Source organism: Tasmannia lanceolata, unplaced genomic scaffold, assembly GCF_043159265.1.
Source record: "Tasmannia lanceolata isolate RefF3 unplaced genomic scaffold, GAP_Taslan_0.1 ptg000018l, whole genome shotgun sequence".
In the NCBI taxonomy this organism is placed as follows: Eukaryota; Viridiplantae; Streptophyta; class Magnoliopsida; order Canellales; family Winteraceae; genus Tasmannia; species Tasmannia lanceolata.
The window spans coordinates 11,008,837-11,153,015 of NW_027518695.1; the positions used below are offsets into that span (position 1 = coordinate 11,008,837).

The 144,179-nt window shown below is 38.0% G+C and overlaps 8 protein-coding genes, 1 long non-coding RNA gene and 1 pseudogene across 14 annotated transcripts; 5 read left to right on the forward strand and 5 right to left on the reverse strand.

The window, feature by feature from the left end:
* Positions 1-11,119: 11,119 nt before the first annotated feature.
* On the forward strand, positions 11,120-13,632 carry LOC143849363 (methyl-CpG-binding domain-containing protein 5-like). The gene is made up of 3 exons (XM_077358370.1): positions 11,120-11,561; positions 13,058-13,186; positions 13,282-13,632. The coding sequence occupies exons 1-3, from the start codon at positions 11,301-11,303 to the stop codon at positions 13,480-13,482; spliced, it is 591 nt and encodes a 196-aa protein (XP_077214485.1). The 5' UTR covers positions 11,120-11,300; the 3' UTR covers positions 13,483-13,632.
* Positions 13,633-21,780: 8,148 nt separating this feature from the next.
* On the forward strand, positions 21,781-35,391 carry LOC143849323 (methyl-CpG-binding domain-containing protein 5-like). The gene is made up of 3 exons (XM_077358310.1): positions 21,781-22,161; positions 34,608-34,736; positions 34,832-35,391. Exons 1-3 carry the CDS (start codon positions 21,934-21,936, stop codon positions 35,066-35,068), a joined length of 594 nt encoding a protein of 197 aa, XP_077214425.1. The 5' UTR covers positions 21,781-21,933; the 3' UTR covers positions 35,069-35,391.
* Positions 35,392-35,964: 573 nt separating this feature from the next.
* Positions 35,965-40,554, forward strand: LOC143849322 (receptor-like cytoplasmic kinase 176). The gene is made up of 7 exons (XM_077358309.1): positions 35,965-36,268; positions 36,466-36,578; positions 37,513-37,838; positions 38,135-38,270; positions 38,510-38,652; positions 38,827-38,950; positions 39,710-40,554. The coding sequence occupies exons 1-7, from the start codon at positions 36,213-36,215 to the stop codon at positions 40,165-40,167; spliced, it is 1,356 nt and encodes a 451-aa protein (XP_077214424.1). The 5' UTR covers positions 35,965-36,212; the 3' UTR covers positions 40,168-40,554.
* Positions 40,555-43,897: 3,343 nt separating this feature from the next.
* Positions 43,898-45,365, forward strand: LOC143849588 (putative germin-like protein 2-1). The gene is made up of 2 exons (XM_077358651.1): positions 43,898-44,009; positions 44,830-45,365. The coding sequence occupies exons 1-2, from the start codon at positions 43,898-43,900 to the stop codon at positions 45,363-45,365; spliced, it is 648 nt and encodes a 215-aa protein (XP_077214766.1).
* Positions 45,366-48,380: 3,015 nt separating this feature from the next.
* LOC143851180 (Radical SAM superfamily protein) lies at positions 48,381-56,929 on the forward strand. The gene is made up of 10 exons (XM_077360525.1): positions 48,381-48,641; positions 48,764-48,839; positions 49,964-50,061; positions 50,661-50,762; positions 50,939-51,025; positions 51,127-51,243; positions 52,990-53,093; positions 54,531-54,670; positions 54,778-54,914; positions 56,266-56,929. Exons 1-10 carry the CDS (start codon positions 48,414-48,416, stop codon positions 56,440-56,442), a joined length of 1,266 nt encoding a protein of 421 aa, XP_077216640.1. The 5' UTR covers positions 48,381-48,413; the 3' UTR covers positions 56,443-56,929.
* A 1,192-nt stretch (positions 56,930-58,121) lies between these two features.
* On the reverse strand, positions 58,122-71,391 carry LOC143851339 (serine/arginine-rich SC35-like splicing factor SCL30A). 3 transcript variants are annotated; one of them, XM_077360729.1, is made up of 10 exons: positions 71,314-71,391; positions 71,176-71,220; positions 64,909-65,069; positions 64,702-64,779; positions 63,603-63,767; positions 63,421-63,464; positions 59,231-59,309; positions 58,939-59,127; positions 58,422-58,544; positions 58,122-58,334 (listed from the first exon to the last, which is right to left on the reverse strand). In XM_077360729.1, exons 3-9 carry the CDS (start codon positions 65,052-65,054, stop codon positions 58,427-58,429), a joined length of 819 nt encoding a protein of 272 aa, XP_077216844.1. In that variant the 5' UTR covers positions 65,055-65,069; positions 71,176-71,220; positions 71,314-71,391; the 3' UTR covers positions 58,122-58,334; positions 58,422-58,426. The 3 variants fall into 3 exon arrangements, with proteins under 3 accessions (XP_077216844.1, XP_077216846.1, XP_077216843.1); XM_077360731.1 differs by having other exon boundaries at positions 71,309-71,385; XM_077360728.1 differs by having other exon boundaries at positions 71,176-71,316.
* Positions 71,392-73,201: 1,810 nt separating this feature from the next.
* On the reverse strand, positions 73,202-94,884 carry LOC143850733 (uncharacterized). Its single transcript, XM_077359967.1, has 9 exons — positions 94,663-94,884; positions 82,320-82,397; positions 78,914-78,938; positions 78,773-78,805; positions 78,443-78,564; positions 77,925-78,055; positions 77,568-77,791; positions 74,422-74,663; positions 73,202-73,589 (listed from the first exon to the last, which is right to left on the reverse strand). The coding sequence occupies exons 1-9, from the start codon at positions 94,663-94,665 to the stop codon at positions 73,497-73,499; spliced, it is 951 nt and encodes a 316-aa protein (XP_077216082.1). The 5' UTR covers positions 94,666-94,884; the 3' UTR covers positions 73,202-73,496.
* Positions 94,885-100,498: 5,614 nt separating this feature from the next.
* LOC143849659 (scarecrow-like protein 9 pseudogene) lies at positions 100,499-103,994 on the reverse strand (annotated as a pseudogene). 2 transcript variants are annotated; one of them, XR_013235755.1, is made up of 2 exons: positions 100,861-103,994; positions 100,499-100,722 (listed from the first exon to the last, which is right to left on the reverse strand). The product of XR_013235755.1 is annotated as a scarecrow-like protein 9 pseudogene, transcript variant X2 (transcript). The 2 variants fall into 2 exon arrangements; XR_013235754.1 differs by having other exon boundaries at positions 100,881-103,993.
* Positions 103,995-116,648: 12,654 nt separating this feature from the next.
* Positions 116,649-121,491, reverse strand: LOC143851768 (uncharacterized). Of its 2 annotated transcripts, XR_013236498.1 has the most exons (3): positions 120,202-121,208; positions 119,481-119,695; positions 116,649-116,882 (listed from the first exon to the last, which is right to left on the reverse strand). It is a non-coding gene; the product is annotated as an uncharacterized LOC143851768 (long non-coding RNA). The 2 variants fall into 2 exon arrangements; XR_013236497.1 differs by lacking the exon at positions 116,649-116,882 and having other exon boundaries at positions 119,445-119,695; positions 120,202-121,491.
* Positions 121,492-133,177: 11,686 nt separating this feature from the next.
* LOC143851035 (very-long-chain enoyl-CoA reductase-like) lies at positions 133,178-139,787 on the reverse strand. The gene is made up of 4 exons (XM_077360360.1): positions 139,365-139,787; positions 138,953-138,992; positions 134,044-134,798; positions 133,178-133,474 (listed from the first exon to the last, which is right to left on the reverse strand). Exons 1-4 carry the CDS (start codon positions 139,431-139,433, stop codon positions 133,406-133,408), a joined length of 933 nt encoding a protein of 310 aa, XP_077216475.1. The 5' UTR covers positions 139,434-139,787; the 3' UTR covers positions 133,178-133,405.
* Between the last annotated feature and the right edge of the window lie 4,392 nt (positions 139,788-144,179).

Here is a 144,179-nt window from a genome sequence, read left to right on the forward strand (position 1 = left end):
TCTCCATACACTTCATCTATTAATAAATGAACTGCCAACTCTCTCTAGATTACTAACCAAATCAAAGTTCATACACACATGTCTCGTGGGCCCGACAAGGATAAGAGGGCCCGAGACCCTTTAGTAAAAGTCTAAAATAGGTAACATAAAATCCTAGAAAAATTTACACAATCGTGGAGTGAGATTTTCTGCCGCGTGTGTCCCTTCAAATGTAGTCTCCATACACTTCATCTATTAACAATGGATTGCACTGCCAACTCTCTAGATTTATTTACCAAACATATACTATGCATTTAATTTCACCTTATCTCCTCTCGTATGCCGAAAGCGTCCATTCCCTCAACCTGAATAAGAAAGAATAGTAGTGAGAAATCGTTCATGCATGTCTGTTCATAAACTTCACCCTATCGGCGCATTTTAGACTCTGCCCACCCTTTCTCCTACTATAAAAACCGAGAATCCCCTCAACTCAAAGTTCCCCTATTTCTTATAGTAGATATTTCGGCCAGAACTGAAGCTATCCATCAATCTATTTTTCCTCTTTTTACTTTTTTTTTTTTTCTTCTTCTGATGCTATTTTTGCTTTGTTTTTAGTAATTAAATTCTTTGCTCAACAGTCAGTAGCTCACTAAAAGCCAAAATAATAATAATTATTTATTTTTGGAAAAAGAACCACCACTTCTCAACCCAAGGACACGTGTCTCCCAACACAGTCAAAGCCGTAACACAGTCAAAGCCGTACACACTTCTCTCTCTCTCTCTCTCGGGTTTTCTGGACTGCGTTTCCCATCTCTCCAAACCAGGTTTCGTCCTCCATGATTAAAACACTTCCCATGGATCATTGGGTATCTTTCTAATATTCATCTGAACAATCTTTCGCTTAATATTTTTAACAGGAAAGCAATATAATAGTTTCTGTTTTGTACTGCTCTATTTGAACTTGTAAAGATGGCCTAGTTTATTGTATTTCTTGAGCTATTTTTCATACGCGGAAGTAATTGAGATTGTTTCCTAAAACTTGTCACAATGTGTTGTTTGTTAGAAGAGTTGAATATTGTATGTGATCCGTTATTTTGTAGTCATCATTATGTTGGTAAAATTTAGATTATTTTCAGCAACATGCCAACATATGCTTCTCTGAAATCCTAATACACTCATACAACATAGTTCTTAACATGTGCATCATTGCTAATGATTCTTAATATTTCCCACTATATATCCCTCATGGAAATCATGAAACCATGAGTTGTTCAATTGCTAGTTGGCTGACTACGAGAAATACCATTAACTTATTGACATGTTATCTTTGTAGTTATCATTATCTGGATAAAATTTATCTTCCTTCATATTTGTATGTGCTTCTCATGAAGCCTAAAACATGCAAACATAAGAGTTATTAACATTTGAAGTATTGATAATAGTTATCATTATATCTGTATAGCCTTCACAGAAATTCTAAAAGCATCAAATCTTCAATTTATAATAGGTTACTAGTGGGAAGTGGCATCAACATATTGGGCTGTGAAAAGAAATTGTTATACCCCCAAGGCATCTTGAATTGTTGAACTTTTAGAGGCATTAAGAATGGGACCTGTTTATATGGTCAACGCTAAATTAGCTTTTTTTATTTTAACCTGAATTCGTTGCCTAAGTTCTTATTTGCTGATACCAGATCATTATTTTCAATGAATCTGCTACTATTCTATAATGATACAGTAAGCATAAGATCATGTAATGCTAAGCCATGTGCATTGAATGAATATAAAGAATGGTTAGATAATATAATATATTTTTCTTGTTTTTTTTATATATTATATACCAATGTCATAAGTTGCATTTGGTATTTACTAAATGGGTTTTAATTTCGGTTTCATGTCAATTTTCTTTTCTTTTTTCTGGGAAAGTTGTTTCTTAATATTGCTAATGCGTGGCTAATAAGCACGATAAATTTTATTGGGTTATGTAGTTTTACTATAATCCTGTTTCAAATCGAAGATTCAGATCGAAGAAGACGGTTTTGGATTTTCTGGAAATAGAAACTGCCCAAAGCCCCGAACCCATACCAAAGGCCAAGGAATCCTTGGATAGCCACACCGTGAGTTCTGGAATTTACTTCTTGGCCACTTTAAGATCTATTAGAAACCATTATTTCACTGTTAGCCTTACATATTTGCTTATGCCTATTTTCAGTCTTCAAGATGATTCTCTCTCTAAGAAGAAGAAGGCTAAGAAGAAAAAGGCTATGAAGTTCGATCATGACGATATCCCTAAGAAGGTCACATGGGTTTTCACTAACCCTGTGCAAGGACCGTGGACGCCAATAATTGATGAAAAAAATGTCTCCAAGTCTACCAAGGAAGAATGGGATGCTGCATTTGAGCGCCATAGCCGCGGTCTCGATTGATAGTGCCTAACTACCGTGTATGTACAAAATAATGAATAATAAGTGTATACTAAATTTCACACCATTAGTATCTTGTTGAGATGGACCCATTTTCAATGACCCAAGACAGCAACAACTAATACGTATGACTGAATCTTCTGAATTCATTGTATGACCCTTCCTAGCTGCAACATTGGCGCATGCCTATGGGAAAAATAAACAAAACTATTATCTTCATGAATAGTTTGCAATTATTCCATAAAGGGTATAGAACCTACAACTGGAGGGTCAGAATCAGGGAGAGTTAGTTAGGTGAACCACATGTAAAAAAAAACCCAGGAATCAGTTTTATGCAATTGTATCTCTCTAATTTTCATATTCATATTTCCTCTGACTTCACCACCAAAATTGAAAAAGTAGAGCAACATTCTATGCCGAATATATTAAAAGTTTTATTGGACAATCAATTTAGAAAGAGAGATTTAATCAGTAACTTAGTTCTTTTCCCTTATTTTACTTTCTTCGAAATCTTGAACTGATCTTCATTGAACAAACGTGAATATGCGTCACATGCACTGTGCGAATTTTCTTCCACCTTCACTCATCAAATCCCAAAGTGACAACGGTGGGAATTCCAACCCAATGGCAGACCAAAATATGAGAACATTAGTGTCATTTTCAGCCAAAAGTGACACTAATGAACAAAACAGATTCCCAAAGCCACACTTGCAAGAGAGTGATCTATCCAAAACCAATAGAGAAAATGAAAGGGTGAACAAAACATCAGCAAAAATGAAGTACAGGGAAAAAGGTTTTGGATACGAAGGATGAAAATTTGAGAAATCAGTTTACTAAAGGCTATAAATCAGCCTTTTGTTTTGAAACAGCATCAAATGGGCAGATTCTATACCTTGCCTCTGTATATATAGAGAAGAGTATGTTGCTCGCCCAAAATCATTTCCATAGGATGACGCTAACCCTCTGATCTATGGAGGGAGTGCACATTATGAAAACCTTTATTGATTGGAGGGCTAGGATCTGGAAATGATTTTCTGGGCACAACATATTTCCGTTGTGACCTGACAACTGAGTGATTTTGATCATCTGATGAAGTGGGCAATACAGTACTTTTTGAAAAATACAGGACTATACCGCCACATCATATAATTTCTCATATAAGCTATACAACCTCTCTCTCTCTCTCTCTCTCTCTCTCTCTCTCTCTCACCAATCAGTATTAGATGTTCTTAAGGATCCAAACGATAATGATCAAATGGTTAGGATCATTCTGGTCAAGTTTTGGAGTTGTAGTGGATCTCCCAAAGGTGAGTTCTAAATGAGATGGTCAGGATGAATTAGTACTTTTTCCAACTTCAAATTATGGCATATTCATATGTTGGAGAATTTGCCGGTGAAGATGATGTAAAATGAGAATGGAAGTTGAGATGCTTCCACTTCAATTGTGTGCAAGCAGAACAACGATTTCGCCTCCAAGATACAATGAAGCCCGGAATCCTCACCAATTGTTTGTTGATGTTTTGCACCCCGAACCACCTTTAGATTTTCAAGACTAGCGTTTGTATTTCTAGAATAACAATACACTAGAGAGGAAACTTTAAAAGAGGATAAAAAAGAATTTTGTAAAGGTTTCAAGAGAGTGAAAGTTGCTTTGAAATTTCTCAAATCTAAAGTCCCCACTTGTATTTTCGGATTCTTTATGAAATGGTGTGTTGTGCACTAAAAAGTGCCCCACTAACCACGCTGCGGTTGCACGGGTCCACCATTTGCCAAACCCACATGTGCTACAAAAGTATGAGAGAAGTGAGAAGTCCTCTATAAACCCTCTCTAACTTTTTATTATTCAATGTGGGACTAGGTTGCTTTTCCCGCAAGCACTTTTAACCTCTTTCAAAAGCAAAATAAAGTATTCTTTTATTTTCAAAGCTTTTTTGGCTATTTTATTTTGAAAATACTCTAACAATATATAGTAACACATTGAGCTTTGACATAGAATATATACACCGCCTTGTGGTTCATAGTTCACATAGTTTTTTTCTTGTCTAGATATGGGGTTTCGACTGTTTGACACTTTTTAAGTCTTTTTTTTATGGTCTGGATTGATTGAGGTGTACTAACAATTATGGGTCATATAGTTTATATGTGTGAGCAAGTGATAGACCCTCCAACCTCTTTGGCTGATGGTGTGGTACGTCATCATATAAACCCATATCTCCAATCTTATTGCCTTACCATAGACAGGAAGTGAAGATTCATTAGTGCACTAATAAATTCTTGAAATCTATTTTATTACTAGTTGGGAATCATTGAAGACCTGGATATTAGTTCTGTTGGGAAAATTGCCTTTTTTGCCATGGCACACTGGGGGAAGGCAAAATTGGAAACGGATTTAGATTTTTCGAAAAACCTAGATAAAAAACCCCTTCTATCTCACTATCTATTGTGTGGTAAGAGGGAGAGCTTGGTGTGAGGTGTGTCGGCTTCCTCAAGGTTAGGGCTTGGGCGCGCGCGCGCGAGAGAGAGAGAGAGAGAGAGAGAGAGAGAGAGAGAGAGAGAGAGAGATCTTTCTTGGGGTTTTCTCTTGGGATTTTCTTCTTAGGTTACTCTTTGTGTATGAGCTTGGTTAAGAGAAGCAAGGAAAGGGTTGCTGGGTTCTAGATTTAATCTATTGTAATCCTTGTATACTGTTTTCTCATAGTGAAGATCATGTTTCTCGCCGGTGGATGTAGGCTTGGCCGAACCACGTGAAATCTTGGTGTTCATCTTTTGGCTTGTGTTTATCTTTACTTTTCTGTTAATTTGTGCACAATCGAATTGAATTTGCCTGGCGGATTTTCTCAACAAGTTCCTTCTAAGTTTTCAACAATTCCAATCCAATGATCAATGCTCTGTACTCGACTTGATTGTTTGTATATTTGGCTTTTATCTGGAAGGCAAACTGTGGTTCTTTTCTTATGGGCGAAATCAATATGGTTCTTGTCCCAGCTGCACGATCAGTTTTTGACCCATCAAACAATAGGGTCTGTGGTGTTATATCGACGGTCATTAGATAGATTTCATAGCCAACGAAGATGGTTGATCAACCAAAAAGTCTGCTACTACTTGACCTATTGTTGAAGTATAAATGATTAAATAGCACCGACTCTAACAATCACAACTCTATCAGCTTAAGCTTTTGGAGTAGTTGGTTGTTTCACATGGTATAGCGCTATTGCCTAAAGCAGGTCCTAAGTTCAAAACCCAACAACTCCTTTATATTAAAAATCCACATATACGGCCAACACAAAAGAAGGGGCCACGAGTACATCCAACACAAAAAGGAGGGGCCACACGTGTGGTGCGGGGGTTGAAGTATAAATGATTGAATAACACTAACACCGACTCACCAACTCTAATAGCTTAAGCTTTTGGAGTAATTGGTTGTCTATAGGGTACATATGTTAAGCTAAACTTAGATAACGCCAGCATTCATTTATCGATCCTATTTCTCATTACCAGCTATGAAAAGCATGTATTTTATTACATCAATATATAATTGTTAACACGTGGCTTTCACACGGCAACAAATACTGCTGGGGTTTACACACTAAAAAATACCGGCGCAAACACAATGAAGCCTTTTCTTTCTAGGTGCAAAAGCCTTTTCTTGGGAAACCAAATAAAGAATTGTTGTGGAAACTTAGAAAATATTTTCCTTTCTTCCAGTTTCAACCACCTTCCTGCTGACCAAATAAGCATTTTAAGGGCTATTTGTTATAATGGGTTCAAACATTTATTTTTTCAAGATTTGTATTTGATGCTATTTGTTATAATGGGTTCAAACATGCTATTTTTTCATTCATGTTCGGTTTCTATTCTTCAATGCAGTATGAAATCGATTTCCTCCATGAGTGCCCGGAGCTCTCCTATATTTTTCTTTTAATAGTTGGAGAACGACTGTTTGCAGAATTTTTATTTTCATCTCACCAGCAATGGAAGGGGTTGTTGAACCATATAAAACAGGTACAGAGATATCTGACATACATTATTTTTTGTGTATTGGTCATTTGAATCATAGAATTGATGCTGAAATATCGTGATTCCTTTCCAAAACGCTTATAACGGAATAAGCAGCTCTCACAATAATATCGTCATTCCTTTCCAAAACGCTTATAACGGGATAAGCAATACCACATATCTCTATGATTTACTGTTCCGCAAAAAATAAAATTGTTTCTTATTCCTCACCACAATTTATAGCAGTCCTAAAACAAAAAAAATACCGTTTCGTTTTCCATTCATTTATTTATTGCTTGAATGAGTACAAAAATCTTCTCTTTCCCTATAGTTTCACATTGATCAACCTAATGCCCAATCAGTTTATCTAATTTAATTTTCTTGGTAACTTTTATAAATCATATTGGCCGCTTTTCTTTACTTTCACATTTTTCTGTCTTTGAATTCACTTTTTAAAAACTAATAAATAATATTCCCATAATTAGAATGAAAATAGTTTTTAAGCATATATTTTCTCTCGCCCACGGGTCTGCAACTAGTTAAATAAGTATTGGGCAATGTCATCTACAAGAAATTGGGTAACGATATACAAAGGAGAAAAGTTCAGTAGTCAACAGAAGACCACCTAATTGGACCATTCTCACGTAGAATTTTCTATATTGGCTGTTGATAGCTTCTCGAATAAAAGATAGGGCGTCCGATATCAGAACCAGGGAGGGAGGAGGATCTTTGCACACACCTGTTTGTCCTATCTGTTCGTGCGGTTGGACATTGTTCGTTCCTATGTCAGATTTTTAAGACAAAGACATGAGTCCAGTCAACTCCAAGCCGACCCAATTTCTACACCTTCCTCTCCATCATCATGGCCGTCGATTCGACCAAGATCCAACAGCTTCCATAAAGCCACCGATTGATAACAGGATAAGATGAGAAAGAGCATCCCTCTGTTTCGAGTTGCAGAAAAAAGGAAAGAATGCGTAAAAAATCGGGCGATGATAAATTCGCATCCGCTGTCGGATAATTCGCACCACTTGAACGTGAAGCGTTAAAGGCTGCCACAATTCCCGTTAAAAGCGGTGCGAATTTATCATCTCCCAAAAAAAGAAGAGAGAAAGACAGATCAGTCTTCTAACCTTCCAGAAAGCCCTCATTTCATGAGTTTTTATATGATGCCCGATCGGGCATGACCTTGAGAAAAGCGCCACCTTTGATATTTATCCCAACAGCAGCCCCTTTTTCATCTTTTTAAGGGGCTGCTGTTGGATCAAACATCAAGGGTGGCGCTTTTTTCAAGGTCATGCCCGATCGGGCATCATATAATTTCTCCTCATTTCATAAAGAAACCCTAGATAAACCATAGCTTTTACCTCCCTCTCTCCCTCTATCTCATTCGATGTTACGTGCCTTATAGGTCCCACTTGGAGTAAAATAAATTAGTTTTAATTTGGTTGTTTTTAGAGATTGCTTTCTTAGTTGATTGATTTGGGTAGGACTCTAGATTAGAGATTTTCTATAAATAATATGTACGCTTTCTTTCTTAAATCAATGAAGAAAATTATTCCAGAAAGTGTGTCGTTGTGCGCAAAGGAGGACTCGACAAGCCACTACATTAGCAGCGCATAAACCATGTTCGTCAATCAAGTTTGTTCAGTGGTCGTAACGTAATTGGTTAGTGGGGATGGAGTACTTGGGATCAGCAGAATTCAAACTACGGAACCAACTGGTTTCACCCCGGAGGAACAACATCCGGAGCAACGACCCCAACAGTTTGGAAGATATCTAGAGAAAAGGTTTTAGCACCAGTGTATCCTATGTACTGAAGTTTAGTCGAAGTTTCCCAATGGTGTAACGCCGAACCAAGTGCTCTCCCGCCGCCCCCTTCCTTCGCTGCGCTTAGGCAAAAAAACATGTTAAAGGGGTGAATTTATCCTAAAGAAGCGAACCACTCACAGAAACCGTTAAAGGGGGGGATCTTATCCGTTTACGGGGAAAATATTCCTTTCTGCCTAGGTAGAAAATTTCAGCATTGTGAGGCTTTTGTTTTCATCTCAATCAAACATTTAACATGATGAGCTTCCCACGTTGAGCTTCAAGAAAATCAAGACTCTGGTGGTTATCTAAATCGCTTCATGATTAATTAGCTCCAAAGGGACAGTAATAATAATGCATATCTATGTTCTAAATGACCCAATTTTTCTCACAAGCACGTTAGAATTTATGGATGGGTGAATTTTTGAAGTTTACAGATTTTTTTTATGGGCAAGGAAGATGTTTACAGATTATTTTGCTCAACATTGGGGAGAGAAAGTAGTGTTTGGACTACCTTTGTTGGTACTGCATCTAATTTCTGTCATACACGCTACTAATATGTACATTAATTAAAACTGATCATCTGATGGAGCCAACTGTGGAGGGGACACTGCCCAAATATCTCACTGGAGAATGGATTTCTGAATCTCAAGTAGGAATTAATTGGTTCGCTAGGATTATCCAATCGTTTAAGGTGTTGGTCGGCCCCTTGTAAATGACGAACTTTGTACGTGTCCCATTGTGGAGTTTGGGCCATACTACTAGTTCAGGTAGCTTGAGGACTACTAAATCAAGCCTCATCCATATTTTGTAGGAAATTTGGACAATTATTAGTCTTCTCTCTCTCTCTCTACTCACACCATCCGTAGGATTAAAGTTAGGTTCTATTAACCTTGTTTGGATTGCAAGAAAAGTTTGGAAAGGAAAATCTTTACCAGAATTTCTCACTATTCCATTATTTGATCACACATGAGAGAAAGTAGAACCAGTAGGATTCAAATTTTCTAAAACATGCAATTCTTACTTAAAATCCAAGAAACACTGTCTGGATAGCATACAACAGCTTGATCATGGACTCTATTTTACATTGTTTTCAAACTAAAACCGGGATTCTAAAATCCGCATATCCAAATGGCCCCTTAGAAAGTATTTTTCGATCAAAAACATTTTTCATGTAATCCAAACAGAGAGGGAGACCCATTTCAGGAAATTGCGTGGAACTAGAGCACCCTACTCAGATGAATTAAATGAATAAGAGGAGAATTTATATGATGGGTGGCCGTGAAAACACGTGAAGTCTAAAAAAGTAGGTACGGCCCACTTTTTTTTATGATCCAAACCGTTCATCTGTTTGGGCACAACGTAAATAGGTTGTGCCCCAAAAATCATTTCCATAGGATGATACTAGCCCTCCGATCTGAACTGATCTAAAAATGGAGATTTTCAAAAGTCATTTATGGAATCTTCTACAGATCGGAGGGCTAGGATCGTCCTATGGAAATGATTTTTGAGGCACAACCTATTTACGTTGTGCCCAAACAGATGAACGGTTTGGATCATAAAAAACAGTGGGCCGTACCTACTTCTTTTTAGACTTCACGTGTTTTCACGGCCACCCATCATATAAATTCTCGAATAAGAGAATCTTGTTAAAAAGTGAGCCTATGTGGTTGTTCTCTCATGCAACAGCCGGCCCACGAAATTCCTTTTGGAATGGTCCCTAGCAAATCCCACGGTGATATAAATCATTAATATAGGCGGCTAGGGCAGAACAAATGGTATTGATCTTGGTAGGGGTGTTCATTATTCGGTTATAACCGAATAACCGAACCGAACCGAATTGGTTTGGCCGGTTCGGTTCGGTTACTTTTTTTTGGAAATTTGGTTATTCGGGTTCAGTTTTGGTTATCTCAAAAAAAATCCGGTTAACCGAATAACCGAAATTATTGATAAAAAGCATTATTTTTTCAAAAAAAAGTGCTATATGAGCACTCCGTAGGATGATCAAAGCCGTCCATTTTATTGATCACAACTTAACTATCATTTTATTTTAAATATCGGTCGATTCAATTTTTCGGAGAACCAACCAAACGGTGAACCAACCAAATTAACGGCCATGATCACCATGAATGCAACATGTCTCGTGGGCCCGGCAAGGATAAGAGGGCCCAAGCCCCTTTACTAAAACAAGTCACACAAAATCCCCAAAAAATATACGCAGATAGCGAGTGAGATTTTCCCTCAATGCGTCCCTTCACATATAACGTCCTTCATGCATTGCATTAACAATGGACTCGTTGCCACTATCTCGGTGGAGATTTTCTTACCAATCATACACTATTCATTTATTTTCAATGGATATCCAGAACGTCCCTTAGCCTGTAACAATTCCTCCCCTTGATTCCATTCCGGTTTTTAACCGATAATTAAAATCAGACAAAATTGGACTCAGACACCGATTCCAATGCATGATCCGGCAATCCAAACGCACCACCAATAAAATTTCATCGGTTGGAATCAAACAGTTAGCATTTATGCCATTAATCTAGTCCCATGCACCTTAATCTAATTATCCAAATTAATGGGTTTTACCCTCTAAATATCGTTCGATGCATTTTTTTCGGTCAAGATCAAACGGTTAGGATAAACCCATATCACTCTAACGGAAAACAACCAAAATCAACGGCCCTGATCACCATACATGTAACATGTCTCGTGGGCCCGGCAAGAATAAGAAGGCCAAAGCCCCTTTACTAAAATAGGTCACACAAAATCCCAAAAAAATATACGCAGGCAGTGAGTGAGATTTTTCCACAATGCGTTATGCGTCCCTTCACATGTAACGTCCTCCATGCATCGCATCTATTAACAATGGACTCATTGCCAATATCTCAGTCCAGATTTTCTTAACAAATATACACTATTCATTTAATTTCACCGCCTCTTGCACCCCCCTTCAACCTTATTAAGAAAGAAGGGCAGCAGGAAATCGTTCTGGCTTGTCAGTTATCTCCCCCTTCACCTCATCGGCGCATTTTATACTCACCCCACTCCTTCCTGCCTTTGAATTTTAGCGTCAAAATCTATCTCTGAGATGGACTCTGACTCCACACCTTCCTCACGTGAACTTCTTCCTGTCAAACGTGAGCTTCTTCCTGTCAAACGTGAAATTCCGTCCGAACGCTTATTGGAATCGGATGCACCGGAGGACGATTCCATCAACACGCTCATGCCTCCTCGTACGGCGAAAGATCCAGTCGGAGAGGGAGTGATCACTGCAAGCGAGGGGCCGGATTGGTTGCCGGCGGGTTGGACGATGAAAGAAAAAATTAGAACTTCCGGCAAGAAGGACAAGGTATCGTCCTTCGAATTTTTTTTTTTTTTTATAAAACTATTAGAAAACCCTGGACAAAAACATATCTACAAGAAATTTATATGGTGGGAGACTGGGAGCCCTTATTGTTCCTTATTTTTCAAAAAGTATTGTACGGACAACATCATAGGATGATCCAAACCATGAGTAAGATGGAACACAATGTAAATAGGTTGTTGCTCAAAAATCATTTCCATAGGATGATCCCAACCCGCCGATCTATAGAGAACTGCATATTATGGAAACCTCTATAGATCGGAGGGCTAGTATCATCCTATGGAAATGATTTTTGGGGAACAACCTATTTACCTTGTGTTCCATCTTATGGACGGTTTGGATCATCCTATGATGTGGTCCATACAATACTTTTTGATAAAGTAAAGGACTATCGCCCTTACACCGTATAAAAACTCCTCTGTTATAAAGCCAACATCTCGGCCTTGTGATATTTTATGTGGTGTAGGCTGGTATAGTCTATTATTTTTCAAAAAGTACTTTTTGTACCGTCCATTTGATGGGCACCCTGTTGGATGATCCAAACCGCCTATTTGATGGGCACACCGTAGGAAGATGGAAACTATTGATTTGATAGGCCACAACGTAAATAAGGTGTGGCCCAAAAATCATTTCCATAGGATAATACCAACCCTCTGATCTATAGAGGAACTTCATATTATGGAAACCTATATAGATATGAGAGTTGGGATTATGTAGCATGATCCAAACCATCGATTTGATGGGCCACAACGTAAATAAGGTGTGGCCCAAAAATCACTTCCATAGGATAATCCCAACCCTCATATCTATATAGGTTTCCATAATATGAAGTTCCTCTATAGATCAGAGGGTTGGTATTATCCTATGGAAATGATTTTTGGGCCACACCTTATTTACGTTGTGGCCTATCAAATGGATAGTTTGGATCATCCTACGGTGTGCCATCAAATGGGCAGTTTGGATCATTCTCCCGTGTTCCCTTCAAATGGACGGTTTGGATCATCCTATGGTGTAGCTGTAGAGTACTTTTTGAAAAATAATGCAAATATACCGGCTTACACCATATAAAATCTCATTAAAGATGGATGTGGCCTTTATTTTTATTTTTTTTCAGAGAGAGGAAAATTTTCAAAGGATATAATAGGTAAAATAGGTAAAAGAGAAAATTTAAAGCTAATTAAGGTACAAAAATGTACCATCGGTAATGATAGAAAATTTGGGAGGGTTCTTGTAGATTTGTTTTGATATATGGGGTTTCTTGTAGTTTCCCTTTTTCTTTCCTTTCATGAATGGAGGCAAGAGGTGGCTAGTTTGACAATTTCCTTTTCATATATTACCAATATCATAAGTTGCATTTTGTATTTACTAAGTGGGTTTTAATTTGGGTTTCATGTCAATTTTCTGTTTTTTTTTGGAAAAATTATTTCTTGAATTGGTATGTTGTGGCTAATAAGCATGTGGAATTTTATTGGGTTATGTAGTTATATGTCGATCCTGTGTCCAACCGAAGATTCAGCTCAAAGAAGAAAGTTCTGGATTTTCTGAAAATAGAAGCTGTCCAAAGCCCGGGGCCTAAACCGAAGGCTGAGGAATCCATGGATGGCCACACTGTGAGTTCAAAAATTTATTTCTCTGCCATTTGAAGATCTATTAGAAACCAGTGTTTAACTGTTAGCCTTATCTATTTGCTTATGCTCATTTTCAGTCTTCTGGAAGCTCTCGGCTTCACTGTTCTCCCTCTACTATGGAGTTTGATTATGACGACGTGCCTGAGAAGGTCACATGGGTTTTAACTGACCCTGCTCAAGGATCGTGGACACCATTTCTTAGTGAAGGAAAGGTCTCTGAGTCAACCAAAAAAGAATGGGAAGTTGCCTTTGAGCGCCGTAGCTGCGGTCTCGATTGATTCAAAGATTATTTTCATACTGCCGCCTTTTTTTTTGTGATATGACCAGCACTTTGTTTTTTTTAGAGCCACATGCTGTACTAAATCTTTCTTTTGGCTATTCCTCTCTTGTTTGATTATCCGATATTGTCTCTTTTGCATATGATGAAGACAGACATTTTTCGATGCATTTTTTTTTAAAAAAATTTAGCCATTAGTTCTTAGGTAAGGCAGCTGGCTAGGCCTGCATCTCCCACTTGAATCATCTTGCTCATCTCGCACTAGATATCCCAGCGCTATATTTCCCATTTCTTTCTAAAATTTTCAATGAATTTCTCGCGTTGTGTGGAGATGATTTTATGGGCAAGGCCTCTTTACATTAGGGCCCAAGAAATGAACGGTTTGGATATTTGAACCAGTTGGGCCCAAGTTATTTTTTAAAAACTACACTTTTTCTAGGGTCTACCTTCTTCAACGATCTAGACCTTTCATTATTGGACCCGCCAACTGTTTGTGCTAAAAAAGAGAAGGGAAAAGAGAGATGACAGAGTACTAATTGTGGTAAAAGTCCATGTAGACAGAGACATGTAGGGTGGGGAACCAAAAGTGAGGAACAAGAATCAAAAGATATATATAGTGCCTAACTAGAAGACCTAGCAATTACATTTGGAACAATTACCAATGGGGGACAAACATTAGGCAAAATTATCAACAGGACCCATGCTTTTCAAAAATTATCAATGGCGGACAAAAGAGGTCTTATCAGTAAAAGCTGGACGAAAATGCCCTTTGGCATTTACAACACGTTTTGACCTTGGTTTTTCCTTCTTCCCTCTACTTTTACTTTTCCATTATCACCTTTTTTATTTTTTACCCTACCAGTCATCTTCCTCCTTGTTCAGCCACCATTGTTGTTGGCAAATCTTGAAAACTTGAATGTTGAGTTCTTACCATCTATGTCTTTGTATTTAGGTTTTGTTTTTTTGTTTTTTTGTTTTTTTTTTTTGGGTTTTGCACTATTTTTCATTCCTCTGTTTCTGATTTATCTTGTTTAGGGTTTAAGCTATTTTTTTTAGGATGAGTTCTGGAGATAATGCATGGATGGCTTCACTCACTTTTTTGGAAGACAAGTGGTTGTATAAGAAAAAGTTGATGTAATACATGAATGGATGGCTACACATTTTTTGATTTACTTAAATTTTTATTTTTTTTGTAATACACAAATTGGGGTGTAATACATGAAGCACATTTAATGAAAACAACATCCATTTCTTTTGTTATTTCTATTATGAGCGAAATTGTAATGCCATTAGAAGAGTTGCTATAAACAGGGGGTTTTGTTACAGAAGGGGTTTATCAACTCTCTGGAAGGGGGTTAATAACTCTCAAAAGTAGGGTTACCAATTTCCGAATTGGCATATCAAGTGCTTGAAAATTGGCCGAGAGTACTGGAGTTTTGGAAGAGGGTTTTCAAGTCTCTAGGAATGGGGTTCTCTAGTATAAAAAATGGGGTTACTTATTTTCGAATGGGGTGATCAAGTCCCTGAAAATTGGCCAAGGGTACTAGAGTTTTGGAAGGGAGTTTTCAAGTCTCTGAGATTGGGGTTATCAAGTATCAAAATGGGGTTACCAATTTCCGAATGGGCTTATCAAGTCCCTGAAAGTTGGCCTAGGGCACTAGAGTTTTGGAAAAGGAGTTTTCAAGTATTTGGGATTGGGGTTATCTAGTATCAAAATGGGGTTACCAATTTATGAATGAGCTTATCAAGTCCCTTAAAATTGCCCAAGGGTACTAGGGTTTTGGAAGGGGGTTTTCAAGTTTCTGGAGTTGGGGTTATCTAGTATCAAAATGGGGTTACCAAATTCCGAATGAGCTTATCAAGTCCCTTATGAACACGTTTTTACTTCATGTTTTTTTCACTCGTTCATTTTCACATTTTTTTCTTTCTACCGTACGATTCATCTTCCTCATCCTCCATTGAAAGGGAGAAGGAGAAATGCAAAACCCTTAAAATAAATGGAAAACAAAACCTAGATATTGAGAGATAGATGGGAATGAACTCACATTTCAAATTTTCGAGTTTTCCCACCTCCAATGGTGGCTAAATGATGAAGAAGATGACTGGTAAGGTAAAAAAACAAAGTTAAAAATAAAAAAGTAAAAAAGAAGAAGAGGGAAATAAGAGAGAAGAGGGAAAAGTGGAAAACCAAAACGTGTTGCTTAAGAAAAGGACATTTTTGTCCAGCTTTTAATGACAAGACCTCGTTGATAATTTCTGAAAAGCATGAGTCATGTTGATAATTCCACCTAATTTTTGTCCCCATTGGTAATTGATCCATTACATTTAAAAAAAGGCTACTAACATGAGGCAAATCAGGATGCTATTTTACTTGCTCAGTGTGAATCCGCTGACCATTTCAACTCACATGAGGCATTTGGACGGGCAAATAGCCGGAAACAAAAATCCTAGTCAACAGAAATTAATGTTATCCGTCATCCGACACTCGCCATTTTTAATAATGGCACTCCTCACTTTATACGACCCTTTCTTCGTTTGCGGGGCCACCTTTCTTGTAGGCCCACTAATAGATGATGTTCATGCGTGCATGCATCTTCGTCAGAACACCATTTTTTTTTTTTAATTCATCCTATGTGGCTGTTCTCTCGTGCAACAGCCGGTTTGCGAAATGCCTTATGTGATGGTCCCTAGCAAATCACATATAATTAATTTTTAATTAGAAGTGAATAAGTAACACCTTTGACAGCTCGGCTTTCGAGCTGACGTTGAGCAGGTGACGTGGATGCTTTCCATACCCAACACGCGCAAGATAGCCACCTCAGCTCATTGCCGCTCGGCGCTCGAGCAGTATAAACTAGAGATTTTATCCTAACCCTCTGATCTATGAAGGAAGTGAACATTATGAAAACCTCTATGGGTCGGAGGGTTAGGATCTGGAAATGATTTTCTGGGCACAACATATTTACGTTATGAACCCCGAAAAGTGAACGGTACAATACTTTTTGAAAAATACAAGAGTATACAGTCACACATCATATAATTTCTTATGCAACCTCTCTCTCTCTCTCTCTCCAAGCAGTATCATGCAGATGTTCCAGATGATAATTTTATGATCCCACGCTGCCCCACATGTGCTACAAAGCAAGAGAGAAGTGATAAGTCCTTTATAAACCCCTCTCTAACTTTTTACTTTTCAATGTGGGACTATGTTGCTTTTCCCACATGCACTTTTCACCTCTTTCAAAAAGCACCATTTTGCGAAATAAAACGTTCTTTAATTTTCAAAACCTTTTCGAGAACTATTTTATTTTTAAAATACTCTAATAATATATAGTAAGCCATTGAGCTATGATTTATAGAATATATACACTACCTCGTGGTTCATATTTCAAATATTTTTTTTCTTCTCCAGATATGGGATTTCGACTGTTTTGCTCTTTTTTAAGTCTTTTTATGGTCTAGATTGATTGAGGTGCGGTAGCAATTTTGGGTCATACAGTTTATATATGTGAGCAAATGATCTGCCATCCCACCTCTTTGGCTGATGGTGTAGTACCTCATCATATAAACCCATATCTCAGTCTTCTTGCCTTATCATAGATATAGAGAGAGAGAGAGAGAGAGAGAGGTTTCTGGTGCGAATTTTCGATGGGGAATCACTGGAGCACTCGAATTACAGGCCGAGAGCCCCCTTCATAGTGTTTCTCCCTTAGGTATATGCCGGAGAGCTCAGATTTTAGGCTTCAGTTTTCTTGAAATTGAGCCACTTAAGTAGTTCTAAATTTGAATAGCTGGATTTGTAAAATTTTCGTTGCTATTGGACCAGAAATTTATGTGTTTTTTGGTAGCCGTTCTAGTTCGATTTGTTGTACTTGTCCATTTTGTAATTATTTGTGTTTCTTTTACTGGAAATTTCGTTACTGCCAGTGGTTTATAGTGGCAGTATTTATCTTGGATTTAAAGGTGATTCTTGTTTAGTTCTCTTTTCTGCCTTGGTAGAAAATTTCAGCATAGTGGGTACCAAGATTTTGTTTTCATCTCAATCAAACATTTAGCATGATTAGCTTCCGGTAAAGTTGAGCTTCAAGAAAAACAGGACTTCGGTGGTTATCTAAATGGCTTCATGTTTAGCTCCAAAGGGACTGTGATAAGAATGCATATCTATGTTGTAAATGACCCAATTTTTCTCAGAAGCACATTAGAATTTATGGGTGGGTGAATTTTTTAAGCTGTTTACAGATATATATTTGTTTTTTTGCAAGGAAGATGTTTACAGATTATTATGCTCAACATTGGGGTAGAGAAGGTAGTCTTTGGTCCACCTTTACTGGTGCTGCGTCTAATTTCTGTCATACAAATTATTAATATGTACATTAATTGAAACAGATCATTTGATGGAGCCAACTGTGGAGGGGGCATTATTCCCCAAATATCGATCTCATTGGAGAATGGATTTCTGAATCTCAAGTAGGAATTAATTGGATGGCTAGGATTATCCAATTGTTTTAAATGTTGGTCGGCCCTTGTTAATGACGAACTTTGTACATGTCGCATCGTGGAGTTTGGGCCATACTGCCAGTTAAGGTAGCTTGAGGAAAATTTGGACAATTATTAGTCTCTCTCTCTCTCACCACCCGTAGGGTTAAAGTTAGGTTCTATTAACCTTGTTTGGATTGTAGGAAAGGTTTGGAAAGGAAAATCTTTCCAAAATTTCTTACTATTCCATTATTTGATTACGCATGAGAGAAACGAGAACCAGTAGGATTCAAGTTTTATTTAGAAAGACCTTGACAATATCCCTTAAGTAGTCCATATCCATATGAATTTCTTCAAAATTATGAAAAGAAAATTAAAAATTCCTTAGGGTCCCTTTGGATGCGTGGATTTTAGAGTCTTGGATTTCCTCAAAATCCTAGATGGAAGATGAGAAAAGGAGACTGTCTGTTTAGATTTCACGCCCTTCTTTTTCAGTCGAGCCAAAGAGCAGGAGATCGTCCTGTTTCTACATTTTAGATATCTCATGATTGGGGGTAAATTTCTAAAACCTGCAATTCTTACTTAAAATCCAAGAAACATTGTCCGGATAGCATACAACAGCTTGCATATCCAAATGGTCCCTTAAAAAATATTTTCTATCAGAAATGTTTTTAAGAATTCCTGGAATCCAAACAGGGAGGGAGACCTATTTCAGAAAATTGCGTGGAACTAGAGCAGCCTCTTTGATGAATTAAATGAATAATAAAATCTGTTAAAAAGTGAGCCTATGTGGTTGTTCTCTCATGCAACAGCCGACCCACAAAATGGCAATGGTCCCTAGCAAATCCCACCGTGATATAAATCACTAATATAGGCGGGTAGGGCAGACCTAATGGTAATCATCTTAGTATGAAGGCTTTGAGCTACTTAGAAAATCCAGGTTCTAGCTTGTAAAATCCAAGATTTTATAATCCTAGATTATAAAATCCTTGTATCCAAATGGCACATGAATGATTGAATGTTCTTCAGGTTCTTCTGGTCAAGGTTGGACAATTACCATTAACGACAATAATATATAGTCAGCTAGCACCGACCAAATGATACTAGGGCTGTGTTTGGATTGATGGAATTAGGAATGAGAATCCATATCATTTTTTTTGAAAAGGGCAACAGAATATATATATATATATATATATATATATATATATATATATATATATATATATATATATATATGTAAAAACAGAACCGAGGTGGTCCTGAAGGAACAAAGATAATACAAAGATAGCAGTGCAATAATTCAAGGAGGTAGATGGTCAAAGCACTCAAACGCGGCCCGAAAGGCTCCTTTCTTGGCAAGGGTGTCTGCTTCCGCATTGGCTGATCTCCTGACATGGCGAAAAACTATTGAGGAGCCCTTAGCTCTGTCCTCAATTTCCTCTAAGAGAGGCAAAAATCGCCAAGGGGGAGAAGCGTTGCCCGAAAGCCAGCGAATAACATTTAAGGAATCCCCTTCGACGATAATGTTGTCGCACTCCAGACTAGGCATCGAGAGAAGCCCGCTATGAACGGCTCGGACCTCTGCCTCGTTTGAGTCTGCCACTCCGATAGGCCCCGAGTAGGCCCAGAGGACTTCCTCTTTGTGGTTTCTACATAACCCCCCTACTCCTGCCATTCCTGGATTGCCGATAGACGATCCGTCAAAGTTAAGTTTCAGGGACCCCGGAGGAGGAGGAATCCAGGAGGGGAGGATTTTCACTTTGGTAGCCGATTCCAAGCATATGATTGACCATCCTTCCCAGAGATCGAAAGCTGAAACAAAACGAAACAGAGGAAGGCTTCGAGCCCAGGATATGACCGCAGCTATCAACTGAATATAAATCCAATAGGGGGATCTAGCCTTCCCTTCAAAGATACGAGCATTCCTCTCTTTCCACAAGAACCACCATGAGGCCAGGAGACACATCTTCCACAGCGTTCTGCCTTTCCTTTTCCAAGGAGTCCAGGCCCAACTCTGAATGAATTCAGCCATAGAGTTGGAGGGGACCCAACTGATTCCAAAACGAGAAAAAATAAGACCCCAAATATGACGAGCAACCTTACAGTGTATGAAAAGGTGGTCAATGGATTCCCCAGCGGATAAACATAGAGGACAGTGATCTACCAACCACATTTCTCGCTTCCTCAAAAAATCCATAGTTTGAATGCGGCCCCAGCTAACCGACCACCCAAAGAAAGCAACTCTCGGAGGGCAAGATTGTCTCCAAACCGAGGAGGACACGTGCTCCACTAAAGAAGGGATCAGATGGTTATAAAAAGATTTGACTGAAAATATCCCCGAAGGATTCCATATCATACTTCGACACCTATTCCTATTCTTCCTAACCCTAAACATTATAAGGAAAAAAATTAAAATAAAATTTTTAATTGAAAAATTTTTAGTAAAAAATTCCATTCCAACTGAGGCGGAATCAGAATACCACTTCTTGGGGGCAAGAAACAGATTCAACACTTTTCCCCACTAAACCCACCCTGTATCAATTACGCCCCTTGGTTCCATTCCTTTTTTTAACCAAACATCAAAATCAGGCAAAATTGGACTCAGACCCCGATTCCAATGGATGATCCCGGCAATCCAAACGCGCCATCAACAAAATTTCATCGGTTGGAATCAAACGGTTAGCATTTATGCTATTAATCTAGTCCTGACCACCTAATCTAACTATCCAAATTAAGGGATTTTACCCTCTAAATATCGGTTGATGCAATTTTTCGAGGAACCAACCAAATCGACTGCCATGATCACCATACATGCAACATGTCTCGTGGGCCCGGAAAGGATAGGAGGGCCCAAGCCCCTTTACCAAAACAGGTCACACAAGATCCCCAAAAAATATAGGCAGGCAGTTAGTGAGATTTTTCCTCAATGCATCCCTTCACACTTGACGTCCTTCATGCATTGCATCTATTAACAATGGACTCATTGCCACTATCTCAGTCGAGATTTTCTTACCAAATATACACTAGTCATTTAATTTCAATGCATATCCTAACGGTCCCTTAGCCACTTTGAAAAGTCAGGTATTAGCTTGTAAAATCCAAGATTTTATAATCCCTTTGGATTGATGGGATTAGGAATCAGAATCCTTATCATACTTCAATACCTATTGCAATTCTCTCTAAACATTATAAGGGAAAAAAATTAAAATAAATTTTTTAATTGAAACTCCATTCCGATTGAGGCGGTATCAGAATACTACATCTTGGGGCAAGAAACAGAATCAGCATTTTCCCCCACTAAATCCACCCTGTATCAATTCCGCCCCTTGATTCCATTCTGTTATTTTTAACCTAACATCAAAATCAGGCAAAATTGGACTCAGACACCGATGCCAATGCATGATCCCGGCAATCCATACGCACCACCAGCAAAATTTCATCGGTTGGAATCAAACGGTTAGCATTTTATCCCATTAATCTAGTCCTAAGCACCTAATCTAGTTATCCAAATTAAGGGGTTTTACCTTCTAAATATCGGTGGATGCAATTTTTCGGTCAAGATCAAACGGTGAGGATAAACCTAGATCACTCTAACGGGGAACTAACCAAATCAACGGCCCTGATCACCATACATTCAACATGTCTTGTGGGTCCGGCAAGGATAAAAGATGGCCAAAGCTCCTTTACTAAAACAGGTCACACAAAATCCCCAAAAAATATACGTAGGCAGTGAGTGAGATTTTTCCGGATTGCATCTCTTCACATATGAGTTCCTCCATGCATTGCATCTATTAACTCATTGCCAGTATCTCAGTCCAGATATTTCACCGCCTCTTGCAACCTTCCTCAACCTTATTAAGAAAGAGGAGTAGGAGGAAATCGTTCCTCAGTTATCTACCCCTCACCTCGTTGGCGCATTTTTGACTCAGCCCATCCCTTTCGGCCTTCGAATTTTAGCATCAAATCTATCCCTGAGATGGACTCCGAGTCAACACCTTCCTCACATGAGCTTCTTCCTATCCAGCATGACATTCTATCCGAAAGCTTATTGGAATCTGCTACACCGGCCAACAAGCCCACGCCTCCTCCTACGGCAAATGATCCAGTCGGAGAGGGAGTGATCACTACAAGCAAGGGGCTGGATTGGTTGCCAGCGGGATGGACGATGAAAGAAAAGATGAGAACTTCCGGCGAGAAGTACAAGGTAATTCATTCTTCGATTTTTATTTTATTTTTATTTTTTTTGGGAAAACTACTAGAAACTCTCTGGATAAAAACTTATCTACAAGAAACCCCCAAAATTTTCATAATTACCAATAATTCATTGATAGCTTTTAATTTTGGGAAATGATATCCCCCCACCCCTCTCTAACGTTACTCGTTAAGTTTTAAAGGCAGAGAAATCCCATCCAACCCCAACACAACCACACCCACCCCACGGTTTCTGTGAGAATGGTTCACTGCTTGAGGACAAATTCACCCCCTTTAACGTTTTTCTTTGCCTTTAAAACTTAACGAGTAACGTTAGAGGAGAAGATAAGGATATTAGTTACCTTAATTTTTTTTTCTTTAACCAATTTTACCCTTAGTCGTTCTAGCTGAGATTTTATAAATCCCTAAAATATCTCACTTCAGTAATAAAGGCAACGTTAAATCATCTGAAATTATCTCTGTTGTAAAGCCAACATCTGCCTTGTGAAATTTTATGTGGTGTATGCTGGTATAGTCCATTCTTTTTCAAAAAGAACTTTATGTACCGTCCATTTGACGGGCACCCGTAGTATGATCCAAACCGGCCATTTGATGGGCACGCCGTAGGATGATCCAAACTGTCGATTTGATAGACCACGACGTAAATAAGTTGTAGCTCAAAAATCATTTCCATAGGATAATCCCAACCCTCTGATCTATAGAGGAACTGCGTATTATGGAAACCTAAATAGATCTGAGGGTTGGGATCATGTAGCATGATCCAAACAGTCGATTTGATGGGCCACAAGTAAATAAGTTGTGGCCAAAAATCATTTCCCCAGGATAATCCCAACCCTCTGATCTATAGAGGAACTGCATATTACGGAAACCTATATAGATCCGAGGGTTGGGATCATCCTATGAAAATGGTTTTTGGGCCACAACCAATTTACCTTGTGGCCCATCAAATGGATGGTTTGGATCATCCTGCAGTGTACCCATCAAATGGGCAGTTTGGATCATCCTACGGTGTTCCCATCAAATGGACGGTTTGGATCATCCTATGGTGTGGCTGTAGAGTACTTTTTGAAAAATAATGGAATATACCGGCTTCCACCGTATAAAATCTCATTAGAGATAGATGTTGCCTTTATTTTAGAGAGAGCAAAATTTTCAAAGGATAAAAGGGTAATGTAAAGATGGCTAAAATAGGTAAAAGAGAAAATTTACGGCTATTTAAGGCACAAAAATGTACCATTGGTAATTATGAAAAATTTGGGGGGATTCTTGTAGATATGTTTTGATATATGGGATTTCTTGTAGTTTTTCCTTTTTTTTTCTCTACGGCTCCTTTTACTTTTTTTCTATGGTAATTAGAAACTCTAGAAATCTAGAATTTGATGCTATTATTTTATCTGTTTCATTTGCTTGATGTTTTTCTTGTTATTTACTTCTTTGGATTCTTAGAAAGGTTATTGCATTTAGTGATCTTTATATTCTTTAAGGTGCTTCTATTATTCTTTAGATCTTTTACATTCTTTAAGTTGTTCCTATAATTCTTTAGCGTTGCGAAGAACTGTCATTGGAAAGCTTATGTACGTCCTTTTTACAAATCTGTCCATTTCTTAGAAAGGTTGTGCAAAGAATGGATAGGTATAAAACTTCCCAAATCTATCCACTTTTTGCCTCTAGAAATCGAAGGGTTAGGATGATCCTATGGAGCTGATTTTTCGGGCACACCCTATCTATATGAGGCCCATCAAATGAATGCTTTGGATCACCCAAACAATGTGACCCCTCTGTATTCTAAGCCCACGGAGTAGTTAAGTTATCTACTCCAGGGAGTCTCTCTCTCTCTCTCTCTCTCTCTCTCTCTCTCTCACACACACACACACACACACACACACTGGATTTGCTAGCATCCATCGCGTAAGGCATTTAACGGAGCATCTATCACATGAGGGAGCAGCCACATAGGCTCAGATTTTGTCTTATTCATTTAATTTATCCAAGGTGGCTTCTTTCATGCAACATGCACTCCGCGAAATGCCTTCTGCAATAGAAGAAATGCCTGTGTTGAACAGTACCAGAGTAGATGAATATTTTTAAAGACTAAATTGTGAGATTTTTTTGCGGATTTTGTAGATGATAGAATTTGACTTTTGAAAATTAGAAAAATACACATCGTTTGGAAGTTAAGATTTTGACCCGACTAGAATGACAAAAAAATGTCAAATTTTGTACTATAACTGGAAAGTTCGCTTCTTATCCTTTTAAACTAGTTGCAGACCCGTGCGATGCACGGGGCGAGGAACAAAATATGCTTTAAAACTGTTTTAAAATTAAAGATGCATGCTTAAAAAAATCCATGAGGATAAATGTTGAGAATCTTATAAAAATAAAAGAAAGAAAAGCTAAATGTACAAACAAATTAGTAATTAAAAATAAAAGAAAGAAAAGATAGAATTATCAATTCTTTAGTTTTGAAGCAACACTTCCAATAAAAGAATGAAATTGATAAGATTATAGATGCAACCATAAAAAATAGACCAAACCATCTTTGGATAGAAGCAAAACTGATCATTAGTTGTAATCTATTGGTCAAGATGTATATTCCAATAAAAATGAGAAAATGAAGAGTGAGTTCACAATTACCTACACTGGGTGCACATGCAGGCTAAATCGGCGATATATAATCAAGCTTATCATTATCGGGGCCATTTCAACAGCAATATAAAGAGAAAGCCATTTAACTGCAATATACAAAAACATGGAAATAGACATTCAAAAGTGCCAATCTAAAACGCATAGCATAGCTCATTACCAACCTAAACCACACACGCAAAAAACCTAATAACCATCATGTTGTGCAACACATGGATTGGTAGTCAAAATACCAACATGTTTTCACATGCAAAAAACATGGATAGGTAGAAAGTAACAGCGCTCGTCTCTGTGGGAAAAGGGCTGCAAAATATGATTTCTAAAATTGCATATACACACTCTTATTTTAACTTGCAAATAGGGTAGTAAGGCCACTTTGGAAGTCAATAACTATATCATTTTTAATGACTTCCTAAGAGGAGTTAGCCTTCCATTTGAAGATAAGGATCAACCCGTTTACAATAAGCTTAAACCAAACTTTACTCCCACAAATAGTAGCAATTAAATAATTTCAATTCACCAACAAATAAAGTATTGCTCATATTTATTCAAATAAAATATGAACCAATTGTGAGATTATGAATCATCTATTTCTATGGCCAAGGTCCCCCAACCCAATTGGTGAGATTATGTACCATTCAACATATCATATTAAAGAGAGAATTACAAACACTGTTATCATGGTACAAAGTGTAGAAAAAGCAAATAATACAACTCACTTGCTAAGCATGCTTCTTAATACTACTCACTTTTTAAGCGGCCCTACCGAAATCCAAAAAATACATTGGGGAGACATAGAGATTTATAAAAATGAAAAATAACTCACATTGGAGAGAGATAGAGATAGAGAGACTTCAAATAATAGTACTCACTTGGTAAGCATGCTTCTTGTAGTAAGTCAAAACGGGGGACGGAATCCTTTTTTGGCGGCCTTGCTGAAATCCCAAAAAATAGTGGTGAAAAAATTGAAAAATAACTTACATTGGGGAGAGAGAGAGAGAGAGAGAGAGAGAGAGAGAGAGAGAGAGAGAGAGAGAGAGAGAGAATTGAAATATCCAATTAGAAGACGAACGATCTATAAATATCAACTGCAACCAAAAACAGAAACCTCTTGAAATCAATGAACCTGGAGGAAGCCCTTTTTCGCCTTGATTGGCTCATAGGAAAGCGGCATAGCAAGAGAGATGGATGAGACCTTCCATCGGTATATGATATAGAGAGAGGCGAAAATCAAGGACATAGGCGAAAATCATGTTGTATATACCACTAAATTTTAGATGCGTAGGAATATGAAAAGGAAGGGAAACGTGGGCGAGCTTAATGCGATAGGACGTTTGGCATGGCATGGCGTAAGGGGGCCACGTGGCAAAGCCATAGCGAGAAAGCGAAGGAGTATTAAAGAGAAAGAGATATTAAACAGAGAGAGAGAGAGAAGGGGCGTTGGAATAGGAAGGGTTGGTTCCTTATTCCAAAGAAACTCTTGCAAAAAGATCTTTCCTTTCACTGAGTAGGAAACATAATAGGTGTATTAAAACCTTTTGCTATAATTGCAAAATTATAGCAGCAATGAAAACGGAAAAAGAAACATTAGTGAAGAAACGTTTGAAAAAGGAATAAGTGGCTTTTTTAATATTATGAGTAGAGTGAGGGGTGACACGTGGCACCACCACGGCTTAGAGGATTCCGCTTTACTTATATATATAGGATTTGTGTCTTGAAATTATTTTTATTAAATCCAAATGGGGGTATTTCCCTATTTACATCCAAATCGTATGTAAATGGACATTAAAGACATTTACTTAAATGACTTTCCATATAAATACCGTGTTCCCTCTATTTTCTTGTAATTCTGTAAATGACTTTTCATTTAAGTTGCTTCTATTATTCTTAGCAATTCTGAAGTCTTGACACACGAAAGGAAAGGTTATGTGCTTCTAGTTGGTTTTTAAGTTCTTTTAAGTTGCTTATGTTATTCTTTAGCATTCCGAAGACATGACATAGGGAAGGTTAGTAATTGTAGCCTAACAATTACTTTGTATCTCGATCTTAGGTGTCTAAGTTTGAAAAAACACAAGCTTTAACATAAAATCGAGTTGCTGGGTTTTCCGGCAAGGTCATATTCCGGGCTTGTTTGGTCACGGCATAGTTGCCAGGGCGGGAAGCAAAGGCTCTTGGGAAGTTGGGTGGAAGTATGAAGGGAACCGACGAGGAAGTGTGAAACAATTGTAAAAATGATAAAATTTTAAAATAATTAAATTCAAGTTTCCAACCTGCACAGGCAACTTGAATCAAACCATCATAAGTTACATGCAACGTGTACTTGAAGGAAAATCATTGTTAGTCGAAATGCTTGTGTTAATTAGTGCCTGATTGTATGAAATTTTTTCAAGGACCAAATTATCATATTTAAAATCATCGTTTAATAATGTTTGCACATGATAGAATTTATAAATTTTTAAAATCATTGTTTGAAAGTTTAGATTTTGACCCGACCTAGCATGACTGAAAAATATAGATTTTCTATTAGAACTGGAAAGTTGACTTCTTATCCTTTTAGATTTGGCTCTTGAAACTATTTTTTTAATAAATCTAAATGGGTGTTATTTCCCTATTTACATGAAAATCTGAAGTAAATGGACATTAAAGACATTTAATTGAATGACTTTGCATATTAAAGACATATATTCTTTTAAATCGAGACTTTATATTATTTAAATTGATTCTATTATTCTTAGGAATTCTGAAGACCTGACATTGGAAAGGTTATGTGCCTCTAATGATTTTTTATGTTCTTTTAAGTTGCTTCTGTTATTCTTTAGCATTCCGAAGACCTGACATTGGGAATGTTAGTAATTATAGCCTGTTATATCCCGATCTTAGGCAACCAAGTTTGAAAAAACACAAGCTTTAAGTCTTTCAACTAGCTTAAACAACTTGAATCCAACGATCATAAATTGCTTGCAACATGTATTTAAAGGAAAATCACTATCGGTTGAAATGCATGTGTTGACCGGTGCCTGAGTAGATAGAATTTTTTTCAATGACCAAATTATGAGATTTTATCGTATCTTTGAGATTTAATAATGTTTCCACATGATAGAATTTATGAATTTTTAAAATTGGCAAAATACCTCATTGTTTGGAAGTTAATATTTTGACCCGACCAAAATGACCGAAAAATGTTGGATTTTGTACTAGAACTGGAAAGTTAATTTCTTATCCTTTTAGATTTGGGTCTTGAAACTTTTTCCAATAAATCCGAATGGGAGGTATTTCTCTATTTACATGTAAATCTTAAGTAAATGGACATTAAAGACATTTACTTAAATGAAATTGCATATTAAAGACATATGTTCTTTTAATTTGAGATTTTATATTGTTTAAGTTGCTTCTATTATTCTTAGGAATTCCGAAGACCTGACATTGGAAAGGTTATGTGTTTCGAGTGATTTTTTATGTTCTTTTAAGTTGCTTCTGCTATATTCTTTAGCATTCCGACCTGACATTGGGATTAATGTTAGTAATTGTAGCCTGAACAATTACTTTATGTCCTGATCTTAGGTGTCTAAGTTTGAAGAAAATAGCTAGTAATCGCCGGTCAGCCATACAACGGTAAATTCGTTCCCGGGCCTTGTACACACCGCTCATCACACTATGGGAGCTAGCCATGCCCGAAGTCGTTACCTTAACCGCAAGGTGGGGGATGCCGAAGGCTGGGCTAGTGACTGGAGTGAAGTTATAACAAGGTACCTGTACTGGAAGGTGCGGCTGGATCACCTCCTTTTCAGGGAGAGCTAATGCTTGTTGGGTATTTTGGTTTGACACTGCTTCACACCCAAAAAGAAGTGAGCTACGCCATTACTTTATATATCAAGTTGTCGGGTTTTTCGACATGGCCAAATTCCGAGCTTGTTTGGTCACGGCATAGTTGCCAGGGCGAGAAGCGAAAGTGGGAAGTAGAGGCTCTCAGGAAGGCGGGAAGCGGGAAGCGTGAAGGGTTGTGGACGCATGAAGGGAATCGACGAGGAAGCACGGAATAATCGGAAAAATGACAAAATTTTAAAATAAGAGAATTCCAGTTTCCAACAATAGGTAACTTGAATCCAACCATCATAAGTTACATGGAACATGTACTTAAAAAAAATCACTATCAGCTAAAATGCATGTGCTGAGCAGTGCCTGACTAGATGTATTTTTAAAGTTCAAATTATCATATTGTTACCATATCTTTGAGATTTAATAATGTTTGCACATGATAAAATTCTTAAATTTTAAAAATTGGCAAAATACTTTAGCGTTTGGAAGTTAAGATTTTGACCCAACTGAGAATGGTAGAAAATGTCGGATTTTGTACTAGAACTGGAAAGTTGACTTCTTATCCTTTTAGATTTGGGTCTTGAAACTATTTTTAATAAATTTTAATGGATGTATTTCCTTATTTCCATGTAAATCTTAAGTAAATTGACACTAAAGATATTTACTTAAATGACTTTGCTTATAAATACCATGTTCCCTGTATTTCCTTGTAATTCTATAAAAGATACAAAGCAAAGGTTGGGGAAAGACGTGGGAAATATGTTTACCAAATTGGGGAAATGCGCTTCCCCAATTTTTGGGAAGTGTGGCGTTTCCCGCTTCCGAAACTCGCTTCCCACCTTCCGGGGGTGTTTCCGATAACTTTGGGTTACTATTCCCGATCATTTGAAGCTTTAAATCCTTTTGATCCTATTTGGTTGCGTGGCATAGACTCGAAGAGTAGTTTAATAAGTAGTCAACAATAGTGCAGTTGAAGAAGAAATCGCAAAGTCAAGACTCCAAATGCTATTCACCACTTTGATTTCGACTTTTACAAAACTCATAACACAAAGAAATAGAAGGTATTAAGTTATGAAAAACCGTCCAAAAGTTCTCCTTATTCTCAATCGTTCAAAATATATGTGTGTGTGTGTGTATATATATACACACACACACACACACACACACATCCCTTACAATATACAAGAAACCTTTCCTAATAAAATTCCTAAACAATAACTAAACTTTAGGAGCCATTCTTTATTTAACTTTCCTAAAAAAAAAGTAAAACACCTAAAGATATTCTACAATATCTCACTACAAATTAACTGGTAACTAAAGATAGCGATAGAAGTTGGGGAACAAAACCTAAGATAAAAATATTTCCTAACATGCTCGGAAGTTGGATTCTCGGAATAACATGCTCCATATGCGCCTACATTAGATTCCCTTGGTTGAGAAGGACCCACTCTTGAGGCCAAATGATTGTCATTTTCATCTCCATGATAGGCTTCGAAATCAACCACGTTGAAAGTTGCAAAAACTCCCTTGTCACTTGGTAGATCAATCGTATAACCATTCTCACCAATACACTCGAGTTCACATAACAGTCCATCAACTTTGTCTTGCAACTTGCCATGTTTACCTCTGGAAAACATTTCTTTCTGAATGTTGATCCAAACAGAGTCTCTTTTCAATTTCACATGCTTCCTTATCTTATTGGCCAATTCTTTGTATTTTTTATTGCTTTCTTGTATCAATTCATTATTTTCTTTCGATTCCTCCAAGAATTCAGTAATGAATAGAGAGTTACTGCCCTCTCATTTTAAACGGTTAAGAATAATTTCTACCCTTAAATGGATCCAAAATTACTTTCACGTCGATCTATTCAGACCCTTAGATCGACCACCAAGCCATTGGATCGAGCATCAGATGACATGGATTTCGATCAACCTAAGATATTGCCCGATCCTTGTATCCACAAGCTAATCATCCCAGATCGTCCTTAGATCAGAACGATGTCCAGATCAACGGCCTACGTCAACCATAGTGCTTCAACGTGATGAACTCACCTTGTTTTACATTTTCAACCAACTGTCAAAGGCTATTAAAATTCTCCCAGAGGGCTCCCAGTAGGGGTGTAAATGGATATTCAGAAATTCGATTACCGTCCGCATCCAAATCTGTTTAAAGCGAATATTATCCGAATCCGTTTCAAGCGGATATTATCCGAATCCGTTTATGAGATATCCGGCTCTTAGCGGATGCGAATCTTGTAAATGGTATATCCGATCCGTTTAACATCCGAATCCGAGAAGTAAATCCTTTTTATTTATTATTAATAATATCATTAATATTTATTTTTAGTAATGACACACTATCTTTTGTTTCTATAAGAAAAGTGAATATTCTTTTTAGAAAAAATAAAATAAAAACAAAAATAGCCCAAACCTATTCCATCAAAATAACCCAAACCCATTCCATCATATACAAAAAAAAAAAGGAAAAACCCAAAGACCACTACCAACACTATCATCCATCCCCATCGCCTCCCTCTCTCTCTTTCTGCCTTTGTTTTAAAAGGAAGAAGAGGATCTCATATATTTTAGGGTTTGAGAGTTAATTTTGTGAAGAGAATGTAGAGGTCTAGTTTTAGGGTTTGGAAAATTCATTCGAGTAAGTAGGAGAAAAAAGATAAAGTGCTGCAATAAAATGTTCGAATTTACCGGATAAACGGATGCGGATAATATCCGAATTCGAACAATATCCGACGGATACGAATTCGGTAATAAATATTAAATATCCGTTAGTGTATACTGTAATCGAATTCGGATATAGCCATATCCGCTCTGAATTCGATCCGTGTACACCCCTAGCTCCCAGCAACCAATTAGAGAAATGTAAAACAACTTGTGTTGTCCCATTATCAAAGCATGCTCGTACAGATATCAGTAGCCTGGTTTTAATGTAGGAGTATTATATCCATTGATTTAAGGAACATATTAAATTTGGAGTTTACATCTAACGAAAAGGCCGACAAGACCGATGTTTTGAAAACCAGAACATCACACAAAACTCACAACTTGAGTTCAATTGCAATTAAAATAAAGGGAAAAATACAGTTACACCCCCTCAACTTCCTGACACATTCAATTATAACCTGACTTTTAAAAGTCACCAACTACACCCCCTGAGGTTTCAATTTGTATAAGGTAGGCCCGCTCTTGAAACACTATAAATGCTAATGAAGAACCCATAACCCCCTCGAAACCCCATACCCAAATGAAAACACTACTAAAAACAGAGTGGGCCCACATTGTTTGGATGATCCAAAGCATTCATTTGATGGACCCCCGACATAGATAGGGTGTACCCAAAAATCAGCTCCATAGGATCATCCTTACTAGACCTGGCAAAATGGGACCCGTACCCGCGGGTACACCCAGCCCACAGGGGTACGGGTACCAATTTCATTACCCGTGAAACAAAATACCTGCACCCACCTCGTACCCGTGACCTGCGGGTGGGTTTGGGTCGGCATTGGTGCCCGCGGGTTACCCGCCATTCGATTTTCAACTTTTTATTCTTAAGGCCTAAACACTAAACAATAAAAAATAGACTATGTGGGTGGGCCAACAAAACAAGTCAAAGCAATCAGACTATGTGAGTGGCCAACAGTCAATTGCACTTACATGTCCCTGTATGTGGGACCCAAATTTCAATGGTTGGGATTGATCCACCTAATTAACTTTAATTGGGTGCTGAAATTTGCAACGAATGGTTGATAAACTTACAACAATTAACAACAATATAGGCCACGAAATGAATGAAATCATCGTTACATCAAAGTTTTTTTTTTTAAATAAATAAATATATATTTATTGGGTTACCCGCGGGTTGGGTCCAGGTACACGAATAACCTACCCGTAGAATCGCGGGTATTTTTCCCCTGTATCCGCGCGGGTTACCCGTTTGCCGGGTCTAATCCATACCCGGGTCTAATCCATACCCTTCGATCTGTGGGCGGACTGTCAACTGAGGGGGTCTACCTTATACAAATGGAAACCTTAGGGGGTGTACTTAGTGACTTTTAAAAGTCAGGGTTGTAGTTGAATGTGTCAGAAAGATTAGGGGGTGCATCTTTATTTTTTCCTAAAATAAATTATGTACGGAGCTATCTTTGATCTATGACAGTTAATGTTGAACTTAATTCTTCAAGCCTTTTAGATCAGAAAATCAATAAGTAACTCACTTGTTTGTCTTATTTAATAATGAAAGATCGAGAGTGAATGTCCACACTGAATTACATCATGAGAAATTATAGTCAATCAATATTTATTCGAACAGTTGTAAGGTGTGGGAACCACCAAGTTAGAACCAATCGGATTCAGGTCATCATCACCCGATCCTTGCAACTTTTTGATCACATGTGGAAATCTCATACTGCAATTCTATATAAGCATTTCAATCCCGAATAATCATCTTATTTAACTTATGTGTAATATATATAACAATTTCACAATGTGCTTTTGTGCATGGTAACAACCAAGTTAGACTAACAACAAATGTCACCTAATTTTAGGCAACAAACTAGTAACCATGAGCAACAGCATCCTGCATAATTGAGCGGGGTGAAAGTGGCAAGACTCTCCATCTATTATAATGGTTATGACTATAAAAGCATCTATAACCTAAAATATAATATTTCACGATATGCATCCATGTATTCCATACATACATAAAAGGTTAATGTCACAAAAGTAAATATCTTGCAAATTGTTTGTTTAAGAAATCGAAATGACAAGTGTTCGTAAGTGATGGATACTTTTATATAACCGTGTTAAAAAATAAAGAATTATTCTAATGGAATTTTCTGTTAAATGTCATTATAGATATATTTTCAACAAGGTTTAGAATCTATTCGTCTATTTTTAGAAAATGAAATCCTTAATCCTTTATATGTTTAATAACATGGAGGATCTAGATTCCGAGTTTTCATCTGGACTTATGAAGATGGCCTAGTTTATTGTATTTCTTGAACTATTTTGCATACGAGCAAGTAATTTAGATTGTTTCCCGAAACCTGGCACATTGAGTTGTTTGTTAGAAGAGATGATTGAATGTGATCTGTTATTTTGTAGTTATCATTATGTTGGTAAAGTTTAGATTATTTTTCAGCAGCATATGCTTCTCTGAAATCCTAATTCACTCATACAGTTCTTAACATCTGCAGCATTGCTAATGATTTTTAATATTTCTGACTATATATTTCTCATTGAAATCATGAAACCATGAGATGTTCAATTGCTAGTTGGTTGACCATGAGAAATATGATCAACTTATTGAACCTGTTATCTTTGTAGTTATCATTAGTAAAATTTATCTTCTTATTTGTATGTGCTTCTCATGAACCCTAATACATGCAAACGTAAGAGTTCTTAACATTTGAAGTATTGATAATAGTTTTCATTATATCTGATATCCTTGACGGAAATTCTCAAACCATCAAATCTTCAATTTCTAGTAGATTGACATTTGGAAGTGGCATCAACATATTGGGTTAGTAAAAGAAATTATTATATTCCAAAGGCATCTGAACTATTGAACTTTCAGCAGTCTCTGTCATTAAGAATGGAACCTGTTTAATGGTCACCACTAAATTGGCTTTTTTTAACCTGAATTCATTGCCTAAGTTCTTATCCGCTGATACTAGATCATTATTGTCATTGAATTTGCTACTATGTTATAATCATATGGTAAGCATAAGATCCTGTAATGCTAAGCCATGTGCATTTCATGAATATAAAGAATGGTGAGATACTATAATATGTTTTCCTGTGTTTTTTATATATTACCAATGCATAAGTTGCATTTTGTATTTACTAAGTGGGTTTTAATTTCGGTTTCATGTCAATTTTCTATTATTTTTCTCGGAAAATTGTTTCTTGAAATCGGTATGTTGTGGCTAATAAGCATGAGAAATTTTATTGGGTTATGTAGTTATACTTCGATCCTGTCTTCAACCGAAGATTCAGATCGAAGAAGAAAGTTCTAGAGTTTTTGAAGATAGGAGCCGTCCAAAGGCCCGAGTCTATACCGAAGGCAGAGGAATCCGGGGATAGCCACACTGTGAGTTCTAGAATTTACTTCTCTTCCATTTGAAGATATATTAGAAACCATTATTTCACTGTTAGCCTTACATATATGCTTATGCTCATTTTCAGTCTTCTGGTAACTCTCGGCCTAATATGCAAGATGGTTCTCTTTCTAAGAAGAGGAAGGGCAAGGAGAAGAAGGCTATGAAATTCGATCATGACGATATCCCTGAGAAGGTCACATGGGTTTTCACTAACCCTGCGCAAGGATCGTGGACGCCAATTCTTGATGGAAAAAATGTCTCCAAGTCTATCAAGGAAGAATGGGATGCTGCATTTGAGCGTCGTAGCCGCGGTCTCGATTGATAGTGCCAAACTAGAAGCCCTCATCACAAGGAACTACATTTTAAAAAGGCTACTAATATCTATGTTTCGATAATTGCGCTACTCTCTCTCTCTCTCTCTCAACATGAACAGGGCGACAACTAAATAATGCTAGTGGGCCCACTGGTAGAAGCAAATCAGGATGCTAGTGGGCCCACTGCTAACCAAATAAGCATTTTAAGGTAGATTTGTTACAGCTTTGGACTACCAAAGTTTAATAGTCTTAAGGGTTCAAACTTTGTTTTTTGTTTTTTTTTAAAGGTTTGTAATTTGATTCTATCTGTTATAACTTTGGATTGCCAAAGTTTGATTCTATCCGTTATAATTTGATTCTATCTGTTTTCCCTAAAAGGCTTTGTATTTGAGGATGAAGTCTTTAATCTACAAGAAATTTCCTAACGATGTACTGAGGAGAAAAATTCAATAGTCAAAAAGAAGACCACCTAATTGGACCATTCTTACGTAGAATTTGATGAAAATCATCACAACACATCATAAACTTCTCTATTTTGACTGTTGATAGCTTCTCGAATAAAAAGGATAGGGCTTCCGATATCAAAACCAGGGAGTCAGAATCTTTGCACACACCTGTTTTTCCTATGTGCTCGTGCGGGTTGAACATTGTTCGTTCCCCATGTTAGATTTTTAAGATAAAGACAAAAGTCCAGTCAACTTCAAGCCGAGCCAATTTCTACCGCTTCTCTCCATCATCCTGGCCGTCAATTCGACTAAGATCCAACGGCTTTCATAAAGCCACAGAATGATGACAGGATAAGATGAGAAAAAAGCCTCTCTCTCTCTCTCTCAAGTTGCAGAAAAAGAAAAGAATGGGTAAAAATAGGGCGATGATAAATTCGCACCCACTATAGGATAATTCGCATCACATGTAACGGTCAAAAAGCTTTAAAGTCGGCCATAATGATAATTCACGTTAAAAGGGCGCGTATTATCCTACAGTGTGGCGAATTTATCATCTCTCAAAAAAAAAACAGAGAGAGAAAGACAGATCAGTCTTCTAACCTTCCAGAAGGCCCTCATTTCATAAAGAGAGGAACCCTAGAAAAACCCTAGCTTTCCTCCCCTTCTCTCTCTCTCTATCTCATTGGAAGTTTTGATTATTTTGTTAATGATTGAATCGGAACCCCCTTCGCAACTTCCTCAGGTGGAGAACTGTTCAAAGAGGTGATTTTTCCGTTTTTGATTCCTGTTTTTTTTTTTTCTTGTGTCTTTAATCAATTTGGAGATCTGTGAAACATTACTTTACAGAAAAAAGTGGATTTTTTTTTACCGGATCTGAGCTTTAGCGATTCCCTCACGGACCTGATCCGTTGTTTTCCCGAGTTCTCTGTATCTTAAACTCTAGATTTCGTGTTCTTTAGGGAAACTGCTGGTGTTTTTGAGGAGAGTGGGTTCTGGTGCGGATTTTGGATGGGGAATTGCTGGAGCACTCGAATTAAGGCCGAGAGCCCCCTTCATAGTGCTTCTCCTTCAGGTATATGCCGGAAAGCTCAGATTTTAGGGTTAGGTTTTCTTGAAATTGTGCCTTTTAAGTAGTTCTAAATCTGAATAGATGGATTTGTAAAATTTTCGTTGCTATTGGAGCAGAAATTTTTGTGTTTATTGGCAGCCATTCTAGTTCGATCTGTTGTAGTTCTCCATTTTGTAATTATTTGAGTTTCATGAAAATCTGGGGAACATGTGGATTTTGTTGCTATTTGAGTTGAGCTTCCATTGGTTCAGGATTTTGAGGTAGTTTAAGTTGGACTTTTTGCAAGATTTTTTATACCAAATTGAGTGTTTTTCCCAAGGTTGCTAGAGCGGGAATCGAAGGCTCCTAGGGAAGAATCCTATTAAAGGTTGCCAGAGCAGGAATCGAAAACGGGAATCGAAGCGGGAATCGAAGGCTCCCAGGGAAGAATCTTGCTTCCTTGGTTTTTCCATGGAAAATTGGAAATGGCAGGGTTTTGTTGCGATTTAAAATCAATTTACTGAAAAATGTAATCTGTTGTAATTTGGAGTTAAATGTTGTTTGAGTTTACCAAGTTGTGGTTTTCTAAGTAAGATATGTTGACCGATTTGTTTCTCTGATTTCAAGGGTATATTTTTCGACTTTGTTTGGTACCTTGTGTGTATGACAATTGCTGTTCAGATTGTATTTTTCTTACTCTGTATCAAATTTAACTTTATTCGCCGCAGTAGATAAATTCTGTAAAATTTATGGGTGTGATTGCTGCACGATTTATTGGAAGTTGTGATATAGTAATGTGGTCGTGAAGATTTAATTTGGAGTCCTTGTGGTCGATGTACTGGAAGTTTTGGATTTGGTTAATTTACTAAAATTGTTTGTTTTCTTATTGACTGATATTGAAGGCGTGTGATTATGATAATGGTTTATTAAATGGAAGATGGCTTGTTTGCTTTTATAGGGGTGAACTCAAAATATGTAAGCAAAGATGGAACTGATCTGAGTTGTGAAAGCAGCAAGGTCTCTGCAACATCTGCGCCTCAGACCCCTCGGAGTGAGGGTGAGATATTGCAATCTTCCAATTTGAAGAGCTTTAGCTTCGGTGAACTGAGAAATGCCACCAGGAATTTCCGCCCTGACAGCGTGTTGGGAGAAGGGGGCTTTGGTTCAGTGTTTAAGGGGTGGATTGATGAGCATGCATTTACAGCAACCAAGCCTGGCACAGGCATTGTTATTGCTGTGAAGAGGCTCAACCAGGAAGGTTTCCAGGGCCATAGGGAATGGTTGGTGAGTTTCTGTTACTTTCCTCCTTTAGAATTTTGTCTTGGTGGTTTGGGTATTTTTTTGTAGGATTGGGTTTTGTATTTATGCATGTGCATATCTGTGTAGCATCTTCCACATCATCTTTGCACTTGTGTAGGAGATGACTATGTATCAAGCAAATAAGGGTAGTATATGCATTGGGTTTGTTAGCTAGGATGATCCTGGCAAAATCCATTTCACAGATAAATATGCATTTGCAATTACTTTAAGGACTCTTCAGATTTGATATCATTTCTTCTGTACTATATGTGAATCTACAGGCCGAAGTGAATTATCTTGGACAGCTATACCATCCTAATCTTGTCAAATTGATAGGCTACTGCTTGGAGGATGACCACAGACTACTGGTCTATGAGTTCATGCCACGGGGAAGTTTGGAAAATCATCTCTTCAGGAGTAAGATCTTTATATTCTTTTCGGATTGTCATTTTTATTTTATTTTCTTGTGGTTGATGGGTGCCCCACCTTTGTTACAATGCATTTGAATCTTTAAACGTTCTATTTGCTTTCGTGTTCTCAATCATGGCTTTAACTTTGCCATTTAAAAAAAACAAAAACATGGCTTTAACTTCTATGGTTCAATTGTTTTCATTTATGTTCTCAGTTCTTATGGTGTGGTTAACACGATGATGCAGGGGGCTCTTACTTCCAGCCACTTTCTTGGAACCTCCGGATGAAGGTTGCCCTAGGTGCTGCAAATGGGCTTGCATTTCTCCATAGTGCCGAAACAAAAGTCATTTATCGAGATTTTAAGACGTCAAATGTGCTTTTAGATTCAGTATGTGACTTGCAATTCATCTACCATCTGTCTTCCTGCTTTTATATATTTTTTGAATTGATGATTTCACTCTCTTAATTCAATTCTTCTTGCATTCGATGTGCTCTTGCAATTGAAACATTTTATGGGGGCTTTCATAGTTCTCGTAACCTCTTAATTTTTTTTATTTCTCAGAAGTACAATGCTAAGCTTTCGGATTTTGGGTTGGCAAAGGATGGTCCCACGGGTGATAAAAGCCATGTCTCTACTCGGGTCATGGGGACTTATGGATATGCAGCTCCTGAGTATCTTTCAACAGGTATTTTTCCAATGAAACTTTTATTTTATACCTGCATTTGCATGTCCGTGAACATTTTATTTCATAGACCCCCAAATTCATGTGGATCCATAATCTGAGTTCCATGCATATTATCTATGGAACCTGTGCTTGTTTTCATGAGAAAACACGCCAGAGTGCTTTGTAAAGATTAGGAGAAGTTCATACTTGATGTATGCCCTGTGAATTATGGCTTATGTATAGTTTCACACTGCAATTTTGAACAATAATGGATGACAGTGTAAATGCAAGAGCACTCTTTGATGCATGGTTTGTATGAAACGTGTTACATACATTGTTGCTATCATACATAATATAAATCATTTTCAACACCCTCGCATTATCGTCGACTCGCTGAGTGGACTCGCTTTTACCTTGGCCACATTCTTGTAGGAGTCCCCATTTTGCCCCACAAATTCAATCACAGCACCTTTGACTCCCCCGAGTTTTGGCCACGTCAACCGAGTACTTGGTTGCACTGCTCCTAGTTTGCTTTGGCCTCATTTTCACCCACATCCATGTTTTGAAACACTGATATAAATATTTTCACAACCGACATTCCACTATGTTAGCTGTTATGTTTTTTGAATCAAGTTTAGAGTTTGCTCGGCCATGTCATTTGTTTTATGCAATTTCATATTACCCTCTGCATATGTAATTTTATTTATTTTTAACATTATCAACTTTTATTAGCCAGGGTAAGTGTCTCCTATATTAAACATTAATGTGTTAATTGTGAAGGTCATCTAACTACCAGGAGCGACGTATATAGCTTTGGAGTTGTTCTTCTAGAAATGTTGTCGGGTCGGCGAGCAGTAGACAAGAACCAACCTTCTGGGGAACACAATCTGGTGGAATGGGCAAAGCCTTTCCTGAACCACAAACGGAAAGTCTTCCGTGTTCTGGACACCCGCCTCGAAGGGCAGTATTCATTGGGAGGAGCTCAGAAAGCGGCTACTCTTGCACTCCAATGTCTATCAACAGATTCCAAGTTCAGGCCTACCATGAACGAAGTTGTAACAGTGTTGGAGCAGCTTCAGGATGCCAAAGACATGGCCAAAAGCCCACAAGCAGAACCAAATGTGAGGAGTCAAAGCCACAGCAATGTCGGACACAAACCTCGGAGAAGTAATTTAGACGAGAATGGCAACGCTAAGATTGCATACCCGAGACCATCTGCTTCCCCCCTTTATGCTTAAAGGAGCGATAACCATAAGTATTTTATTCTCTTCAAATTTGAGATGGTCTGAGCTTTGGATCAACTCATTCTGTTTCATTGCTGTACAGTTCTACTCAGTTACACCAGGCACTTCCATGCTGTCAACTCTTCTCTCAGTAAATTTACACTTGAAATTAAAATTCCATGGAAGATGAGAAACAGGGGAGTCATGATAGTTTAACAGAGAAGGAAATGAGTGTTTTTTGAATGGCTGGTATCAGCTTCCATTCCTTCTGTAATTCTGTCTTCCTTTTGTATTAGTTTCCTGTAATTTTGTGATCTAACTACAAAAGGATTGAGCTGCTGAGGGGTTAACATATGGAAATGCAAACGTAATATTAATCAAAATTCCCTTTCATTTGGTTTATGTCTGATTTTGTTTGCAGTCCAAAGTGCCTTTCCGCCATTGAAAAGTCATTATTCAAAAGATAAGAAGAAAGGTGGAATGTTATGATGGCCCAAAAGTTGAGGCACGTTCACACCTTATCTTTCTGGTGGAACGTAGAAAGTGCCCAAGTTTTGGCTAAATTGGAAAGCCAACTCAGATTCATGGTGCGTCACTTCCTACTTGATTGGAAAGATGGGAGGCTATCTGACCTTTCCTTCCACTGGGTCCCACTCTTGATGAGTGATCAGTGTGCAGATTCTGGTTGGCACACACTAGGGTGGGCCCACTGGATGGACGACGGTCTGAGGGCAGAAATTGAAGTGCTGTAAGAATGCACCAGGTTGATAACAAATCACGGGCAGGACTAGGGATGCCGCAACTTAGCCAAAATAAAAAAATAAAAAATCCAACTGTGCAGATCGTTTGTCTTGTATTGACGAGAGTGTTGGATCAGATCCTGGCCAAGAATTTCAAATTTAGGATATTCAGCTTAAGTGCAATCAAATTCCAAATTACCCTTCTTAAAATTCTCTTGTTTCCAGAAATACCCCCATTTCACTATAAATTCCAATCGTGTCCCAAGTGCATTTAATCGACAAGAAAGAGACAAACCATGGTTTTTCCTGGAAGATATCATTAAAAGCTACTATGTTTTTAAATCAAAGGAAAATGACCCAGAAATTGTGTTTTATTTCTGGACGGAAAAAAGACCGTTTTGCCTCGAGTCTAAATGGAGAGCAGCCACCTCAGATGAATCAAATGAATAAGACAAATTCTGCTGAAAAGTTAGCCTGCGTGGCTGCTCTCACGTGCAAGAGCAGGCCGCGAAATGCCTTTCTGCCATGGTTCCTAGCAAATCCCCAAAAGAATTAAGCCACAATAATCAGTATTGAAGTGTAGATATATTTGTCTAGAGATTATAAATGTACCGTCCTCTACAAATTGGAGGTTTATGATCATCCTATTAAAATGATTTTCTGGGTACAGACCTGTAGAGATGATCCAGGGGGTACAACTTGTTTAGCATTGTAGCCCAACAAATGGACTGTTCGGTGTTGGAAACGTGTTCCATTAAGGGATGGCCCACATTGACATACTTAGAAATTAGGGTTCTTAGACGTTTGCTAAAAGTGGGTTTTTAGTGCAAGTGAAACTAACTCATTCCCTAAAACTTAAATACTGGAGTTGCTTAATGGGAGTGACTTTTCCATCAATAAATTGGGTTTAGGGTTTTCTCTGAATGGTCTCGGATCTACCTAGAACAGTCAATGATTCCATTGATCGAAGCATAAGGCTTCGATAGATCTGAAGGATACATCGAACAGAGTCTGTCAAATTCGTCGGGGAGTGTCTCCAATAGTAGGATCACGCACATCGTCAAAGCTTCAATAAGATCATCATGGTCCGAGGTAATGATCTTTTCTTCTTAAGGTTGTTTAAATTTCTAACAGTTGGTATCATGAAGTTGACACCATTGATGACCCGATCTCATTTTCACAAGCTATGAGTGGAGTAAATGCCATGTCTTGGTATAATGTCATGAAGGATGAGATGGATTCCATGGCCAAGAACCAAGTTTGGGATCTCGTTGAATTACTAGAGGGAGTCAAACCCGTTGGATGCAAATGGGTTTATAAGGCTAAAACAGACTCATATGGTAATCTCGAACGGGATAAGGAAAGACCTGTGGCCAAAGGATTTTCTTGACTCAAAGGCGTGAATTACCATGAGACCTTCTCTTCGGTTTATAAAGACTAATTTAGGATAATCATGGCATTGGTGGTTCATTATGACATAGAGTTACACCATATCCATGTGAAAAAGGCCTTCCTCAATGGGGATCTAGATGAGGAAATTTATTTGTATAAAGCTTAAGGGTTGACATCGGATAAAGGAAAGCACCTCATATGCAAATTAATAAAATTTTGTGTTTGGGCTAAAACAGGCATCCGCGAATGATATACTAAATTTTATGACTTGATATCCTCATTCAAATTGACAGCTCACACACTACACTAGGTTTTTGGTTCAAGTCTCAAGACACACAACACAAAAGACGAGAGTTGAAAACAAAAGAGGAATCTTTCTTTTGAATCTTCCCTTCAAAATTTTGGTCCAAATTTCAATACTTTGAGTTCAAAATTTTACTTTTTCAGAATTCTAACAGTTTAAAAAAACACACTTGACAAATTAATGGGGGCTAGGGGAGGGAGGGAGGGACTGGGGAGGGGAGTTTATCTCTTTCATAGTGAGGCAAATAAATGAAACAAACACAACAAAAAATATGGAGCAAAGAATAATCTGAGGGTCATCCAAAAAGAACAATGGTAAAGAGATTTGTTGTCCAACATATGAGATGGACATCATTAAGAGTAGCGTAGAGTAATCTAAATAGACAAGTGTAACTTAAAGAGAGGAGTCTCATTATCAAAACAGGGAGTTCAAATACCATTTCCTAGGTATATATTATCTTAAAGTTATGCTGATATTTCCACCCTCTTCCTCGTACTTCTGTTGCCTTTTGTTTGTCTTCGGTGAAAATGGCCGCATTATCATTTTCCTATATATATCTTAAATTTAGAAGATAGTATTGCCAACAACCATCAAAGACAAGGGTGTGTCCTTCATTTAAGATAGAATATATATAGAGATTTATTAATATAAGGAAAAATCATATAAGAAGATTTTGTTTTTGTGAGAGAAAATGACATGGACCCAATGCCACATGTACGGTGATCGGGTCCATTTTTATCATTTTTAATCTCAAATCGGGCCAGTTGCCCTTGATCCAACCCACATCAGAAGAATTTTGACCGAGCATGATGAAGATGACATCCTAAAGATGCATTTAAGCCATTAATTAAATTTTGTACACCTCAGTCAGGCGATTGAGATCTCTCTGTTCGACATCAGATGGACAGTCCTGATCTCCAAGATCTTGCTAGCCAAATCTCTTAAAATGAATACACAAATGTTTGGAGCTAGCTAAGGATACCTCTACGATGATAAATCTAGGAAGCCCCATGTGTCAAAAGGGAAAAAAATTGAAGTATAATATGCCCGTCCTGCAGTACGTAGTACATGGAAACTTTGAATGAAGAAAGATACCCTTTCAATGCTTTTAGACGGCAACCTAATCCAGTTGTGCATTGGATTACCCCTTTCACATGTATACGGTACACGTACATCTCTCTCTCTCTAGTCTCTATATATATGACTTTCAAGCCATGCGTGTTTCATCAGTACTAGGCATTCGTAAGTGTTTAGGTGTTTGATCTCTTCCTTATTTTCAATTAGTAGACTTAGAGTAGACGGTTTAATAATGGCCACCCCGATTCTCATATTAGGTCTCTTTGCTCTCATTTGCCCTCTTGCTTTTCCTTCCTATGCAAGTACTTTGCAAGACTTTTGCGTGGCCAACCCCAACAGCCAAGGTACTCTCTCTCTCTCTCTCTCTCTCTCTCTCTCTCTCTCTCTCTCACACACACACACACACATTTCAGCACTTCCGCCTTTCATGTTTGTCTTTTCTTTAAAATTCGAACCAAAGAGGTGAAAATGCAAAAGAATAAAGTAAAATGAAACTAAGACTTCATGCATCTTTCGAAGTACATTTTGAACTCATTTTTTCCTCAGGAATGTATCATTGACATTTTTCTCAATAAATTTATGTAAAGCTTCAAAAATTAAACTGAAGTTAAAACCTTAATTTTAATTATTTTTGGAAAAAACACTCTGTAGTGGACGTGGTTCATCACGTTAATGAAATTAGATTAGTATGCTAATAAGTTCCAAGTGCATTATAGAAAACTCAAAATAGAATTCGTTCTCAGTCTTAGGCTGCATGTGAAAAGCTAAATTTGAGACCCTTCGACCCTATAGCACTTCCATATGTCCTACAACATTTTATTTTTCAATGTAAAATCTAGTTAGTCAAATAAAAATGAAGAATCGATAAATCATGAATAGTTATTTTAGATTTTAGAATTCAATGGCATGTACTGACAAGTATTTTAATTAGCTAAAGCATCGTTTCAAATCCCTTTTTTAAGCCTGGATTTTTTTGGTTTTTTTGTTTACTTTTTTTTTTTTTTTTCTGGCCATCATACATGCATTGTGATAATTATGATAAATTATAGCATGATCTAATAGTTAGACATGCCTTGTTCCGGATTAATAATAACTAATACTACTGCTGTACAAACATTATGAAGGAAATCCCTTTTCTTGAAGTTATTTGTAATTTGCTAACAGGATTAATGAGTGGCCTAGCATGCAAGGATCCTATGATGGTTGGAGCAAACGATTTCTTCTTCTCGGGGCTTCATCTACAAGGAAACACATCGAACCCACTCGGATCCAAAGTCACTCCAGTCAATGTGGCCCAGGCACCAGGACTCCTCACTCTTGGCATCTCCGCGGTCCGCATAGACTATGCACCATGGGGTCTCAACCCTCCCCACACCCACCCTCGGGCCTCTGAGATCCTCACCGTCATAGAAGGTACCCTCTACGTCGGCTTTGTCACTTCCAACCCCGAAAATCGCCTCATCACAAAGACCCTCCAGAAGGGTGATGTGTTTGTCTTCCCAGTAAATCTCATCCACTTCCAATACAATGTAGGACCAACCAATGCCATTGCTATTGCTGCTTTGAATAGTGAGAACCCTGGTGTCATCACCATAGCTAACGCTCTTTTTGGATCGAACTTGCCCATCTCTAGTGATGTTCTTGCTAAGGCCTTCCAAGTGGACAAGATGGTAGTCGAGGATATCCAGAATAAGTTCTAGCTTGCTAGGTAATTATAAGAGAGGAAAGAGGATAAAGACAGGGAAAAAAAACCATCTCTCTCTAGTTTGACAGCATTTGTGTTTTAAGTTTATGGACGTTGTAAGTCTTAATGACTAGTCATTGTGTCATTTAGAATGTGATTGGATTGTAATCGATCGTGTTGTGCACTTTCTTTTTCATTTAATATGAACGTGTGTTTGTGTCTCACATTGTTTTTACTCGTCAATTAAGGGCCTGTTTTGTTGGTAGGAAAGGCCTTTGCACTTGAAAGGGGTCCTTGGAAGACATTCTCCTCTTTATTACTTCCTTAGAAAGCTGTTTTCTGCGTTTTATTCAACAAACCTGAAAAGGTGACCTTTTCCACGGAAGAAAGTTTCACTTCTCTTATACGGATGCTTGTTTCCCAGAAAAAGGAAAATTAATTAAGTGAGGCTCACATGTATAGCAAGCCGGGGTCCAATGAAAAAAAAACAGTGGACACACATGTATACTAGTCATTGATCTACGAGTGGGATGGAGGGCCAACACTGACAAATAAATGAGGCCCATATAAAGTAATGAATTGTATATCAGTGGGGTCTACTTAGAGGGCCTAACGGTAAAAAAAGATAATAAACCCCAGATGTATGGTATTCAATGATCCACTTACAGAACTAAGATGAAGGGTCCATGACGAAACAGGTAGAGTTCATCATTTTCCTTCCATTGGAACAACTGTCAATGTCATTTTTGTTCTACAATTGTTATTTGCTATCAAAAGCCGCTAGTTGTCGCTTCTCTTTATTTTCTCTTCATTTTCATTCTCTTTATCTTTCAACTTCTATTTCAATCTTTGATTTTCTATTTCAGTTGAGGTGTCTTTCTTCGAGGTGCGTGCCTAAAATAGTCACTCTACTCAGTTGAGGGGCCTCAATTCCTTGAGGTTCGTGCGTGAGAGAGTCAATTTCCATGAGTATCATTACTTGCCGACCCATGATGTCTTGCCCATTGAGGCCTATTCTCGCCCATCGAGGCATCCTTTTGCCTATCGAGGCTTTTGTCCATTGTGACCCATTTTCAGAAGGTTCGGTATTCAAAACCGGCCTAAAGACTCGCCCATTCCGACTTGAGTCCAATTTAGTTCTTTGAGACTCTGCATGCCTCATCTTTCATGTGACACATTCTTCATACATGCGACAATTCATCTTCGGCAATATCAACAACAGGCGGACATCAATCATAACAGTGTGCATAAAAAAAATTTACATTTCTTTTTGGGGATATCTATTATAATCAAACGTATATCGATTTCCAATCCATATACGTTTGAGGGGGCATGTTAGAGAATAAGATCGTATCTCATGAGATATGACAAATTAGTGATTTGATTATTAGATTAGGTAATTTAGCCTGATTAGGTAACTAGATCAAATTTGCTTTATCACTTTCTCTTCTTATCATGATCCCTTTCTATGTTTATCTTTTGAGTGTTCTATATAAACACTCTTTAGCATCTTTGTAATTTATCCAAGAATTAGTGAAATCCTAAATTTATCACGTGTGGCTGACTGGCTGGCAGTCTGATGTATGTGCAAGTTTGCACTTAACTAGACATCAGATTTGCAGTTGGAATGCTAGGCAGATACCAGAATGATCCAAGTATGGATCACTGGAAGGCAGCAATCTGATAATGATTCCACTAGAATAGGCATTCACTAATCTATTCATAAAGATTTTCACTAAATAAAGTGTTCAATTGTGGGAATCATTATCATTAGGATATGTAGGATGGAAATCCTCACCTTGGGATAATTACCAGTATGATTTGTGCACTTGAGACTCTTTATGTGAACTGAGGTAAGATCTTTAAGGAATATGGACTTTTTGAAATGTATGGCCTTGTGTCTGGTTTTTAAAATGCCTAAACCAAGAGTCTTTTTGAAAACCTAGGCTTGTCAATATGGACAAAGTGGGATACTGTTGGAAACATGTTTCAATTAAGGGATGGCCCACGTTGACATAGTTAGAAATTATGGATCTGAGACATTTTTTAAAGTAGGTTTTTAAGCTAACTAAAGATAACCTTCTAAAGAGTCCTAAATTAGTACGAGTTTCAGTGCAAGTGGAAAACTAACACATTCTCTAAAGCTTAAATACATGAGTTGCTTAATGGGAGTAACTTTTCCTTTGAGAAATTGGGTTTAGGGTTTTCTTTGAGTGGTTCCAGATCGTTTCCATGAAGTGATGGCCCACATTGACATACTTCGAAATTATGGATCTTTGACGTTTTCTAAAAGTAGGCTTTTAAGCTAACTAAAGTTAACCCTCTAAAAAGTCCTCAATTAGTAACAGTCTCAGTGCAAGTGGGAAACTAACGCATCCCCTAAAGCTTAAATACATGAGTTGCGAGTAACTTTTCCACTGAAAAATTGGGTTAAAGGTTTTCTTTGAGTGGCCCTACATCTACCAAGAACAACCGATGATTGTATTGATTTAAGCATAAGGTTTGAATAGATCTGAAGGCTACATCAGAATAGAGTCTTTCGAGTTCGTCGGAGAGCGTCTTCAATGGCCGAATCACACTTATCGCCGGAGCTTCAATATGATCATCATGGTGTGAGGTAACTATCTTTTCCGCTTAAGATTCTATAAATTTCTGACATTGGGATCTTCTCCCCACCGTAACCTTTGAAAAATACTAGACTTTATGCCCATGTACCGTATAAAAATTTAAAGTCCAGTATTATCCAAAAGTTACAATGGCGCTCGCTTCGTAAAACGATCCAAACCGTTCATTTTGTAGGCACAACTAAATAGGCGAAAATCATTTTCATAAGATGATCCTGACCCTCCAATCTGTCGAGGGACTGCACGTTATGGAAACCTCTATAGATCAGAGGGCTAGGATCATCCTATAGAGATGATAACGGTCTGGCTCATCCTATGGAGTGGGCCCTATTGTACTTTCAAAACACACTGGACTTTACGCCCACACACCAGATAAAAATCTTATTTATCTCATTTTCCACCGTCTTCCGAGAGCGAGAGGGAGAGGGAGAGAGGTAACAATGGCTCTGCTCCATCACATGTGCTCGATTCCCTTCGCACGTGCCATCCCAGAGAGAGAGGTAACAATGGCTTTGCTCCAACACATGTGCTCGGTTCCCTTTGCACGTGCCATCCGCGCACGCTCCCTTTCCATTCCCTCTCCCACATGTGTCCCTCAGGTCGACTCTCAGGTGCTTCTGGGCATGTCCGAGCAGGAGCTTCAAGACCTCGCTATCCACTTCGGACAGGTGCTAAAAATAACACAACCCCTTTTCTTCCTTTTCAGCCCCAAACCCCACCCCCCCCCAAAAAAAAAGAAAAAGGAATCGTGAATTTCTCATTGTTTGTATATTTTATGATTTTTAATCAGCAAAAATACCGAGGGAAACAGCTCCATCATCTTCTGTACAAGGCTAAGGCAAAGGAAATTCATGGTTTCAGTCAGTGTATGCACTTTCTTCTTCCCTTTTACTGTCATTTTTTTCTTTAATCTATCGAATTTCTTGTTGGGTTTGGAAAATATAAACCCAATTTAGTTTTTATTTCTTTTTCAATTCTGGGTCTTGATTTTTGCAATTTGTGATTACATTGTTGAATGGAGTTTATGTACTCTTTCTGTCCTTTTTTTGTTTCTGTTTTGAGATTTTTGTTAATATGTCCTAACCCCTAAGGGAGGGCTTGCCTCGGTATGGTACTTGGTGGGACCTAGCCTGGTATGGGACAGGTTTAAAGGGCCGGGCCGGACACAGGACAGGTTTAAAGGGCCTTCCTTAGAGCTTTTGGAGTATTGGTTAGGTGCCTAACATTTGGTACTAGAGAGCAGCCACCATGTCATGTGTTCAGCCACGATTTTGGCTATGTTTGGTTGCTCGGGGATGGCTCGGAGAGTAGTGGAATAAGAACTCAAAAGGGAGGAGACAAACATAGAAGATATCTAGAATTACCACTCAAAGCATAGTGGAATAGTGGTAAGTAGTGTTTGGTTGCGCGGCAGTCCTCTTGGAGAGAAGTTGAAAAAGTAAGGTTGTCACTACCAATATAGAGAGTGAAGAGAGGGATATGGAAGAGAGAGAAACGACAAAACATTTCTCACTAATCTTCTACCAAAATTTTACCATTTTGGTAGAATTTAGTTGGAAGATGAGCAGAGGGAACATTAGTGCCACGTGGACACCACATGGGATAAAAACAATAATGATGTCCTAAATATGTTGGGGAGCCAAGTAGAGTTTCATTGCAATTTTGGCAACCAAACAAGGAATTGGCATTCATTGGAATTTCACAAATTCCAATGAATGCCCAACGTTTGTGCCACCAAACATAGTCGACTTCTGTAAATGGCTACCCGGGAATAAGGCCAGAGTGAAAGCTGCCATAGGGTAGGCCGCTGAGGACGGCGGATGCAAAAGCATGGTGGTATGTTACGTTCCTAGGTATGGGACTAGGTGGGACCCAGCCTAGTACAAGACATGTTTGAATGGTGTAGCCTAACGTGTCCCATCAGCTCTAAAGCTTTTGTCATTTTGGTTAAGTACCTTACAGCTAATTATATCCAAATTTTGTTGAACAGTACCTCAGGCCTTCAGGACCGATCTTCAGGAAGCAGGATGGCGGGTTGGGAGATCGCCTGTTCATCGTGCTGTTACTGCAGCCGATGGCACTATTAAGGTAAGCCTTTCCTTTTCTTTAAATCTTGTGGTGTATCTGCTTCTACTGTTTTCTGTTTATTTGCCAGTATTAATATTGTTGTTTCTTTAGACAGTGATGCTATCAGATTGTCTTTTTCTTTATTATTTGAGTTTATGTAGTCTTTGTTGAATAAATAAATGTAGAAATTGGTGAAGAATTAGGCTGTTTATATTATTTTCATTCTATTTTTATTGAACGGTTATGATTTATTAATAAGAAGGCAAGAAAAGTCCAGCGACTGAGATGGTCAGGTCAAAGACCAAAACAAAAACAAAAATGCTCGACTCTCAAGGGGGAGTTGATCAAACACCTCTAAAGTCACTGTCTCAACACTTAAGTGGGTCAGCTGATCCAGGCAAGAGAGAATGTTTTGATATGTATTGGGTTTGGTATTTCGAAATTCCAGGCAACAATGCAAATGAACTTCCAATAGTGGAAACATTTTATATTTTTTTGGATCCTGTGTTGAATGATATTATTTGATCCTCCATAGAATTTGAAGAAATTTCATTGTTTTGGAAACTGGTTAATGGTTCTAATAGACTCCTACTGTTTTCTTGTCACCTCTGATCTTGCAGATACTGATAAAGCTGGAGGATAATAGACTGATTGAAACGGTTGGGATACCAGTTGAAGATGATAAAGGTTGCTCTCGCCTTACTGCCTGTGTCTCATCACAGGTAAAATGTTATTACTGAATAAAACCAACAGTATGCATGCTGGCTGAGGACCTCTCGTTTTCAATCACATATTTTTGCTCATGTACTCAGTTGATTATAGTCACATATATTTTTCTTCTTATGTTGATTGTCATTCTTTTTCTAATCATTTGTTTTATTTTCCTTGAAATTTACAGGTAGGCTGTCCACTGCGTTGCTCATTTTGTGCTACTGGCAAAGGAGGTTACTCACGAAATCTTCAGCGACATGAAATTGTTGAACAGGTTGACTAAAAAATATCTGGAATCCATCCCTAAATCAACTTGTTTCCTCATTTTAATTTGTAGCATTTATATAATGGAATATTTATATTTTTTGTATTTAGGTATTGGCCGTAGAGGAGCTCTTCAAGCATAGGGTGTCAAATGTCGTGTTTATGGGAATGGGTGAGCCAATGTTGAACCTGAAATCAGTTTTGGAAGCACATAGATGCTTGAATAAGGTTCGTTTATAACCTTTCATCCATACTGTATTGTGTTATTGGCATTTGTTGCTTAGTTTTCTTCCATGGAGCGGATCAAATAAAAATGGCCTTTGAATTCCCACTAATTGAAACTTTGATGGCCATAAAAAAGTAATATATTCTCATAACATAATATATACACATGCTTGAAGAACATATGTTTGTGCCAGTCTTTTTGCTTTCATAAAGTCAGCATCCTCTAAACAGATCCAAAAACTGCAATAATGTTAATTATTCTCTTTTCCTGGTTAACTTTTTTTGACTTATGAGTTATTTATTAAATCTAGAACGTTGGAAGCAGTTTCTTTTACTATATTGTACTCCTGGAGTGTTGATAGAAAAAAAAAATTGTTCTTTAAATGCATATTTAGTTAATGATGTTGCAGTTATTTTCTTTAAGGTTTGATTCAGTTCCCAGTTCCTGTTCAAACTTTTGTTAGCATCAGTCATTCTTGTGCATTTACCTTTGGTAAAATGAAAATTGCCGGTTCTGTACCCAATTTTTTGTGGATTTAGGGGGTTCCGGCTGCCAATTTATGCGAGTAGGCATCATATACTAGTTTGTGGCGAAGCGATGCTGAGTGGATATTTTGGTCCAGGTCTTTGGTCATATCATTTTTTAATCCATCCAATAAAACTCAAAGCACCGTGCCACTTTTGCTTCTAGAATGACCTTCCAAGTGTGTAGAGCTTATTTCACATTTATTTGGTCTAAACAAATTTTCAGTTTTGATTCTGTCAACCACCCCTCATTAAGGGAGGTTCTGCATCATATAGTTAGGACCCTAAAGTTATTATTAATTTATTTCTTTTCTTTATGCATTTTTTTATTAATAAAGGCATTTTTTAGCTTGGTAGTTTGTTATGTTGTTGTTGGAGAATCAATTGAATTTTGATGTTGTTCTTATTGTCGCTATTGTCATTGAAGTTTCGTTTAGCTCAAAGTGTGCCGAATTTTCATCCATTGAATTGTGTTAATTTTGTTTGAGAGCTTCTTTGATAGTTTGGTTTGTTTTTTAACTATAGCAATGCATCTTTTGGAAAGCCTGCTATTGGAGAATGAGTCTTTTGTCCATTTGCCAAAGTAATTATAGGATGCATCTTTTGGAAAGCTTGCTATTGATGAATGAGTCTTTTGTTATTTGCCCAAATAAATTACGGGTTCGGCACAGACATTTTTTTTTCTTTGAATGATCAGACATCTGGTTTTTTATCCGATCTAAAACTGAACTATATTATCAAAGGGGGGCGGGAAGTGATGACTGTGGAAGTAGTGCGTTGATGGAGAAGAGGCTAGGCTTGATTGATTTGAGTAGAAATTTTGTAATGACTCAAACCTTGTGGAATGATAAATGGTTAATGACACAGAACTCATTCAAGAATAATACATGTTAATGAAACATCAGATAAAACTATTCGAAAATACATAACGGCATTATCAAATGGACGACGAGACAATCTCCAGATAAGCTAATCTAGGCAGGTTAGGCAATTTCAGGAATGGTTTATTTAGGGTTTATTATCTGCGTATCAAAACAGCGCCTTTAAATATTTAACTATTTGAACCTTTGAACACAAACCAGTAGTTAGCTTTGAGTAACCATGATGGTCCATCCATATCCTATAATACCCTTTGTACCATTTTTGTGCGGATTTATTGAGCAGGTCTTGTCTATGATTTTTTATCAAATGCATCCATATTAAAGTATTCTTTCTGTTTTCAAGGATGTACAAATTGGGCAAAGAATGATCACAATTTCTACTGTGGGGGTTCCAAACACAATTAAAAAGTTGGCATCATACAAACTGCAATCCACACTGGCTGTCAGGTATGCTCTTTTTCTATCTGTAGGAATACTTTGCTTAAATTCCATATTCAAATATGGATACTGCTGATGCCACTGGTTCCTGGGTCAGCTAACTGTTGCAAAAGACACCTGTAAATATAAACCACTGTTTAAAAATTCGAACGGGAATACAGCCAAGGTAAAAAGGACTCAACCGTGCAAGTCAATGAATACGGCCACTGTATACATCGAAAACCAAAAGATTACCTTGGTTTTCTGAAAAAACCAAAAGATGTTTGCGTCACTTTGCATTTTCAATTAGCTTTTAATTTTTCAGTAAATGGTCAAGTTACTTATAAATTTTCAGGGCATGAAACAGTGCTTTATAATTTCTAAGAAGCACCCTTTTTAGGGGAATAACCGAGCAGTGATGAAAATGCCAGTTTATATATTAAAAAATCTCTAGAATACCCTTAATTTCACTCTAAAATGACTTCTTTTCTATATAGTTAATACTGAGAAAAATATCTGAAACACTTCCATATTTTCAGACTAGTTATCTTTCTACTTTCTCAAGTATTATCCCAAATTTTTAGACTACCAAGGTGTGTTTGAATGCAATGTTTTCTTCCTTTCGGTGAAATAGTATCCCGCATAAAACTTATTTTACACTGTTTGGGTAGCATATTTTCAGCAGACTCCATATTCAAGGGTGATGAATTTTACATGAAATTCAATGGAAATGTCATCCTCTCTCTCTCTCTCTCTCTCTCTCTCTCTCTCTCTCTCTCTCCCTCTCTCTCTCTCTGTTTCTTGCATCTCTTCTTCTCACCTTGTGCCATCTCTCTGGGTTAATATTGCATCCTTGGAAAATATATGATTTCGCCAAAGTAATGTAAAACCTATTTCAGGTAGAACTTTTTACTGTCTTAAGCTTCCAATGAATTTGAAACTTTAAGCAAAAGCAAAATCAGCACATCCAAATTCACCCCAAAAGGAAGACCATTCATGTGTTGCACAGAATTACCATGAATACTGTAATAAAATGATCTGAACACAGTGATTTTTATAAGATAAGGCTACTGATATCTGCACAACCATGTTTTGATAATGGGTCCAACTCACCTTGTTTTACACTTTTTAAGTGGCTGCCGAGGGCTTTTTGGGAATTGTAATAGCCTTTTTATAATATATAATCCAAATTCATGCCGGTATTGTCTTGGTATAATATCTACTTAAACTCTTCTTGTTTCAAACTTTATTTTGGGTGACTTTGGTCTAACAGTCATTACTTTTCCTATAAAATAGGTATAGATATGAATCAGTATGCCTAAATGAACATAATCACAGATAACCTCGCAGTAAAAAGATATGCAAATTCTGCATGAGAGATAGAACTGATGTGTTTGAAGTATTATTTTCTTTCCTGTGATATTCATGTTGGCCTCAACTAATATACATTTTTGCCTTTTGCTTTAGTTTACATGCTCCAAACCAGAAACTCCGAGAAACAATTGTTCCAAGTGCAAAATCCTACCCGCTGGATGCAATTATGAGCGATTGCAAGGACTACTTCCTCGAAACTGGCCGTCGAGTATCCTTTGAGTATACACTTTTAGGTAATAATACTGTAGTTCTTAGTGTGCTGGGCCTTTTTTTCTTAAGTAGGAGAATGGAAACAATAAGAATAAACTGTAGAAACAGTAAAGGATTTATTTTTTGGCAGCTGGAATTAATGATTGCGCGGAGCATGCAGTAGAGCTCGCTGAAATGCTTCATCGGTGGGGAGGTGGTTACCATGTGAATCTGATACCTTTCAATCCAATCGAAGGTTCAGAGTACCGACGACCCTACAAAAAAACGGTATGCTTATCATTTCTGTATCAAGGGAATTTTCTGAAATACATTTCTGTTGTTTGGGAACTGTTGGACATTTTTAGATTAATCTATTTGAAGTTTTATGGCCATTGGATTCCAATCATAGTTTGTTGAGGATTTCCACCTTACCATAATTTAATGCCCAAACTCCCTATCTAATACTTGATTAGTTTCCTCTGTATTTTCTTTACAATATTTAGTTGTTTTTTGTATAAGATTGTAGATAACTATAGGAGATGTAACTCTTGTTAAGAAGAAAATGGGATTTAATTTGGAATCTCTGTTATGTAGAAGCCTGTGATAACAAAAGAAAAGATCGATTCGGGGAGTGAAATATATAGGAGAAGAAATGAGGGTGTATGATGATTAATTTGAAACATAATGGTAATTGTGTGTGACCTTGAAGCTTATTTTCGGTGGCCACCTAAATCGAGTAATTGACTATTCTTATTTCATTGTGCATATTGATCATTGGGGATCAATTCATTTGGGATCAATGATGAATTGAGTCTTTAAGTTATAGTGGTCTCAGCCTCCCAGGGAGGGACATCATACAAGCAAAGAATAGGAGAGGTGGTGGTATTGACCTTAGAAGCACGAAGCGGGTGGGGGGTGGGGTGGTGGTGGTGGTGATCGGTCTAGAAGAGTCTAAGTTTGGGGGCACTATGGGAGCGTGTATGTAATATTTTCTGTATACATCTAGTGAATGTACACTAGATCGTAGTGCTCCTCATCAGCCTCTAGGGGTGAAGGCCATTTTTGGATTGTGAATAGTAGCATCATGTTGTTTTCCGTTACAGTTCTCCTAAATCTCCTACAGTATACTGACACTAGAGCCAATCTTCTCTGGTTCTCGTCTCAAGTGTTCTTTTAGTGGTTTGAGAGAAATTGAACTTCCATTTCCCTTTCAATCATGTGTCACTTCAAACTGTGGCCACATGTACATTGTACAATTTCAAGCACGGATAATGATACCAACATATGCTTATTGGCAATTCTTCAATCACAATTCCGCTGCATCAAATGTGGCCTAAGTTTCTAACCAGTTATTGATGTGTGCACACCAAACAAATATTGAAGGTGAGTCTAAGCTAATCTTACTCTTCCAAACCAAATGTAGCTTTTCTAATATGACATTGATTTCTTGAATTAAAAAGAGGCTTATTGGAAAAAATGGTTATTTCTCTCAATGAACTGATGAGGGAAATTACTTAAATCTGCACCGGTTAGCATTATCATCCTGCTTATGAAACTAATATCTATTTTAATTTAGTTCCAGAACAATTGTGTTCAAAAAAAAAAAAAGTGTGTTTAACATGGATTTTGATATTGGCAGATACTAGCATTTGCAGCTGCCTTGGAGTCCCGTAAGATAACAGTGAGTATCCGTCAGACACGTGGCCTCGACGCGAGTGCAGCTTGTGGGCAGCTCAGAAATGAATTCCAAAAGACGCCTCTACTCACCGTCTCTGACAACGAACTCCCCCAACCCCAATTGATGCTACAGTCATAATATCGAAACCTTCACGGACCGTCATCAATCAAAACAGAAGCCAAAATTGAACGTAATGATCAATCATAGGAGGCATCTCCAATCTTGCAGAATGATGGTGAGCTATGTATAAGAGCAGAAAATGCATTAGATGATGCATGGATGAATGGTGAAGTTTTAATCATGATGCACCCGCACCAGGCAAAGGTTTGAGTAGAGAGCTGCCCCTTCTTATTCAGTGTCAGAAAAATGTTGAGAATATATATAGTGCATTGCAGGTTTCTATCATTCATGTTCTTGAAAACAGATGGCTAAACGATTGGTTTGTGCTTGTCTTTGTTCATTCGCCGCATTTGAATTTTCTGAGTTGATAAATTCATAGATAGAAATCTTGAATTTGACTACCGAGCTGGTTTAGTATCTTCTTGTAATGGCCTTGTAACAAGTCTAGCTTTTTGTTGAAGTTAATAGAAAGAGCTAAAAGAGTTTCATTGGGCATTTTTGATAACCTTGTTTCAATTGTCCAAAGGCAAATTACTTGGACGGTTAGCATGATTTGTCCAAACAGAAACAGAGTTCCATTGAAGTGGTGGGCCCATTGTTGTTATGGGTTGAAAATTGATTTGAAGCCTATTAGGTCTAATCTACTATTCATTTTGTTTTTCACATTTCAAATTAGCTAAAAATTACAGGCTCGAAGGAAGTTGGGAGATTGGGCTGATTGTGGGTTAGCTGTATTTGTTTTGGGATTCAGTGGCTATATACTTCTTAGGGATGCCTAGTCCCCTATGCATGTATTATGGGGGGATCTGCTAGGGACCATCAAGAAGGCATTTCACGGGCCTGCTGTTGCATGAGGGAGCAGCCACCACAGATGAATAAAACAAAATCTGTTGAAAAGTGAGCCTATGTGGCTGCTCTCTCGTGCAACAGCCGGCCTGCAAAATGCCTTCTGCAAGGTCCCTAACAAATCCCTATTTTAAATTTGCAAAAAAAATAATAAAAATAAATAAATTTGAAGGTAGTAATTTAACCAGAGGCTCTCTTCTGTCCAATGCAAAATCATTGGTGTTTATCAAATCTTTTGTGAAGTGAAATATGTAAAATAAGAGGTACAATAAACTGAAGGGCGCTTACACTTAAGAGCGCCCTAACAAAAACCAGCCACAAGGTCGCCTCCACTGGATCCTCGTCACCAATATGCATCTATACACCTCCATTGGATCCACGTCACCAATATGCAGTTATTATTTCTGAACTTTTACATGGTTCAGTGCCATTATAAATGCATAATGGCGACGTTGATCCAATGAATTCGCCCTTACTACTGGTCTTTGCAAGGGCGCCATTCAGTTTAAGTAGAGGTCCCAAGACACTCCAACAGATGCTTTGATTTTATAATGAGATAATGGCACAAAATAGTTATAATCCACAAATCCGATCCGAATTGGATCTGTCGACAGCTCTAATAATGAAATAACAGCAAGTCGATTCTTTTCGAGTCCCTTTTGTTTTAACTGCCTTGTTGAATACAAGGAACACATGAACAACAGTCGATTGAAGCCATCTAAACCCAGTCACAACAGCCAAAAATATCACACAAAACCCAGTAGTATATTCACCAGTGTCCAGTTCTAATCTAGTTTCAGCAAACCACAAATTTCAGGCAAATACCATGATATAGCTTTTAGGCAGGCACATACGATTAAATCTTGACATGGATTAAGGTAGAATATTTTGCTAATCAGTTTGACAGAAAACAAAAAGGAAAATAAGATTAAACTACATGGTGTATTCAATCAACAACAAAGTCTAGTCCATATTCTAAAAGTATTCAAGTACTGCTTAGAAAGCAAGGGAGCAGTTTCTTCCCCAAGTTCAACATCAACCCCAAAAAAGCACACATTCCCCAGCTGCAAGGACATTAATGTAATATCAAGAAACAGAATTTTAGATTAGTAATAAATAACTGAATGAGGGGTATGTTTAAATTATCTTGCCTTGTTTATCTGCTACGCCTGGGAGACAAGTCAACAGATCTCGAACGTGATCCAGATGGAGATCCAGAGCCATGAACAGGTGATCTCCAATTGCCACGTTCCTCGTCATCAAATCTAGCTCTTCTGCAACCACACCAAAGGTAAAATATGGCGCATGAAAAAAGAACTATGGTCACATGCACGTGAAGTGACATCCCTCTTTCTAGGTTTCTATGGAAAGTGAGGCACGCAAGATGGGGCATTTTAAAAAATACACATACATGTGTGCGTGGGTGGGTTTGTGTGTGTGTGTGTGTGTGTGTGTGTGTGTGTCTAGTTGAGGATGATTCCACATCCATACACGCATTTTGGGAAGTACCCAACCCTAAGGCGAATAAATGACAGGTATAGGAAAAGGCGACATGGTATCAATCAGCACAGGTAGGCAAACAATCTTCAAAATGTAATTTTTTCTGGAAAATGATTCTCGCTAAAAATGAAAAGATCAAGGAGCTAATGAAATAAATATTTAACTTACTCGCGATACCCATTGCCAACTTTATTCAGGTTTGGGTCACTGTAGCCTGCTGGAGAGAGTGACCTTCTGCGAACATGATCATCATCTCGTCCTTGTGAATGATCCCTTGAGGATCTCCGATGGCCTGCTTCCCTTCTCCTCGGGGAGATAGAGTAGTCAGCTCGCACTCTTGGAGAAGGAGAGTAGGATCTGACAAATCAACAAGTTAATTCACCTCTTTTCACTGGTTCTTCCCCACTGCCCTATCATAAATCATACAATATTTGTTTAAAAAAGCCTTGATAGGTTTTACCTAGATCGGTGCCGAATTCTAGAACTTGAAGGGTCACGTGGTGAGCGTGAACGGGATATTGAACGAGAGCGAGGACGCCCTGAACATAACAAATTAGACATGAAGTGAGTCTCAACTTGAAAAAGTAGAGACAAGTCTCAGGCTTAGAACAACTAGCTGATTCTAACAAACTCCACTAGTTTATAGTTGTGGACACAGAAAAACATCCCACTATGGTAGCCAATGAACACTGGATAAATGCTATCAAGTGGCAACAATGCTTATCTACACTGGGTATCATGGCAAGAAACCTAGATGCCAGTAGTGCAGAATACATGCACAGTTGAGTTACAGGTTCAATTCAAGGCATCCAAGGTTTCGGCACCATAATTAAGTTAACACAAAAAATTATGAAGATGATAAAATATATTTTAGCAGCATTTTTTTTTTTTGAAAGATTACTTTTATTGCTAAAGAAACAAGGATGGCTGGGGACAAGATGTCCCCAAGCACCCACGATTACAACCACCACCAAACCTACATCATGATATTTTAGCAGCATATGTAAGACCCATAACCAACAATAACTAAAGTTGCAAAGCCTATCCCATACAGAGCATTTCATTCATAAACAGTTGCAAAAGATCATAAAATTAGAAAGCCAACTTAGCTTTTTTGGGTGAGTTCTACCTAGGTCCCAACAATTACAGTCCAAGCGAATCCCGCCACCTTGGGAGGACCCGGTGACTGTGAGTTCCATACTAATGAAAACATGTTCCGATCATCAGTGTAGAAGCTGGTAAAATGACAAAGATCTCAAAAAAAATGACTATCAGGGACGTCTTCAGAAGTCGTCGGCCTCTTCCTCCGGCGACCGTTGTTTCAGGATTTCCGGTGGACTCCATTATCTGCTCGTGTGGCTTTAACCTTAATAACACGGTGAATCACTTCCAGAATTTCCTTGAAGCAGGGTACCATGCTCTAGAAGTATTTGAGTCCTTGGGAATCCTCAATATCTGTTGTAGGACTCTCAGTTTATTCGGGCAAGGTGATAACCTGAATAGGTCTCAATGGGCTCCTCCCAGATCCCACTCGGGGTCCTTGGGTAGCATCGAGTACAGGGATACCATAGTGCGACGGTTGGAATTCGGAGCCAGAAGAATCCCTGGTCGTAGAGCCTCTGAATTTAACCGTCGTCCACCCCCTACTGGCAGTGATTGGATGTGTCCCAAATGTCAATACAGAAACTTTGGGTTGCGAAACGCCAGCAGAAAATTCTTAGACCTCAAAACTAACTTAGCCCCAGCCATGGTGTGGAGGCCTAAATCTTCTCAGTCTGATGCACATGCTTACCCCTTAGCCCTTGAGGTTCCGGCTTCTTTGATAGAGGAAAGAAAGAAATACCTAAAGAGCTGCCTCATTGGAAGCTTGAAAGCTGAAGCTTGGCTGCTGGAAGATGTATGGAAATGGGCTAAAAAATGTTGGGGCAAAAGCCTTTCTCTATTAATTCAATGGATATCCTTTTCTGTTTTGAATCAGAATCACAGGCGACGGCCATCCTCAAGCGTGGGGAGGTGCTGCTCTAGGAGGTCTCCTTTCTTCCCTCAAGCCGTGGTTTCCAGCCTATAATACGGGTGCACGAACCATCAGAATTAGATTTTATGATATTTCCCTTCATGCCTGGTCAACATCAACTGTGGAGTCTCTTGGGCAGCATCTGGGCCAGGTGATCCAGACCCAGCTTGCTGGAAATCATGACCATTGCATGTCTTTTGCCTCAGCCTTGGTCATAACTCTCATTTGGAAATCTATCCCCTCATCCATTAATCTAAGAGTGGATTCCAGCATTTACTCTGTGGGAGTTAAGATGATTTCTGAGGATAGCATTAATAGTTTGGCGTTGTCGGTAGTTGGGGAATCAACCAGTAAGGATAATTTGGAAGTTTGTGAGGGCACCGACCAAATCTTCGGGGTCCAGTTGTCGGCGATGGTTGTCTGACCAGAAAAGGCGACAGGCACTAATCCCGATACTTTCGATCCATCCAGGGAGTCGTTGATGGGCCCCGATTTGAATTTTGAATCTCCCAAGCATTCTGCCACCAACTCTCCCAGATTGTCAGAGAGTAGGATAGCTGCAGTGCTTGGAAAGTGGGGTCAGAAAGGAAATGGATCGACACGAAAAAACATTAAATGCAGCAACTCGTGGCGAAAAAGGAAAAGCTTTCGGAAATGATGTTTCTGACAGTTGTACTCTGACTTCAGCTAAAGAGAAAAATGCGCTAAAGATAAAAACTAGATTCAATAGTGAAAACAAAAAAATTAAGGAAAAACGCACACGTACAGGAAAAGGGATCGTACCCCGTAGAAGTATTAACCCGGAAATACAGGTACTAGCTACTCGAGGTGATCTTTCAGTGTTTACTAGAAAACTCAAAGGTATCTTTAGGAAAGAGGATCATAGGAGGAAAAGACTGGTTGCTGATACTCAAAAACTCTTTCAAAAGTTCGACACCTCCAGTTCGCCAGCTATATCAGGAAAGGGATCAGCTCAGGGTGGAAATTCTCTGATTGCCCAAGACATTGTATATGAAGCTGCAGACATTGAGCTACTGAAAGATCACCGCTACAATGAAAAGATTGCTAGAAAGGAGTCGCCAACCCCTTGTGAGACTTCTCTGAGCCTGTTCAAAAAGCGTTGGGCCCAGCTAAAGAAGACCTCTTCCAGCAACACTAGTCTCGACTATAATTCTGAATCGACAAGTGATAAGGAATTGCATCTACCTCTACTTGACCTTCCCATGTTCAGTAAAGTCCTACCAAAGGAAGGACGCACCCACTGGCGCCTCTGGGAGGAGGAAAGAAAGTCTATTATCAAAGACCTGGAGGATAAACGATCCAACCCGAACACTGAGGTATCTGTTACCTCGGTTGGTTCTGGACGGATTGATGACTTGCTTGCTCGGGGGGGGGGGCAAGAGGACTGATGGGGATGCTAAAGGTAAGGCAAAACAGGTTGATGATAGCTCTGACGATTCAAGAAGTTGGGATCGTTTTCAGAAGAATTCAAATACTTGTTATCGATAGGGGATGTATTTGGGATTCAATATAATGAAGACTTGGGGGCAACCAAAAACATGTTTCTTGCAATGAAGGTAAGAGATAAGGAAGAGAAGAAGATAAGAGAAAAAGAAACTGAAAAGAATATTGGAGAAGGTGCTTAAGCAATTAGGATAGAATATGGACACTGATCCGTCCCTCAGTATAGTGCCTGATGGAGGTAATGAAGTTTTGATTTGATCTGATGACTCTTGTTGAAGTTTAAAATTGGTTCGTAGTGCCGTAGAGGTCAAAGTTCATCCATAATCATTCAAGATACCTCCTGTTTAATAGCTTTGTGAACTGTCTGTCGTTATCCATAAGTTTTTGAGCTTCAGTAGCCATAGCTTGAGAGATTCGTTCTTTCGCATAGGTTCCCTTGTCTGGAAACTCTAGTTTTGCTATTCTTTATTGGAGGTTTATATCAGTCTTGGAGTTTTAGAATTCAATTTGTAAGGTTTTAGAAGTTTGAAGTCTTGATAGTTCTCAGAAATTTCAGCTTACCTGTATGTTCAAGAGATAGTGGTCTAGAGGACCCAGAATCGTGCACGGCTCAAAAGGTATAGACGAAAGGTCTGAAAGAATGCTATGACAAGATATAAAAAGAAGATACTATAGAATAGAGGAAAGGAAAGGTTGTGCTCTTTTGCCACTCATTTTGGGTACTTTTCAATTGGTCTCGGGTATGCCCGAGCCACTCCATCTTAATATTTTGTAATGCAGGATGGGACCCCTGGTCCCGAATGCAATCTGAATATTAATGAAATATGTCACTTTTCAAAAAAAAAAAAGCCAACTTCAGTCTCAATGCCACAAAATTGAATCATAATAGTTGTATTCACATCATTTCCCTTTGAAACTGGAAATAATAGGTCAAGTTTTAACATCTTTTATTTATTTAAAATGTAAACAAGTTATTTATTTTAAATAATAGTCCAATATTTTATGTGGATGCCAGGACAACGAAGGAAGTGGAGGTTCTCAATGAATGATAAAAGCTTCACCCAAGTGCTCAAATAAAAATCAAACAAAAGGAAAGAACACGTGATAAACGGATCAAAAACATAAGGAAACAAAGAAAGAGTAAGGAAAAAATGTAGTCTTAGACAATTTACCATATTGAGGGAAACGCCGTCCTTCATAGCCTCCTGAAGGGCCTCTGTACAGAAATTATAATCATACAAATGCAAAAACAAAAAAAAATGGAGGAATAAATATCCAAGGCATTGTTAGGTCAGGTCAAAGCATCAATTAGAATAGAATCAAATGAAGAGAGAAATACAAACAGCCAGCGCACCTAACTCTAGTTCTAGTACGCATTTCCTCAGGCCTCTTTCTGGTCTCTGCAGCAACAACCACGGTTATCTCCCTCCCACCAAAAAGTTGCCCATTCATGTGATACTGCGCCTCAGAAGCATCATAAGGATCAACAAACTGCACAAATGCAAATCCACGAGGTTCCCTGCACGGAACAAAGTATCAAAGTTTTATATTATTTGGTAAAATGGGATAACAGTGCCGTCGATTACGAGAAGCCAAGCAACTTGAGTCAAGCACAAACCACAGTGGCATAATAAGTTATTGTCGTCATTATCACTTAGTATGCCTCCCTACACTCCTGAAGTGACCTATATAGCAGCTTTACCGCACTTTAGTGTCTGACCTTCTATAACCAGTAAGCTTTAGTGGCTGACCTTCTATAACCAGTATGTACGGCAACTTCAAAAAATGCATGAAACTTCAAATTCTTCACATGCTTGTACATAAATGAAGCACTTGAAATCAACATTGCTCAAACATTTCTTCTCATGCAATCCACTTCAATTGGTCAATTATCTTCTCATCAACAAACTTCTAGAGGTGATTTACATAATTCTTCATCATACAGGAACTTCTTCATTTGAACATAACTTTAAACCTTCGAAGAAACCAATAAATTAGGCAATGCTTAACAGTAGCCTTCCTCAAATGCGGTGCTTGTTTTAACTTCAAACCAACACACCACCCTGACAACCAGTTCAAAGATTAACTCACTGTAAAATCAAAATAATGGATCTGATAACAAATGCAGAATTCCTTTCCGAGAAACAACTTTTCCTATTTATAGATCTGATAAAATGAAACCGCGGAGAAAGAAGGAAAAAGCAGGCAACAGTTCCACAAAAAAAAAGGATGCCACATTAAATTTAATAGCGGATTAACTAAACATAGATTTGAGCTATTGGTGAAATATTCTGTAGACTTTCTTTAGAAGTTATAGAGCAATTATTTGTACTTAGAAAGAGATCTGAAATTGCTAATGCAAAAAAAGTAGGATGAAATGGGAAAACATAAAGTGCAAACAAGCTGGAGCATCCATCAAATCCCAGTGAGCAGAAAAGTTAAGGGAATCTCACCCTGAATAGTAGTTCTTTGGTAGATACACATCTCTTACTGGTCCAAATCTTTCAAATGGAACTCGAAGGTCCTCTGGCCTGCATTTATGATGAAAGACAGTAAAACTATTTCCATAGAAAAATCGCCATGGATATGAACATGGTGCACAAAAGTTAAGAGCAAATATGCAGTAAATCTAGCTATCACAATTTTCTACACCTGGTTACCTGCAATTCAGGGGAATGTTTCGAACCAAAAGACTCCCGTTACTCGACTCCTTGCGTCCACCATATCCCCTCCTAGGGGGGCTTCTTCCTCTACCACCATATCCCCTCCTTGGAGGACTATAGTAGGGTGGACTGTACCTCCTCATGATAGAGCTGTAAGACTACAGACGTCGTAAAAGTTATATGCACAATTTCAATAAAATGGAGTAGATGCTAGAATAGCAAACAAGGTGCATCTCAATGAAACATATTAGTCCAACTCTTAGATATGAATACATTTCATTCGGCCTTTTTTTGGCTCCATAGGACAGGATGTACCAGTGTTTCGTCAGAAGAGACGCTACGACCAAAGAAATTTTATTTAATTGGTGAAAATTTTAAAAAATAAATATTGAAAAAATAATAAGAAACAATTATATCAACCAAATGTAACAAAAAGATACATTTTACAACTTAAAATATATACCATACAAATGGAATTGGCTCATGGGCCAACCAAATGTAACAAAAAGATACATTTTACGACTTAAAATGTATACCATACGAATGAAATTGGCTCTTCATGGGCCTAATTAATATAAAATATAGTAGAAACATCAATAAAACTAACCATACGAATGAAAATGGCTCTTCATGGGCCTAATTAATATAAAATAGAGTAGAAACATCAATAAAACTAACCATTCATTATGCCGAATGTTAACTATAATTATTACAAATAAAAATCAAGTTTGAATTGTTCAAATCTCTCATCTCCTATGTGTTTCCATAAGTCAAATCATCCTACGCAATTGAATGATACCCCCTTGCCATCACTACCAACAGATCCATGAACATCAACAACATCGATGTCCTCATCTTCTTCGTCTGCAACAGCAACTTGCTGCTAACCTATCCTCTGCTATCTAGTATATCATCTATCAAGGTTGTTTTGGTTGATGGGGTCCCTAGTGGTTGATGTCTTCCTCCATATATCCTAGTACAAAATCTATTAATTTCTACTTAGTTTAACTTAAAACTTAAGGTGTGAGTCTTGAGGCCATTCAAAAAAAAAAAGGGTGTGAATCTTGAGAATTGAGAACATTAATTAAAACATTAGCAGTGCACAATCCTCCACGATAGATGAAATATTGTTTTAAGATATCAAAGAATCTTCAAAATAGTAATTGGGATCGAGTGAGACTCCAATTAGAATTAAAGTCTCTGATGCAATTCAATTACTCTGATTGGCTAGACTATTCTCTTCTTTTGGAGGTAAAAGGAAAAAATGAAAGAAAAATTACAATTCATCTTGGCTTATAAATGGAATATCAGCTATATTCTTTTCCCTGTCTCTTAAGGTATACGCAGAATTTTGTTTGGGAACCATGTTTACTCTATTTTTTGCACCAAAATTGGTATCAGCAAGTTCTATTTCCGAACTTATACTATGGCTGTGAAAAAACAAGGTTGAGGGAATATTGGGGGAGGTAGAGGGAACCATAGTTCAAAATTTCCACCGAAACTCACACGAAATGACTGAAATCCTAAGTGTAATAGTAGTATACTAAATTTCGTTCTCAAAAAAAAAAAATAAAAAAAAAAATAAAAAAAAAAATAAAAAAAAAAAAAAAAAAATAGTAGTATACTATATCAATATGTATTACATAATTATATTTATATGAATTGTGCGCGAGATGTGGTGCATGCAATATGTTTTTTTTTTTTTTTTTTTTGAATGGTTGTGCATGTATTATGTATAAATATTTATATAAATTATATGTCAAATTTAGTACATACTAAATTATCTGACATGCACGACAGTACATGTCACTAGGTGTTCAATGTTTTTAAACTATTATGGATGGTTTTCTTTCTTATGTGATGGTTTCTAAGTATGTATTTGTGCTTATTCTAGAATTTCTTGAAGTTTCATCTTCAAGCTCTATCATTTGCATATGTTTCCATAAATTTCCGTGATTTTACATGATTTCCACCGAAATTTCCAACCGAAACTGAAACATTTCCATTTCCATGGCAACCGAAACTGAAATTTAAAACCTTCGAGGAAACATCAGTATACTTTTGAAAATGCCCGGACAAGACAAACCGGTGCGCTAACGAGACAAGCGGATAGAGTTACACAAGAGAATCAACTCTAGTGTGGAAGACAAGTCGCAATCGCATAACAAGGAGAAGACAGTTGCACACTAGCTTATTAGTTTGATCCCTAGTTTCAAAACTCCCTCACGTCATTGTGGACTCCCCCGAGTCGACTCCCTTTTACATTGAACACGTTCTTGTTTGAATCCGCATTTTCCCCTACAAAATGAATCCTTTGACACCCCCCAAGTTGTGACTGCATCAACCAAGTACTCAGCCATGTCAACCGAGTACTCAATCGTGTCATGCCGAGTCGACTAGGATTTGCTTTGGCCGCGTTTTGATACACATCCACATTTTGGAACACTGATTTGATCATTTATCATGCTTTTATGTTTTTATTTCAAAACTACGTAGTTACTTTCTATCTGAGTTCTTTTAGGATTGAGTATGCAATATATGCTGCCATTTTGTTTATTGATGTTTTTAGATCTTCAAATTTTATATATTTTGGTTTGGGGCTGGAACTTTCTTTTTGAGTAAATATGCACCCATGGTACCGTGTACCAGGCTAACCATTGTACCTTGTACTTATTCCTGTAACACGTATCAGACCAAACCACATCTCAAGTAGCACTGGTGTTGACAAAAAATCAAAGGGAGGTCTATGAGATGATTCTTAGAAAATTTTCATATGGGGAGATTTGATAGTGGGTGTGCTTTTTGTTACAATAGAAGTGGCGGTAATGGTGGCCATTAATTATCATTGAACATGAGCTATGAACAAATCCTCTGGCTAAGTACGAAACCACAATATATTTTAATATGAATGGATGAGAGCTGTTTGAAACATTATGACAATGTGGCAATGGCAGCTGAAGATGAGTATAGTAGGATAACAAGGCATGGGTGTTTATCACTGGGTTACAATTTTCAAATGTGAGTAGGCCCATGGATGCTCTACAGCCTTGAGAGGTATTTCCTTTGCCCGTATTGTAAGTTGTAACTCAAAGTGGGTCTCTTTATCACACAAAGGGAGAAACAGAAATAAAGTGTTAATAACAACATTTGTTCTTCTTTTTGAAAGATAAAAACATTTGTTCTTATCCTAAGTATTTGAAGGTTCTCCTTTGTGGCACCCTTGAGGTTGGTTGGATCTTCAAACAATGCTAATGGATTTATGATGTAGATTGAAACTGGTTCACGCGAATGGGAATGAGAATTACATGGTTGCTGCTCTACTTTGTGGATTGGTGAGAAGCTGTAAAGAGCAACATTACAAGATGTAGGGAATCCACCAAAATGGAGGTTCATAACTCTGTCAGGTTATCTGTGAATGCTTTTGTACGTAATAAAGAGATCAATACCCTGCCTTAGGGGGGATTAGTCCCCTTGTTTCTTTAAATATCAGGATAAACTTAAACAAATCCTGCAAATTTGGGTCAAGTCATTACCCATAGTCATAGACTTACAGGACTACCAAGAAAATTTTAGGACAGACCCTTTCTCTGGCTTTCATGATGCAAAGAACAACATCAGAATTGAGCAAAGGCATATAATATAAGGGTTTCATGAAAAGGAGAGTCGAGATATGTTAGCATATGGTGGACCAATATTTGATATCACCAATACCCACTGCACCAAGACAAATGCAAACTTATTTATAAAAAAGAATAGGAATTACTCAGGGGCCGTTTGGATACATGGATCTTAGAATCTTGGATGTCTTCAAATGGGAGACAAGAGAAGAAGCAGACCGGCCGTTTCACTTCTCTATAGAATCTTGGATTTAAAGTAAGAAATCCAGGTTTTAGAAATCTCACCCGCATCCTGAGATTTCTAAAACCTGGAAACATGGGATGGTCTCCTAGAGCACGTTTGGCTACCAGGAATTGTTTTTCATGTGGAGATGAGGATGAAGTTGACTAAAATTCAACAAACAAAAGCATGGAACTAGTGTCACCAGCAAACCGGTGAGGAGAAGTTGCTAAAAATCGGGAAACCAAAAACTCTACTCAAAACCGGATCAATCTTTTTGGTTTTTTAGCAACTTCTCCACTAGTTCCGGGATTTTGATTGCGGATTTGTAGCCGACTTCACCCTCATCTCCAATTGGAGAAGCCCAATTCATCATGAAAAGCAATTCCTGGCAGCCAAACGTGCCCCTACTCTCTTGCTGATGGAAAGAAGGGCGAGAAATCAAAAAACGACGGATAAGCTACTTCTTCTCTTGTCTCCCATCTACAATTTTGAAGAAATCCAAGAAACTGTCGAATATTTTCATATGATTTCTTTTTGTTTTACACAGTTTTAAAACTCCCCCGCGTCATAATGGGCTCTTTTGGTCATGTGAAAAAAAAGATTAGCAAAAGAGTAGCTCTGCTAGGGTTTCTCAAACCCATCTCCACTACCCTTGCCTTCTACCTCCGCCCCAACCATTTTCTGATTTCCGCCATCCCCACCACCATCACCCTAACACCTCCAGCGCCGCCATCACCATTGGCTCAACCCAACATTGCAAACATCATCTCCGCCCTCCTCTAACCTCCACCATCTAGCCACTGCCCTACCCGAACCATAGCCGCAAGCCATCTCTTCATCATCTCCATTACCACATCTCTCCCGAATTCTGGGGTTTAGAAGCACATGAATGGGGTCTTTCATTTTTGGGTTTTAGGGTGTAGTGAAGAACACATCTTAGGATTTGATTCAAATGAGCAAAAAAAGAAAAAAAAAACGAAAAGCGGTCTTGGTTTCTAGGGTTTGAACTTTGGAAGAAGAAGAAGAATGAGAGAGGGCTGCAAAAGAAAAGGGCAAAGGAGGGAGAATATGATCCTCATCTCTCATAGTTCAAGAAGAAGAAGAGAGGAGATCGGTCTCTTTTCTCAGGTGGAGTTTGATTTTCCCCTTCCTACCATTTTTTTTTCTGTTTTTTATTTGCTTTTATTTTCCCCTTTCTACCCTTTTTTTCTGTTTTTTCTTCTTAAAGCTCGGTTCATTGTTTTACTTCAGAATGCCAACGAAGGCGGCCATTCAGGAAGCTTCGTTGGCTGCCAACTGCGGGGCTTGCCCCACCTTAGGCGAAATATGCCCTCGAGCAACATGTCCTTACAGAAGAGCGATTTGAAGGGCTAACTTACAACAGTTTGCATCAGCTTATGGGCAGATAGGGATAGTAGCAATAAAAAATCTATGTGGGGGCGAGACCATACAACAACGTCTAATTATGGAGTCAACTTATAAAGAAACCGAAGCATGGGAGCATGACCCTCTACGTGGCATGTCAGGACGGTTCCGTCGTCTTCAAAATCGAATGAATTTCATTCGTGACCGGGTCAGTCAGATGATAGAAGAGGGAGGTAATGCCACCGGTGTTGGGCAGTTTGTCAGCGATACTCTTAATGCTCCGTTGGACCAACCCCTTGATGACGAGCCTCCGGTCCCTGATCCGGTTGCTCTACATCCCATGCCGGACGCCGCGGCACAATTTATTAATGGCCTTCTTCAAGGCAACAACGATGGTGGGAAAATAGGAAGGCCGCCCAGTAGATGAGGGTTCTCAGTTCAAGCCATCTGATCAGTTTCGTCTCTAACGCCGTTGATCTGGCCAGTCACTTTACTCTCTGTTTCTGGCCATTCCTTGATCAATAAGCTCACCCCTCAATTGTATGAATTCACTACCCTTATTGCTCTACCCTCAATAAGGGTAGTGGCGATGGGTTTGAGAAACCCTAGCAAAGCTACTCTTATGCTTATCCTTTTCTTTTTTTTTCCGCACCACATCCACATTTTTAAACACTGGTTTTACTTGTTGGATCACAATTTGCCTGACCCAGATTTTTGCATCAAAAGAAGACAAATCAAACAACAAACCAAATGTCTAATCTTGGAGAACCATGCTCTTCTTTAACACTTAACTAGCCCTACCTTAATCTCAACCACCTGATCGTTTGTGGGTTCTGTCTAATTCTACAAAATGCACTTAAGAAGAAAAAACACCTTTCATTGAGCCCTTTTTTCAAGAAAGAAGGCAAAAATAAAAACTAATTAGAAACAAATGCTTTCATAGAATAGAGCAACTGAACGATCATTAATTACCAACTAAAAACCCTAACCCACCATGAGGAAGAAATGAAGGAAAATAAGACATGAAGAAGAAAAGGGCAAAAAAACCCTAAACCTTACCTGAGAATAAGATTACTGCAGTGAAAGAGCGTTCTGCAAGCGTTTCTAAAAAAAAGAAATAGAGGGAAAATATTAGGGTTTCTCAAAGGAATTTGGAGAAACAGAAATAGAAGAAGATGAAATGGAGAACGACCAAACCCTTTGGTACTGGATTTTACTTCTCGAGAAGAAAATAAGCCCACGCGATTATTTTGTCTTCTTAATCGGTTTCTCTTTAAAATATGACACATGTTTCGTTTTCGATTATGATAACCGATTGTATGACCACCTGAACCGATTATCGACAAAATTAGACTGTTGATAGCATTTGGTTCGACACGACAATAATCGATTCCGGACCCGATAATCAAAATACACTAGAAAGCTCCATCACAGACCTATGTGATTTCTATTTCTCGAGATTTTTTTGGTACGGCCCACTCCACAGGATGATCCCAACCGCCCATTTGTTGGGCCACAGCGTAAAGAGGGGTTGATCCCTAAAAATCATTTCCATAGGTTGATCTTAACCCTCCGATCTATAGAGTCGGCACATTATGGAAACTTCAATAGATTGGAGGTCATCCTATGGAAATGATTTTTTGGGCACAACCTATATATGTTGTGGCCCAACAAATGGACGGTTTGGATCATCCTATGGAGTGGGTCGTACTATACGTTTTGAAAAATATGGGTTCATAGCTAGGGCCCATCATATAAAATCTCCTATTTCTCACTCTGTCTCTTATGAGTATTATGACCCATCTTCTCATCTTCAAGATCTCATTAGATTTCTCACTCTGTAGGATCGCTTAGCCACGCTTCATAATTGGAAAAACGGGCGACATGGAAGTACATACCACTTAACCAAAGAAAGATGATGGAGAGTTGACCGAAATGAGCACTAAATACTTTTCGAGAGATCTCCCCCAAATTGCTGGTATGGCTATCGAAATCGTGAGCATCGGCATGTAAGTTTCATATCCAAGTGGTAGTCTCAGGGCCTTTAGCTATTGTTCTTGAGAAATGGCCGGGTCTGGCCCATTCCTCGATGGGGATTTCGTAAATATCCCATTCCAAAAATCAAAAGTTCAAAACAATTGGGACTTTTTTGGAGATTGGATGCAGTTACTAATTCATGATCAGGCATGTACAGAATGAAAACTTCATTCTCAATTCTACGAGAATTTTTATGAAAGCGTTTCATTTGTTTCTCTTCCATGGAAGTTTCATTTTCCAGAATGTATCCTAATTTTTGGCCTAATTCTTCTTCTGATGATCGATTCAACCTCTGATCAAAAAGATTTCTCACTCTGTTTGTTATGAGTCTTATGACACATCTTCTCATCGTGAAGATCTCATTAGATAACTCGCTCAGTAAGAAAATAAAAGGTAAAATAAAACCCTCAATTTTACCACTATTTTTAACGTTCATAAAAGCCACAATGAGCTAATTTTACCACTATTTTTAACGTTCATAAAAGTCACAATGAGCTTCCTGCTATGTAGTAATTGTCTAAAGTTTGAAATAAAATTTACCCTTCTTTTTAAGTGAAAAAAAATGTGATTAAACTTTGTTTTATGCCGTTTTGCATAGAAAGGGAGCCTCTCTCTCTCTCTCTCTCTCTCTCTCTCTCTCTCTCTCTCTCAGAGAGAGAGAATTGTTTTCAATTAAAAAAGAATTTTGGATTTAATTAAAAGAGTCTCCTTTGCACCTCACTCCTTACTTATGAATTTGTTTCCTTCATGCATTTTATAAGGTCATAAAGTAGAGGTAATTTAGTCTTTTTACTATATGAAAGGTATATCATGCTCTTTTTAAGGGATTTGCTAGGGTCCACCGCAAAAGGCATTTCACGGCTGGAGAGAAGAAAATGCAGTATTTTCTCTCACAGGATAGACATTTTAATCACACAATTTCAGCATTAGAATCCAAGATAACAAACTGAACTTCCAGAACAGAGTTCTCACACCAAAAAATAGAGAAACCATGAGCATAGAGAAGGCCAACAGGCAGGCAGAGAGGCAGTTTGAAGGGAGAAGCTCATTTGCAAAGAAAATAAGAAACCTCTCTTGATTTCCACCCCAACTTGAGTAGTTACAAAAGAATGTTCTATATACAGTAATCCATAATTTAATGTGACATCCATTGTTGTGTAGGTTAAGTTACCTGAGGGTAACAGAATAAGTAACTTTTTTTTTTGGAGTGAAACAGCTTTGTAATGAGTTTGATTCCATTTTTTACAGTGCAACATCATTCTACTAAACTTACTCTTAAACCCAATATGGTAGGGAAGAATAATGAAGTAAAACAACTGCATCTGATAAAAACAACTAGATTGTCAGCCTTTCAATGAATATTTCTTCCCAGTGAATGCTTGAAACTTTGGTTCTTCCTTCTTCTCAGGCTCTGGATCGGTTTCTTTTCCAGCAACCTATAGGTAAAAGATCATCTAGGCAATGAATCAAGAATCTTAAACAACTTTTTTGCAAACTTTTTCCTTCTCTGTCAATTTTTAAGTTGGTAATGAGCTACATGATGCAGTTATTAAAAAGCTAACTGGATTCCAAATATATTCTGGATAAGAAGATTGAACCCAAGATGGGCCATGGCAGCAATATGCTAAACGATTGCAAAAGAAGTCCTCAGCTTTGCTTTATTTGCAGAAACAGTCTTCTAGTTTATAAATTTGCAAATAAAGTCATAGCCTTTGACTGAATTTTTCAAATCAGGTCATACCATCAATTTGTGACCAAAATACCCATGGTGGATTTTTTTTTACTCATAAAAGACCTATGTGAAAAGATGAAAATTACCTTGTAAAGAACCCAAAATACTCGTGATGCTCATTGATGTGTTTTGATACGATGGGTCCCACCAAGTCAATTCAAACCCATACATTGGGTGGGGTCCACCATTTTGCCTCATGTTTTGATGGGGTAGATCCCACGATCTCCACCATAGCCCATGTATATGGGGGGGGCCCACAATTTTACACGTCATGTTTCGATGGGGGGGGGCTCATTTTTCTACACCAATGCATAAAAATGCTAGTATATAGAAAAATGATATTCCGACACCTTTGATTCAATCTACCATGGGTATTTTGGTGACAAATTGATGGGACGACCTGATTTGCAAATTCACTTAAACATGATGACAATTTGCAAATTTTCAAACTGAAGACTGTTTTTGAAGATAAAGCAAAGTAGAAGACTTCTTTTGCAAAAAAAACCCTAAATTTTAACCAATAGATAAAGGCTTACCTTTTGTGTTCCCTTTGGAGCCGCCTGGTTCATGTTTGAACCAAATATGAGCTTTCCAGAAGCTTGGCGAGATGAAGCGCTGGATGAAGTGGACACGGTCCCATTTGTAGATTCTGATTGCCGCTCTTTTGGTACGGAGGAAGAAATTGGAGCGACTGATGGATTAAAAAACTTGCCATCTAAACGTCTTCCTACACCTGTAAATGGGCTGAATTTGGGTTCTTCAGCAGGCTCCTCTTGAACTGAAAGGTCAAAGAGAGGAATCATGGATTTAAGTGACAACAGACTGTCAAATCTATCAGATTCTCACAATACGAACCAAAAAAAGTAATTAGTTTTGCATTTAGGACACAGTACAAACTAAAAAAGCAATGTTATATGATGCATAACCGTATTTTCCCTTGTAAAAATATGAGCGAACAGAGGTACAAGTGGGGGACACTTGTTCAATGATCGAATTTGGGCCTTTAAACAGGCGGTTAGAAAGTAAAAAGACAACGGTCTACATTTATCAAGAAACCTCCACAAATCAAAGGGTTGGACGGTTGGGATAATCTGAAGGGAGGCATTTTGGTGCACGGGCCATCCATAGTGAAGAATAGCATATACATGGTTTGGATCATTTGTACAAGTGCCATCCCTTTGTAATTCTTCCTGCTCATATTATTTCAATGGAAAATATGGCCATGCATCGTATAATAACTCGATCAAGATGAAACCACATGGAAAAGCAAAAGGATGCCACACTAATGTAGAAGAGAAAATTAATAGTTGACTTGATCTCATCCATGCAGCTAAAATTGTTACGTAGATTCTCTACTGGCTTTGAACATCAAAGGTTCCAAAAATTGTCAAGAAACTTTGGTTAGGATTATAACCAAATTGAGCTATAGAAAGTAATGCCAAAATCTATATGTCCATTTTGAATTAACAGGAATGCAACATGCTTTCTAAGAAAAAAGGGCGGCCCAGTGCACGAGGCTCCTGCCATTGCGCTAGATGTACGCAGCCTTACCCCTGCTTTGCAGAGAGGCTGTTTCCATGATTTGAACCCGTGACCAGGTCACAATGGAGCAGCCTTACCGTTGTATAATAACTCGATCAAGATGAAACCACATGGAAAAGCAAAAGGATGCCACACTAATGTAGAAGAGAAAATTAATAGTTGACTTGATCTCATCCATGCAGCTAAAATTGTTACGTAGATTCTCTACTGGCTTTGAACATCAAAGGTTCCAAAAATTGTCAAGAAACTTTGGTTAGGATTATAACCAAATTGAGCTATAGAAAGTAATGCCAAAATCTATATGTCCATTTTGAATTAACAGGAATGCAACATGCTTTCTAAGAAAAAAGGGCGGCCCAGTGCACGAGGCTCCTGCCATTGCGCTAGATGTACGCAGCCTTACCCCTGCTTTGCAGAGAGGCTGTTTCCATGATTTGAACCCGTGACCAGGTCACAATGGAGCAGCCTTACCGTTGTGCCAAGGCTCACCCTCTAAATCCAAGGCAAAGAAAGAAAGAAACTAGGATTTAAATCCAAGAAGAAAAGACGATCAACACAGATAGGGATTAAGAAGATCAACATACATAGGTGGGTCAATCCACCTGTCGGCTTCTCCAAATTGAATTTTGATGGGTCTAGCTTGGGTAACCCCAGTCTAGCTGGGATCGGGGGTGTTTTGAGGATTTCCTCTGGGGAAGTTGTGAAGGCTTATTTCAGGCCTATCGGAGTAGCTGATTCAAACAAAGCTGAAGTTAGAGCAGCTCATCAAGGTGTGTTACTACTAGGGGGAGCAAGGATGGCTAGCACTATTGTGGAAGGTGACTCGTTAAATGTCATTAGGTGGCTTAAGAGTTCTTTGGTTCCTCCTTGGAGATTTCTTCGCTTCTTTGATGAAATAAAGGATATTACGGTGGGGTGCGCTACAGTGTATCAACACGTAAGAAGATCTGCTAATGAAGTAGCGGATAAGCTGGCTAAAGATGGGGCTGTGAAGCAGGCTTTGGAGCTCTTCGACTTTCTTCCTCCTTAATTTCTTTTTTGTATTTTTTCTCTGTGTGGGCGTGCTTGTAATGTGGTGTGTGGGGGGGGACTCTCTCGGTCTTCCCTTTTTAATGAAATCAGTTACTATTCAAAAAAAAAAAAAACATAGATAGGGATTAAGAAGAAAAAACATGAATTATAGAAAACTGTACCTTGTTGATGATCCAACACAGAGGAAAGAAAGAAAGAGAAGATAGTTAAATAGAGAGAGAGAAAATACGGTCTAGGAATCCATCTAGAGAAAATGCAAACCAAATCAAAGGAATCCATCTTTGACTTTAGGAATCCACCATTGAAGAAGCTTATGTATCCACGTAGCAAGATGGGTTGAAGACCTCAAATAATTTTTATTCATCAATATTTTTATTCCTTCAGTTTGCAAATCCATTTAAATAAAAGAGAACTAACAAGACTCCCACTAGGACTTGACACTGACTCCTATTAGAACTTGATGACAGCTAATGGACTTTTAGTAGAACTATAAAAGAAAATCCTACTAGAACTGAAATAAAGCATCCTATTACATAAGTCTCTAACCAAACAAATAACTCAAAGCAAACTAATAATCGAAGTCCCACTAATCATGGTTGACTCCTAAATTCCTTATGGAAGCAAATAAGACACGGACACCCCTCTCAGTGTTGGATGTGAAATAAATGGACCCCGTCAGTGAACGTGGGTCCCTTTGGTTCTCCTTCTTGTTGGTAATGAGGGATGGTCCCCATCAGTGAGCTTACTATATTTGTATTCAACAAGCATTGAACTATAATCAACAGAGCCTGCATCATGTCAAAGGAACATAAAGTCCCATCTTTCTGTATATTGAATATTTCAAGCTCCCAAACACCCCCCACTATTGTGATTTTGTGCACAAAAACATAGACTGAAAGGCTACATGCATTTTCCATGCGAATTATGTTTCAATTTTGAAAATCTACATGCATTTACCATTGATGTCATCAAGACTGGCTCAGACAACACCAAGCATTTTGAGAATAGTGCGTACAAATGAATGTGACAACTGAACAAAAAAGCGATCAAGGTTACACAATAATCAATGGTAAAAGAAAATAGAAAGTGTGATAGCCAAAACAAAAACCTTGAGCAGGTGCCTTGCTTGTTGAAATAGATGAAGCCGGTCTTTCGGGCTCTTTATAATCAAGAGGAGGAGCAAAGTCCACCTCACAATCTGTCTCAATAATACTTATTGCAGCAGAGGGCTTTGTTTCTACAATATCTATGTAAAATCTCTTATTGTTATAGGCTACCATGATAGTGTCGCCGGTGGTCAAACAAGAGTAGTTCCTTAATGTTGTCTCCAAGCTGCACAGTTAAACAAAAAATCTAGAGAAAATGAATATCCAAAATCACAGTCACAAAGAAAAACAAAAAAAAAAAATAGAGAGGAAAGTGTCAACTGGCTATTACACCTTATAAAATCAAAACAGAAACTCACATGGCCTTCGGATTGGATATATCTAAGAAGTCTTTTGTGTGGGGCTGAAGTTTCACATATGTTCCCTTCAAAAGAGTGGCATTTTTCACTTGTACAATATCTCCTTCTTGTAAAAGCATGTTTTGCATCATCTACAGGTGGGAAACAAAAACAGGGAGATAAATAAGATTTGATTGAATAGCATCAAGGATATTTTCAAGGGAAAAGTGTTTCTGGTCGATCGGCCAGATAACTTAGCTGGTCTGTCGACCAGAAATAGAGTGGGGTCCACGTTGTTTGGGTGATGCAAACCATTCATTTGATGGTTTGGATCATAGATAGGGTGTGCCCAAAAAATCAGCTCCATAGGATCATCCTAACCCTTAGATTTGAGGAGGTTTAAAATAGATTTGTGGAGGTTTAAAATGCACAGATTTGTGGAGGTTTAAACCCGTCCATTTTAACCTCCACAAATTGAAGGGTTAGGATGATCCTAGCATATAGCAACATCAGATTACAAGCAACTTTACAATGCCTACCCAATAGGGCAAGTAGATCATGCCCTCATCAGCAATGAACTCCAGGACACCACAATGTGAAACTCTTTCTGTGGCAGGATTACAGAGTTCAAATAACATTGGATAATCAATGTGCAGAGATGCTGCAGAGAGAGAATGTGAGTAACCATGTGAAATACATGGTAAAATTTAACTACAAGCCACTTGAGGTATATGAGTATATGAGATAAATACTTAATCTGACCTAGAACATGTCATAGAAATAGAGAACAGAAGGTAAAGGAAGAGAAATCTCTCATACAATTAGAGGAAAAAGGAAAAGATAGAGCACGAAAACAAAGAGTTTCTTACCAAGGCGGTCGAGGGCTGAGGGAGGCATTATAACTGGAAACAACATAAATAATTATAAACAAGATCAATAGAACATAAGGAATAATAATGCAGACCATGCAAACAGAAACAAAACGTGATCAGGCTGGGAAGATGACTTACTTTTATCACCACTTTCCAGTTGTGGCTGCAAAGAGGAAAAGAGAACATAATTAATAGAAGAAGAGAGTCAAGTGAGAGAATTCAATTTTCTAAGATTCATCTAAAAATAGATCTATTTGAGGAGATGATGAGGTTTTATTTTTTTCACCATCAAGAAATTAGAAAAACGGGGGTAGATGATTGCCACTTGTAAAAATAGAGAAAGTTAAGTTACCAACTTCTCCAAAGGCTTAAGCTGTTGGAGAAAAGTATTATTTTTCTTTTATACTTTAACACCCTCCTGCACGTGTGGCCCACTTGGCAAACACGTGGCACATGTGGTCTCACATTGGGCCGACCACTGCATGTGGATTTTTGCTATCTGGGAGGTTTGAACTCGAGACCTTTGGCTTTGATACCATGTTAACTTACCAACTTCTCTAAAAGCTTAAGCTGTTGGAGAAAGGCGTTATTTATCTTTTAGACTTTAACAGAGAATTATCATTTTCAAATGACATGGTCGCCTGCTGCCGAGTGCACAAGGATGTAAGCAGCTTAATGGAATAAAATAATCCTATTAATTCAATTATGTTTACTGTTAAATTCCACTTTGACAGCAGCTAGAATCACTTTTAGTTCATCAAATATCATTTTTGATATATAGCAATTTTATTATAAAAAAAGAAAAAGATATATCGCAAGAGAAGCGGACATTGATGGTACACAAGACAATCAACGCCTTCCCTAGCTAAAGAATCCATTAATTTATTTGCCTCTTTTTTGAAGAAGAAAGAGAAAGATAAGAGATTATAGTCAAGGAGAAAAAACAACAGAGAATAATGACAAAGGGGCAGAGGTTGCCACTCTCTCAATTGCCGACAAATGTGATGTTGTTGGCCTCTCTTAATATATTAGTAGAAAAGAATTCCCTCCCTCTACTAAGATTGCCTATCTCTTCGATGATAAGACTTAAATATCACGAGCCTCTACTCTTTCTAGCGCCCCAGTTCACCTGGGAACCCTACCACAATGAGAGCTCCCCCAAAATTATCCACAAAAATACAAATGACGGTAAGGAGAGCTCTCACCTCCGCTTCAATGGAGTCTGCCAGTCCTATTGGGTCTGAAAAAACCAACAAAATATCGTTGTGGTTATACCAGTTTGTCCCGGATTTTTCCAAGGAATATCCATCAAAGTTTAGAATATGTGACACCTCTAAGCTCGAAATAAAATATCAAATCTCACCTGGAATAAGCAAAAAGCTCCAAGGATCTGGAAAAGCCCAAGCAATAGCACTACTCGAATCCCATTACATCACTAAACAAACCCTTTGATTCTTTTTTTCGAAAGACTGTACCTCATTTGAATCTCTAATATATAAAAATGAGTGAATCCATGGCCCTCCCCCAATTGGCCCCAATCACTCCCATCCCACAACGCTAGGATTACCAAAAGAGCTCTAGCCAAATTTTTGCCTGAGCACTCCAACTGGCTTCTTCACACGTAGCTCAAATCCCCACTCTACATCTATTATCTTTTGCCCTCTTCTATTTTCAATCTAAATCTTGCCTGTTCATTCCTGAATTCTTTCTAGCCAATGCCCACGAAGTACGATGGTTTTCAAAACAAAATATTAACATCACAAAACACCATAAATGACCGAATCTAAAGGATTCTTACCATCCGTGTGTGTGTGGCCGCCGCGGGGGGGGGGGGGGATGTAGATAGGATTGAATGCACACGTGCAACTAGTGCATGACTGGAATACCAAATGGTTATTCATTAAATCATTCTTGATACACTATATTGAATATTTGAGAGCACATTTATCAATTATGTCGCACCCCAGCTAGAATGAGCAGAACATTGTTGTACCGGTATGAAAACCAGAAACGAACCCTAGATTAAATGGTTTCCAGTCTGTTTCAGTCTATTCTAGATAGAAATGGTAATTTAAGTTCACTTTGACCATCTTTAGGTCTCTTTTTCATGTTTCCATTTTCTGACATTATGGGTGGACGAATCACATGCCCTTATGGACCTTTCAAGCATTTTTTTTGTTTAAAAAACAACTCTGCTCTTTTTCTTTTTTTTTTGCGTGGGTGGGTTGTTGGGGTGGGATCTCTATTTATGTGTGTGTGTGTGTGTGTAAAACCCAAAGGACAAAGTTGACTGGATCTTCTAGTGGTAGGGGTGAGTGAAACACGTCCTCCATTAGCGCTTAAAGGACTGTAACAGTGCTAGTTAGATTTTTTAGATGTCAGCATGGTTCTAAATGCCGGCCGAAACCGACACGAAACAGCTGACACATTTTCATTACCATCCACACTAAAAAAAATCCTCTATTAAACATGAATATATTTCAGCAACATTTTGCTCTGTCATGTTGACAGAAATTCTACCACTTTAGAATGTAAATTAACAGAAATTTAGTTAACATGTCATAACTTCGACCAAAGTGCATATGGAATCAAGGGTTTTCACATTTTTACTTGGCAGATGCTTATTTTATGTTTTTTTCTTGATTCTTCACATGTGTGCATGTTGGGTTCTAATTATATTATAAGTGAGTTCTTCTTACCCAATCTATTGTTGACTAAATTATTGTCAACTAAATTTTTTAAAATATAGAAAAACTAATTTTTTGAAAAAAAAAAACTAATCATATATGCATGTTAGCTTCTAATTTTTTATATGCGGGTTATTCTTGTCAGATCTACCAATTGACGGGGTTAGATTTTTTTATTTATAAAATTAATTTTATTTATTTATTTATTTTTAGAACATCCTTTAAATTTCTGTCATTATATTATACTATTCCATTATATTTGACTTTCTTTATGAAATTAATGAATGGAGTGGCTTTTTTCTGACATTTTGTGTTTATTTGAAACATATGTATTTGTGGTTCTATTTCTAATTTAGAAGGGATCTTACTATTCCAAACAAGTGAGACAACACATGTCAGACTTGTTTGGAATGGTTATTTACTTATTTTTCTTATGTGATGGTTTCTAAGTGTGTATTTGTGCTTATTCTAGCTTACATGTTTGTCAATAACTGTCTTAAACTATAGATAATTAACCACCACCCCAGCCTCATATGGTAAACATCTACCCCAAGAAAGAGGCAGTGGATTCTGTAATCACTGTTAAATAAATATAACTAGGATTCATTTTTTAAAAATGGAATTAGGATTTTGAAAATTCTTGCAAAACAGAGGTTCGCATAAATTGCCTCCTACCCCATCTTCTAAATGCCGGTAATCAATCTATAACATTGAATCCCAGGCTTAAGGAGGTAACTATTATTATTCAGGGTTATTAACCACCTAGATAAAGAGGAAGGTTACAGATCTATTTGTTGTAGCGGACAAGTTGGAAAGAATGACAATAAAAAATAAAATGATGAGCAGGGTAGTTAAACCTTATCAATAAATGATGCAGGGTAACAACGATATGTCTGCTCAAATGATCGTCCGCGATAGCCATAGCCTTCGAAGAACTGCAGCCATCATGAGCAAAGAGCGAAAAGTTAGAACCAAGACTGAGTTCCACAAATTTGAGAAAGACAGGATAAACACATATTATTAAGTTATAAGTCATAAATCTAATACATTAATAACTAAAATAACTAAGTTATAACTCATTGTCCTTATGCCATTCCACAACAGTGAAAAGTTCCCACAGTGGTTGGGAATTTGAGGATAATGAAACATGATCATGGTGGAGTATGGAATTCAATTAATTTTTTAATTTCTACAAAAGATAATATTATTTCAAGGTTCTCAGAAAGTTATTCCTGGTTTAGAGTTTAGACAGCGATGTTCTTCTGCTTGCTCTATTTCTGTTTTTGATAAAGTGAAATGTTACAGAAGAAGGAAATGTGAGCCCGTTTAGATTAAAAATAATATCATTCGCACGTCATAATATATGGACATGATTTTAAAGTTAAATGTGACTGCATATTGTACCCCTACTGATGCTCTGACACATGATATTTGGACACTCTTAAATGGTTAATTTGCACTTATTTGGGTGCCTTTTTTAACTTATTAATCATGAAGAGCTCTTGCTCCTGGGACACTATGTTGCATCTATGTTGCATCAGTACGGGTATTAGTGTTAGAATCTAGCACGGGTATCGAGTGTCGGATTCAGCAAACCTCAACGAGAAAGATTCATGTATTCTAACAAGTAATCAATTCTCAAATTTTAATTATAACAAGTATTATTTTAAAAAAATTTAATAGTTTAAGTAAATATAATGTTTTATTTCCATATAAAAAACATACAATAAGGATGGATAAAACTCAAAACATGCAGTAATTGTAAAGTTGTCGTACTGGTATTCAGAAAAACAAATAAAAGAGGCCTAGAAGTGTCGCAATGAATCCTGAAGTATTGGATTCAGAGACATGTCCGACATGAGTACTTCGCCCATTCAAAAGAATATGTGTAACATGAACAGTACATTAGCACATGCATCTAACTACATAACCAGCAAGTGCATAGGTCTCCAGTTGGATCACTCCCACTAGCCATCTTGTCAGGCTCATTATGAAAGGCCAGAGCACAATGGTGACAGTTGCATGATCCAAACTGTAATCAATGATGACAACTGTAAGCCCAATGGTTTCCACCTTGGCATTCCCATCTTATTTTGATGATTCCAATACACAAGTGATTTATGATCACTAATATGTTTGATTGTCTAAGTTGTAGATCACATTGGTGCTAAGACAACATTGCTTGGATTGAGGCCAAGAAGATCTCATTGGACCACATCATGAAAGCCAAAGACATCGAAGTCCAAGACAAATGGAGACTTGAAGAATCCATTAAAGATCAAGTGATATTAGATTGTATAAAAGATCCAATCTTAGTTTTAGATTTGAGAGGCATAATAAATAAACACACACCCTAAATATATAAGTGATTGTCTTTGTGGAGTTCCAACACCTTGGAACCCTCATAGCAATCCCAACTTGGTGTTAAGTTGGAAGCCTAAAAACATGAAGAGAAAATCTGCTCAACATAGGCTTCTCGGAACTCCGAGATAAATTCTCGGAACTCCGAGAAATGGTCCAGTAGACTTTTTTTCATCTTCTGTTAGTATTCCCGGAACTCCGAGATTTTTTCTCGGAACTCCGAGATTTTTTCTCGGAACTCCGAGAACACTATAACGGTCATATTTTGAGCCGTTGGGAATTTTGCTGGAATTACCACAATGCCATTGAACGGTCATATTTTGGTTTTTCTATAAATATGGGCATTCTAAACTTCAAGACTATCAATCCTAACACTCTTAAACTTCATTTGAACATCCAAAGAGTGAATCAAACTTGATTATGCCTCTCATCCTCTAAGATTAGAATTTGGATCTTTAGGCTATATTTGTACATCTTCTACAAAGTTGTAAACCCTTGTGAGGGATTTTTGTTCTTTCTTTCTTATTCAAGAAATTGTATTCGGGCGAGTGTTCGGAGAAGCGTAGCCGACTCTCCGTGGTGAAGATTGCCACCAAGGTTAAAGGTAATCGGAATTTGTAATCGGCACCGATCTTCGCCGAAGTTAAGAAGATCACTTAGTGAAGCCATCAACGGGTCTTTGTTGGTGGAGTGGAGTAGGCCTCGCGTTTTGAGGACCGAACCACTTTAAATCTCGGGTGCACTCTCTCTTGAACTCTAGCTCTTTATTTTGCATTGCACCTCTAGATTTAACTTGTGTGCTTGAATTTCATTTTGATCTCTTAATTTCCAATTTAGGTTTGAATTTTCAAAAGATTAAAACTTGTTAGAAACCTAATTAATTTTCACTCCTCATAGTTGCCGTACTCGGGACCACCCTTGGAATTTCACTTGGTATCAGAGCAAAGGCTCTTAAAAGATTTTCTTTTTTTTTAAATCTTTGGTAAATTTTTCTTTAAAAATTTCAAACAAGGGAAAGATCATAAGATCTTTGGCAACTTTCTAATTGTGAAATGGCGGATAGAAATGGAACCGGACTTCCGGAGGGCCATTCCACAACTAGACCTCCCTTCTTTAATGGGTCCAACTATGGACATTGGAAGACAAGGATGCGCATCTATCTCCTTTCGATAGATGTGGAACTTTGGCACATTGTTGAAAATGGATACATGTTGCCTTCCAAACCATTTGAAGAATGGAATGTCGTAGAAAAAAGGCATGCAAATTTAAATTACAAAACTATAAATTCTTTGTTTTGCGCCTTATCTACGGAGGAGTTTAATCGAGTTGCTCTTTTTTATTCCGCCAAGGTTATTTGGGATACACTTGCCGTTACCCATGAGGGAACATCTCAAGTTAAGGATTCCAAAATAAACTTGTTAAAGAGCAAATGTGAAATGTTTAGAATGGATCAAAACGAAAGCATTTCCGAAATGTATACCCGTTTTTCTAAAATTTCTAATGAATTAGCAAATCTTGGTAAATCTTATCCTACTGATGAGCTTGTGAGTAAGTTGCTTAGGTCTCTTCCTCCATATTGGGATCCAAAGGTAACCACCATACAAGAATCAAAGAATCTCAAGACGCTAACCATGGAAGAGCTTGTAGGATCTCTTATCACCCATGAGATGCTCCTCACTAGCCGACAAAAGGAGAAGAAGCCGAAAGAGAAAGAAAAAGAGAGTCGATCTCTAGCTCTAAAAGCCTCCAAAGCGAACTCATCATCCTCTAGCGAGGCGGATAGCGATGAAGAAGAAGCTTTAAGAAAATTTAAAAGCTTATGGAGAAAGAAACATAAAAAGGATAAAACGAAGAAGAAAGTGAAGTAGAAGGAGGAATAAGGTGCTATAATTGCAAGAAGGCCGGACACAAAAGACCGGATTGTCCACTTCTCAAGTCATCTTCCTCAAAATACAAGGGAAAGAAGGAATGGAAGAAACATAAAGCTCTTGCCGCCGGATGGGATGCTACTAGCACCTCGGGAAAGAGTTCAAGCGAAGGGGAAGAAAAGAAAGACGATCTTTGCTTCATGGCACTCACCCATGAAGACGAGGTAAACTCTAACCCTTCATGTTATTCATCTAGTAGTGATAGTGAAAAAATATCATATGATGAATTGTGCTCAACCTTGCACTCTCAAATTTCTAAAAATAAAGTTCAAAAGAAAACTATTTCAAAATTAGAAAATGAACTTAATCTTTTGAGGAATGAATCTTCTTCCAAATCTCAAGCACAACTTGAAAGCTTTAAACTTGAGATTGAAACACTTAAGGGTATTTTGGATGTGAAAAATTGCCAATTTCAAAATATGGCAAGCTCTTCCAAATCTTATGAAGATGAATTTAATAATTCTTTAAAGCAATTAACCCATCTTCATAATGAAAATGAACGGTTAAGATTATGTCTTCATGGTTTTCTAAATGGTGATAAAATTATTGACATAATCTTAAAGAAAGCTAGTCAAAGACCTAATCATGCATTTTATGATAGGACTAGCTTGTCTAACCCTCATGTTAGATGTCATTTCTGTGGAATAAATGGTCATTACCAATTCCAATGTGCATCTAAGATTAGGGATTATGGTGGAACCAAGAAATCTTGGGTTCCCAAAGCCCCCATATGATTTTCATCATATGTGCTTAGATTAGGGGCTTGCTCTAAAATTGAATATCTTTTTATGGATAATTAAAATATCCCCTCTTATGTTGAATAAAAATTCTAAATAGGGGGAGTTCTAGGTTTGTCTTTTTCCTTGAAAAAGGGGGAGCTTTAAATTGAATATTTCATCCCTTTTGTTTCTCTTTTACCCCAATCTTTTTGATTGATGCCAAAGGGGGAGAGAATTCTAGTGTAAGGAAAATATGAATGCTTTTATTGGAAAATCTCTTGTGGTTGTCATCATCAAAAAGGGGGAGATTGTAAGCCCAATGGTTTCCACCTTGGCATTCCCATCTTATTTTGATGATTCCAATACACAAGTGATTTATGATCACTAATATGTTTGATTGTCTAAGTTGTAGATCACATTGGTGCTAAGACAACATTGCTTGGATTGAGGCCAAGAAGATCTCATTGGACCACATCATGAAGGCCAAAGACATCGAAGTCCAAGACAAATGGAGACTTGAAGAATCCATTAAAGATCAAGTGATATTAGATTGTATAAAAGATCCAACCTTAGTTTTAGATTTGAGAGGCATAATAAATAAACACACACCCTAAATATATAAGTGATTGTCTTTGTGGAGTTCCAACACCTTGGAACCCTCATAGCAATCCCAACTTGGTGTTAAGTTGGAAGCCTAAAAACATGAAGAGAAAATCTGCTCAGCATAGGCTTCTCGGAACTCCGAGATAAATTCTCGGAACTCCGAGAAATGGTCCAGTAGACTTTTTTTCATCTTCTGTTAGTATTCCCGGAACTCCGAGATTTTTTCTCGGAACTCCGAGAACACTATAACGGTCATATTTTGAGCCGTTGGGAATTTTGCTGGAATTACCACAATGCCATTGAACGGTCATATTTTGGTTTTTCTATAAATATGGGCATTCTAAACTTCAAGACTATCAATCCTAACACTCTTAAACTTCATTTGAACATCCAAAGAGTGAATCAAACTTGATTATGCCTCTCATCCTCTAAGATTAGAATTTGGATCTTTAGGCTATATTTGTACATCTTCTACAAAGTTGTAAACCCTTGTGAGGGATTTTTGTTCTTTCTTTCTTATTCAAGAAATTGTATTCGGGCGAGTGTTCGGAGAAGCGTAGCCCACTCTCCGTGGTGAAGATTGCCACCAAGGTTAAAGGTAATCGGAATTTGTAATCGGCACCGATCTTCGCCGAAGTTAAGAAGATCACTTAGTGAAGCCATCAACGGGTCTTTGTTGGTGGAGTGGAGTAGGCCTCGCGTTTTGAGGACCGAACCACTTTAAATCTCGGGTGCACTCTCTCTTGAACTCTAGCTCTTTATTTTGCATTGCACCTCTAGATTTAACTTGTGTGCTTGAATTTCATTTTGATCTCTTAATTTCCAATTTAGGTTTGAGTTTTCAAAAGATTAAAACTTGTTAGAAACCTAATTAATTTTCACTCCTCATAGTTGCCGTACTCGGGACCACCCTTGGAATTTCACTTGGTATCAGAGCAAAGGCTCTTAAAAGATTTTCTTTTTTTTTTTAAATCTTTGGTAAATTTTTCTTTAAAAATTTCAAACAAGGGAAAGATCATAAGATCTTTGGCAACTTTCTAATTGTGAAATGGCGGATAGAAATGGAACCGGACTTCCGGAGGGCCATTCCACAACTAGACCTCCCTTCTTTAATGGGTCCAACTATGGACATTGGAAGACAAGGATGCGCATCTATCTCCTTTCGATAGATGTGGAACTTTGGCACATTGTTGAAAATGGATACATGTTGCCTTCCAAACCATTTGAAGAATGGAATGTCGTAGAAAAAAGGCATGCAAATTTAAATTACAAAACTATAAATTCTTTGTTTTGCGCCTTATCTACGGAGGAGTTTAATCGAGTTGCTCTTTTTTATTCCGCCAAGGTTATTTGGGATACACTTGCCGTTACCCATGAGGGAACATCTCAAGTTAAGGATTCCAAAATAAACTTGTTAAAGAGCAAATGTGAAATGTTTAGAATGGATCAAAACGAAAGCATTTCCGAAATGTATACCCGTTTTTCTAAAATTTCTAATGAATTAGCAAATCTTGGTAAATCTTATCCTACTGATGAGCTTGTGAGTAAGTTGCTTAGGTCTCTTCCTCCATATTGGGATCCAAAGGTAACCACCATACAAGAATCAAAGAATCTCAAGACGCTAACCATGGAAGAGCTTGTAGGATCTCTCATCACCCATGAGATGCTCCTCACTAGCCGACAAAAGGAGAAGAAGCCGAAAGAGAAAGAAAAAGAGAGTCGATCTCTAGCTCTAAAAGCCTCCAAAGCGAACTCATCATCCTCTAGCGAGGCGGATAGCGATGAAGAAGAAGCTTTAAGAAAATTTAAAAGCTTATGGAGAAAGAAACATAAAAAGGATAAAACGAAGAAGAAAGTGAAGTAGAAGGAGGAATAAGGTGCTATAATTGCAAGAAGGCCGGACACAAAAGACCGGATTGTCCACTTCTCAAGTCATCTTCCTCAAAATACAAGGGAAAGAAGGAATGGAAGAAACATAAAGCTCTTGCCGCCGGATGGGATGCTACTAGCACCTCGGGAAAGAGTTCAAGCGAAGGGGAAGAAAAGAAAGACGATCTTTGCTTCATGGCACTCACCCATGAAGACGAGGTAAACTCTAACCCTTCATGTTATTCATCTAGTAGTGATAGTGAAAAAATATCATATGATGAATTGTGCTCAACCTTGCACTCTCAAATTTCTAAAAATAAAGTTCAAAAGAAAACTATTTCAAAATTAGAAAATGAACTTAATCTTTTGAGGAATGAATCTTCTTCCAAATCTCAAGCACAACTTGAAAGCTTTAAACTTGAGATTGAAACACTTAAGGGTATTTTGGATGTGAAAAATTGCCAATTTCAAAATATGGCAAGCTCTTCCAAATCTTATGAAGATGAATTTAATAATTCTTTAAAGCAATTAACCCATCTTCATAATGAAAATGAACGGTTAAGATTATGTCTTCATGGTTTTCTAAATGGTGATAAAATTATTGACATAATCTTAAAGAAAGCTAGTCAAAGACCTAATCATGCATTTTATGATAGGACTAGCTTGTCTAACCCTCATGTTAGATGTCATTTCTGTGGAATAAATGGTCATTACCAATTCCAATGTGCATCTAAGATTAGGGATTATGGTGGAACCAAGAAATCTTGGGTTCCCAAAGCCCCCATATGATTTTCATCATATGTGCTTAGATTAGGGGCTTGCTCTAAAATTGAATATCTTTTTATGGATAATTAAAATATCCCCTCTTATGTTGAATAAAAATTCTAAATAGGGGGAGTTCTAGGTTTGTCTTTTTCCTTGAAAAAGGGGGAGCTTTAAATTGAATATTTCATCCCTTTTGTTTCTCTTTTACCCCAATCTTTTTGATTGATGCCAAAGGGGGAGAGAATTCTAGTGTAAGGAAAATATGAATGCTTTTATTGGAAAATCTCTTGTGGTTGTCATCATCAAAAAGGGGGAGATTGTAAGCCCAATGGTTTCCACCTTGGCATTCCCATCTTATTTTGATGATTCCAATACACAAGTGATTTATGATCACTAATATGTTTGATTGTCTAAGTTGTAGATCACATTGGTGCTAAGACAACATTGCTTGGATTGAGGCCAAGAAGATCTCATTGGACCACATCATGAAGGCCAAAGACATCGAAGTCCAAGACAAATGGAGACTTGAAGAATCCATTAAAGATCAAGTGATATTAGATTGTATAAAAGATCCAACCTTAGTTTTAGATTTGAGAGGCATAATAAATAAACACACACCCTAAATATATAAGTGATTGTCTTTGTGGAGTTCCAACACCTTGGAACCCTCATAGCAATCCCAACTTGGTGTTAAGTTGGAAGCCTAAAAACATGAAGAGAAAATCTGCTCAGCATAGGCTTCTCGGAACTCCGAGATAAATTCTCGGAACTCCGAGAAATGGTCCAGTAGACTTTTTTTCATCTTCTGTTAGTATTCCCGGAACTCCGAGATTTTTTCTCGGAACTCCGAGAACACTATAACGGTCATATTTTGAGCCGTTGGGAATTTTGCTGGAATTACCACAATGCCATTGAACGGTCATATTTTGGTTTTTCTATAAATATGGGCATTCTAAACTTCAAGACTATCAATCCTAACACTCTTAAACTTCATTTGAACATCCAAAGAGTGAATCAAACTTGATTATGCCTCTCATCCTCTAAGATTAGAATTTGGATCTTTAGGCTATATTTGTACATCTTCTACAAAGTTGTAAACCCTTGTGAGGGATTTTTGTTCTTTCTTTCTTATTCAAGAAATTGTATTCGGGCGAGTGTTCGGAGAAGCGTAGCCCACTCTCCGTGGTGAAGATTGCCACCAAGGTTAAAGGTAATCGGAATTTGTAATCGGCACCGATCTTCGCCGAAGTTAAGAAGATCACTTAGTGAAGCCATCAACGGGTCTTTGTTGGTGGAGTGGAGTAGGCCTCGCGTTTTGAGGACCGAACCACTTTAAATCTCGGGTGCACTCTCTCTTGAACTCTAGCTCTTTATTTTGCATTGCACCTCTAGATTTAACTTGTGTGCTTGAATTTCATTTTGATCTCTTAATTTCCAATTTAGGTTTGAGTTTTCAAAAGATTAAAACTTGTTAGAAACCTAATTAATTTTCACTCCTCATAGTTGCCGTACTCGGGACCACCCTTGGAATTTCACGACGACGACGACTAGCCCGATTACAAACAGTTGGAACATCCTCTCATATATCTGGGATCCACCTTGATCACTATGGCATGTCCGCTTTGTGGCGACATTTTAAATTTCAGTTTTGGTTTCAGTTTCAATCAGCATGGGAACAGAAACGTTTCGTTTTCGGTTGGAAATTTTGGTGGAAATCTTGTAAAATCAAGAAAATGTGTGGAAACATATGCAAATGATGAAATTTTAAGATGCAAATTCAGGAAATGCTAGAATAAGCACAATAACATAACACACTTAGAAATCATCATATATGCAAAAAAGCTATCTATAATAGTTTAACAACATGAACACCTAGTGACATGTCTGGAACAATAAAGTGAATTCTAAACTCAAAATGTATGACTACATATTTAACAAGTGACTTAAACCACAACAGTTCAAGTTTGATTTACAGGACCTTTAATTTATAATGAAATCCTTAAAATTTATCATTTGCCTCTAAATTGTGGAAATAAAAAATCCTATAAAGAAATTTTCATCAAGAAATGTTTTTCCTGCAATTGAAACGAAACAGGGCTTGAAAGTCGCTCCAAGGCCTTGTTAGAATTGCATGAAAAGTGAAAACATTTCTGGCAAGAAAATTTTTTCGTTTCCACATTTTAAAAGGAAAATATATGTTTGTGGCTTTAAGAAGGACAATATTAATTTATTATAAATTGAAGATTTCTCCCAATAACTCCCAATTCGCCAAAATATTTTAATTAATTCTCAAAAAAAAAATACATAATAATATGGTTATAACAAGTAAAATAGTGAATATTTTAATAGGTTAAGTAGATATAATAATTTATTTTCATTTAAGAAACTTAATATTAGGATGGGTAAAACTCAAAACATATGGTAACTATAAAGTTGTGGTAGTAGTATTCAGAGACAAATAATAATTTATTTTCATTTAAGAAACTTAATATTAGATATGGTAACTATAAAGTTGTGGTAGTAGATAGTAGTCGTGCTAGTCAGGATGAGGTGCCGTGGTGTATGTTATTTGTAGATGACATAGTATTAATCGACGAAACCAAAGCAAGAGTAAATGCAAAATTAGAGTTATGAAGAACTACTTTGGAATCTAAAGGTTTTAGACTGAGTAGGACTAAGACAGAATATATGGAATGCAACTTTAGTAATGTAAGGAGGAGGCAGGACGAGGATGTAGTAAATATGACTGGACAGGAGGCACCTAAGAGGGATATCTTTCGCTATCTTGGTTCAATTCTACATAACGAAGGAGAGATTGAAGAGGATGTTAACCATAGAATAAGAGTAGGTTGGTTGAAGTGGAAGCTTGCCTCAGGAGTTCTGTGCGACCGTAAAATTCCTACCAAGCTGAAGGGAAAGTTTTATAAGACAGCTGTGAGGCCAGCCATGTTGTACAGCTCAGAATGTTGGGCCACCAAGAAGCAGCATGTGCATAAGATGAGTGTAGCGGAGATGCAAATGCTTAGATGGATGTGCGGCCACACAAGGCTAGATAAAATTAAAAATGAAGACATTCGTAAAAAGGTGGGGGTGGCTCCAATTGAGGAGAAGATGAGAGAGCACCGCTTATATCCAACGTAGGCCTTTGGATGCTCCGGTGAGAAGAGGCGACTTGGGCCAAATTGATGGAGTAAAAAGAGGTTGGGGCAAACCGAAAACAGCTTGGGTAGAAACAGTGAGGAAAGACTTGATTGCTAGGAGCATTACAGAGAACATGACCTCGGATAGGATTGAAGGGAAGAAAATGATCCACGTAGAAGAACCCAACTAGAACTAGGCTTAGAGCCGGGTAGATTCCTTTTACCTTCTTCATGAATTTTTTCTAAAGGATTCATTTAGCCGACCCCAACTAGTTTGGGACAAAGGCTTTGTTGAGTTGAGTTGAGTTAAGTTAAGAAACTTAATATTAGGATGGGTGAAACTCAAAACATATGGTGACTATAAAGTTGTGGTAGTAGCATGGTTTAAAATTTCAGTTTTGATACCGGTTTCAGACCCCTGAAATTTCGAAATTTCGATCGAAATCCGGTACAACAAAGAAAAGACTATTTTATTCAATATTAAATTTCGGTCGAAATTTCGGTGAAATATTAAATTAATTTTAAAAAACAGGTTTTTTTGGGTGAAATTTTGGAAATATCTAAATTTCGGCCGAAATAAAATACCGTTTCGGGTTTTCGTCATTTCGGTGTCGGTAATTTCAGATTTCGGTCGAAATTTAAAACCATGGGAAGTAGTAGTATTCAGAGACAATAGATAAAAGAGATCTGGAAGTGTCTCACGGAATCTTTAAGTATTGGAATCCGAGACGTGTCCAACACGGATTCTTCGCCCATTTAGAAGAATCTATGTAAAGGAAATGATACGATTATGATTAATTTAGAGAGATTATCATAAATCGAATGTCCCTCTACAGCATGTGTTTAATGCTTGTTTGGGAGGCATGTCTGCTATCACAAGAGAATACTGTTCTGATAGTTGTTTGTTTTTGGATCAGGTCAGAGGCATGCACCAAGGTGCGACTCTGATACAAGGCTGATAGAACCCAAGTTCTATTACACTAGAATTTAATGGAGATTGCCTCTAAAGTATTCACACAAAAATTCTTCTATGCTTTCTCCAATCCAAAGACCCATGCATATCAATCACTCATTCCCTTCCGTAGCTGTCTCCTCTACAAATCAGGTGTCAATTATTTCCTAAATCAAATATTAACCAGATAATTATCTAGATAATACTTTACTAAACTATCAAATAAAATCAACCCATTACAACTGTATAAGCCTGTCAAGGAAACCAGTAACACGACCTAGTAGATGATCAAGAAGAAGCGGAACTTGAGGATGAGTTCCCTCTTCACTCATTTTTACTAATGCGTACACTTTGACAAAAAGTAATCCCAGTATGATGGCAGGATAGAATGGGCTCCTTTTCTTCCATCAAAATGGAAACTAGTAAAGCCCACAATGCATGTTTCAAGCCATAAACTACGACTGACTACAAAATTAAAGGCAAGCTTATAACTAATAAAAGGAATTGCGGAGAGTACATCAAAAAACAATTTCTATGTTGACTGATTGATTGGGCTATTTTGTGGACAGACAACGACAGCATCAATTGAGATTTTCAGGAATGGCAATTCAGAACAATCTCATATCATTTCTGTCATGCCCACCAAGAACCCATCTTGATTTTCATAACCCATCAGACCAAAAGCTTCATTTAATGAACTTGACATCCTCACACAAGCACTAAAACAATAATCGATCTAAAGATAATTGATCTGTATAAAAAAAAACTAAAACTAAAACTAAAACTAAAACTAAGGGTACAAACCTGCATCAGATCATCTATTAAAACACTAAAAAGGAACAGAAAATAAACATTTGACATACCATCTTGACTGGCTTGAGACTGTGGAACCAGACAATCACCCTTCAAAAGTCCTAAGAGAAAAGAAATCAATTATAACAAGAATTACTATTAATACCAAAAACCCACTAACGGGAAACACTGGATTCGATCCCAAGTTACAGGAATTCAGCTATGAATCGCTAGAAGAAAAAAAGAAACCTAAATTGTGCGCAAGGGAAAGTAAATAAACTAACACACCCATCAAAGATTTATCTATTCTTAAAGAAACAAAAAATAAATAAATAAAGATGTTGCGAATATAACTGGGTTTTCTTTGAGAAATAAAAAGCATACCTGAGGTTCTTGGTAATCGGGGTTTAGATCAGAGAAATCAGGGAAAGACGGAGAGGGCGAAGGGTGGTCATTATAAAGGTGAAGGAATTCTATGGTCAGTATGGTGGTGAGAAGTGAGAACCATCGTTTGGGGATCCAGTCCGTTCGTTTGTGGACCCAGCATTTGATGGGAATAAAAAATATGGGACCCAACAAATTCCACATTCGGAAAAAAGGTTCAATGAATGATGGTTAGGATCACTTGGTTGGAAGATTTTTTGGGCCCTAGCCCACCTCGCTAGGCCCAACTATGGGAACAATCTCGATCAGCAATAGTGGGACCTCACAAGGAGTGTTGAATGGTTGGACCACAGGCTATTTCATATTGTAATTAGACCTGACAAACGGGTGGGCCGGGCCGGGTTTTACCCGACCCGTACGGGTTCGGGTCAAACGGGCTGGGTAAAAAATGACCCGGAAATTTACGGGTCACTAATTGGTTGACCCGGACCCCACCCATACGGCCGGGTGGACCCGCGGGTCACCTTCTTTTTTTTTTTATGAAATTTTTTTTTTTTAAGAGGTTTTTATAGGGATTTGCTAGCCACCTTCGCAGAAGGCTACTTCGAGCCCATCCTTTGCATGTAATCATGTGATGATAGCCATTTTATGTTGACTTTTTGGAAATTTGTCTTATTCATTGACGTGGCTATCGTCATATGCAAACTGCAAAGGATGGGCAGAAGTGGCTTTCTTCATGATAATCATGGGGTAAGGTCTAGGAGAAATATTACGAGAAAGAGGCTTCAAATTAGAAAAACTACACAAAAAACTACCGAAAGAAAGTACCTCTATAGAAAAACTATGAAAAAAATGCATACCAAAATAAAACGTTGTTTCACTTTTCTACGGCACCCGCGGGTCCACGGGGACCGGCCCAGTTTTTACAGGCTGGGTGAACCCACGGGTCGTTTTCAAACGGGTCCCAAATGAGTGATCGGACCAGGAAAATATGGGCGGGCCGGGTCGACCAGCGGGTCCGGGTCACTTCTTGCCAGGTGTAATTGTAAATTTGTAATTGGGACATGCACCATATGAGGCCCATTGTTTCTTTATGGGCAGTGATAAATTCATCCCCTATAAGGATGAATCCACCCCTTTTTGCCAGTACAACACGGTACAATCATTACCCCTCCCTCCCTCTCTCTCCAACCATCACACACCGTCACTCACTCTCTCTCAAGGTGAACTTTTTGTGGGGCCTAGCCCCACTTGTAATTACTCTCTTCTCTCCTCTCACTCTTAGGGCAAACCCTAGGTGGGGCCAACAATAAATGGTTTAGATCATGGGAGAAGGTGGACACCATGAAAAGTGTATTTTTTAAAACAATCACTTTCACACACTTTAGGCTTTGCCCCAAAAAATTATCTCTCTAGGATGATCTAGCTCTTCGATATGTATAGATTTAAATATGTTGTCGTCTTATTAGATTGGTGGGTTAGGATCACCCGATGGAGATGATTTTATGGGCACATCGTATTTACATCGAGGATCAACAAATGAACAGTTTGGATCTTTGAACAAAGTGCCCCCGATGAATTTTCTAAAATGATACACGTTTTATGATGTATGCATGTAGGCGAGATATAATAGGTGGGCCCTAATGTGTATTGTGTCTATTCGTAGGTGAGTACATATCTATTATAATATAGCAGGATGGGGGTTTCACTGTTCACGCTCACGTGGACAGTCTTCCCATCCGGCTTGAGATCCTAAGTGGCATCCCCTTCGTAAAACGCAAAAAACCCCTAATTCTATGAACCGTATTGTTCTCATATGCTATTTTACTTCTCTCTACCAAATCTATTGACTAAATATAAATTTAATACCTTTTTAAATTCCTAAAAATTAGCACCTTAATTTACTAATATGCCCTCTCAACCGCTTGAAATTTCGGAAAATCTGCTAAAAATATGCCCTCTTGATTACACATGCATGTACGTATGTTAGTTAATCCTTATCCTGACTTATTTGATGATGTTATTTACATATATTGGACTGCCAGTTATGCAAATCATCCTCCTATCCCAGTTGCATGACCAAATAGCACTTCAAATGTTGTCTTCAGAAGCCATGCTATCTCCATCACCATGAGGGCGCTCCTTTTTACCTAGCTGTATGTATGATTTTTTTCCCCATATTTCTTGCTCTGTATTTGAGGATATTGCAGTGTTTTCCCATAAGAATAGTTTATATTTGTTCTACTATTGTTTTCCTCTTTTTTTCTTTAGCATAGCCTGCATTTCCAAACTCCATCTTTTTAAGAAAAAATATTATTAAAGCACATTTCCATTGGATGATCGATAAGCTACATCACATAGAAACTCTATAGATCATAGAGTTGGGATCATCAAATTGAGTTGATTTTTTTGGTATGACGTATTTACGTTATGAATGGTTTAGATATTTGAGCAAGGAGGGTCCACTCTATTTTTACAAAAATACGTGGTAGCATATTTATTAAAAAAAATCGTTGTGGCCCACATTATTCCAACATTCAGACCATTCATTTGATGGGCCATATTGTAAACAGGCTTCTCCTGAAGGAAAAAAAAAAGAAGAAAAAAAGACATCTCCATATGATGATCCTAACTCCTCGTAAAGGTTGATCAGAGAGTTTGGATCATCATATGTAGATAATTTTTTTTAGGGCGAGGCCTCTTTACGTTGGATTTCAACAAATGAATGGTTTGGATCTTTGAACTAATTAGGCCCAATGACTTTTTTTTAAATATATTTTTATGGGGTCCACCTTCTCCAATGATTTAAACCATCTATTCTTTGGCCCACCTATGGTTTGCCCTCAAAGAGAGGAGATAAGAGAGTACTTACAAGTGGGGCTAGGCCCTACCAAAAGTTCTCGTTGAGAGAGAAAGAGAGAGAGAGAGAGAGGGTTCCGTCTTGTACCGGTTGTGGAAAAAGAGATGAATTCATCTTTACAGGGGACGAATCTATCACTGCTCAATTAGGCCCTATAATGGCTGACGGTCAAGTCCCATGAAGGTGGGTATGATGAGCTGCTGTTGGATCCTCTTGAAAAGTGAGTTGCTGTTGGATCAAATATCAAGGGTGGTACCGCTTTCACAGTACTTGAGTGCAACATATAAAAGCTCCCACAAACGATAATTTTGATATATCTATGATCTACAACTGCATGCAATCATATGCCTGCTGAGATTTGTGTTTTTTCAAAATCCCTTCCAATATCTTGAAGATTAAAAATTTTATGAACCAAGATATGCCCTATGAAAATATTGGATTTGGATCTTAATCGCAAAACACTAACACTCTTTAGTATATTCATGATAGGACGCGTTGATCACAAATATTAATATACAATTTGCTAGCGTCCTTTGTAGAAGGCCTTTCGCAGATGGGCTGTTGCATGTGAGAGCAGCCACCTCGTGAATGAAGACAAAATCTGCAGAAAAGTGAGCCTGTGTGGCTGCTGGCACATGCAACATGTCCCATCCGGGAAATGCCTTCTGCAATGGCCGCTAGCAAATCCCTACTTATAATAGCAAATATATGTACAATAAAACTGACATTCACTCAACCCAATTCTAACGCACATGGTTCGGTTTTTCCAAATCAGGCCATGCATGTTAGCTTGTAATAGTATCCTTAATATGATTGATAAGTCCCAATTCTAATATTTAATATGAAACCACGTTAAGTTTAGTAGAGATTGATTCTTTGCTTCCAGTCCAGTCCCCTTGTCTGACCGCGAGGACAAGGGGACCATAAACTTATGTCTATGGTCATTCTTAGGTCCAGGGTCTATATCAGGTGGTGACTCAAGTCAATTTTTAAGAAGCTAGAGCAACTCTAGTTTGGGTGAAGGAAGACAAAATAGGTAAGTAGGGAGCGATAGCAGTGGTGCCCACAGAGACACAGTCTGCTATGTTGACTTCGAATATTTGTATCATAGTTAAATGAGAACCTAATTATAGAAGGGGACCCCAAATATCTACCGTGATGACTTTGAATATTTGTATCTTCATTAGATGAGAACCCAATTACGGCAGGGGACCGCAAAAAATGTTCTATCATGGACATAAAGAGACTTCTTAGGACCTCTGGTGGTGGGAATTATTTTGGAGATACTAGACTTGTGCGGTGGAATTAATCCCATATTCTGATACAAACATTGATCTGCGAATGAGATGATACACTCGCTGACATAGAAAAGAGTAGAACCAGAAGAATTAGTAGGTGATACAGTCCCGCTCTAGATTAATATAGACAAGAAACCCTTTTTTTCAGATAATTTCTATCTGTTTTCACATCATCTTAATGTGGGAAGATCTCCAGTTTCAGAGGCACAACCCAAAAAATCCACAAATGGGACGATCACAGCCCTTCAATCGATAGCCTTCATATAAAAAGTTGAGATAGAAAATGGAAATTGGGCCACTCTGAGAGTCACAAATCCATTAAATCTAAGAACACTAGAGTTCAACTTCTGGGCTTACCATATTGATGAATTTACAATGCTATGAACAATAAGCCTTACAACAGGGGCTTATCATCTGGTGATACAGAGAACGCATCTAGAAGTAATCCTAGTAAAGGGGAAAATAGCATTAGGCAATCGACACACTCAATTGAAAATTTTGGATGGTTGGATGTCTGGAATCTTGTATGGGATGGATTAGTAAATGTTGAAAAAAAAATTTGAACCATGGAAAGATTGTGAAGACAAAGACTGATCTCATCCATTGGAGAAGGAAGAATAAGGTGACGTTCTCACTCTCATGTAGTAAGAGTTCAATCTCTTAATAAGGTTTTCTCTAATATTCAGTTTCTTGAGGCTCATGTAAACATGTATTCAATCATTTGAGATTTGAAAAGGTTATAACATTTTCACAATACAGACCCCTAACTCTCAGAATATCACTGGCTTTTAAGGCACAAAACTACTGAAATGCATTGATAGATAGATAGGAACGATCACAGCCATTCAATCGGTAGCCTGCGTATAAACAGTTGAGATTGAAAATGGGAATTGACGCATATTGAGATGCAGAAACCCATTAAATCTAAGAACATTAAAGTTCAACTTCTGGGTTAACACTGCTAATGAATTTACAATGCTAAGAACAAGCCATATGACAGGAGCTTATCATTTGGTGATTCAAAGTGCATCTAGAAGTAATCTTAGTAAAGGGGGAAAAAACATAGGCAATTGGCACACTCAATTGAAAATTTTGAATGGTTGGATGACAAGAATATTTGTATTTAGTAAAGTTTGAAAAAAATCTAACCATGGAAAGATTGATAGTGGGACAAGGAAGAATAAGGTGATGTTCACACTATCATGTAAGAGTTCAATCTCTTAAGAAGGTTTCTTCATATATTGAAATTCTTGAGGCTCATACTAAAAACATGAAATCAATTATATGAGATTTGACAAGGTTATACCATTTTCACATTACAGACTCCCAATTCTCACAATATCAATGACGTTTAAGGCACGAAACTACTGAAATGCTTTGATAGATAGACATGAAACCCTTCTTACATAGATTTTCCCTTACAGTACACTCAATTCAAATTACATAATCTTAAAGACTAAGACTCCCTGACTGTTGTGAAAAATAATTAACTTCCATGCCATATGATAACAAAATCATTGCCAGGTTGATATCGGCAGATGGGACTACATGTCATCAGGTCTACATGTTGCCATACCCCCCAAAAGAACCTGCATTCAGACAATAATTCTTCACAGAATTAACCGATATTATTCAAAATGGATTCATATTAACCTGTATTTAGGCACAGTAATTCACAACAACATCGAAGTCCCATAAATAGAAAAGCTACAAAGTAGAGAACTTACAAATCTAAGCCAGAATGTACCTGTTTACATTGCTCCCAGCTCTGCCGCAATCCATAGGTCGGACGTTCCCATGGCGAGTACTACTATAAACAAGCTTTCCAGGACTCAAAAAGTTACATTCTATCAGCAACCCAAGTAGAAAATGCAAAAAGGATACGGCCCTTCCATCCCATCAGCATCCACTGACTATCTTGGTCGATGACAAAATCCTTATGGTAGCTAGACTTCACCTTGTCTTTTGCCTTCTTCACAATATCCGGATTCAGAGGGAGTTGTTTGAACCCAGCTCTCAGGGTTCTAACCTGCCACTGTTTGTAAGTCTCTGGTCTCTCAACCCTCTCTAAGCCCTCACATGAAATGACATTCAAAGCATCACGCCCAAAAATCTCTCTTTCGATCAGTATCCTCTCTGGATGTTCGCGAGGGACAGTTGTTTCTAGCATATCGAAGAATGCTGAAAAGTGGAAGAGAGCCTCCCGGAAACGTGTCACAAAGAAGGGGGCACTGTAAGCTCCATTCACTACCCCATGTATAAAAACATCCGGATTAATCTTTCTGATCATGTTCAAAAGCATATTCCTTGGAGAATCAATGACCACGGTCTCATCAGCCAGAGCCTTACTCCGATACATACAGTTGACGACAGTAACCTCATCTTTATCCAATTTGAGATCTTCAATTTGAATGGTTTCCCATTTTTGGGCGATGATGGCAGTATACTCAAAAGGAACATTAAACCTACTAGCATAATCCGCCAAACGCCTGCCAGTCTCTTCAACTCTTTCTGCGGGCCGAAACCCAGATTCGGGGAAATCAATTCCGGTCATTCGAAGCTTGGGAGGACCACCAGGTCTTCCTGAGAGTCGCTGGATGAGGCATGGCCATTGATAACCGTAAAAGATACCATAATCTATGATGTGGAGCCTCGTCGCATTTTCAACCGCATCGAAAATTGTTTGATTAGAGAAGAAATGTGAAATCTTCTTGAAAGGGCATGAGGCAAGATAAAGATGACAAGCTTTCAAATGATCTGCAGCCGTTGTCCTTTTATTAGCAAGGGATGAGTAAATCTGGCCACCTGTGCCAGCCAACCGAGCCTCGAGGCCATCCGCAAAGACATATGCTAACCTCTGCGAGCCATCTCCAAAAGGAGAAGAGTGTTGTCTGATCTGCTTTAGCAGCTCATTTGCAGTCCGACGATCGTCCGATGCAACAGCTTGTGAGCAGTGAACGAGGAGAGTCCTCAAGTCCACGACCTCTTGTTTAGCCTGTTTCTTACCACGAGACTTCGCACCAGTGGATCCTTTCACACGCCCATTTTGTGAGTTCTTGCTTATTCCATTCTGCCATGATTCTTGAAGATCAGACAAGGGAGACTTGTGTTGTCCTCCAGGTCCACCACATAGCAACACCATATCAAACATTTCTGAGCTTAAACTTACATCGGAGTAAACAGCCGACTGTTTGCTACTCCTCCCTTCTTCCAAATCTAAATCTTCGTGGTGTGGATTTTTCCTGCCCCTCACTCCATTAACCAAGTTATCCTTCTCACCCTTAACCTCAACCAAGCTAGGCTCTTCCTTTGGTTCACGAGGGAATGACCCATTCTTCTCCAGATCAAGGATGATATTATTACCATTTGGAAGGAACTTACTTGCTTCCTCGACACCTCTCCTGAACTGCCAAATGGACTGGCTTTCGTTAAGGAAATCAGAAACCCTAAACATGTTCGTGGAAGACTCGTCCGATCCGTCAACAAAATTACTAGTGCTGTTCGAAGAACCGAATGATGACTGGGAAGTATAATCAGAAGGAATGTGAATTACACTCTGAGATGATGGGTACTCTCCAGCATCACAAACCCAGCTAGTATCAACATTACTGCTGCTGCTACTGCTGTTCCCACTATCGTGGTTGGTAGTGATGTTATCAACAGGGCCATCCTCATTATGATCAACATAAAAGGAGCTTTCCTGATCAGGCGAGGTTGGATACTTCTCACCTAGTATATCGTAAAAGGGTTTCTCCGCAGCTTGAAGTGCGGAACTTTCGTGAGACATATGGATCTTATCTTCCATGTCTTCTTCCATCAGCATCTCACTAATGAACTTCAGAGCTATATCTGAGAATATCTCACTATCTTCTGGAGAATCTCCCTCAGGACTCACACTTGACGAGGGAAAATGATTTTGATTAGGACTACTATCAGGGGTGGACAAAGGAAAATCCATTATATACTGATTCGGACTAGTATCAGGGGTGGACAAAGGAAGATCCATTAGATATTGATCAGGACCAGCAGCATCAGGGATGGACAAAGGAAGATCCATTATATTTTGATCTAGAAAAGGCAGAATGCTGTAATTCGGTTGATACTCATCGAATTTGACTACAACACCGCTCAAGATCCCAGACAATTCTCTAAGACCAGGTTCCATAATAATCATAGAATCTGAAGTCTGAAGATCCAAACCCTAACCCTAACCCTGAAGATCCAAACCTCCCAAAACCCTAACCCAAATCGATGGATCGTTTCGATCACAAAACACTATTTCCCTCCTTTCCAAAATCTTCGCTCTCGGATCGAAACCTTTCACAATAATCTAGCCTTTTTTTTAAAAATCTAATTCGATGCAAGTTCTAAATCCTTAAAAACCCGTCCAAACACATCAAAATCCTACCACAGACATCAACAATCAGACAATTTTCAGGAATTCGATCAAGATCGAGACATAAAACAAGGGAAAAAGTAAATCTAAAGATAGATTTCTCTATTTTCAACCCTCTAGAGATAGATCCTGCACAAAAAGGAGTGATTTTTCGCGTCCTAAACCCTAGAAATCGATACAATTCGACAATCAAAGCTATATCGATTCAAATAAAAAGGAGTAAAAAAGAGATATATCCAAATAAAGAGAGTGAAAAAGAGGCGTACCTTCGAGAAACCCTAGCTAAAACACTTGAGAGCTATGAAGCTTCTATGAGGGCGTGGTGCTCAGTTTTTAAAGGAGGAAAAAGGCCTTTTTTTCCTAATTTGTTCTTGTTTTTCCTGTTCTAGTTTCTTCCGGCCAGAACTTTCACGGAAATTGCAGGTAGGGTATCCTTGACCGTCGATCTTAATATCGACAGCTCACCGGCTAGAACCAGTTGACTACATGATCCTGTCGTTGGTGTCTCATTATTAAATAATGGTAAGGCTTAGTCTCTCGTCGAAGGCACGGTCAATAAATCATCATCGTCATCTCCTCGGCGATTTTCAGTTTGATGTATCTGCTACTGTAGTCACATGATTAACATGTCTTTTGAATTAATTTGAATAAAACACCAAAGCGTTTGGAACAAAATTGTATTTCCATACATTAGCGTATTTGTTCACGATGGTAGATATGAAGTCATGAAGAGATGCCGAAATACAAGAAATGAGATTCTATTTTCTTTTTCTTTTGCACTTTAAGTCATTAGTTTTTCAGGTCACAAGAATATTTTACCTGCCTATAAAAAAAAAACCCTACAAAAAAAGAGAGAGAATATTTTACCTATTTGTCTGTAAGTTTTGGCGCGTGATTGTATTTGAATACTGGCAGATCTAGTGAATCGATAATTTTTTGGGCTTGAAAGTTTATTTACATTGGGGCCCAATTAATAGATCTTCGAACATGGTGGGCCCTATTATTTAACAAAAAAAAACATAGTGTACCACTGTACCTACACACGGACTCATAAAATACTAATTTTGCCCATTGGTAGCGTGCATACTGAGGATTGCAAAGTCACTTTCATGATCAATGGTAAAAATTAATTTTAGGAAAGGTCCGTGCCCCATCAGATAGGGCTGCAAACGAGCTGAGCCGGCTCGCGAACATGTTTGGGTTCGGCTCGTTAAAAGCTCGGCTCGAGCTCGTTCGTTTACTAAACGAGCCATACCCGAGCCCAAAAATTAGGCTCGTCAAATAAGCGAGCTGAATCCGAGCTTTGTATAGCTCAGCTCAGACAAGCTCGTGAACTTTTTAGGCTCGGTTCATAAACGAGCCGAGCCGAGCTTTAAAGCTAGGATTATGTTTGTTTTTTGTTGATAAAATAAAAGAATGTGGGCTGTTTATCAGAAATGAAAGTTTGGCTGAGTGGTTAAGGCGTTGGATTTAGAGGGCCTGGGTTCAAATCCCACAATTGTCTGTTTTTATCATTCTTGAGACGAGCCGAGCTTTGTTGAGTATTTCATGAGCCGAGCTGAACACGAGCCTTCATAAAAACTAAGCGAGCCGAGCCCGAACACCCCAAAGCTTGGCTCGGCTCGTTTGCAGCCCTACCATCAAGAGGGATCTGTCTGAAATTAGGACTTGTTGGGGGCAAAATCAAACATTGACCGTATGATGACACGTGACCCCTAGACTCCAGAGATCCCCAAGAGAATGCCGCCACATGCTAGGACGAGTCATACATCAGTGAATGATAGAAAGTCCCAGCTCATGGCTAACACGGCATCACTGGCCAACACGACACCTAGAGGTCACACGGTGCCCCATTGCCCAATCAGCCACTGATAGAAAACTTCTGGGACAGTGTGGTGACAACACCAATCATTCCACTGCCATGCAACATCCCATCACCGATGATCACCACCGGAACGATGTGGTGACAATACAAATCATTCTACTATCATGCAACATCCCATCGCCAATCATCCCCTCGCATGCAATGTCTGATTCTTCCTGTGGCGCCGATGCGAGCACCAATGCCAGTTATGGCTCCGGCATCACGCAACCCATCACCCCTGGAGTCACAGTACCTCTGCATGTAAAGTGAGAAACCTACACTAAGCTCAGGAGGAGGGAGAAGGCTAACACCCAGGTATGTGGAACCGATCACTTAGAGCATTTCCTTTCATTGTTCTTAGCTTCATATGTTGCCTCAATTGACTTGAGTGTCGAAGGGTTTGCCCTGAGTTCCAATTGCAGGCATTCTTGACTAATGTTTGTAGTGCAAGACACGGAGTCACTGTCCCATCCAGATGGACATCCCTTATTTCAGATAAACAAACTAAGCAAACAATGGCTTAGCTTCCTTTGGGAAGTCATAACCCAATGGGTCGTTTGGATACATAGATTTTATAATAAGAGTTTTTATATGATGGCCGACCGGGTAATTTACAAGGGCTTGATTTTTGATCCGGTCAAAACACTCAAAAAGGTGTTTTAACTAGATCAAAAATCAAGGGCTAGATGGCCCTTGCTATTTTGAAGGTCGGGCATCATATAATTTCTCTTGTAATACATGATTGCAAAATCTCAGGTTTTCTACCAACTAAAACTTGGATTTTATAAGCTAAAACCTGGATTTTTTTAAATTTAGGGTTTTACAATCCATTATTATAATGCATGTATCCAAACGAATTGAACATGTCTAACATTTCAGATCTGTTAAAATCTTTAGTATCCAACCATTTCCATATATTGGCACGTTATTGCGTAGGCCATCCCCGGTGTAAAATGGTAGTGATAAATACACTTAGAGGGGGCTGCCCCAGGAAAGAATAAGGGGCGAATATACCACTTCGCTTTCCGAACAAAACTCAGTCCGCAAGTATATGCCTCGAGAAGCTTCCTTTGCGATTAATCGGCCACCTCAGGATCTCACCACGCTGACCGGTGGCCGCCGGTGACATACACCATAACACTTGCTTGATCCCCAAGCCTCACTCATGTGTGGTCTTCTTCTCTCTGTTCTTTGTTTTGACCCTAAGAGTAGAGCTGAAATTGACGTGTTGATCATCCACTGGTTTTGATATATAGGCCCCTGTTTTTCTTTCCTGGGTCAGCCCCCTCTAGTGTATTTATGAGTATGACTACCCTTTTAGGCTTTTACCCTACAATACAAGGGGGTGGCCCGAGGAAGAAAATGTGGCGAATATATCATTTCACTTAAAAAAAACAGCTTCAATGGAATTCTGGAAACTAGCCATATGTAGCTCTCCCATTGCATCTCATATAGTATTAAATATTAATAAGATAGGAAAATGCTAAATTCATGTCCCCTACTCCCACAACCACAGCCCTGGTGAGGTGAAGATGCCTAATTTCTTTATTATTAAATAATGGAAAGCACTTCTAAATCAGGGTTTCTTTTGGGTTTAAAAAACTACAATGGTTAATGACTAAAATACCCTTTTTTAAGGGTAAAATTTTCAAATGAATACCATTATCTTCTACTAGACATTGTCTACAGGTGTCAGATAAGACAAACACCAACCCAAGTATTTCTACCCGGCCAATACCATATCAGAGGAAAGTCTTTCCGGCGAATGGTGATCTGCTAGCGGTCGAAAAAAGGTATAATATCTACATTAGATTTTAGATTATTTTTCAGCAGACATCGAACATTCTTTCGCCGCACAACCTATTATGAACTCGAATTGGATCACAACAGATTTGATCTTCCTAGAGGAAAGATCAACCTCTTGATACACTTCGAGGGAAAGATCAATCATCCTTTGTGCAAAAAGACACACTTCTTAGAACAAGTTTCTTCATTGATTTGAAAAATGACCGATTACAATTTATTTATACTAATAAAACTACTTGACAACAACGAGACCTAATCCTATAAAACTCCTAAAACTAGGACCAACTAATAGTCCAAAGTACTCATTCAACACCAAATAATCAGTTCCTAAGGAGACAAAAAGCTTTGCACACAACCATCAAAAGTGTCCACCACAACAACAAAAAAATCTCCCGATTAAAACACACGAAAATAAAGTAATAAAAATAGTAAGTTCTGCACGTAACACAAACTTCCAGGAAATGATAAATGTGCCCCTTTTAATCACTTGGGACACTCTATAGCTGCATTGTACGTTGCAATCAGGTCACTTCATTCCTTCAAATGTGGAGTACATTGACACCTTTGCAGTCATAGATACACTGTAAGCTGGGTGTCCCAAGTAATGAAAAGGGGTGCATTTATCATTTCCCAAACTTTCCTCTCGCAACGCATTGGGAGGGCATAGAGACTTCTGCAGACGTTGGCTATATCACGCCTGTTGAAGTCACTCGGGTTTACTCCAAAAATTTAACCTCGATATGGGGTTTTCGGTCATTTTAGTAGAACTAACATTTTTTGTAGGGGTGTAAATGGATATTCGGAAATTCGATTACCGTCCGCATCCGAATCCGTTTAAAGCGAATATTATCTGAATCCGTCTCGAGCGGATATTATCTGAATCAGTTTATGAGATATCCGGCTCTTAGCGGATGCGAATCTGGTAAATGGTATATCCGATCCGTTTAACGTCCGAATCCGAGAAGTAAATCCTCTTTATTTATTATTAATAATATCATTAATATCTATTTTTAGTAATGACACACTATCTTTTGTTTCTAAAAGAAAAGTGAATTTTCTTTTTAGAAAAAAAAAAAACAAAAACAAAAGTGGCCCAAACCCATTCCATAAAAATAGCCCAAACCCATTCCATCATATACAAAAAAAGAGGAAAAACCCAAAAACCACTACCACTACCAACACCATCATCCATCCCCACCACCTCCCTCTCTCTCTCTGCCTTTGTTTTAAAAGGAAGAAGAGGATCTCATATATTTTAGGGTTTGAGAGTTAATTTTGTGAAGAGAATGTAGAGGTCTAGTTTTAGGGTTTGGAAAATTCATTCGAGTAAGAAGGAGAAAAAAGATAAAGTGCCGCAATAAAATGTTTGAATTTACCGAATAAACGGATACGGATAATATCCGAATTCGAACAATATCCGGCAGATACGAATTCAGTAATAGATATTAAATATCCGTCGAATCCGAATTCGGATAATGTATACTGTAATCGAATTCGGATATAGCCATATCCGCTCCGAATTCGATCCGTTTACACCCCTAATTTTTTGGGACAATTAAAGCCCACTTTCTTTATCTTTTTGTGAACTCATCACAAAATAAGAACTTTTTTTTTAAAATCAAAATATACTCCCTTTTACGAGACTTGGGCATACCTTAACATGAGTTTTTATATGGTGGCCGACTGTCAAGTACCGTCAAAATGGTACCCCCCTTGATTTTTGATCCAACAGCTACCCACTTTTTAAGAGGCTGCTGTTGAATCAAATATCAAGCTACCCACTTTTTAAGAGGCTGCTGTTGGATCAAATATCAAGGGGCCGAGGTACATTTGAAGTACAACCATCACGTGACTTGACAGGTCGGGCATCGTATAATTTCTCCCTTAACATTTACTTCCGTGATAAAGACTCAAGGTTGGATGACCTCGAGTCACAGCACATTCACAATAATACAAGTATGGGGTATTTTGGTCATTTTCTAAAATGCCATATTCAGCCTCAGTTAACGCCTAGCTCCTGCCTTTTCCATACGTGGCGCCATTTCAGCCTTTTTTTTTTTTAACAAAGGGGATTCCATCTTCCTAGCAGCCCTCTATCAATAATATATACATACATTTGTACTTTGTAACGAAAATAATGCCAACTCAATTATTCATATCATGAGAAGAGAGGGCAGCACTATCATTCCAAAAGGAGTTCAAAAGCGTTCCCACTTCAAAAAATCTGTTTGAAACAACTCTTACTGTGCTTGGACTTTTCTTTCTTTTCATCTAAGGGTAGAAATCTCATTAGGCGAAATTATCAACAGGCCCATGCTTTTCAAAAATTATAACGAGGGACAAAAGAGGTCTTGTCAGTAAAAGTTGGACGAAAATGTCCTTTGGCATTTACAACACGTTTTGACTTTGTTTTTTTCTTCTTCCATCTTCTTTTACTTTTCCATTATCAACTTTTTGATTTTTTACCGTACTAGTCATCTTCCTCCTTGTTCAGTCACCATTGTTGCTGGCAAATCTTGAAAACTTGAATGTTGAGTTCTTACCATCTATATCTAGGTTTTGTTTTTCTTTTTTTTAGGGTTTTGCACTATTTTTCATTCCACTGTTTTTGATTTATCTTGTTTAGGGTTTAGGCGGTTTGTATTTTAGCGTGTGTTCTAGAGATAATGCATGGATGGCTTCACTCACTTTCTTAGAAGACAAGTGGTTGTATAAGAAAAAGTTGATGTAATACATGAATGGATGGCTACATATTTTTGATTTACTTAATTTTTTTTTTGTAATACACAAATTGGGATGTAATACATGAAGCACATTTAATGAAAACAACATCCATTTCTTTTGTTATTTCTATAATGAGCAGAATTGTAATGCCATTAGAAGAGTTGCTATAGGCAGGGGGTTTTATAGCCGAAGGGGTTTATCAACTCTTTGGAAGGGGGTTAGTAACTCTCAAAAGTAGGGCAAATGGGCTTATCAACTGTCTGAAAATTGGCCGAGGGTACTAGTGTTTTGGAAGGGGATTTTCAAGTCTCTAGGATTGGGGTTATCTAGTATAAAAAATGGGGTTATCAATTTCTAAATGGGGGTGATCAAGTCCCTGAAAATTGGCCAAGGGTACTGGAGTTTTGGAAAGGGGTTTTCAAGTCTCTGGGAATGGGGTTATCTAGTATAAAAAATGGGTTACCAATTTCCGAATGGGCTTATCAAGTCCTTGAAAATTGGCCGAGGTTACTGGAGTTTTGGAAGGGGGTTTCCAAGTCTCTGGGATTGGGGTTATCAAGTATTAAAATGGGGTTACTAATATCCGAATGGGCTTATCAAGTCCCTAAAAATTGGCCGAGGGTACTAGAGTTTTGGAAGTTGGTTTTCAAGTATTTGGGATTGGGGTTATTTAGTATCAAAATGAGGTTACCAATTTACGAATGGGCTTATCAAGTCCCTTAAAATTGCCCGAAGGTACTGGAGTTTTAGAAGGCGGTTTGCAAGTCTTTGGGGTTGGGGTTATCCAGTATCAAAATGGGGTTACCAAATTTCAAATGCGCTTATCAAGTCCCTTATGAACACGTTTTTACTTCTTGTTTTTTTTCACTTGTTCATTTTCACCATTTTTTTCTTTCTACCCTAGGATTCATCTTCCTCATCCTCCATTGAAAGGGAGAAGGAGAAATGCAAAACCCTAAAAGAAATGAAAAACAAAACCTAGATATAGAGAGATGGATGGGAATGAACTCACGTTTCAAGTATTCGAGCTTTCCTGCCTCCAATGGTGGCTAAATGATAAAGAAGAGGACTGATAAGGTAAAAAAAAACAAAGTTGAAAATGAAAAAGTAAAAAAAAGAGGGAAAGAAGAGAAGAGGGAAAAGTGGAAAAGCAAAACGTGTTGGTTAAGAAAAGGGCATTTTCGTCCAACTTTTAATGACAAGACCTCTTTTGTCCCTCGTTGATAATTTCTGAGAAGCATGGGTCTTGTTGATAATTCCGCCTAATTTTTGTCCCCCATTGGTAATTGTTCCTTTTCTAAAATGACATATTCAGCCTCCGTTAACGCCTAGCTCCTTGTCCTTTCCCATACGTGGCGCCATTTCAGCCTTTTATTTTTTAACAAAGGGGATTCCATCTTCCTAGCAGCCCTCTATCAATAATATATACATACATTTGCACTTTGTAACGAAAATAATGCCTTCTCAATTATTCATATCATGAGAAGAGGGCAGCACTATCATTCCAAAAGGAGTTCAAAAGCGTTCCCACTCCAAAAAAATCTTTTTGAAACAACTCTTACTCTGCTTGGATTTTTCTTTCTTTTCATCTAAGGGTAGAAATCCCAAGGGGAATTAAGTCAAAAGAAAAGTTTTATTAGTATTACTATTATGACGATACACCCAAACTTTGTGTATAGCCACCAATTCCATCGATCTGTATATGTTTTCCTACACCCAAAGTTTATATGGTTGTATATATGACTATGTACTGGTTGGGATGACTTATACATTGAGATTGAAGTTTGCTGTATCGTCTACATGCTTGGGATCATCCCTTTACTTCAAAGTAACTATTAAATTTGGAAATTGAGTTAGCAAAAGATACGAAAAAGAAAATATGAAATCTAGTGGTTGTGGTGTGGTGCACATCACAGAGTTATCCGATTAAGATTTGTAGGATGCGAAAATATGTCCCCTTGTAATTTGGTACGAGGCATTTTTGGGCGAGGCTATTTTGAATATTTTTTTTTGAATTATTTTGAATTTTTCATATATTCCTGAAATTTTCATTTAATTTAAAATGTGTGAGAATTTTTGGATTATTTGTTTGAAATGACATTAAATATCCAGGATTTTCTCAACACTACAAGAAATACAGTCATTGGCAACAGACAAAACCGATCATAATATATGGTGTTGCTAAATTCTTGATCCGTAGGAACAATAGTGACCGTGGTTTTTCTTGGAGTCCCAGAACTATTCAATTGTTCAGAGAGTTTTGCAACTATGGTTGCCATTAGATTAATGGTTCCCATCACTAACGCCCTGTGTAGCTGCACAATATCCCGGCTTTTGAGGTTGTATGTGTGGTTTTTAGTTGCTACACCAGCAAAATACTTTATTTAGATGGATGTAGAGTTTCAAAGTACCTGGAGACTACTTGGGTTTTCTCCTTGTCTCTTCCTTGTTTCGTAGCATCGCTACTACCAAAATCCAAGTAGAATTTCGGGGTTGATGCTTTTTCTCTCTTTCTCTTTCTTCTCTCCCACTCTCTATATTAGTAATGACACCCCTGCCACTACTTTATGAGGTTGACAACCAAACACTACTTACTGGTACTCTATGAGGAGAATACTTGGCTTGTCTCCTCTTGTTGACTGCTTAAGTTTTAATTCACCACCACTCTACGAGGTAACTACCTGCAACCAACCTGACCCTAAGGCCATCTATGGATTGCAAGAAAAACATTTCTTGTGGAAAATATTTTATCAGAATTTTTTTCTTTCCATGTTTTAGAGAGAAATGATATAATTATGGTTAATTTAGACAGATATAATCATAAATCGAATGTCCCTCAAGTAACAATTGAATATGTTTGAGACTTTGTCTCAAGTTATATTTTTTTCATGAATAAAAAAGAAGAAGGAAATTTTAGAAATATATTTCATTTCCAAACTTTTTCAGATAATTCCAGCAACCCAATAGGTCAAACGTTGGGGAAGAAGAAAAGGGTATCTATAGTTTACAAGAAAGGGTAAATTGAGGGTCAAGGTATCATAATCTCGGCCCCCATCTATTCTGTCGTTGCCAAAAAGCATTAGTCACGTGCAGCTGGGTCCCTCAACCAGTGATTTTTGAGTCGTTTTTGTCTACTCTCCGTTGATTTTTCCTCGCACAAGAGGTCACTATGTTTTATACATTGAATGAGATTGCTAGTTTTGTCTTCGATCCGATGTCTTCAAGAAAGTGCCTGCTTTGACGTCCCCATTTGTTCTTCTTCGTTTTTTCAATGGTTTTGACTGTCAATGATGGCTTAAACTAATGGGTTCATTAAACTAATATGGGTTCATTGGATTCATCTCGTTACTTTCATGTCTACAACTTATCCATCTAGAGATGGGAAAGTTCGTCGAAGGTTGTGTTATGTTATGTTATGTTAGTGAAATGACAGTGATTGGCTTCCGTTTCGATTTCACATCCGCTTGAGGCCGCTGTACGATAAAAAAAACCAAAATACCTTCCTTTGCTTTTGTAATTTTTTAATTTTTTCTGTCTTTTCATCTCCACCACCACCGATCTCCATCACTATGGATGATCTGCAACTCGAGTGTGGAGGTGGAAGAAAAAGAGAAAGAAGAAAAGGAAAAAAGAAGAAAAGAGGGGGAAGAAGAAGGATAATAAAGAATCTTTGCACGGAAAAAATGAAAAGATAAAAGAGAAAACAAGACAACCCCAATTAGGGGAGCTACAACATCTCCAAATACAAGAAGTGAACAGAGGGCCAAGCTCAGACAAAAGCAAGGAGAAAAATACCCCAAGCCCAAACACCCTCAAACAGTTCACTAGGCACTGTTAGATTGAAATGGGAGCCGAAAGGAGGAGGGAGTCAGAAATGTTAGGGGACGGTATTTAGCCTTTTTTCTTTGAACCACACTCCAAGATCCTAAATCATGGTCCATTGATCTCTCATGGGTGAGCTGATCAAGAGAGGACAGCCCAATATCCAAGAGTGAGGGATTGGATTCCAAATCATTAAGGGCGGAGAATTTATTCTGATGAACTTTGATAGATCCTTCTTTGGTCTTCCTTGATATCTCGGTAGATTTTTCCTTTTGAATTTGAGCTGATGGTGCGATTAGATTTGCCTTAACGCTTCTGCTGGCCCCTAATTTGGATTCTTCATGATCAACAACCGCCACCGCAGAATTAAGCTGATGGCCATTCTGGTTGGTGCAAACCAATTGAGATACTCCCCTCGAATCCGAACTTGATTTCTTAATAACCCACTCTTGTTTCGCTTTTGGGATGGTCTGTTCACTTAGAGCAACCATAAGTTGAGTGACTAAAATCATGACAAAATTTAAATGCCTCGGGTTTCCATTCATATTCTACCGCCTGCGTTTCATCTCCAGTAGGAGTTTGGATCTTCACTAAATCAGGTAAGGGAACTCGAGCAAAGTTTAATCTTGAAGCTTCTGCTGTGAAGGAATCTATATACAAGGGCTTGCCAATGATGCTGGCTAATCTTCCTGTACCTGATGGAGTCCAGTATGCTGGCTAACTTTCATGTAATTCTCCTTTTTTTAATACATCTGGTCGGGGTCCTTGCCTAACCCCAGCTTACCCATCAAAAAAAAGAAAAAATTAGGAAAAATGGAAAAGAAAAGGAAGAAAAAGGAAAAAAAGATCAGCGCCGGAAAAATGGAAGATATTAGAAAAAATAAAAATCGAGGAGGAAGTATAATGGAGATTTGGGTTCGGCTCGGTCAATTTGCGTTCGACTAGATCAATTTAGGTTTGACCCAAATTCACTTAGTCGAATCCAAGTTGGTCGCCCAAATTGACCTAGTTGAACCCAAATTAACCTAATTGAACCGAAAGTTACCAAGTCAAACGCAAATTGACCTAGTTGAACCCAAATGCCGGTGATCGGCACAAGCTCCTATCTTCTCCGGCATTCGAGCAAGCCGAACAGCCTCACCGTCACTACTCAAGGCCTGCATTGCAACTCATCTAGCCTCCCGTTTACTTGTCGCAGTGGACGACAAAACAAGTGTGAAGATCATCGGCAGATGAGATCCACCACAACCTGTCGGAGTTCATCAACCAACTCTCAATCGTGATCGTTGAAAGTTTCACCCTATTTCCACGATTCTCTCAAATCGTGTGGTTGTTGAGTAAAAGTTTCAGCTTCTCTGAAACTATCTAAAAAATTAAAAAAGGTGATACCACAAAAACTTTGGTGGGCCATGACTCTCGGGTGAGTCACATTTTAGAGGCTGCTCCCATCCCTTTAGTGGTTCGCCCAACACCGCTAAAACCCCCCTTTGACCCGCGAGTTAGTTCAATTAAGCCATCTTCAGAGTTCCACCATTTAACGTAGCATGCAACCGAAGCAAGTCAACTTTGGGGCTATTTCTAGTTGGATTTTGGTTTCCAACACGAAACTTGTTCCAAACTACTTGAAGAGTTTATACAACCCAATTTCAGCAGTCACCAACAAGGGTTCCTTTTTATTTTGAATTAATCTTATCCATTCATCATGACGGGATCACTGATCAAGCCTCTCCGGATATACGATTTGGGATTTGGTAAAGGCATTGTGATTCTTTCGACACCAACAACATATCAGACGGTGAACTTTAAGAAATTCTAGCAGATAGATTCAGAAGTTGTTTAAAATAATCATCGGAGGCACGCTCAACACCAATAAAGCTTTATCAGGACATTATAAGTAGTAGATTTCATCATATAGTAATTGGTAATTCGAGCTGATTTCTAGTAAATAAACTAAACCTTGGCTGTTTAAATTTCTCAATTAGATAACATATCTAATAGGGATGTCAACACAGAACTTAGCAAAACTGAAAAATTAAACGGAACAAATTTTCTAATTTTGAAACGATAAATTCGTCTCATAGTCACCAAGATATGAATAACTATGTTTTGGAATTCGATCCACTAGAAAAACAGACTTTGAATTCTAGGTCTGCTATAAACATAAATGAATGAAAAGTCCCTAGAAGATGCAAAATTGCTAAGTTGAGCATGCTCCATTTATGGAACCCGACCTTGGGATGTTATACAGTGAATGCCAAACTGGCAAATAAGCGTTTGATACCATCATAAAAATCTATGATGGAACTTCTGACATCTGTAGTCGAACATATTAACAGGATAACATGCACAACCAAAGAACTAGCAGCTCTAGGACACCCAATCTGAGATAAACTCCAAGTTTCCACTACACTTCACAGTGTCCAAACTTCATAGGAAACTATAGTTGTAGTAATCCTCCATTCAGGACAAGAAGTTATGATCAGAAACTTGCCAATGATGCTCAACGTTGAGGCTGTGTGTGTGTGTGTGTGTGTGTGTGTGAGAGAGAGAGAGAGAGAGAGAGAGAGAGAGAGAGAGAGAGAGAGAGAGAGAGAGAGAGAGAGAGAGAGTATTGTGTGCACAAGTGTACTTGTGTGCGTGCACGAGTGTGTCAGTGTGTGTGAAAAGGTATTTTGGTCTATGTTGAACAATTTTCAATGGAGGAGGGAATATAAGCTACAAAGAGGGATCTGAAAGCTATAAAACAAGGACCTCAAGAAACGTTTACCTCTTTCGTAAGAAGATGGAGAAGGAAAGCGGCCCTGATTTCAAGGGGAGTTTCGTTGGCGTTCTCATCAGATGAGGAGTCTTGATTATTATTATTAATTTGATCAGATAAAGAAGCAAAAGTTGAAGCAGAGACGGGCAAATAAAGAGAAGAGTGATTTATTTCATTCAAAGAAACCGGGATTACATCAGTTGACGTGCCTCAGTAGGCTCAACATCGGAATCATCAGAAATATTTACAGACTCATTATCCGACTGGACTACAGTATGAACAGACTCAACAGAAGATGTAACGGACTTTGCATCGGACCGAACAACAACATCGGAAGACTCTTCATCAATTTCATCGACGGGCTCGATCACGTCTGAACCTGCATCAGAAGAAACATCAGATATAACAGACCTTCCATCACTTTAACAAAAAGAATTTGTGAGACAGCCTCTTACCAAATAAAAAACGCAATGAGACGGCCTTGCATCAAATCATCAAAATGCAATGATAAGACAGTCTCTCATCACACACAACAGGAAATAGTGAGACAGCCTAATATCATAATAGTCACAAATCAGGGAATGTATGCATGTCTTGTTTCCTACAATGTCAAATATGAGTCATGGACCCTAATCTAGGTGTCAACCCCTTTAAATCAAATTGAGACTTAAATTTCTAGAGTTGATTTGGGTTTTTTTTTTCCGGAATCGCTTCACCCTCAAGTCCTTGTGGGTTAAGTTATGACAACAAATTAGTCTCTTCTAATATTATAGATAACATATGATAATTTGCGTCCTCATTACCATTCCACATCAAGAAATCAGTCTCTTCTAATATTATAGAACCTACCTTCAAGACCAATGTGGTGGTTGCACTACTGACAAAGAGTTTCCCAAATCAATAATTATATTAACCAAAAGCCTACTCTCATGTACGCTGCAGAGTAGAAAGAGACATTTCTGAAATTGGTATCCCCTTGACACTAATTATGAATTTATGACCTCAGCCACATCAAACATGTTCCCGTTTACAAAGCCATGGACATTTGCTTCAGTTAAGAGGTTGAATTATATTGAAAGAGTACACGCCATAGGATAAGGTGCATTGCATACATCATATACATTCCACATCATGGTCGATTTCTACTATCTCTATTGCATGGTTTTCTTCTTTAGATGGGGCATGAATTACAGTTTTAATGGCAGTTGTTTCTTTTGTAAGTGATGTGTATAGTGTACATGAGTGAAGAGAATACTTGTAGAGAGGTTTGGTTGTAGAAGGCATTGAATGGGTGCATGACAAGTGGCATGCCAACTCATATAATTGGGGACAAGCCTTACCATGCCACTTGTGTGCCACCTCATCAATTGTCAACCTATAAGACAATTGTATTCCACTTGGATGGAAGGTTCTAGACCTCCACCTCCGGTCTATAACTAGAGGTGAGGGGTCCTAGTAAAGGGCACTTTTCCCGGTTAGAAGTCTTAGCAGTTTTGTCGTCTTATCAGTCCAGAATAGAGAAGATCTGGACGGATTTACAGATTAATTTTCTACTAAGTGCATAATTCAGCTCTTGATTGTTCTTGTTGGATTCTTGATTTGTTGACTAGATCCGAGACAATCCTTGAGATCTTTGAGGGAATTTTACTCTCCTAAGTGTTCTTGAATCTCTAAACCAGAGATGTATCCAAGAACTCACTAGAATTCAAAATCAAAGTGCCTAATCGATCAACAACTCTAAGCATGTTCACTGCCAGCTGTGAACTCTGTACATTTTAGCTTATGGTTTTGACTGTTTCACCATCCAATTCATGTTATTTGTTGACTTTACATATATGAGATCCACTAAAATCAAATGGATATTGTTCATGGGAGAGTTTCACCAGAATCTCTAAGGTTTTGACATAAAACCTAGCCTACGCGACATTGTGGAACTAGCTCTATTGTTATGTCTTTGTTCTTCAATCTGGAGGTCGGAGGTTCAATCGACCAAAGACAAAACGGATTTTGGAGAACTAGGGTTTAGGGATAGAGTTTTAATACTCAAACTTGTGGATGGAGGATTTTGAACATCTTTAGGGAACTTCTTTTGAACATTAATACGAGCATGATTAGGGTTAGATTTTCAAATTGATTTGAGAGTAGGGTTCCTAAAGAAGTTGGGTTTTGAGGAATTGAAAAAACTAAGGCTAAAAATGATGAACATAATTTAGACTGGGGTTGAAGAGAGAGTTCGGGTTTGTAGTTGATGATCATAACTTTTAGGACCTTGACTTCCAGATCGTGGACAAGATCTCTAGCAGTAGCTATGGACCACATTAGAGTTGATGATAGAACACCCCCAACACTTGGAAAATATGTGACATGAAGAGAAATAGAAGAAATTAAATACTGAAGCCCACGTCCCTATTTGTTATTTTATATGTAAGAGTCCTGATAGGGAGCCGAGAGTAGGACCGAGAATGGTAACGAACAATCCTTACATGCCCCATGGCATGGAGGGGTAGTCTTGTCACTTTAGGGAACAAAAAGCAAAAAAAAAAAAAACACGATTTTTAAGATGCCAATTAGGGGTGCAACTCAGGCCGGGACCTATAGTGGAATCAAACAAATAAGCTCTTCCCATTAGGAGTGCAACTCGGGTCGAGGCCAACCCGAACCTGACCTGAGGAACCATTTACTCAACCTGAACCTGACCCGACCCAACTTCCAACCTGATGAGGTTCAACCCAACCCGACCCGAGCAAACTTTTTTTTTTTTTTTTTTCTAACCCGAACTGGACCTGATTGCAACCCGTCCCAATCCGATTTTTTAAGCTTTAAATGATAAAAAATTTTAAAAAAAAATGTCGGGTTTCACTCGGGTCGGACCCGAACTCAACCGACATCCAATGGTAGGCCTAGTCAAAATAAAGCAAATAACTTAAGAAAACCTCTAAAATGTAAAAGCAAAATGTAATAATATGATGGGACCTACCTTAACTCCCCACTCTCCCTACACCTCTTTCAAAGCTATTATTCCACCGAAAAAAAAATTCATGGTTGCCAAACATGGTCTAAATATTGGAATTCTTCCTTTCTTGAAAGCACAATTTTTCAGGAATGCATGAAGCTCACGTAGCATTTTTATTTCGCTTGGGAAAATACAAGGATCTTTCTCTGGTCCTATAAGACATTCTTCTTTTAACCTTTCTGCGACAATGCCAATGTACAAAGTTAGCAAAATTTACAAAATAAAAACAAGGCAATAAATTAATGAAATATCCATCAAATCAAGACCACTTTTCTTTAAAATTTTCACTTCCATGGAAATAAATGGCAGCAACAGTCCAAATAAACATTTTTTTTCTTCTGCTGGTAGGATCAAATTTTTGTTTTTTGCATTTTGAAAATATCCTTGATGTTTGTTCACTCAAAGGAAAATGTCAAGGGCATGTTGGTCTCTCTGGAAAACTTAATATATCATTTTCTTAAGAAGCCCCTTTATTGATGTATAAACGATTAAGGTGTCAAAATTTCAACCTTCTTGTAGGCCTTGAGTGAAATCGCCCCCACCCAAAAAAAAAAACTGCATAACAAAACCTAAAGTTTTATTCTTCTAATACATTCCTTGAGGGAATCCAATGAGGTTTGGGGGGTTGTGGGTTAGGTTATGACACCAAAGTAGTAAAAAGAAAAAGAACAGTAACATTTCTTACTTTTAATCTTCATTGCCATCCACATCAAGAAGCCAATCTCTTTAACAGCATAGAACCTTGATCAAGACAAAGGTGGTGCAATAAAGTAGAAATTCTATGGCTTGTACTTCAGCTTTGAACTTTTCCCTTTATCTTTACAAATCAGATCTGGGTTTTGGGCTTCAGCCTCAACCAACCCAACAAAGATTTCAACAAGAAAAAACCGAAAAGAAAATCACCATTACTCAACAAGCACCATTAACACAACGAAATTCATTGATAAAAAAAAATCCAATGATAGAATTTTACTTACTAATTAATAAACAAACAATCATTGGATATAACTCGTTCTTGTCTTCTTGATCTTGCGTCCCGAATCGCCGACAAGCGGCCGGAACACGGATTCGAACTCTTTGGAGAAATTAACCCTAATGCAGCAAAATTCTGAAGTTACCTTTCTCTTTATCAAAGGCACATGTCTAGGTTTTCTTGGTGCAGGTGGGCATTTTGTAATAATCGGAATTTTATGCTTCAAGGACAAGGGTGTTGTAAACCCATCATTTTCTTCTTCTTTTTCTTCTTCTTCTTCTTGTTGCTCCTTATTTTCATCCACCTTAAATTTCATGATCTCTAAAATACCATGCTCCTCAAAAGCTACAAGCTGAGATTTCCTTTCTTCCTTCTCTTCTACATATGGCGCAATTTGAATTTCCAACTTGGGTCTTAAGAAGGGCTCTGAATTGGACATGCTTGTGAAGATAGCTTTCTCGAATGGCAAGTACATGAAGAAGAAAAAGAAAGATAGAATAGAGGTAATATAGGGAAAAAAAAATAAGGAAGCTGAAATAAGAAGCAAGGGAGCTTGTATAAAAGGTGGTTGTTTCATCAATTCACCGCCCACTCTTTATACTATACTGTTTTTATTTTCTTTGTTTTATCTTTTTGGACGTTTTTGATGAAAAGCCATGACGTGAAACGGTTTCAAGTTGGGTTGGATTTTTTACAGCTGGGTTTAGATCTAATGGTTGAGAGAGAGAGAGAGAGAGAGAGAGAGAGAGAGAGAGAGAGAGAGAGATTTTACTTTGGATCCTTCACCGAAGGGCTTTGAAAGTTTCCACCTCTCCTCAACTGTAAAATCCCATTTCCTCTCTGCAAACTTTGATGCATCTATGCACGTGATTTGCTACAGCGGATCATATCTGAAAAATTGCATCATTTCTCGCGAGACATTGGGCATCCGAGAAATTCCCATCTTTAATTATCTCTGTAGCCTTTTAGTGTGGGGTCTATATAGGCCAGTGATTGCCCATTTTAAAAATTTTCGAACTTTTTGTGCCAGAATCATCTCATATGTAGTACATAACCTGAAGCCCAGATTATGAACTACCTGTACAATGGGTCCACTTGTTTCAATCATCTTGACCGTTGGATTGGCGGGTTAATACCAACTAGATGATCCTAGTCGTCCGATTGATCTTTTTGTGAATTATTGACCACACTTATCACTGATCTTGAGAAAAATCGCAATTCGATTTGGGCAAATTAGAAATATAGGATCAATGCACCATTGAGGTGGGCCATTGTTAAAATTATCAGGAATGGTCGCCATCTGACCAAATCTGAGAAAGAGGATCAAATGGACAGTTCAGATCAATAATAGGTTGGACCCAGCCTTAGTTGATGGGCCTATTATATAACATAATGAGGTGGCGTTCTATTGAAGTATTCCTCGACCCATCTTTACTTCTTCTTCAAATGATCAAAGAAGAAGAAAGGAAAAAGATTGGAAAAGACAAGGAATAGAATAATTTTTTGACTGATCGTCACCCAACACAAGATCTGTTTGTTACCCACCCTTTTGTGTTTTGTCACAACCCGTAAGCATGAAATGCACGGGTTTCTTCTTGAGGGGGAAAAAGGACGGAAGCCCCCCAATTCACGTGGTCCCTGATTCCATTTAAGGGAATGATGTGAACCATTGATAGCATCTACCAATCCACCACCAACTACCCACCCGGATAAAACAAAAGGTGGGGACCACATGAATAGGTAATCCTCATCCACAGCTGATGCATTGATAGAGATGTGGGAACTAACTGCTGGCTATAATAGCCGTCCATTGAGAGACCTTTGTGTTATTGGTGAAACCTGATCTCAGTCTAATTTGGAAAGTACTGTACACTATACCTCGACTCCGACGGTATTTTTATACTGGGGGTAGTTTTGTACTTTCATGAATTAGGGTTTTTTCTCTTTATTGTAACACGTCTTAGAACGCCAGATAAAAGAGATGTGTTGTCAGGAGACGCCCCAGAAAGGTGTGAGGGTTTGTAATCTTTTCTTCAGAATAGTGGAATCGTTGGCTTGTCGCTCTGCCGTGGACGTAGCCCATACCAAACTGGTTGGGTGAACCACGTAAATCTGTGTGTGATCTTTCGTTTTATCTTTGCATCGTTATTTTGCTGCGTTGTTAATTACTAGCACTTTGCAACCCACTATAAGATATTAGGTCCGACCTTTAACTGATCTGAATTGTTCATTTGATAGGTCTTGCCTTGCATGTCATATAGCTCAAAAATCATGCAACATAATTCCCCTACGAAAAGATTAATTTACCATGTATATTTTCTTTGTGTTTTCGAAGAAGTATTTTTATTGGGATTTGCTAGGCAGTTTTCCACAAAGCCATTTCGTGGCTAAATTTTGCAGGAGAGAACATCCACCCCAGAAGAATTAAAAAAATAAGACAATATCTACCAAAAAGTGAGCCTGTGTGGCTGTTCTCTCATGCAAAGTCAGCCACGAAATGGCTTTCCGCAAAATTGCCTAGCAAATCCCAATTCGGTTATAAAAGAAATTTCATTTGAATTTAGGACACCCAATTGGAGTTTTGGATCCGTTACAAGTCTACTCGCTCTATTGCCACTATTAGAATGTGGAATGATCCTGCTGAACTCCCATCATTAGCGCAATATACATCGCATAAAAACTTAGGATTCTCTTTTCCTGGTATCGGGAATTAGATTTTATTTGTATCAACTTTCAACAACTTTCTTAACTTTACTCGCGAGATTGAGAAAAAAAAAAAAAACAAGAAAATGGGTTGGAGGTTGAGTAATATGCGGGGAATGCTTGCTTGGTTTTCACGAGTAAAAATTGGGTGGGGCTTGGATTTTATTTTAATGAACACACACTCTCATGAGATGACATGATTGCTTCTCATTCTCATGCACTCTCTTCATGATTTTGCTCCCACCTTACCCCTTAAAAACAACATGTCGGACCTCTTAGTCTCTTTCCATTATTCCTTGCAATTCATCTCTCTCTCTCTCTAGGAAAGAACTGCCACGTACACTAGCTCAACTTTTAGCAGACTTTGTCTTCATTCACGGGACCCCATCAAAGTGAATTTATAATAGCAATGGAAATAGATACATAGTTATAGAGAGAGAGAGAGAGGAATGCTAACCTACGGGCGCCCTTGAAATAAGCTAACACAGAGGCACTCCATTGGGTCCACGTCATAAAAGTGAATTTATAATAGAAATGAGAAATGTGCAAGCAAAGGAATAATCAATGCACGATGACATGGATCCAATGGGGGTGCATGTCCTTGCGACTTGTTTTCCTTCAATTTTGCTATGGAATTCCGCATGAAGGTATTTCGCAGCTGACTTTCGCATGAGAAGAGTGGTTGAAGAGTCTGTTTTTTATGTTTTCCACAGCAATGATCAGATGATTCTACAGACCCCAATCGGTAAGAGGTTTTTGATAAAAAAAAAAGAGCGTGTGGTAGGAAAAAAAGACAAGGCATATATCCCTCAGTCACACCTAAAAAATGGACTGAAACCAACTAACCTTTTGTTCTTCTCAATTTCGTGCAAATTCTTCACCTCTTTTGCTTGACTATTAGATGAGAGGACACCAAATACAACGTGCATATTAAATACCTTTGGATGGCCAAGTCTACTAAGTGCGTGTTTGGCGTACCGTTTCAAACACCGTTTTGCGGCCAAACGGCCGTTTAGGAGTGTTTGGGTGCGCAGCCACCGTTTGAAACGCCATTTGAAATACCGTTTTGAACCCTCAAAACAGCATTTTGCAAACGGGGGGAGGTCCGTTTGCAAAACGCCGTTTTGAACGGAGTTTTTGGGCTGTGGGTTTTTACGTGTTTGCCCTCACCAAAATCCATTTTTACACATATGCGTGTGACTTTATACGTTACGTCAAATACCAAAAAAGTGGGGGTATTAATATCATTCTTGAGGACACAAATTTGTTAAATTGTTAATATTTAATTCAAAACAATGGGGCTGCTGATATCATTATATGATCTCTTAATTTTGATTTTTTAAAGACAAAAGAATTAAAAGAAACCCTAGTTTCTTACTTTCTTCATCTACTTTGCAAAGTTGCAAACCCACTCGTCTGCCTCACTGCCTCAGCGCCTCCACTCAGCCGTCAAATCCGACCGTTAAGAAGAAGAAGGAGAAGAACCCCAAAGGTATAGTCATTTATTTTATTTTATTGCAATGATGTTTAATTTTAATAGTGTTTGAATGAGATCCTAATGACCTTTTAATATTGGGCCTAATGAGAGAGTAGTTGAATTACATTGAGGCCAACCAAACAATGCCCTTTTTGGTCATTTTACCACTAAAACTCCGTTTTGGGGCATTTGCAACCAAACACACAATACCTCCGCTTGCCGTTTAAAATGCCGTTTTGATCTGGCGAACCAAACATGAAAACGCCGTTTGGCAAAATTCCGTTTTGAACCAAAACACCGTTTTGCAAAACGGCGTTTTAAACGCTATTTCAAACGGTACGCCAAACACACCCTTCTATTGGAAAATTCTAATTGTTTGATTCTAAACCCACTCTCTTGATGAGCCACACACCAAAAAATTTCTCGTTGGAAAATCCTACCTCTTTGATTTCTTTTGCATATATATGGAAAGATTTTTCAATACTTTAGGGGATGTTTAAGCTGCGAATCTAATAAATTTTAATGAATAATAAATGCACCTCGGTGAGATGGTCTAATGGGGGCCCTTCTAGCTGGTTTTTGTGGGATTTTATGTGGCGTATGGCCGTATTGTCCATTATTTTTCAAAAATTACAGTTCGGCCCACTATAGGATGATCCAAACGGCGTAAATAGGTTGGTCCAGAAACACATCATGGAAACCTCTTTGGAACGGAGGGTTAGGATCGTCCTATGAAAATGATTTTGCACCGCCCGGAATACTAGTATATTTATATAAAGCAGATATGAGGAATTTATGGGAACCCCCTTCTTTTTAGCATTTACCTTGTAGGATTCATTTATCTTTGAAATTCTCACTCATGCAACCATTCCCACTTTAGTTCTCACGACGAGATAGTGTGATTTTGCACTGTTCAGTGTTGCCTAACTAAACCTAATTTTTCATCTTCATCCCAAGGTTTATTGTTTGCCATAGACTTTTAATTGGGGGCAAAACCATGTGGTAGTTCATCAGATCAACATGTTGGATGCCTAAACGTGTGTATATTCTCCATGTCTGATGAGTTGAAAGGGACAACACATAACAATGTGTATCCCCAATAAGCATAATATAAATAAATATTTTGGACAATTCAGAGGGCACACGAGTCTTACAGAAGAAAATGAAAAACACTGGATCCGTTTTGGGAATAAAAATAACTAGTTAAAATATCCAAAATACCCTCATAAGCATAAGCTTTTAAACAAAGGGATTTGCTGGGGACCATCGCGGAAGGCATTTTGAGGATGGGCTGTTGCATATGAGACCAGCCAAATAGGCTGAGATTTTGTCTTATTCATTTAATTCATCTGAGGTGGCTGCTCTCACATGCAATAGCCCAGCCGCAAAATGCCTTCTGCGATGGTCCCTAGCAAATCCCTTAAACAAATGGCAACATCACATGTTGTCTCATTCTAAAAAAACTAAGGAATTTACGGGGTGGTCATTAAAACTGCCCTGAATTGTATGCATTTCTTATTACAAAATCTATCTCTTCATTAAGGGCCCGTTTGAATGCTGATTTGGATTTCTCACATGTGCAGCCCTTTTTGCGTTGTGATTTTGATCCAATCAAAACCTTTGGATTTCCAGACAGTGAAAAAGATCAGATTTCCAAATATGTTGTGGAAATAAGCAATTGGAAATTCATAGATCTCGCAGTTTCCTTTACTATTTGCTCCTCAACCTCTCCCCTCTACTAGGATGTACCCCCTTCTTTCCCTCTCTGTCTCCCTCAACATGAGCTGGCAGATCTATTCATTTTGTATTCAAAACTCAATTCCAAATCCAAATTTAAAATATGAGTTTTCCAAACGGGAATTCACCCGGCATCCTTTTGAAAAATAGGCAGTTTCAGTATGTAAGAAACAAAGATAACAAGAGATGGTTACTAAGTGCTTATGATTTGAGAGTGAATGCTCATACCTAACATGGTTTTAAATTTCGACCGAAATCCCTAAATGTTGGATTTCGGTGGAGACCGACACCGAAATTACCCAAAACCGAAATGGTCATTTATTTTGGTCGAAATTTCGGTTTTTCAGAAATTTGACCCAAAAAATCTGTTTTTTAAAATATTAATTTAATAATTCACCGAAATTTCGGTAATTTCGGCCGAAATTTAATATTGAATAAAGTATTAGTTTCTGGTTTTATACCAGATTTCTCCTGAAATTTCAAAATTTCAGAGTCCGAAACCGGTACCGAGACCGAAAATTTAAACCTTGATATAGGATACTTAGTCAAATTGCTAGAAGGAATATAGGAATCGGATAGTTTTAGATTGTTGTGATGGCTTCTAATTGTACAACTTAATATTCCTTCGGATCAAATCATGTTTTCCTGTGATAGTTATTACAGAGGATTTTGCTTCCATATTGTCTGTTAATTTGCTGAAACAATGATCAGTAGTCAGACTGCACGGATTTCTATTGCTATTGCAGTAGTGGCTTTGATATTCGAGTACTTGCTAAACATAAGGTTAAATGAGAGCTTTTCTTTATCAAGTACTCCAGAGACTTGAAAGGGTGATGATATTTTCACTCCCACTACGGTACGCATTAGCCACCCTTTTAACGTGATTTGGCGTAAAAAAGCGTTAAAGTTGCCCACTCTTCACGCTATAGCAAGTACTCCAAATACCTGAAAATATCCATGGGTGCTTATGATTTGAGAGCTTTTTTGTTCGCTCCTTGTATCCTAGGGAGCAATTACCGTGGGGGACAATCATTAGGCGAAATTATCAACAGATCCATGCTTTTCAGAAATTATCAATTACGGACAAAAGAGGTCTTGTCAGTAAAAGGTGGACGAAAATGCCCTTTGGCATTTACAACACGTTTTGACCTTGTTTTTCCTTTTTCCTTCTTCTTTTACTTTTCCATTATCACGTTTCTTTAAATTTTTACACCACTAGTCATCTTCCTCCTTGTTCAGCCACAATTGTTGCTGGCAAATCTTGAAAACTTGAATGTTGAGTTCTTACCATCTATCTCTCTGTATCTAGGTTTTTTTTTTTTTTTTTAGGGTTTTGCACTATTTTTCATTCCTCTGTTTATGATTTATCTTGTTTAGGGTTTAAGCGGTTTGTATTTTAGGATGTGTTCTGGAGATAATGCATGGATGGCTTCACTCACTTTTTGGAAGACAAGTTGTTGTGTAAGAAAAAGTTGATGTAATACATGAATGGATGGCTACATAGTTTTTGATTTACTTAATTTTTTTTGTAACACACAAATTGGGATGTAATACATGAAACACATTTAATGAAAACAACATTCATTTCTTTTGTTATTTCTATCATGAGCAAAATTGTAATGACATTAGAAGAGTTGCTATAGGCAGGGGGTTTTGTAGCAGAAGGGGTTTATCAACTCTCTAGAAGGGGGTTAGCAACTCTTAAAAGTAGGATTACCAATTTTCGAATGGGCTTATCAAGTGCTTGAAAATTGGCCCAGGGTACTGGAGTTTTGGAAGGGGGTTTTCAAGTCTCTAGGATTGGGGTTATCTAGTATAAAAAAATGGGGTTATCAATTTCTGAATGGGGTTATCAAGTCCCTGAAAATTGGCAAAGGGTATTGGAGTTTTGGAAGGGGGTTTTCAAGTCTCCGGGATTGGGGTCATCTAGTATAAAAAATGGGGATACCAATTTCCAAATGGGCTTATCAAGTCTTTAAAAATTGGTCAAGGGTACTGGAGTTTTGGAAGGGGTTTTCAAGTATTTGGGATTGGGGTTATTTAGTATCAAAATGGGGTTATCAATTTCGGAATGGGCTTATCAAGTCCCTGAAAATTGGCCAAAGGTACTAGAGTTTTGAAAGGGGGTTTTCAAGTATTTCGGAATGGGGCAATCTAGTATCAAAATGGGGTTACCATTTTACGAATGGGCTTATCAAGTCCCTTAAAATTGGCCGAGGGTGCTGGAGTTTTGGAAGGGGGTTTTCAAGTCTCTGGGGTTGGGGTTATCCAGTATCAAAATGGGGTTACCAAATTCCGAATGAGCTTATCAAGTCCCTTATGAACACGCTTTTACTTTCTGTATCAAGTTCCTTATGAACACGTTTTTTACTTCTTCTTTTTTTCACTCGTTCATTTTCACCGTTTTTTTCTTTCTACCCTATGATTCATCTTCCTCATCTTCCATTAAAAGGAAGAAAGAGAAATGCAAAACCCTAAAACAAATGAAAAACAAAACCTAGATACAGAGAGATAGATGGGAATGAACTCACGGTTCAAGTTTTTTAGCTTTCCCGCCTCCAATGGTGGCTAAATGATGGCGAAGATGACTGGTAGGGTAAAAAAACAAAGTTGGAAATGGAAAAGTAAAAAAAAAAAATAAAGAGGGAAAGAAGAGAGAAGAGGGAAAAGTGGGAAAGTAAAACGTGTTGCTTAAGAAAATGGCATTTTTGTCCAGCTTTTACTGACAAGACCCATGTTGTCTCTCGTTGATAATTTCTGAAAAGCATGGGTCCTGTTGATAATTCCGCCTAATTTTTCTCCCCATTGGTAATTGTTCCTTACAATAGTTGTATCCATTTTACATATGTTGTACTATTAACACCTGACAAGAAACAGAATCGTTTCTAATAAAACCCATGTAAGTCAATACATGATCAATATATGCACTAATAGGTGATCAATATATGCACTAATAGTTATCAACTAGTCTGGGACAAAGGCTTAGTTGAGTTGAGTTGAATATTGGAAAGGCCTCATGCAGCTTGGTGTTAGATTTTTTAACCTAAGGAAGTTAGGCCTCAAATTAGTTATATCATAACGAGTCACAAACTTGAGTTAGGCCCTTTTGCACAAGAAGCTCAACATGCAAAAAATACTTGGAGGTGTGGATCTTTTTCAGTCATTGGCCTTTCAAAACTGAATTATTGGGCTTCATTTTAACTGCTTTCCATTTCTCTCGTTTCATGTTTCCTTATCATATGCTATAGTTAAGATATATTGGCATTGTCCGACCAATTGATGTTGGTATTTTCATGTTTCTTGGTAGTATGAAAGTATGAACGGTGTAAATATTTTCTAGGAATTGGAATGTGATGTCAATTATGATTTCTGATTCTGACAATCCAAACCCAGCATAGAATCACACTAATACCACACTGAATAACGTGAACCCCTCAATTATAGGGATTATTTGATCCTGTAAATAGAAGCCTAATCAACTGAAGGTGATCATTCCATGAGGTACCCTATGCATGATAATGTTCAATGTTTATACATGTTATAGATACCAACATGTTTACCTACAGTCTCCATTCAAATGAATGAGATAAGTTTCCCTATTATACAGCAGCAAGACATGTATCAACCATAAATTAGATGCAATGTCTTGTCATCATCCTAAGCTAAAAACTATTTTAGATCCATAGGGATTCCAAAATCACTAGCATGGTGTCTCTACAATTTTACCAAAGAAACTTTATGTCAATGAGGAAAACACTTTGGAAACGGGATTCAGTGTGGAAAATTAATACCGGAAGTGATGTGACAGTTGATTTGACCTTTTAAAGATGTATTCAATGGGGATTTCAGCTCCCTTTGTCTTTTAGTGGACGAGGCTCCAATGAATGATTTCCTTTCTTTTTTTTTCACAAAACGGATTACCGTTTTCCTAAGCATTGCTCTGTCAATAATATTGAAAATGACAAACCCATAAATAACCATGATACTGCAGGTCATACAAATAAAGGGAAATGTTATCACCACAGCCATATTTTGATATTTGCACAAAGCCACCTGTCTTTTCTTCTTTAATTGGCTTGTGAGAGCTTTTTGGGAAATGTAATAACTTTTTAACAGGTCTTTAAAAACTAATAGACAAGATGGGTTAGTGAAAATATCAAAATATGGTTGTGCTGATATCATTTCCCAAAAAAAATTATTATTATCCTAATATCATCAAATGAGATTCCACTTTCAAAAATCCCAACAACATTGGTTGGATGTTGAACTGCCTCAACCATGTATCCTGAGGAGAAAGATAATTAGAAGAGAAAGTGGTTAGGTTATTACCCCAGCCCCACGTCCCATTTCCTTTTATACAAGTGAAAGTCCACAATTACATAGAGTACAACTGGGGATATCATGGGCTCCATCATACTTATAACGCAAATTGACCTAATAAAGAGTTACACTAATGTAGGGCAGTGATAAATCGACCCCCAAATATCTTAAATCGACCCCTTATATGTGTCTTTCTCTCTCTCAGCTCACTCCTCAAACATTAATATGCATCTTCCTACACTAGCTTTTAACATCTAATACTTCCCCTACAACATGGGCATAGAAATTATCTATGCACAGCTTAAAATATATACAACTAAAATAACCTCCTACGTTCATTCTCATTCATGTATGAGTTCATCACATGAAATTCAACACGTTTTCCACCTCACTCTTGGCCACATCTTCTGAGTAGATGTCAACTAGCACGATTTCCTCCTCACACAACCACTTCCTCTACCAAAACTTTACTAGTCGTGCGAAGGAATCCACATAAACAATACCTCTGTCCACCAAATCAACACGCAATAATATTTCATACCAACAAGGCATGAAAAATCACACTAGTCCACACAAATGGCTACACATCAACAGTGTGCCACACTCCACAACAGTCTGCTCAAAATTTGCACAACAATTCACTAGAAGACTGCGCAATAGTCAAACAAGCAAGGTTTTAAGTTTTGATTTCGGTTTTGGTTTCAGTCGGCACGCAAACAGAAACATTTCGGTTTCAGTAGAAATTTTGGTGGAAACCTATTAAAATTACGGAAACATATGGAAAAATATGCAAATGATGAAATTTTAAGGTGAAACTTTGGGAAGTGTTTGAATAAGTACAGAAGCATACTTAGAAACCATCACATAAGCAAGAAAGCCATCCATAATGGCTTAATCACATCAAACACCTAGTGACATCTGTTTTTTGCACGTGTCTTGAATAGTAAAATCAATAAAAAAGTACTATGAGAAAGTACAATGACCAGCCTCCACTCTAAAGACCCCAACTCTATGTCAATACCACATTTTCACGACAATTTTGATCGAATTTAGGGAATTTTGGTCCAAATTTCAAGGAATTAATGACGTGGAAGGAATTCATGTAGATTTCATTTCGGTGGGGATGGATATGGAAACATTTCCATTATTTCGAGGAAATTTAAAACCATGTCCACACGAAGGTAGGACAACAACCTGCATAAAGGCTCTAAAACAACCCACAATGGCTACAAAGATGCTCACAATAGCCCGCATAAGGGCTACACCGTAGTTTGAGGCTCCACTACCTATACTTCACTCTGAGACACCAACAAACACTTGGGCAGCAGTTCAAACAAAAGTTACAACAAATATAACCAGCCACGATAATAACTACCCAGAAGAAGAGCACAATATATGAATAGACACAAAACACAACGAATAGCCCACACAATAACATATGCTCAACAACACGAACAGAGTAATGGCAACACTTAGGCCACGTCTGGATATCTCATGTTTGAATTTGGATTTGAGTTTTGGATACAAAATACATCAATCATCTTCATGCTTACGCTCATGCAGAGAGAGAGAGAGAGAGAGAGAGAGAGAGAGAGAGAGAGAGAGAAGAGAGGAGAGGAGAGGACTTGCTGCTGCCGCAGCAAGGTCGAGGAGCAGGGAGGGTGAAGGTACTTGCCACAAATATGGATTTCCAAATAATATCTTGCAGATCAGATTTGAAAATTAGATCTTTTTCACTGTTGTAGCTGATTTGGAAATTTAAGGATTTGATCCGGATCCAAATCTCAACTGCCAAATGTGAGAAATCCAAATCTAAATCTTGTGGTTATCCAAACATGGCCTTACTGAAATTAGATTTGCGATTGCAAAAGAGCATATGCAAAACAACTCACTAACAGGATAACGACAACATCTATTGGAATTAGATTTGCGATCGCAAAAGGAAAACATTGCAATTACACATATTTTGTGATCGTAAAACTCCCTGCATTTTCAAAATGGAAACATGAGCAACATCTTCACCATAACCTTAACACGTCATACAAGCATCCATGCTATGCGTATGATTGAAGGACTCACATAATACTTCCAACCTCATGCAGTGTTACAATAGCCACAAAAGAGAGAAAACCAATCTCAAGAACACATGACAATTAACTCGTTACAAAAAATGAAATAGTCCGCAGACGAGAGCACGTGAATCCATACAATCACAATCCTCACTTCGAGAATAGCTTCACAAAAGATGGAGAACATACCTTTCCTGATTACGTACGTCTTTCAGAGCTTGAACAAGATCTAATATAGTGTCTGTGATACCATTTTCAAAAATAAAATAAAAAAATTGTGGTTGTAATACCATGTCGAATTACATGACAGATCAAACAGACATCCACTTTATGGAGAATGGAGGAGAAAATAGGAAAGAAGAACGCAAAGAAAGATGAAGGGTAGAGAAATTATGAAGGTTGTTACTCCAACACTACTTCCCATATGCTTTATATAAGTAAGTTCATAATTACATAAAGTACCACTAGGATCATCATTACTAGAGCAAGACTTGATAACGAAAGAGTTACACCAAAACCTTAATATGCATCTTGCTCTTACAGACTTAACTTCGAACTATCAAACTATGATTTTGGGTGCAGAGAAACCTGCTCAAAGGATAGTCACTTCTCAGAGAAATGGAGGGAGTATCACCCATCGCCGTGGATATTTTGGGCGTCCCTCTTTTCCGTCAAATAACTGCAAGCCAAGGAGTGGACATAAGACACAAAAGTCATGAAAAAAAAAATAGTCATGCAGCCAATGAGTAGTGTAGAGAAATTAGAGCGAAAGATCAGGAGTTTTTATTTATTTATTTATTCTGGAAATTAGAAAACGATGAGCATGGACCAGGTGTGCCATGGAAATAAATGTGCTATATCATAGAAACCAGGTAGAGCCAAGGAACCACTAGTACATGGTTCATACTAGCATCGGGTACTATTTAAAACTCTTGGAATTAATCATCAACTCACCTAGTCAAATTGGGTTATACATTAGTCTGAGTTCTCGTATGAATCTGAGTTTGGACGGACCAAATCAATCAAAAAATCCTTTGACTTGCCAGAGTTGAAGAAAAATTGACCATAAAAATCATTAACTCGCCCAAGTCAACTTGGTTTTACGTTGGCTTAATTTTGGTCTTAGTGTGAGTTTCAGTTTTTAAACATTGGCATCGGGACTAGGACTTAACACGGTGCCAATGAGAAAACACATTGCACATGAATATGCTATAAATGGTGCATGTATGCTTGTAAGTAGAAACTTACCTTCTTCAAGCGACGGTGCTTTGCAAGGGCCCAATTACTCATAATAAAAGCTGCCACCACAAGGAACAGATAACCTGCAACCGTCTGTGTAGCAATATTGAAACCAACCCACTGATAGATCTCCGTAGTGTAGTTTGCACACGTGACTATATTGAATAAAAACCCACGAGGAATTTGATACCCTCCATTGCCATTAGGGCTTCTAAGGTTTCTTAACAGGATATGGCAATAGAAATTTGAAACTTGTGAGATCAAAGCAATGGCGAAACCAATCTTCATTTGAAGATCACTCACGGGAGTGTAGAGAGGGTGATTCACACAATAAGCAATGTATGAACCAAAAGACCAGTAGTAAGCACAGTTTCGGAATACATTAGAGAGAGGTGAAGTTGCGTGACTGAACCTGTGAATAAAGAAGGTTTCCATGATACGTTTGAAGTAATGGAAACACCAGGAGTACATTGCATAAGTCTGGACTGGGTGGATGACACGCTCACCCTTATAGCCGAAATACTGATACACTGGAAAATAGTAAAAGATGGGGTAGATAATTAAAGGGCCCAAGTACTCCCAAAAGAAAAGGGTACTGTAAGAAACCTGCACTCCCAAATCCTTAAACACGACGGTCAAGTTGTCCGTATTTACATCGCAATAATCTTGGAGACTCTTTTTGTAATTGAGCACAATGGGTTTCCCATGGGATCCAGGCTTAATGGGGAGGGTAAGGCGCTGTCTTGAAGGATAGTACTTTTTGGCTGTTGAATGTAATAACAATGGAATTAGGCATTGATAACCGAGACTTGGAGTAAAAAGAAAAAATTCTTCATAGATTAATAAGAAATATGGAAAATTGGATGAATGTATTTAGAAGGTTATCATTATATTATTGCATCAGAAATTGGTAACCAATTGAGAATTTAAAGAGAACTAAAACTAGTGGCTGAAATAATTAAATTTATACAATTGCACATTATAACATTATTTTAGCATCTTTAATCCAAAAAATCAAATAACTAGCTCTGGATGGGTATCCAAACTGGGCCACCCACATGATGTAAGCACAATTCAGACTGTTCATCCAGTGGGCACAACATGGTTTGTTCATAGCCCAGAAGCCTTCAATCAGATAGTGCTAAACTTAACTTCTAGCCATCTGAATCAGTGCCCTGCAAATAGACAGTTACAGACGAGCAATTTCCCACAGTGAACGGCAAAAGTTCCACAAATGAATGATTAAGATTGTATAATCAGATGAATATTAGGATATGACCAATCCATGGTGGGCCAGATGAATATTAGGATATGACCAATCCATGGTGGGCCAGATGAATATTAGGATATGACCAATCCATGGAGGGCCAGATGAACAATGTGGATCATGATGACAGCACTTTGCTGAGGTCAATCATGTGTTGTGAAAGAAGATCCAAAAAAGAAAACTCCAAAAGGATACTTTCTTGACACTCCAATATGATATTATACATCATGCTAATAAGCATGCACTTTTTTTTCCTGATGACACAGGGCCATCCCCACCCCAATTTTTAGGGCAGGACTATTCCCTACGGATGCGCGCAATCACCCGTGAACCACGCACATCGGGTAAGCCGAGGGTTTTTTTTTTCTTGAGGGAGGGGGGGGGGGGAGAGATTCGGGATTTGAACTCGCGTCAATGGGGAGCATACCCATGACTTTAAGACAAAAAGCCACACATGTAGTACGAGTATCCCTACCCTAATAAGCATCCACTCGTAGGCATTTTCGGATTACATCACCATGCTCGTCAATGTCTGGATGATTGAAAGTGGAAAGTTTGTTTTTCTTGTAATAACCCATTTTATTAATTACGACAAAAAACATTCGTTCTCTCTGAATAGAAAGAGAAAACATATGAAGACTGTAGCCAGTATAAGGGTTAGAGGCCTAGATAATTTTATTTGAACTCTTGTAATATAGTTTGTAAACCATTTTGCATGCAGGGTACTATATCAGTTGGACATGACCAGCACTAACGCCTGTAGCCCTGTACAAGTAATGAACCCAAGTAAAATGGCTTTGCAGATCAGAAATTCTGAAAATGAATCAATCAAACCTATTCAAATCAAAAGAAACAGGGACATTCAATTATGAATCATGAAATGCTAACCCAAACTGGGTAAATACGTCTTGTATACAGAAGATGGAGTGTGTTCCTACAGAAAACGAGTATTCAATTTAGTCTCGTCAATGTTTTTTTTTTTGAATGGCAAGTCTCGTCAATGTTTGAATCTAACATTATTCATGATGTTTGCAAGTATTATGCGGGTGATTATGTTTTTCTTGTACACATGACTTCTAAATAAAAAATGTATATTAAATATTTTCTGAGATTAACTGTAGCAGCATTCATTTCATGCAGTCCTTAAAAGTGTCATGTAAACACCAGATCCAAAACACATGTAAAACGAGTTAGCAGATCCAATTTTAATTTCTAGGTAAACTAAATTAAAATGTAGTGCTCTGCTGATATGGAAAAAAATGACACAGCTAATTCTGACCAATAATCTCAAGGATCAACAAAGAATATGACTAGATGCATACTACTCAAAGCATTAGGAGAATACATTAAAAACTGTGATGTCCATCAAAAGCACTTCCAGAAAGACAAAATGGGTTAGTAGCACAGGTTAGTAAACTCAAACTCAAATTTTGCCAAAATGACTCAGGTTTTGGATCCTACCATTATGAAACAGGGATGTACAGAACAATAATAGTGTTTCCTCTGCACATATTTCAGATTTTTTGCACATATTTCAGATTTTTTGGTTCATTTCCTATTGTTTCCAAACAAACAGTGTTTCAGGTCAAGCGATCCAGATAGCGGGATGATAGGGGGTAACAACCCTGGTAACACTGGTGATCATTTCGATAACTGGTCACACTGGTCGAAACAGATACACTCAGTTCATTTCAATAAGATAAGACATTTGAACATGATCCTATGAACTCCTATCAAGAGTTAAGGGTTTAGGGTTTACAATTTAGGGTTTAGGGATGACAAGATCTTCAAGGAAGTCCGTGAGGAAGAATTTTCTAAGAAAGGTACAGATCTCTACTCTAAATACCTCATTTGGGGGAAGGGGTAGTTCTATTTACAGGATCAGGTAATCCCCATACCTGAGGGGTTCACATTATCCAACAGATCAACCAAGTAACTTTGATATTAGCAAATAGTGAAGCCCAATCGATGGATACATATGGATATGTGGGGTTATAGACATGGTGCATAGGATACATGGATGCTCAACATGGAATCCATCAATCCTATTGGAGAGATTATATTTACTTTAGATAGCTTCTCATATAAATTGGGTTCAAGAAATCTGACCTATTGCATTTGATAAAATGTTTTACCAAATAATTTTTACAATATATTTATGTAAACATTCCATTTTATGAAAAGAGATTTATAAAATTCTTTTGTGGGATCTAATTGATGGGAACCATGAATGTGGAAGATTCTTAGGCCAGGGTTATATGGTGTTTTTATCCATGCCTAGTGGCTGGCATGAAATACTGTATGGAGGAGAGATTATTCTGGTAATTTTAGCTTCTCTCTAGACTTTGTTGGTTAATTACACTGTTCTGTAGGCATTAACATAAGTGCATCGAGAACCACATAATAGTCATATTCAAAAACTTGTTGGAAGGAAAAATGATTATTTACAAATCCAAGGTGGAAATCAAGAGAAAGATCAAGAATGAAAGAAATTAAGGATGAACCTAATGCTTAGTAAACAAAAGAGATCCGGTGTTTTGTTATGGTCACAAAAACACAGCATGGCAATGTAGTTGAAGAGTTGTCCTAGGGAAGGGGATGATTTCTGATCTAGATATAATGTCAAAGGTCACAAACATTAAAATGAGTGTTTAAAAACTCATAGTGACAAGAACTAGCACCAAGTAAAATCAAGTTGACTTGAATTTTTTCTTGACTCGGTAGGGCCAAAACCTACTAGAGATGAGCAAGTGAACAATTGACTCATACAGCTATTAAATAGTGATTAAAACCCTATGAGAATGGGACTAGGGAAAAAAACTCTTCGACGAAAACCCTAATATGAATGGTACTAGCAAAAAAATATCTGTTAGAACAGGCAAAACAAACTAGTTATCCCATTCCTTACATAAAAACTGAAAAAAAAAAAAGCAAGAAAAACACTCTTTGGAGGATTTAGTGACTGGTTGGCAAAGAGAATTTATGGAGTTCTTGAGATATGGAGTGTCGCTGCCACTAATTCCACAATTTACTTTAGATTTGTAATTTATATAGAATCTTTTGAGGGGCTTAATTATATAATGAAGCACAAGGGCATCATTATATGCCCTTGTGCTTCTCTGTATGTTTTCTTGCCTTCTGTCTTAATTGATCAACACTTCCCCATAGGCATTTCAAGCCAAGACAAAGTATGGTTAGCAAAAGCCTAAATAGAATACAGAACCACCATGTTCCTGGATGTAAGCGTAATTTCAGTAGAATAGAAACAAGAATGATGTAGAAAAACACCATTTGAAGTTTCAACTGCTACAAGCCAACGAATTCTTACTAGTGAATGGTAATTGTTGTATTAAAAGAACCCAATACCACAGAAGAAAAATATGTAGTGATGAGTGCTAATGGTTGTTTAATCAAAACATCAGATTACAAAAGAAAAACATGAGGTGCTGAATTCATCAATCACAATCATAGTATGAGATCTCATCTTACATAAGATAATAAACATAAAATCAGATTGTTTTAGTGAACAGTCAAGGCAATCATAGTAATACTCCAAGGTTGAGCTAGAAACTTAAACAAAAATAAATAAATAAATCTCTCTACAGAAACTATTCCCAGTAACCCAAAAAACAACAATCATTAACTACTTACTTCGATCGTGAATCGCCTCTTGCAGATCAAACACAGTCGCCTGCAGAATGCCACAGAGTAAAATAATTAATTCCAATAATTAATTTCCAAAAAGAACATAAATACAAACCATTGAAAGAAAAGATTGTTTGGATTGCAAGAAAAACATTTATTGAGGAAATTTATTTTTTTTTGTTTCGACAATTTAGAAGGAAAATGATAAATTTTAGGGATATCATTCAATTTTAAAGGTTCATGTAAATAAAACTTGAACTCTTCTGGTTTAATTTACTTTTTTTTTTCACATGGAATCAAACAATGAAAAACCATGAAATGTGGGAAAAGTTTTTCTTTTTCAAACTTTTCCAAAAAAAATTCTTGCAATCCAAACATAGACCCAAAGAAAATTTTCAAAACCATAAAGAAAACATACCTGGTCCTTGAGTTCAATCCCACCCTTAATGATTTCTCTGCCGCTCCTAGAAACAACAATCACCTTCATTTTCAAAATTTTGAAAACCCCACCTCCCCAAATGGAAAAGAAAACGAACTCCTTACTCGAGAATAAAAGAAAGAAAGGAAAAGAAGAAGAGAGAAGGATCAGATCAGAAACAATAAACAAAACTCATGTCCCATTTATTGAATCCCAGCTGGGTTTTTAATGTGGGGACGAATTAAATTGGTTAAGGCAGTTAGAAGCTTCAAAGATGGACACTTATGGTGAGTGGTTGGGGTAGGAGAGCTACCAGTTGAGGTGGGTCGTTATGAAAGCTAAGGTTCTTGCTCTCCATGTAACAAAGAGAGGGCTTTTTCTTTTTACTCTGTAGATTTCAGCCCAGCAGTTCCAGCTCCATATCTGAAAATTTTATTCCAATAAACAGATGGGGGAAGATACTAGGAGAAGTGTTAATATGAGAAGACATTAGACACCTGATTTGCTTTCCTCGTGACATTAGCTTGATCCAAGTAGGGGTGCAACTTGGGCCGGGCTCAACCTGAACCCGACAGGTTCAACCTGATTTTCGCTCGGGTTGGGTTGGCATTTCCTCAGGATGGGTTGGTTAGGTTGGGAAAAACCAACCCGATTTAATTTCGGGTTGGGTTAGTGTTGAGGACCTCTGTCCTCAAATTTATCTTGATTTTCTTGGGGTGATGTTTTTTTCTTGTATTTTTTTGGATCCTAGGCGAACCCAAACCCAACCCGACTCAACCCAATTTGATTTGGAAACAAAAGGTTAGATGTGTTGGGTTAGGGTTGACCATCCTTGACCTGTGGCTCGGGTTGGGTCAGGCTAGGGTTGAGGGAATACTATCTTGGGTTGGGCCAGGGTTGGCCTCCACCAGATCAGATCCTGCCAGACCTGAGTTGCACCCCTAATCCAAAGGCATCTTACTCTGTATCATTTTGATGAAAAGACCAAAAATCAAACTTATCAAATGATCTCAACCATTCGATGAATGGTATTGGTTGTCGTTGAAATCCGAGCTGGCCTCGAGGTGGTCCGGCGACTCGATGACCTGAGACATGTGTACACAAAAGAGCGTCGGAAAAGAGGACCAGAATTGGACTTCGAGGGGGCTCTCCGATGCTTAAGTCAAACTGAGCAACAATAATACGAACTGAGCTAAGCGAGGAAGAGCAATGAGAACTGATTCTAGGTTATTTTTTGTGCTGCATACTTTGAAGTTGGGTCCCTCTTTTATAGACTAGGGTCCTCGACAATTAAGGAAAGTTGTCATATTCTTGGAGTCTCTTGTGATTAGATGAGCTCCCACAATTCAAAGTATATCATGTGAATAGAAGCTCTATAAGCTCCATGTGATGGCGGCAATGATGTGACTGAGTAGGACGTACTTCAGACCAAAGTGATTCCTGGGGTCCAAGTAGTCGGGTCCTAGGTTTTACGTTGGGTGTCCTCAGCCCGTTCTTTTTTGTATATGGCCTAGTTGTAAAAAAAATTTAGATCAATGAAAGGACTCTTTTCTAGTGCCTGCTGCTTTATTTTTCTAAACTAACTTTACTGGTTTTTCTTATTTCGAGAGGGTTGTGGTCCTAACCGATCAGGTCGAATTTGTGGGTGCTCCCTCACATTTCTTATGCATGTTAGCCCGTCTACATCTGACGGATTAGTTCCGAGGCGACTGGCCATCTGGTCCATGCACCAGATCAACATCAGAAGGTTTCAAAGTGGCTGGTATCCGGCTACTCAAGTCGAGCATCACCGCCATCCTCCGAGCCTAGTGTGTTCTAGAACTTGTACAAAATACCTTGACTGTTGCTTTCTACATTGAAGTTCTCAATTTGGTAGGATAGGAGTCCGACCTCATCTGGAGTAACTGCTTCCGCATCGAACGCTGGGTTGAAGGGGAACTCCCCAGTGGCAGCTCGATGAGTCGTCTAATAAGCCCAGAGCACGCTTGGCAGGTCGTCTGCCCAGATCCCTTTGGTTTGATCCAGTCCCGTCTTTATTCCTTGCAAGAGTGTCTAGTTTGTCACCTCAGCCTCACCATTGGCTTGAGGATTGCCCACTGATGTCATCGTGTGGTTGATGTTCAGATCTTCACAGAACTCCTTGAAGTGTGTGTTGTCGATAAAGGGAGTCGGCTCAGGTGAGTTGTCGATGACCAGGGAGTTTTAACCACGGTCTATTGTTGAAAAATTTATACCACCAAGAAGGTGGGTTCCTAGTAAGCTATAATATATTTGAATTGATGCCAAATATTTCTTCCCACTTCAATATATCGACGTTCCTCACTTCCTTTCACCAATGGCATTTGATGGAAATAAGCCATCTTGCTACAGGTGAACATTGGTTATGAAGCCCCAGCCAAATTCCCTAATTTTTCCCTTTAAGCTAAATGATAGCTCTCCTGTGTATCAGATCTTGCATGTTTAGAGTGTAAGAGTTCTGAAAAATAGATGAGAAATAAGTACAACAATTTCCCTGATGGAGCAAACACTAACTGTGCACACATGATGAGAGCAACATTACTTAAATCACAATAGGGCTGTGCATACATTGAATCCACCAAATGCTTGATATGCACACGTTTAGTAAGCAAGGGAGTAATAAGTACACAATGACACGAAAAGGTGTTAATAAGGCCCTCATTTACTGGGCTCCACAGTTGATTGCCCATGGTCCAAAAATTGTTGTTATCGGGTGATTTTAAGCACTTGATGTGGCCTGGAAATTGATGGTTAAAACAAAGGGCCTCTGCTTTTTCATTTAACCATCGGTTTGCAAATGGTTGGAATGGGTCAATATTAGTTTTTCTAGGTGGCCCATCTACGGTGAGATGTCCAGCAATCACTAGAAATAGTTCTCTTGACACAAAGGAGTAGATTTGGTTCTTTTCTAAATAAAATGTGGTTGACGTTGATGAGAATAAAAGGTAAAACTATCCAGATAGCTTTGAACTATAACAGTTGTGCAATGAGCAAGAAGGAATCAATCGACCGTCTCTTCATCAAAAGTAATATCGGTGAAGGTGTTTGGATTTTCTTTTCAAAGGGTTTACTTGTTCGTACTATCCAATACCAGCCAATTCAAGTTAGAATTCAATATTGGTTTGATCTTTCCAAAGCTGTATCCTCAAATCGATCCCAACTATTAATGTTTCTAAACTTTGGATGGAGAGATGCAAGAGAAAAATAGAAGATATGATGAAACCTAATAAGGCTATAATAAGAAATATAATGGACTGACTTAGAGACCATTCAAAATTGTTTAGAGCATCAAGGGATGTGAGTTTTATGGAGGAACTTGCTATAACTCAATTTGGTATCATCCCAAATAAAGTACCTTGCAAAAGGTTTGTCTGGGCCTTCCAGATTTGGCCCATGTTTCCTATTATCAAGGTGAATGTTGATAGGGCTTCTAAAGGAAACCCAGACATATCAGATTGAGGTGTGTTTAGACTTTAGAGGCATTTTGGCGAAAATCATCTTTGCTTATGCCCAATAAAATGGTATTGTATTCACTATTGCAAACTTTGGTGTTGCCTACATTATGGATTGAATCATATAGTAAGGTGCTTCTTAGTACGAATAATGACAAATCTAAGATACCTTGGTCTCTTAATTATTTTTGGGAGGAAATCATGCTTTTGATATCTGAAATCACACCAACAATATCTCATCATCATCGCGAGGGTATCATCATCATCGCAAGGGTAATAGTGTTGGTGAAACTTTTGCTAATGAAGCTTTTAAAATTATGTCGAACAAAGCATATAGGCATTGGAATGATCTTCCAATATATATCTTCTAAGGATGCGGCTAAATGTGATCTTATGGGTCTTCCAAATGCTAGGATGAATGTGTTCTCCGTTCTCTATTTTTGTTTCTTCTTTGATTGCCAGCCAAGACTTTATGTCCTGTTGTATTCTTGTTCTTTTTAAGCTAATGAAATCTAAGGCCTGTCTGATTGCAGAATATTGTTTTGGGGACAGAACTTATTCGAGAACAAGTGCTTATTCAACATAGCTGAACAAGCATCTTGGACAGAAACAATCTTATGACTTTAACCTTAGAAAATCTGAGGGCAACTGAAATTCTGGATGAGAGATGGAATTTCAATTACTCGGGACAAAAAAATTAAAATATAAAATAAATTTAAAAAAACCCATAAAAAGGAAAATACATGCACATTTCATATGAAACTACTTAAATACCCATATCTCATATAAAATGACCAAAACACCCCATATCATAAAAAAATGACCTGCTGCTTTGTTGTTCTATGGCTGAGGCCGGGTCCACTCGAGATGGAGTGGACTGAAAGTCAAACCTTTTAGTGGAATTCATTTCATCACTTACTCAAGGGCAGACCCCAAAGTTCTAATTTCAAACAGTGTGATCCTTATACACTTACCAATAGTCATTTCAGACTAGTCAATTCAAACACTTTCCTCATCTGCATCATTTCCTTCAAAAGTGGTTCAATATCACCTGTATATCATTTGGAAGTATTACATGCAGGGGCTCATGATTTTGTCTGTTAAATTGGGCTCATTACCTTTGCTATGCCAGCAGATTTCATTTTCACCTAAAAAAACAAATCTTGATAGCTACCACAATCCATTGCATTTGTAACATTCAGTCCCCATTTCATGTCTTCTATTTTGATCTCAAAAAACTCAGCTATCATACACCAGAAATGGAATGGAAAAGATGGGGAGAATTCATTGTTTACTATTTGAAACTCTGTTTCGTCTTTGGACCCTTTGAACTGTGAAACTACTA

Coding starts and splice junctions, on each gene's coding strand:
- LOC143849322 (XM_077358309.1), top strand. CDS start 36,213: ATGATTGAATCGGAACCCCCTTCGCAACTTCCTCAGGTGGAGAACTGT. Junction 36,269..36,465: donor GTGGAGAACTGTTCAAAGAG/GTGATTTTTCCG, acceptor CGTGTTCTTTAG/GGAAACTGCTGGTGTTTTTG. Junction 38,271..38,509: donor GGAAAATCATCTCTTCAGGA/GTAAGATCTTTA, acceptor ACGATGATGCAG/GGGGCTCTTACTTCCAGCCA.
- LOC143850733 (XM_077359967.1), bottom strand. Junction 78,806..78,913: donor ACTGGAAAGTGGTGATAAAA/GTAAGTCATCTT, acceptor TGTTGTTTCCAG/TTATAATGCCTCCCTCAGCC. Junction 78,565..78,772: donor CTCAGCCCTCGACCGCCTTG/GTAAGAAACTCT, acceptor CTCTCTCTGCAG/CATCTCTGCACATTGATTAT.
- LOC143851339 (XM_077360729.1), bottom strand. CDS start 65,054: ATGAGGAGGTACAGTCCACCCTACTATAGTCCTCCAAGGAGGGGATAT. Junction 63,768..64,701: donor CCAAAGAACTACTATTCAGG/GTGAGATTCCCT, acceptor TGTTCCGTGCAG/GGAACCTCGTGGATTTGCAT. Junction 59,310..63,420: donor ACGGCGTTTCCCTCAATATG/GTAAATTGTCTA, acceptor TGTTATGTTCAG/GGCGTCCTCGCTCTCGTTCA.
- LOC143849588 (XM_077358651.1), top strand. CDS start 43,898: ATGGCCACCCCGATTCTCATATTAGGTCTCTTTGCTCTCATTTGCCCT. Junction 44,010..44,829: donor GGCCAACCCCAACAGCCAAG/GTACTCTCTCTC, acceptor ATTTGCTAACAG/GATTAATGAGTGGCCTAGCA.
- LOC143851035 (XM_077360360.1), bottom strand. CDS start 139,433: ATGAAGGTGATTGTTGTTTCTAGGAGCGGCAGAGAAATCATTAAGGGT. Junction 138,993..139,364: donor GGATTGAACTCAAGGACCAG/GTATGTTTTCTT, acceptor GGCATTCTGCAG/GCGACTGTGTTTGATCTGCA. Junction 133,475..134,043: donor AGCACCGTCGCTTGAAGAAG/GTAAGTTTCTAC, acceptor CTTGGCTTGCAG/TTATTTGACGGAAAAGAGGG.
- LOC143849323 (XM_077358310.1), top strand. CDS start 21,934: ATGGACTCCGAGTCAACACCTTCCTCACATGAGCTTCTTCCTATCCAG. Junction 22,162..34,607: donor CTTCCGGCGAGAAGTACAAG/GTAATTCATTCT, acceptor TGGGTTATGTAG/TTATACTTCGATCCTGTCTT. Junction 34,737..34,831: donor AATCCGGGGATAGCCACACT/GTGAGTTCTAGA, acceptor GCTCATTTTCAG/TCTTCTGGTAACTCTCGGCC.
- LOC143851180 (XM_077360525.1), top strand. CDS start 48,414: ATGGCTCTGCTCCATCACATGTGCTCGATTCCCTTCGCACGTGCCATC. Junction 51,244..52,989: donor CACATAGATGCTTGAATAAG/GTTCGTTTATAA, acceptor TCTGTTTTCAAG/GATGTACAAATTGGGCAAAG. Junction 53,094..54,530: donor CAATCCACACTGGCTGTCAG/GTATGCTCTTTT, acceptor CTTTTGCTTTAG/TTTACATGCTCCAAACCAGA.
- LOC143849363 (XM_077358370.1), top strand. CDS start 11,301: ATGGACTCTGACTCCACACCTTCCTCACGTGAACTTCTTCCTGTCAAA. Junction 11,562..13,057: donor CTTCCGGCAAGAAGGACAAG/GTATCGTCCTTC, acceptor TGGGTTATGTAG/TTATATGTCGATCCTGTGTC. Junction 13,187..13,281: donor AATCCATGGATGGCCACACT/GTGAGTTCAAAA, acceptor GCTCATTTTCAG/TCTTCTGGAAGCTCTCGGCT.